The sequence below is a fragment of the Schistocerca serialis genome, chromosome 2, assembly GCF_023864345.2.
Source record: "Schistocerca serialis cubense isolate TAMUIC-IGC-003099 chromosome 2, iqSchSeri2.2, whole genome shotgun sequence".
NCBI classification, from domain to species: domain Eukaryota; kingdom Metazoa; phylum Arthropoda; class Insecta; order Orthoptera; family Acrididae; genus Schistocerca; species Schistocerca serialis.
The window spans coordinates 426,079,407-426,223,585 of NC_064639.1; positions in this window are offsets into that span (position 1 = coordinate 426,079,407).

Here is a 144,179-nt window from a genome sequence, read left to right on the forward strand (position 1 = left end):
CTGATATTAGCGAAATACAGAAGTTTGTTTCACAGTCTGCCTGCGTTGAGGAAGCAATGTCTATTATAGAATTTGGGCACACCATTTAACATTGCTTCTCTTATGGACTCAACGTTTGACATATTACGATAGTAATTACATCGTTATATCTAAGAGAACATGAAGTGGCTTTGTTAAACAATTGTTATGTCCTGGGTGCATGAAAGTTTCTTGTAGTTCGTTTAATGAATATGAGAGAACTGAGATCCTTCTCAGTCTGTTGACTACAACAGACTGACTGAAATTTTGAGATGAAATAGGAGGTATCATGATTTAGCGTTAAAATCTGGAATTATCTCAATGCTTACGACTATATAACTCAATATTTACACAATGTTCTTTTTTATATTTCATTGGTTGCCACAATGAGTGACATATAGTATGTAGTATACGTGTAGTAAGATGACGATTTGACGATTTCGTCTGATAGCAGTACGGACTAGAAGTAAGAGAATTCTGAATTGTGTTGGTGGCTAGACAGTTTTTATGGCGATGACAATCTACAATGGACCCAATGAAAAGGTGTGGGCACCATTATCAGTTGTTTCTGATGGCCAGGATTCGGATAGAGAGGCTGATGATCGGGCAGCAGGCGAGATACGTCAGCGCAAATTTGGATGCATCTCAAGGTGGCATCAGGCAGTCTGCCTTTATCAGCTTAAAGTTGTACTGAAAAACAGTCCTTGTTAATATAAAGAGTAACCTCCAACACAAACAGACATAACAAATGATATAGTGACTTGAATTCAAGAAATGGATCTGTTTTTACCTTGAAAGAACCGTTATATTCATTCATTTTTAAAGCACTGCTCATCGTTCATATACTGCGACTGAAATCAATTTTCGTGTTGAATTAACTGGTGAGGATGAGGTCAATACGATTCTTGCATAGTAAATGTTTACAATGTGCACTGAGAGAGCGTCTCTGTCGGGCAAATTTTTATCTGTGCTTATTGTACAATTTTAAAGTAATAATGACAACACTCACAGCGCTCCACGACGACTGCCAGACAGTGTTGTCGGCTTCGCACCACCGGGGTCCAGCGCCCGTTACGCGGCCGTCCCATGTACTTAGTGAGTATGAGTGCACAGAAAACTATTCCAAACCACTCAAAGAAAGCCTTCACACAGGATTTTGCACCAAAAGTAAATCGCAGCTCGCTGGTTACAACACAGCACTTCACAGTGCTTCCACTGGTGATCTAGTTTCGGCTGTCCTTCTCAAAACGCACTGGCACCATATTTGTTCATCAGTGTCTCTTTTTTCTGTCCTATACTCGATCAATATTTTTAAAACTGAGTTCACTGTACCTCAGTCTATCAGAATATACTATTTACAGTACGTGCTTTTGTGCCATCCCCATGGATCTCACTTCTTTGTTCAAATGGAATACAAGTAAAATACTCACAAGACAAATATGTATACGGTTCAATAGGACTCGTACCCATAATTCATAGCAAAACAGAAGTCCATAGAATTAAATATTTTCTTTACGACTCTAGTCTGAGCTAGTAAAACCAAAAAATTCTTTGCTATTTCATCTTTTATGAAGACCAAGACAGCATCGCCTATTCAATCTTGCCTGTGCATATTTACATTTAGTCAAATAAAATACAAGGTGACTTGACAAAACACAAAGCAGGGAAACAATAAGCTCGAACAGAGCAGAACACTACTTACAATTCGCGAACTGCCAAATCATAATCGTTCTAAGCCCATCTATACTTAGTACCATCATCATTCACATGGCTTTGAATTATATTAAAGCAGACTCAAATGTCCTTCTTCACAGCATACACAAATTGCATGTATATTTACCAGTAATTAGAAATAACTGCATCTGATTTAGCTGCTGATCTCTGACTTCATCTGGCACAGAGGTGCTATAAAAACAAATACATACTTCTTACAACTAAATACTTACAAGGGAACATCCCAATCACACCCCCCTCAGATTTAGTTATAAGTTGGCACAGTGGATAGGCCTTGAAAAACTGAACACAGATCAATCGAGAAAACAGGAAGAAGGTGTGTGGAACTATGAAAAAATAAGCAAAATATACAAACTGGGTCGTCCATGTGTAAGATAGGCAATATTAAGGGCACTGTGAGGCGAGGAGCGCCGTGGTCCCGTGGTTAGCGTGGACAGCTGCGGAACGAGAGGTCCTTAGTTCAAATCTGACCTCGACTGAAAATCTTGCTTTCTTTATTTTCGCAAAGTTATGATCTGTCCGTTCGTTCATTAACGTCTCTGTTCACTGTAATAAGTTTAGTGTCTGTGTTTTGCGACCGCGCCGCAAAACCGTGTGATTAGTTGACGAAAGGACGTGCCTCTCCAATGGGAACCGAAACCATTTGATTGCAAGGTCATAGGTCAACCGATTCCTCCACAGGAAAACACGTCTGATATTTTGTATACGACACTGGTGACAGCATGTGCGTCACATGACAGGAATATGTTGTCGACCCACCTAACTAGTACACTTAGCGAATGGGTGAAAAGATTCCTCTACCTTGCCCGATTTAGGTTTTCTTGTGGATGTAATAATCACTCCAAAAAAAGTGATGAAAACATAAGAGTTTTTCACATAAACTGAAAATAAAAAGTTAAAATTTTCGGTCGAGGGAAGATTTGAACTGAAGACCTCTCGTTCTGCACCTGTTCGCACTAACCACGGGACCACGGCGCTCCTAGTCTCAAACTGCCCTTAATAGGGCCTATATTACACATGGACGACCCAGTTTGTATATTTTGCTTATTTTTTCATAGTTCCACACAACTTCTTCCTGTTTTCTCTATCGATCTGTGTTCAGTTTTTCAAGGCCTATCCACTGTGCCAACTTATAACTAAATCTGAGGGGGTGCGATGGGGATGTTCCATTGTTAGTACTACAAGAGAGGTATAATAAATAATTTGCATTGTAAAAGATCTGCCTTTATATACACAGGCTGTCTTCCCTTCCTCTTAGGAAACAGGCACAGCAATTCTCATAGAAGATAGCATCACATCATTTCTGCTAAACTACTAGAGGCAGTGTAATTATTTATTCACGTAGAAATTTAGCACACAGAAATTGTTATCACCAGATTTAGCCTTTAATTCCATAGATCACTAGTATATATATGGTATACACTAATGATAAAATTATCCTTCGTACTGTAAGTCTAATAGTTACTAAATACATATATACACTGCAGTCAGTCATTTTGTGAAGCAGCCAGTGCAGTGCCCACTATTCAGTTTCTCGAATAAATACACATGATGTGGCAAAGGTTACTTAATCTAAGTACTAATTGTCTAAATTGTCAGTGGGTGAACATAATACTAACAACTTTCGTCAAGAGTCTCTAGTTATCCCAATTACTAATATGCAATAAATTATTTATTTACTATTATTACAAAAGTTAAAACAAGACATCTAAATTCATCAATGTAGATACGTTTGAAGATCATGATACGAGTATAAACTTTATATTTTGTGGGTTCTACATCAGGCTAACAGGTTACTTCCTCCATGTCGAATCCCGATTATTTTGTAAGGACCTATGTAAAGCAGCTGCCATTTACGTCTTTTGAGGTACAGGGTTGAAGACTTTGGAAAGTTTTCAGCAGTGTGTTTTCTCCCACATAATATCTTTCTACACGACTTAATTTCTTGACATAACAGCCTTTCCTTAAACATTTTCTGTAAGAGTGATCAAGATTTACCTTACGTTATGATCTCAGTAACACTCTTCTCTGGAGAGGCCAGGAAGAGTGCCTATCAATTCATTTCGTTCTTTTACGTTGCATACAGGTTCATCTGGTGTGTATTGTTTGGTTGGTGTACAGTTGTAGATTATTTTCTGTTTGTTCAGGTAGTTCCAGATGCTGAATTGAACTTGTTTGCCTGTTAGTCGCATGTGTACAGATAAAAATAACACAAAATAAAAATAAAAAATAAGAATAAATCATAAAAATATAGAAATAATAAATCTATTAAATTCATTGAAAATCTTATCATGAGGTTAAATTCTGAAATGAGAATGTGTTTAGTTAGATGACGTTGTAAAATGCCTTCCCCTTTCCGCTAGAAAAGTTTGATGTGCTGTCAAAAAGCAAGGCAGCAGGCTTGCCATCTATTGGTACATAGCTACTTGGAATTCTCTCAATGTCTCGACCTGCAATGGTAGAGATCATTCAGTGCTAAAACACATTTCAGACCACCTCTAACTAAAGGCAGAGGTCCAGAAATATCAGCAGTAATAATTTGTAATGGTGTTTTTGGCAGGATAGGATGACGTTCTGTCCGACAAAATTGGTTTGAGCGATTTGTTTCCTTTCGCATGGCACCTGTTTTAGTAGTTGTTTGACATGTCTCTGCATCTTTCGAAAATAGCAACAACGATTGACATTCCTTTACAAAATCTGACAAGTATTTTGACAAGAAAGCTTTCTCAAATTGGTCATACATCTGACAGTTTTCACCGATATCATCTGTCTCAAGGGCAGCTTCAGCCTGAATAAACTCTGTAATCAAATGTGATTTTTGTTGATCAGTCCATGGTGTAGGTAACACCACTTCAAAAGATTTGATAAAGACAATAGGATAAATATTTTTCTTGTTATATGTGAAAACCTTAACCTTTTCAGACCTAAATTTCTTCCAGATGAAGGAATATTTTTACGTGGCAATGCTCCGAGGTGATTTTTTTCTATGATTTTAGATTCAAGATTTATACAAAAATATGTATCCACACTCAAAACATACTTTGCACACTTGGCTTCATTTTATGGTCCAAAATAATTTATTACGAAAAATTCTCTATTGTAATAAATGGTAACATGGTCATTCAATAATCATCATGCAAATAGCAATAACAATATTCAGTTATACACTAGAATATAGAGAACCAATCACATCCGTGAATTCTGGTGGTCATGAGCTGCTACCGACTGCTCTGCACTGCTGCATTGACTTGCTGATATTTTTGTAGTGATGAGCAACAGTTGCCAGCACTTGCACATGATGAAAAGTTTGAACATTCAGTAGTGTGTACCTCAGGTTTCCACTGGGAAAATATACTTCTGTTTCGGTAAAGACACAGTAGAAGTTAATGTACACAATTGTAACCATAAGAGACGAAAGGATTAAATTATTTGTGTATCAATAAGCTTTCATTTACTAAAATGGATGATAAAGGAGGGGCTTTATATGCGATTTCAGTTTTTCTCGGCGTATTCCACTGATGAATTCTTCTCGGGTTATCAGCTGAGTGATGGCATCGTCTAGTCGCAACATTTCAATGAGTTTGGTACCCATCACCTTCTGGTGAAGTCTGGCGACTTCGCCATGAGATGATGGGTTCGAAACTCATTGAAACATTGCGGCAAGACGACACCACTACCCGGCTGATAAACTGAGAAGAATTCATCAAAGGAGTGGCTACCTGTTGGTAAGCATGTTGTGAGTCATGTGTCAACGACATTTTGTACACAAAGGAGAATTTTTCTTACTGGATAAATATGAGCTTTGATGTTAAACATTTAAAAACGAATTTTCTTCAATATTTGAGGGCTCTATCCCACGATGTACTAAAAACAATTATAACTGGTAATTCTATGACAGTTCACACTGAATTGAAGAGCTCAGCTGTAAACTGTAGAAAGAAACAAGTTGGTTGTTTTCAGAAATTGTGCAGAAAAGATTCAAAAAATCCCATAAATAAGATATTTCAAGTACATCCACTGCGATTTTCTTACTGAGATAAATCATTGTTTTCATATATACCTAAAGTTATGATATACTTTTGAAATAGTAAATTCTATTTAAAATTTTATTCTTAAAAATGTCAGTAGGTGCTAAACATTGCTGACTGTCTAAGTGAGTCCATTTAACATGGTTTAGCATTGATTTGTCACTGTTTAGTTGCTGGGAGCATTAACGAGACATTACACTGTAACCTTTCAAAAATACAAATTGAAAAGGTCCAAATTGTTCCACTGTATGATAGTAAGATTTAAATTACCAATTTTTGCAGTATAAATTATAACAACCTCTAAAACTAATTTATGATTCAGCAGAATATAAGAATTAATTTTATTGTGGATTTATTGCACCATGTAATTAATGTTATTATGGGTATTAACATTTCTTCCATCACACTGTAATGTAAATGCACGTACAGTATGGTAAGATACGCTACAGTATTCACTTGCTTAAATAGTTATTGAATTTAACTTATTAGAAACATCGTTTGAACCACTTTATGTTCGTTGTTATCCACACCATCCTCATATTTGTACAAATCACAAATCATCCCTGAAATGCATTTTCGTGGCATGAATACTACCCACTTTTCTACTGTTGGTAGCCATGTTTTCGTACATTACCAATGTTAACAAGCACGGTATGACCAAGTTCTCATTAATGAGAAACCGAAAATTAGAAACAGGGGTGCAGTTTCTTGGTTTGTCGAGCAACCATCAAGTAATATGAATAAAGAACAAACATTACCATGTTGTACGTGTAATAACGCTGTTCTTCAATTACTGTCCCTTATAAATGCTTATAACTGAACTCTTCAGTTATGTTTCTAGTTATCTGTGCAATTAAATGTCTTCAATATTGACATGATATGTACTGAAAATGGAACAATTTTCTATAACACAAACATGAAGGAGGTTGTAAATGCCATCTATAATAGGGAGGTAGAAAGCGAAGAGAGGGAGTGGTGGAGGGAGAGAGGTGGGGAGAGTTATGGGATGCATTATTGCTGGTAAAATAAGGAAAATATGTACTGAGAGAGGAAGATTCCGAAGGAAAAGAGTTGTGTTTCAAGCGCAGTTTCAGTAGATCAGTAGGAACTAAATGAGAAAAGAAACTGAAGAACGCACAAGAGTTGTGTAACTACGATTTAGCCATTTGGATGCCAACAGAACGAGAAAGCATTGTAACGAGAACAAGTTATGGACCATGTATCAATGAAAACTGTAAGATCTCACAGGTTACGCATGCATATCACTAATACAAATTGAACATTCGAATTCCTTACATCTACTCTGAAGTATCTATCTCTAGTGAATGTATTTTGTGATGCTGAACCTCGCATCATGGCATTGGATCATTTCATGACCCATAACACGTCTTTTGTAACTTCTATCACAATATTTGGTTGAGAATATCCACGACTCTCTCATGTTTGCTAAATGAACCTTTGATGAAAGACAGTGGTATTCTTTGGATATTCTTCTGTATCATCCTACCAGTAGATAATCCAAACTGACAACCAACACATAAAAGTTGGACGAACGAACGTTTTATAGCCTACTTTCTTCATGAATGATATGTGTTGGCCAGGATTCTGCCAACGAATACCCGTTTGGCATCGACTATTCCTACAACCAACTTTATCTGTTCCTTCCACTTTAAATCCGTGTTGATGCAGGTCCATGTACTTTTCACCACTGTTATTGTTACCAGTGGTTGCTCTTCAGTCGTATAACTAAACAATAGGATCTCCCGCGTGTTTAGCGCAGCGCATTACATTAATTTATGTGTACGTTTTAGGCTCTGGCCTTGATTTCTGCACATTACATGTTTTAGTTCGTATTGAGGTCAAGTGCTTGTCCCTGCCAGAAGAGTCGAGTGTCTACATCCCTTTCTTTCCACTTTACTGCAATCTTCTAGTATTTTACAATAGACTTTTGCTACATGCACCTGTCCGACGACCCTTCTTGCAAATGCGTGTTCTTCCAATCTCCTGGAAGCTTCTTGAAATCGGCGACATACGTACATAAACTGCTTCTAGGTGTACAAGAAATTCTTGAACATGGTCTGTATAGCAATACAGGTATCCCATCTAGTAGTATTTCCCGTGCTGACGGCTGCAACTGGTTTTCTACTTCATGATTAATGCCTATTAATTATTTTGGTTCCACAGCCGCTACGAATTTGTCAAAAGCTAGAAGACTGATTTTGTCGATTCTGTAAGTGTTGGTCAAAAATTAAAAACTGATTTGAACAACACGAATGACCTGACCTTAGAAGCCATTGTCAGCTGATCCCTAGAGACAGCCAAACACATCAACTCCGATAGTTCCTTGACAGGCCACAGCAAATGCTCCAAGCTCGCTTCGATGCTCCCGAACATGTTGCCATATTCCTATCATTAAAGGCACAGTACGCTTCCCAACCATACCCGTGTTTTTATTGAACTCAAAATGGATGATTTTTAGTTCTCTTTGCTTTGAGACAGTCAGCTGGCTCGTCTTCCGAAATGTCATAACTTTTCATGAATCAGTACCCAGTATCATGTAATTAAAAAGTGTTGCTCGTGTCAGTATCTGTTGATAATGGCATCATTTCTCTGAGATAGTATATTTTCCACGTGATAATGTGTTTTTCATACCATTCCTTATTGATAACGTAAATGAAGTGAAATTAATGGGGCGAGATACCGGTACGGCTCAAGCGTAAGCTACCGCCAAGTGGGTCGCATCCGTAAATCTTCAGAATCGGCCTGCACGATCTCTCAAGAGCTGTGCCAACATCTCCGACTTCCAAGTGTCTTAAATGAATACTGCTCGCAGACGTAGGATGTCGAAGCGAAGTTTTCGATCTTAACGACTGGCAGTCGCCTGAATCAAGGAAATCGTAATCAAAGATATGGGCGTTGCGAGAGTTTTAATAAGCGTCGGAGGAGAAATGCACGCAGTGACATATAGACGCTCAATGCGATAATAGTAATCCGGTTATCGGTATTTGGAGTTCTAAAATGTCAGCAGTGCTTGTTGGGAGTAAAGTAACTCTAAAGAGTGCGACATCTAAGATTACGTGTCATAATTTCTTATACGGAGCAGTTAATGACAGAAATACCTGCCGCGCGTGGTCCAGTGGAAGTTACATATTTATTTGTGAAAAGAGAGAACAAAGAAGTATCTTCACATCTTGTGAAATTTAACATTGCTTAGCTGATTTTTCTGCGTGACGTGCAAAAGGTGTGAATGCCAAAACGCAGTATCTTTCAAGCTTTCATACCTCTATTTTAAAAATGTGTTGCGCCTTTCAAATGATTGTTCACGAATGCAGCTGCTCTCTTTAATTCCTTTTCGATCAAGCTCGTAATTGTACGATGTAGATATGAAAGACGCTTCACCACACGTTCCCCCAATCATGTCAGAAATGCTACATTTTACGTGTACACTTGTTCAAAATTGGTTCAAATGGCTCTGAGCACTATGGGACTTAACATCTATGATCATCAGTCCCCTAGAACTTAGAACTACTTAAACCTAACTAACCTAAGGACATCACACATATCCATGCCCGAGGCAGGATTCGAACCTGCGACCGCAGCGGTCACGCGGTTCCAGACTGAAGCGCCTAGAACCGCACGGCCAGTACACTTGTTGTGAAAGGAATAATATATTAGGCACATCACTCCAAAGCATGAGAACACCAAACGTTCATGCTCTACGCAGGTGGCCATTCATTACACACGCCATGAAACTTATTAAATCAAATCACTTTGGGATGAGGAAAACGAGTAAGACCAAGAATAATATAGCCTTAGTTAATGTGTTGTACAGCAGTTGATAGTATTGTGTGTTAACAAATTAAGAGATGATACATTTCATTTACATATGCTAACAACTCTGAAAGCCCATTTTACATTTTTACAGTGACAATTATATTGTTTGCAGTGGTTCTAACTTGATGAAACAAACCTAGAATTTTCTTCGGTCTGAAGATAACCATGTCGGCTTTATCAGATAGTCCCTTGTGAGTGAATTCAGATAACCCCCTACACACAGGGCAGCAACCGTAATCTGCAAGCACTGTTTCACTCCAACGGCCCTTATATATTTATTCCATTACACAAATTTCCTAATGGAATTTTTCTCCACTTTCATCACTGAAAATTCCACAGCTAGGAGCGAGAAAGGTGTGAGCGAGAAGTTACCAGCACGGATAGCCACACACGTCAGCATGCGGCTTCTACAATTAGGGGAGGCTCGCCGCAACAGATCGAATCCTTCCGGCGGATTAACGACGTAGTATGGTATGCCGGTCAACCTGAATGTGGTTTTTAGCGTTTTCCCTCATCCGAATAGCTGAATACCGGGATGGTACCCACGTCCCGCCTCAGTTGCACGATTCTAGATGCAGACTGTGGGAGTACGTGTGAATTCCGTTTCGTCGTGAGCTTTGAGGGGGAGGGGGGGGGGGGGGAAGCCAAGGAAGGGAGGAGGGGCGGACAGGGGCGGCAGGAAAGGTATCGCGTCATCCTCTACCATTGCAATGCTAACTCCACATAAATATGCAAAACCTGTGAAGACTCGTTATAAGGCCAGGAAGGAAAAGGAAAGAGTAGAATATGTTGCAGCGGAGTTGATGCTATTTTCGCAGAAGAACCGTCACCAAGAGTTTTCATTTTTCTTGTTGCCCAAAAATTCATGAAATGCTCCCTTTAACGCTTCCTAGTCTTTTCTTTCCCCTCCTAAATTCAAAGGCAGGACGGATAAGAACTTGTTGAATTTGCAGCCCTAGTAAAAATAACATCCTGAACTTTTGGATCACTGAATGTACAAAATTTGTCGCTGATGAACTTGAAGGTCTGTTCTTAGCTGTTAGTGCTTTTTACGAAATTTTTCACCAAACCCAGTTTTATATGGAGGGGTGGAAGAAGAGTTTCTTTTGGGTCCACGAGAGGCTCGATTACGATATTTTCATCGCTAGACTTAAAATTTCCTATAGGTCAGTCTGCTCGAATATAATGTGATTTCGTAATACTACTGTGTCACATACATAAAGAGCAGCAAAATGTATTGTACCGCAGTCGCATTTCCAATCGTACAACGATGACTTTTAGATCGCCACTTAGCATATTTGACTGGATCGAGGAGGACTCCTTCACGTGAACTGCATGACCAACAGGAATAGAAAAAAGACGTTTGATATTGCGAAGTAATACGGCTTTGAAATTAAGTTTGTAGGCGATTCTGAATAGGAACAGTCTCTAGTTGGATCATGATTTAATTTCAAATGTTTCATCAAGTAATTAACGTCGCAGCAAAAAGTAAGATTGTATTTCTTCTCAAGAAATGGAGTCAAATCTTTATGCCGATGTCTGTATTGCAAAAACATGACTTTAGTATGGAGAGTGTACTGTATCTCCTGGGATGGTCATCAATCTGAAATTTATGAACTCCATGTAGCGATAATTATTGTATGAATAGCTGGCGATTATGTCAAAGATTAAACAAATGCATTGTATTGCAATATATTCCATGGACATTCGAGATTCTGTGACTGAACATTTTTTTTGGTGTTCTTCTGTTGTTGGACTCGAAGAGGGAAGAACGATTGTCTGAGGTTCGTCTCGCTCTAACAATCTATGTAAGTTGTAAACGAAACTAAAATACAGTTGTTCATGACTTCAAATTTGTGTACGGTACACAATGATTTGTAAACCTAAACCTTTATTACCCTGAGTAGACGTGGCCTTAACGGAACAACGACCAGTGTTAGGCGCCATAATAAAAACAATAAGTAATTTCCTTTCAGCTCACCTTCGAGACGAGCCGCCGGTTAGGACTGTAAACTTTCTTTCAGATTCCACGAGCTATGCGGCCGGTACAAATAATTTAATATATTTCACTTTCAGATTTTCTCAAGGTTGCGAGATAACATCCCAGGCAGAAACGCCCGGTCGCAGGATTCTAGTTCTAGTATAAGATTTCATCTGCAAAAGATTATGCTTGTTATCTTATACGGTATTCGAGAGGAAACCAGGATCTGAAGTTACGGGTTTTAATACTTCACATTGAACTCACCTAAGAAATATCATCTGGTGCTTAAGAACGTGAGCTTTAACTTTGCTTTTGATATATGTTGAGGAATGTTTGTGATGATTCAAGAGAGAGACAGTTAATTATTGATAATCCCATAACGACCCTGAATACTGAGCCAGTTTGCTGACTGCTGATTCGCGTCGGGCAAAATTAAATTACTTTACACTGTTATAGTATTATTAGATTTATTTACCTTTTGTCTTGACGTCACTTTATTAAAAGCTCTCAAGGCATATATAAGTTAAATTACATTACAAGAGGATTCTATTGTTATTGTCTTGATTCTAAATGTTCTGCCTTGTTCTTCGACGAATCAAGTATACAATGAGACCACTGAATTCCGCTTGACTCAGCCTGTGCGGTTTATCGTCTTCTTCGCCAAAATCACGCTCATGGGATGTGGAAGGTTTCTTGTGGTCTTCTTCCGCAGTGGTTTCATTTCCCATTTCAACCTCGTAATTCCGGTGTCGAGTGGGAAATACAAAGACTAAGGATCATATTGCGATAGCAGTGGACGTTCTGTACACGAGCCAAACTACGTGGGATCCCATTGGAATCTTGTATCTATTACTGGTAACCAAGGATATGGAGTTGTTGGTGTGGTGTCACCGCCAGACACCACACTTGCTAGGTGGTAGCCTTTAAATCAGACGCGGTCCGTTAGTATACGTCGGACCCGCGTGTCGCCACTATCAGTGATTGCAGACCGAGCGCCGCCACACGGCAGGTCTAGAGAGACTGCCTAGCACTCGCCCCAGTTGTACAACCAACTTTGCTAGCGATGGTTCACTGACAAAATACGCTCTCATTTGCCGAGATGATAGCGTAGCCTTCAGCTACGTCATTTGCTACGACCTAGCAAGGCGCCAATACCAGTTACTGTTGATACTGTAATAATGTACCGTCAAGACCGACGTTCTTCACTAACGGATTAAAGTTAAGTATTCCACCATCTACGTCTGTTTTTCTAAATTCTAATTTCCTTATCGTGTTCCAGACCTCATGCCAGCCTGCGTGAGCTAAAACGCGTGCCTTTCGGCTTCCTCTAGTAACCCGGTGTTGGCTCTCCTACCAACCCACAACAGTTGGTTTGTGTTTCAGTGTATCCACAGTTACTTCAGTCGAAAGTAGCGCTGGCCGTACAATCGAGGTCCCGATATGGACGTAGTGTTATAGCAATATAGAAACCAATAGAGGAGCAGAATTGAATTAGAGAAGAAGTGTTTATAGTTTATGTTTACTGCTGAACCAATACTGCTGGTGTACTGATAAGAGGTCCACCAGAGTGAGGGAGTAAAATGGCGCGGACGCTAGAAAGTACTCCAAAGTTGAAGTACGCGGGATAGTACGATTGTACTGAACAAAACGTCTATATTTCACACAGATTCACCCTGAAATTCTGACGGTGAATGAACCAAATGCAATGTCACATTCAGCTGCAGTAAGATGATGCTCACAATTTGACCAAAATCGCACGGACGTGGGTAACAATGATCGGGAAGGATGGCCATCGACAGTGTCCAAGATGTCGAGGTATTCAGTCCCAGAAATCGCAGATTTTCCGGCGACGAGGTCGCCACGACGAATTGAATAGTTGGTAGAAAGTTCCGACCGTTATTTGTAGAGCCTTGGCAACTATGATGAGTCACGTATTTGTAGTGTCATGTATTTGTGTCAACTTGAAGTGTATTGCAGCATTATATCAAAGTTACTTGGCTTTTCGTAATAACCCACAATTTCCTTTTTGACGTCCCCATGTGTAAATTAGATGGCAAGAAAATCAGCGTGCTTGGTTTTGTACACGCTTGAATGGTTCCTATGTACCAACGTGTACAGCTTTTATTAATTCACAATTAAACAACCACGGAATAAAATTAAAGCGCACTATCTCTGACAAAGAGAGTCTACCCCAGGAATTGGAACATCTGAGAACTGTATTTCGAAAAAATGGGTACTCAGAGTGGCAGATTCAACGTGCGCTCCGCCCAACCACTACAGCACAACCTGTGGAAATGGATGAAATCACGAGGGCGGAGGTAGGCACTGCGTTTATTCCATATACAGGCGCACTCTCGGGGAAAATTGCCCGCATTTTGAAGAAACACCGGGTCGGAACTGTGTTTTGTCCTCCGAATAAAACTCGTGCACTGGTGGGGAGCGCCAAAGATGACCTCGGTTTGAGGAAGGCCGGCGTGTACAAGATTCCACGTCAATGTGGCATGTCGTATATTGGTCAGACGATGCGTACCGTCGAGGATCGATGCCGTGAACACCATAGTCACACTCGACTGATGTGTCCGAGCAAGTCGGCGGTCGCTGAACATTGTTCGTCGGTAAATCACGCTATGGAGTATGAACGCACGAGGATTCAGACGTCGAGATACTGGGACAGCGTTGTTAGAGAGGCCATTGAAATTCGCACCAATGACGACCTCATAAACCGTGACTGTGGCTATAATCTTAGCAAGGCTTGGGAACTAGCGATTGGGTTAATCAAGAGTAAATCGAGCAAACGTATAGTTGTGACGACCACGCGGACAGAGCCATCACACCGACGCCATCTCAGACGCCGTCGCAATCTGTTCCACCGCGCGACCGTGACGCGGGGCGCGGACGGCGGAAGGAGCACGCCGCGGGCGGAGGGTATTTAAATCGGCCGCCGCCGCGACCGAACCCAGTTCCCTCTGAGCAGTCATAGCGTACGGATCTCCGTGCCGGCACGTTCACAGGAGCTCAGCCCGTCAGTGCACCTGATGATGGCGACATGTATGATCGCCGAAATGTTGTGCCCGTTGGACACTGTAGACCGGCAGTACACCAGTGGATATTTTGATTAATTAACATTATGGTTTGAGAGAGTAAGTGATTTTATACTGAAGCGCGAAAGAAACTGGTATAGGTGTGCGTATTCAAGTACACAAGTATTTAAACAGGCAGACTACGGCACTGCGGTTGGCAACGCCTGTATAAGACAACAGGTGTCTGGCGCAGTTGTTAGATCTATTACTGCTGCTACAATGGCAAGTTATTAAGATTTAAGTGAGTTTGAACTTGGTGTTATAGTCGGCGCACAAGCGATGGGACACAGCATCTCCGAGGTGGCGATGAAGTGGGGATCTTCCCGTGCAACCATTTCACAAGTCTACCGTGAATATAAGGAATCTAGCACAACATCAAATCTCCAACATCGCTGCGGCCGGAAAAGGATCCAGCAAGAACGGGACCAACGACGACTGAAGAGAATTGTTCAACGTGACAGGAGTGCAACCCTGCCGCAAACTGGTGCAGATTTCAATGCTGAGCCATCAGCAAGTGTCAGCGTGCGAACCATTCAACGAAACAGCCGAAGTCCCACTAGTGTACCTTTGACGACTGCCCGACACAACGCTTTAGGCCTTGCCTGTGCCCGTCAATACCGACACTGGACTGTTGATGAGTGAAACATGTTGCCTGGTCGGACGAGTCTCGTTTCACATTGTATCGAGCGGATGGACGTGTATGGATATGGAGACAACCTCATCAATCCATGGACCCTGCATATCAGCAGAGGACTGTTGAAGCTGGTGGAAGCTCTGCAATGGTGTGGGGTGTGTGCAGTTGGAGTGATATGGGACCCCTGATACGTGTAGATACGACTCTGACAGGCGAACGCACGTGAGCATCATGATTGATCACTTGCATCCATTCATGTCGATTGTGGATTTCGACGGACAAGGGAAGTTCCAGCAGGACAATGCGACACCCCACACGTCCAGAGCTACAGAGTGGCTCCAAGAACACTCTTTTGAATTTAAACACTTCTTCTAGCCACCATATTCCGCAGACATGAACGTTATTGAGGGTATCTGTGACGCCCTGCAACATGCTGTTCAGAAGAGATCCCCATCCCCTCGTACTCTTACGCATTTATGGACAGCCCTGCAGGATTCAAGGTGTCATTTCCCTCCAGCACTATTTCAGACATTGGTCGAGTCCCTCCAGCACTATTTCAGACATCTGTAGTTGCGTCATTTCTGCGTGCTCGTTGGGGCCCTACACGATATTAGGCAGATATACCAGTTTTTTGGCTCTTCAGTGTATTTCAGTGATGACGAACTCGAGTGAAATTACAGTACTGACGGTATTAGTTCCCTTGTCAGTATGACACTGCACACTATCTGGCTTATATGCATCACTGTTTCAGTACCGAAGGGTTTAGTAACACCATTTTGTCCTCTCCTGAGGCAAGCTATTCCATAATCGTTGTAACTCGTCTCCGATATTGTGGGTAATAATACTAGGACGGAGACGACGTCCGAGCTGGTTCCAACAAGTTCCATGGTAGACGGTTCTGGACAGCTTTCTGGCAAAGAGAGCACCTCAATCTCATGCAACAATAAATGGTTCAAATGGCTCTGAGCACTATGGGACTTAATATCTGAGGTCATCAGTCCACTAGAACTTAGAACTACTTAAACCTAACTAACATAAGGACATCACACACATCCATGCCCGAGGTAGCATTAATTTCACCGAAGATTTTATAAATTTTTTTTATCTGCTGAGTAGGTCCTTCCGACAACCAAGTCTTTTTCAATTTTTTTCAGATTTTTCATGTAGACATTTCGCCTTCACTTCCCTCCACTTCATATTTATTTCATTTCTAAGTGATTTGTACTTCTGTATTCCTAAGTTTCCATGAACATTTTTGTACTCCGTTGTTGATGAAATTAAGTGCTTCTTCTGTTACCACTGGTTTCCTCGCATTTACCTTCCTTGTACCTATGTTTTTTAGTCCAATTTCTGTGAATGCTCTTTTTAGAGATGACCATTCCACTTCAACTGACATATCGCAATACCTATACCTTCAAAGAATTTCAAGCTTATCTCTTACTTCTTTAATAGTTCTATATACCACTCCAGTACACATTGATTCCTCCTGACTAGTCTTTTAAACTTTAGCCTACTCCTCATCTCTAGTAAATTGTGATGTGAGTCTGCATCTGCTCCTAGGTACATCTTTCAATCCAATATCTGATTTCGGAGTCTCTGCCCGATAATGATGTAATCTAACTGAATTTTCCCGTATCTCACTTCCTTTTTCCGAGTGTATCTGCTCTTATTGTTATTCTTCAACAGATTATTTGCTGTTACTACCTAAAATTTACTGCAGAAGTCAACTTGTCTATCTCTTCTGTCATTCCTACAACCACGCCCATATTCTCCCGTAACCCTTCTTCTACTCCTTCCCCTACAACAGCGTTCCAATCCCCCACGCCTATTAAATTTTGATATTCGGTACTGTTAACGCCAGTTTTACATCCGCCCCCACAAACCCGATAACAACAACAAACACACACTAATGCACTCTGGTGGCCGTTCACCTCACAGATAATGCTGCTCTAATCGTTTACATACTCGCGGATGGTGTGTACGTGTACTAAGTTACATAGACATCCGACCTTTTATGCTTCTTTTTGTTAGATACTACGAGGGTCACTCCAAAAGAAATGCACACTATTTTTGTAAAAATACAGTTTTCATTCTGCATGTGTGAAAGTTTTACAGTGTGTACATACATCAATCCCGCTTGTTTTCAAACTTAGTTCAACCTGTTCCCGTGAGTGGCGCCGTCACAGCATGTCTTCAAGATGGCTGCTACACTTGACGTTCGTCAGAAGCAACGTGCTGTCATATAATTCCTGTACTGTGAAAACGAAACAGTGGGAAACATCCACAAGAGGTTGTAAAAGGTGTATGGAGATGCTGCTGTCGATCGCAGTACAGATAGTCAGTGGGCAAGCAGATTACGTATTGAAAGCGGGTACGGCAATATCGAGGATTGTCCTCGCAGCGGCAGGCCTCATACTGCACACACTCCAGACAATGTGCAGAGAGTTAACGAATTGGTGACTGCTGACAGACGCATCACAGTGAACGAATTTTCACGCTACGTTGGGCTAGGGGAGGGAGGTTTTTGCAGAATATTGAGAGTGTTGGCATTAAAAAAGGTTTGTGCCAGGCGGGTTTCCAGGATATTGACAGTGGCTCACAAAGAAACAAGAAAAACCGTGTGCAGCGAACTTTTGGAACAGTTCGAGAATGGTGGAGATGAATTTCTTGGAAGAATTGTGACAGATGATGAAACATGGCTACATCATTTTTCACCAGAGACGAAGAGGTAATCAATGGAGTGGCATCATGCAAATTCACCCAAGAAAAAAATTCAAAACCACACCTTCTGCTGGAAAAGTTATGGCTACAGTGTTTTTCGATTCCGAAGGACTCTTGCTTGTGGACATCATGCCAAGTGGGACCACCATAAATCCTGATGCATATGTGACGACACTGAAGACTCAGTCGTGTTCGACCTCATCGGCAAAAGCTGGATGTTTTGCTGCTTCACGACAATGCATGGCCACATGTCAGTCAAAAAAACCATGGAAACTCGGATGGACAACGCTGAAACACCCACCTTACAGTCCTGACCTGGCTCCATGTGACTATCATCTCTTTGGGAAACTGAAAGACTCTCTTCGTGGAACAAGGTTTGAAGATGATGACTCCCTTGTGCACGCTGCCAAACAGTGGCTCCAACAGGTTGGTCCAGAATTTTACCGTGCGGGTATATAGGAGCTGGTTTCAAGATGGCGTAAGGCAGTTGAGAAGGATGGAAATTATGTGGAGAAATGAAAATATTGTTCCTAAAGAATGTATCTACACACTGTAAAACTTTCAAACAAGTAGAATAAAAGATGGATTAAAAAAATAGTGTTCATTTCTTTTGGTATGACCCTCGTATATTTACTTATGGATCATTTGATGTTCATTATACTACACAATTTTTAATTTTGTAAATGAAATGTCTTCCGTTCTTTTCCAAGCAAAGAATTCGTAACATGCTGGACAATAATTTGGACATATTTGCAACCATTCTTCACAAACTATCTGTACTTTACGTATTATTGATATATGACATTCCTGATCAGACAAGTGTGTTAATTACTTGTGAGTCATTGTTGTTTCCATTAAAACGCCATAGAACGTATCTGTACAGAATATAAATTAAAGTTATTTCGCGTATTTATGCCTGTATGTGAAAACTAATCCCAGGAACCACTGTAAGTATTTTCGTACTGTTTTACTACTAGATGGGCTATGGAGTGGATCACAACGAAGGTTTTTCTGTGTACCCTGCCTCATCAAAAGTATCCTGAGACCCCTTTGTAATGCGGAGCAGACCACCCGGCAGAGGCAGTCTCGACAGAAAAAAAGGAGATGAGGAGTACTGTGTTGGCAGCAGGGAAGCATTAACTGCAGAATGGGTAGGCCAGTCCAGTGACTTCGAACGTGGACTGGTAAATGGATATCAGCTGACTAAAAAATTCATCAGAGACATTTCAATCCTTCTAAAGCTGCCCAGGTCGACTGTTGGTGGTGTGATTGTGAAGTGGACTTGCAAAGGAGCAGCCACAGTTAAACCGACTGACACGGGAAATTCACACCCAGTAAGACGCCAAGGAAGGACCGAAACGCAAATTAAAAGCAACTTCACAAAAGCTTCAAAATACAAATAGCTCGGAGCCCTCAGGGGCGTATATCATAGATTCAGTGAGATTTAAATGCTCGGAGCAGTAATAAACGTGCCTCCAGCTCACAGTTTGCCCCGCTCCCGCCAGCACACATCAGATAGGCAAAATAACACGTCCAGAACATCAAACGGTACGGCCGCAGACAACGCAGAACAGAGTTAAGTCTTACCGGAGCTCCGCAGGCAACACTAAAACACTATAAGATGCAACAAGAGGCGAACCAGAGCATGGACTTTACATTCACTATGACAAGGAGCCGTTCCTTAGGTAAAGAAAAACTCCTGTAACAAGCAAATCAGTATTCTCATGCACGAGACTTAAGAAGCACTAACATAAAAACATATATTTACAAATATATCTGAGCGCATACCACTCACTGCAATTCAGAGGTTGCTTTCTGGTTCAAATGGCTCTGAGCACTATGGAACTTAAAATGTGAGGTCATCAGTCCCCTAGAACTTAGAACTACTTAAACCTAACTAACCTGAGGACATCACACGCATCCATGCCCGAGGCAGCATTCGAACCTGCGACCGTAGCGGGCTCGCGGTTCCAGACTGACGCACTTAGAACAGCTCGGACGCACCGGCCGGCGGCAGCTTTCTGTCTCACACAACCAACAAGTCGCAGTTCAGGCAGGAGCACCCACAAAGTACGCAGTAAAAGCATAGCTACGTACGAATATAGTACTCCTACTTACAAACAGTAGAAATCTTCAACTCTACCCAAAAACATCATCGGGAAAATCGAAAAGAAACTAAGACACTTGCGGGTAAGGCAACGTGCGAAAAATCCAGTGCGGCTATATAAGGACAGCGACCATAGCAATCCACTCCCAGCCCCACAGAAAAACACGGCAGCAGTCGCCGCACTGCACGGCCCAGCACGCACCTTCCCGATCTGTCTTGTCCGAACTTCACTCCAGCGACTGCTGCCCACTTCCCTTTACGCGACCCAGCTTACCTGGCTTCGGTCGAGCGCCACCTAGCTTCTTCGTTCGGCAGCCGAACGAAGATTGTCATCTACGCTTATATCGGAGCGAGCCGCCACGGCTCACCAACAGCAGGCAAACCACATGTCTTGAGAGTACAACTGACTAGATCTCTTCCTAAAATGTCTTTATTTATTGCAACGTTTCGGCTATTGCCAAAACAAAAGGTTCTGTGTCAATACGAAAAACTAAGCCTAATGCGACTTTATATACTGGTGAACTAAGATCTTCGACCTTTGCGGAGGGTGGCTGTAAAAGTCACTCTTGAGTTCTAACGAGCTACCAGCAGTCCATCTTGGACAACTGCTATAAGGTCGGTTACTGCTGTTACAATGGCAGGTTATCAAGATTTAAGTGAGTGTTATACTCGGCGCACAAGCGATGGGAAACAGCATCTACGGGGTAACAGTGATGTGGAGATTTTCTCGTATGAAGATTTCACGCGTGTATCGTGAATATCGGGAATCCGGTAAAACATCAAATCTCCAACATAAATGCGGCCAGAAAAGTTCCTGCAAGAACGGGACGAAAGACGACTGAAGAAAATCGTTCAACATGACTGAAGATAATCGTTAAACAAAACAGAAGTGCAACCCTTCCACAAACTGCTGCAGATTTCAGTGCTGGGCCGTCAACAAGTGTGAGCGTGCGAACCATTTAACAAAACGTCATCGATATGGGCTTTCGGAGCCGAAGACCCACTCGTGTACCCTTGATGACTTCGCGACACAAAGCTTTCCGCATCGCCTGGACCGTTGAACACTGACATTGAACTGTCTAGTTTCAGATTGTATCAAGTGGATGGACGTGTACGGGTACTGAGACGACCTCATGAATCCCTGGACCCTGCATATCGGCAGGGACTGTTCAAACTAGTCGAGGCTCTGTAACGGTGTGGTGCGGATGCAGTTGGAGTGACATGGGACCCCTGATACGTCTAGATACGTAAGCATCCTGTCTGATCACCTGCATTCATCCATGACCATTGTGCATTCAGACAGACTGGGACAATTTCAGCAGGACCATACGACACCCCTCACGTCCAGAATTGCTACAGATTGGCTACGGGAAACTCTTTTGAGTTTAAACACTTCCGCTGGCAACCAAACTCGCCAAACATGAACTTGGTAGCAAAATAACTGATGATGGCCGTAGTAGAGAGGATATAAAATGTAGACAGGCCATGACAAGAAAAGAATTTCTAAAGAAATAAAATTTGTCAACATTGGATATAGATTTTAGTGTTAGGAAGACTTCCCTGAAATTATTTGTCTGGACTCTAGCAATGTACGGAAGCGAAACGAAGACGATAAACAGTTTAAACAAAAAGTGACTAGAAGCTTTCGAAATGTGAGGCTATAGAAGATGGGTAGCTCAGGTAAGTGATGAGGAGGCATTCAATAGAATTGGGGAGACAAGAAATTTGTGGCACAACTAGGCCGAAAGAAGTGTTTGGTTGATGGGACACGTTCTGAGACGTCAAGGAATCACCAGTTTAGTGTTTACCGTAGGTGCAACCACAACGGAGGGGTATCTGTTGAGAGGCCAGACAAACGTGTGGTTCCTGAAGAGGGGCAGCAGCCTTTTCAGTAGTTGCAGGGGCAGCAGTCTGGATGATTGACTGATCTGGCCTTGCAACACTAACCAAAACGGCCTTGCTGTGCTGGTACTGCAAACGGCTGAAAGCAAGGGGAAACTACAGCCGTAATTTTTCCCGAGGGCATGCAGCTTTACTGTATGGTTAAATGATGATGGGGTCCTCTTGGGTAAAATATTCCGGAGGTAAAATAGTTCCCCATTCGGATCTCCGGGCGGGGACTACTCAAGAGGACGTCGTTATCAGGAGAAAGAAAACTGGCGTTCTACGGATCGGAGCGTGGAATGTCAGATCCTTTAATCAGGCAGGTTGGTTAGAAAATTTAAAAAGGGAAATGGATAGGTTGAAGTTAGATATAGTGGGAATTAGTGATGTTCGGTGGCAGCAGGAACAAGACTTTTGGTCAGGTGAATACAGGGTTATAAATACAAAATCAAATAGGGGTAATGCAGGAGTAGGTTTAATAATGCTACCAACAGCATAGTGAACGCATTATTGTGGCCAAGATAGACACGAAGCCCATGCCTACTACAGTAGTACAAGTTTATATGCCAAATAGCTCTGCAGATGATGAATAAATTGCTGAAATGTATGATGAGTTAAAAGAAATTATTCAGTTAGTGAAGGGAGACGAAAATTTAATAGTCATAGGTGACTGGAATTCGAGAGCAGGAAAAGGGAGAGAAGGAAACATAGTGGGTGGATATGGATTGGGGGCGAGAAATGAAAGAGGAAGCCGTCTGGTAGAATTTTGCACAGAGCATAACTTAAACATAGCTAACACTTGATTCAAGAATAATAAAAGAAGGTTGTATACATGAAAGAATCCTGGAGATACTAGAAGGTATCAGATAGATTATATAATGGTAAGACAGAGATTTAGGAACCAGGTTTTAAATTGTAAGACATTTCCAGGGGCAGATGTGGACTTTGACCACAATCTATTGGTTATGAACTGTAGATTAAAACTGAAGAAAGTGCAAAAAGGTGGGAATTTAAGGAGATGGGACCTGGATAAACTGACTAAATCAGAGGTCGTGCAGAGTTTCAGGGAGAGCATAAGAGAACAATTGACAGGAATGGAGGAAAGAAATACAGTAGAAGAAGAATGGGTAGCTCTGAGGGATGAAGTAGTGAAGGCAGTAGAGGATCAAGTAGGTAAAAAGATGATGGCTAGTAGAAATCCTTGGGTAACAGAAGAAATATTGAAGTTAATTGATGAAATGAGAAAATATAAAAAGGCAGTAAATGAAGCAGGCAAAAGGGAATACAAACGTTTCGAAAATAAGATCGACAGGAAGTGCAAAATCGCTAAGCAGGGATGGCTAGAGGACAATTGGAAGGGTGTAGAGGCTTATCTCACTAAGGGTAAGATAGATACTGCCTACAGGAAAATTAAAGAGATCTTTGGAGAAAAGAGAGCCACTTGTATGAATATCAAGAGCTCAGATGGAAACCCAGTTCTAAGCAAAGAAGGGAAAGCAGAAAGGTGGAAGGAGTATATAGAAGGTCTATACAAGGGCGACGTACTTGAGGACAATATTATGGGAATGGAAGAGGATGTAGATACGATACTGCGTGAAGAGTTTGACAGAGCACTGAAAGACCTAAGTCGAAACAAGTCCCCGGGAGTAGACAACATTCCATTGGAACAACTGACGGCCTTGGGAGAGCCAGTCCTGACAAAACTCTACCATCTGGTGAGCAAGATGCATTAGACAGGCGAAATACCATCAGACTTCAAGAAGAATATAATAATTCCAATCCCAAAGAAAGCAGGTGTTGACAGATGTGAAAATTACCGAACTATCAGTTTCATAAGTCACAGCTGCAAAATACTAACGCGAATTGTTTACAGACGAATAGAAAAACATGTAGAAGCCGACCTCGTCGAAGATCAGTTTGCATTCCGCAGAAATATTGGAACACGTGAGGCAATACTGACCCAAAGACTTACCTTAGAAGAAAGAGTAAGGAAAGGCAAACCTACATTTCTAGCATTTGTAGACATAGAGAAACGCAAGCTCGGGTGAGGGAAGGATGGGGAAGGAAATCGGCCGTGCACTTTCAAATTAACCATCCCGGCATTTGCCTGAAGCGATTTAGGGAAATCACGGAAAACTTAAATCAGGATGGCCGGAGACGGGGCTGAACCGTCGTCCTCCCGAATGCGAGTCCAGTGTGCTAACCACTGCGCCACCTCGCTCGGTGGACTTACAGAATGCTTTTGACAATGTTGACTGGCATACTCTCTTTCAAATTCTAAAGGTGGCAGGGGTGAAATACAAGGAGCGAAAGGCTACTTATAATTTGTACAGAAACCAGATGGCAGTTATAAGAGTCGAGGGGTATGAAAGGGAAGCAGCGGTTGGGAATGGAGTGAGACAGGGATGTAGCCTGTCCCCGATGTTATTCAATCTGTATATCGAGCAAGCAGTAAAGGAAACAAAAGAAAAATTCGGAGTAGGTATTAAAGTCCATGAAGATGAAATAAAAACGTTGAGGTTCGCCGATTACATTGTAATTCTGTCAGAGACAGCAAAGGACTTGGAAGAGCAGTTGAACGTTATGGACAGTGTCTTGAAAGGAGGATATAAGATGAACATCAACAAAAGCTAAACGAGGATAATGGAATGTAGTCGAATTAAGTCGGGTGATGCTGAGGGAATTTGATTAGGAAATGAGACTCTTAAAGTAGTAAAGGTGTTTTGTTATTTGGGGAGCAAAATAACTGATGATGGTCGAAGTAGAGAGGATATAAACTGTAGACTGGCAATGGCAAGGAAGGCGTTTCTCAAGAAGAGAAATTTGTTAACATCGAGCATTGATTTAAGTGTCAGGAAGTCGTTTCTGAAAGTATTTGTATGGAGTGTAGCCACGTATGGAAGTGAAACATGGACGATAAATAGTTTGGACAAGAAGAGAATAGAAGCTTTTGAAATGTGGTGCTACAGAAAAATGCTGAAGATTAGATGGGTAGATCACATGACTAATGAGGAGGTAGTGAATAGAATTGGGGAAAAGAGTTGTTTTTGGCACATCATGACAAGAAGAAGGGACCGGTTGGTAGGACATGTTCTGAGGCATCAAGGGATCACAAATTTAGCATTGGAGGGCAGCGTGGAAGTTAAAAATCGTAGAGGGAAACCAAGAGATGAATACACTAAGCAGCTTCAGAAGGATGTAGGTTGCAGTAAGTACTGGGAGATGAAGAAGCTTGCATAGTATAGAGTAGCATGGAGAGCTGCATCAAACCCGTCTCAGGACTGAAGACAACAACAACAACAACAACAACAACAACGTGGTGGGTAGAAATTGTAATGGGAGACCAAGAGCGGAATACAGTACGCAAATTCAGAAGGATGCAGGTCGCAGTAATTACTCAGAGACGAGGACGCTCTCACAGTATAGAGTAGCATGGAGAACCGCATCAAATCAGTCATCGAACTGAAGACTACAACAGCAACATTGCACACAATTTAATATCGCAATGCCAGAGACGTCATCCGATTGTAGAAGCTTAGTGCTACCTGTGCGAACTTGGACCTAGCCGGTAGTATTATGCAAACTCAGGACACCATTAAGAATGGTAAATTATTTTCATCACAGCTGATTAATATTTTTCCTATTTTGCTATCCTTCTCTTCAGCGGTACTACGTTCATTATCAAAACTGAACGAAACAAAAGCGTTTTTACCAGTTTACCAGAAAGTGAGACTAGTGCAGCGGCTCTATATATGATCTTCATTCCGCATAGTTTTATACTATAGTTAGAACTCGTGTGGTAAATGTGGACTGTAATTTAACATAACGAGAAGTTTTTTTAAAGGACTGCAGAGCAAAATTCGTTTCACCTTCTAGTAAAAGGCAGTTCTGTGGCACGTGCAGTAGTAAGTAAATGTACGACGGAAAAATTTGACCATTTGTAAAAAATTGTCAAAATTACAGGAAGATATATAAAAACGAGCGAGTTTGATTTTCTGAAACGTTTCATGTTTTATTTTGTCCTAAATGTACCAAAAAATTAATCTGAATGTCGTCTTAATCTGATCATAATTAACATTTCAGAATATCGCGAACAGATGAATATATTAGTTAATTTAACGAACTGTGCAAACATGTCTGATAATTAAAGACCGTAATTAACTGCAAACAATATTAGTTTATAGCCTCATGTTTGTCAATTGCAGACGAGTGGCTGACGCAAAATATATGATGTTTGCATAACCCCTTTATCAATAGTGTCACTGTTTTCCGTTATAAAAAAGACACCTTGGCACAAAAATAAAACAGTACAACAGCGATAAATGCTGCAATGGCGTGGGAATGGATCTACAGGTAAGGTACATTAGAACTCGTTCCAGTGAAAAACATAGACAAACATTTAGTGCAACTGAGGTAGGAGTAACACGATGACACATGAACGAGCATTTGGTCGCTGATCGATGTTACCCAGGAAGGTTGCCCCAAGTCCAGTGGCTTCAACCTGAGGGGTAAGGTGGCGGTAATTGCCTTCCAATCATCTCTTGAACTTACTCAATATTTCACAGATATTTTTAAACAAGGTAGCATGTTGAAATCTCGAAGGCACTAAAAAAAAAATTCGCGTTTATTACGTTACTATTTGATACTTTTTCTTTTGCTGCATAATAATTTTCTTTGAAGGAACGGTAGAAAAAGTCGCTTGCGTGTCACGACAGACCGAGCAAAGATCCATTTGACATCGTCCACAAAGCTCTAGTATTCCAAGAGGCGTATAACTTTATCGCCTAAGGTAGTACTAGCAAACAGGGGCCTGTGAATGTCGACGGAAGTTTCGGGAACTATCTTCATTCACATAAACACAAGAGTAGTAGTCCATGAACGTAATACCTCATGTCAGTCGCTAGGGAACTATCGTCAGCAATTCATCTCCTTAAACAGGGATGAGGGATGCCGAGGGGAAAAGGGGACAGTGGATGAGACTGTGGAAGAGCCCAGAAGTTAGCTGTATTTAGTGAGTATACGCCTATGTATATTTTGTTTACAGACAATAATACAACGTATGTATACAGTTATTGCAAAGGGAATGAAACATAATGACCAGAACACGAACTACCACAAACAGTTAGTTTCTTATACCAGATTATTCAAACGACTTTTTAAAGCTCTCAAACACAACTCTTAATGAGCTTGTGGTTGAGTATTAATACCATTAGAAAAAAAATGGTTAGCCAGATATTTTACGACACAAAAAAGCTGATGAAGAAAGAACATTTTGAACCAATCAACTATTAATTTTGATCTCAGTTTAAACGATGAATACACACTTATATTTATAGATTCGTCAGAATGAATGAAGTGCTATATTTTGCCCACTTGCCTAATACATGGTGCCTAGGAAAGCTGCTACACTACGTGATCAAAAATATCCGGACACCCCCAAAAATATACGTTTTTCATATGAGGTGCATTGTGCTGCCAGGTACTCCATGTCAGCGACCTCAGTAGTTATTAAACATCGTGAGAGAGTAGAATGGCTGGCCGAGGTGGCCGAGCGGTTCTAGGCACTACATTTTGGAATCGCGCGACCGCTACGGACGCAGGTTCGAATCCTGCCTTGGGCATGGATGTGTGTGATGTCCTTGGGTTAGTTAGGTTTAAGTAGTTCTTAGTTCTAGGGGACTGATGACCTCAGAAGGTAAGTTCCATAGTGCTCAAAGCCATTTGAACCATTTTTGAGAGCAGAATGGGGCGCTCCGCGAACTCACGGGCTTCATAAGTAGTCAGGTAACTGGGTGTCACTTGCGTCATTAGTCTGTACGCAAGATTTCCACGCTCTTAAACATCTCTAAGTCCACTGTTTCCGATGTGATAATGAAGTGGAAACTTGAAGGGACACGTACAGCACAAAAGCGTACAGGGCGACATCGTCTGTTGACTGACATAGACCGTTGAGAGGATCGTAATGTGTAAGAGGCAGACATCTATCCAGACCATCACACAGGAATTCCAAATGGTATCATGATCCTCTGCAAGTACTATGACAGTTAGGCGGGAGGTGAGAAAACTTGGATTTCACGGCCGAGCGGCTGCTCATAAGCCACATATCACGCCGGTAAATGCCAAACGACGCCTCACTATGTGTAAGGAACGTAAACTTTGGACGACTGAACAACGGAAAAACGTTGTGTGGAGTGACGAATCACGGCACACAATGTGGCGATCCGATGGCAGGGTGTGGGTGTGGCGAATGCCAGGTGAACGTCATCTGCCAGTGTGTGTAGTGCCAACAGTAAAATTCGGAGGTTGTGGTATTATGGTGTGGTCGTGTTTTTCATGGAGGGGGGCCTGCGCTCCTTGTTGTTTTGTGTGGCAATATCACAGCACAGAGCTACAGTGATGTTTTAAGCACCGTCTTGTTTCCCCTGTTGAAGAGTATTTCTGGGATGGTGTTTGCATCTTCTAACTCGATCGAGCACCTGTTCATAATGCACGGCCTGTGCCGGAGTGGTTACACGACAATAATGCCCTGTAATGGTCTGGCCTGCACAGAGCCCTGACCTCAATCCTATAGAACACCTTTGGGATGTTCTGGAACGCCGACTTCGATACCTCTCCTCAGTGCAGCACTCCGTGAAGAATGGTCTGCCATTCTACAAGAAACTTTCCAGAACCTGATTGAACGTATGCCTGCGAGAGTGGAATCTGTCATCAAGGCTAAGTACGGGCCAACACCGTACTGAGTTCTAGCATTACCGATGGAGGGCGCCAGGTGTTCGGATACTTTTGATCACATAATGTATCTCGGATCGCTAGACAACAATTCAAGTAAATCATATTAATGGAGTTTATTACAAAAGGAAATGATTACAATACTTAACTTTGTGAGATATAGACGTCGCAAGCAAGGGGCGACAGACAGGCTCTTCAGTATATACAATTCGCAATACAAGTGAACCAGTACAGTTCATACGTCACTGCTGTAGCGTTCGTAGGTCGGCTCGACTTCAACTCGGGCCGCTGCTAGGCGGCGCTGCACCTATATTCTCTTTGTGTAGGGGCCATTCCTGTCTCGGTGTCGTCCTAGAGAGCGGTCGGTCAGCGTACTGTTGGCTGAAATAGTCTCAAAGCTTTGTCTGTTCTTCCGTTCTTGATCGTCGTACCGGCGCTTGACGTTACGCCGGAACAGGAAGTATTCCGTTAAAAATTGTGAACTGGACACAGAGCTTACGAGAAGAATTTTACTAGAAAGCAGAGACGGAGGGGCGACACGAAGGAAGTCGAAAAAGTACTCTTAGAAAAGTACGTTCACTGAATTTTAACAGCAAACCACTTCCTAATGAATCACGCCACTGGGATTGATGAGCACCGCGAACCGACCAAAATAACTTCTCTGTAACTGTTAATAGCAATCCAAGCGGAACAAGTTGCATATCTAATATATCTCATGAGCGTGGAGTGAAGAAAACAGAAAAGGAATTTTTGAATTTTCTCTATGTCCACTATCAGTCTTAAACTGGCGAGTGTCTCAGACAATACAATTTTGTAAGGAACATCCTTTGTGGCTGGATTACATATGCCGATAATGCCCAGTCTCGCATCTGCCTTTCCTACAGTTAGTTTTATATATTTGTTCCATTTGCCTACAGTTAGTTTTATATGCTTGTTCCACATTGAATAACTCGTTACACATACTCCCACATATCCAATGGATCTGAGTGTTTCCGCTTACTGTTCGGCAATTGTGAAATCAAACAATGAGATTTGTCTCCTCTTCTTTTGAGCAATAGATTATATTTGTTTCTACAGCAAATCAGTTATCATTCCCTGCATCAGAGATCCATGGAACAACTTTTCTTCCTCACATGAGTTTTACAGGTCTCTTCTATGAATGGCAACGCCTGGCCGCATCGAACAGCGCAGGTGGAGCAACGAAACGAGAGGGTATTCGGCGAACGGACTGTCCTGCACGTTTCCCCGACTTAAATCCTATCGAGGACGTGGGGACTGCGTTTGTTGAGACATTCTGCAGCACGTCCACACGCAGCCTCGACCATCCAGCAATTGTCAACCACGTATTGGAGGACTGAAACGCCATACCACAACAACTGCTTACCAATTTTCTGACCAGCATAGGAGCACAATACAGAGCATGTATTACCGTCCACGGTGATCACACACCCCACTGCCAGCGGGTGTGGCCGAACGGTTCTAGGCGCGTCACGCGTCAGTCTGGAACCGCGAGACCGCTACGATCGCAGGTTCGAATCCTGCCTCGGGCATGGATGTGTGTGATGTCCTTAGGTTAGTTAGGTTTAAGTAGTTCCTGGGGGACTGATGACCTCAGATGTTAAGTCCCATAGTGCTCAGAGCCATTTGAACACACCCCATTCAGAACCATGTCCTCAATGTGTATTATCTAGAGGGCCATTGCAAATCGCGGTGACCTAAGTGTGATTATTATCGTTGAATAAAAACATTTTTCTGATCGTCCTTTTGTGTATTTCTTTCATTTGCCTTCTGTACGAGCAAGAGCAGACCAGTGCGAGAGTTGTCGCTCTATCAGCGTAATAGCACAGGCATCCAAGATGCTGACAAGAATAATATACAGAAAAAATTCCAGTCAAGTGCGTGTAGTACTCCTACGCCGGTGGCTCCGTACAAATTTAATTACGTATAAAATAATTAATCCATCCCAAGAATAGAGAATTTAGACGACTTCTGCATGTTATCGGTATAGATACTAGCAAGATATCGATCCAAGGAATTCTAAGACTGAGAAGAATACCTAAAAATTTTTTTTTCATTTGGTATAGTTACAAATTAAGAATTTCAGGATTTTCCTTTGCTTGTAATGTGAAACCTTCCGTCTTGCCACGGTAGCGGAGCGCGCTAACGCGCTGCTTGCTGGACTCGAGTAGACGCGCCGGCCCCGGATCGAATCCGCCCAGCGGATTATCGACGAAGGCCGGTGTGCCGGCCAGCCTGGATGTTGTTTTTAGGCGGTTTTCCACATCCCGCTAGGTGAATACTAGACTGGTCCCCACGTTCCGCCTCAGTTACATGCGTCGTAGACATTTTAAACACGTCCGCACTATTTCACGATTTACACTAGCCGCAGACAGTTGGGGTACATTGATTCTGTCCTGGGGGGTTACAGGGTGGCGGCAGGAATGGCATCTGGCCATCCCTAACACTGCCAAATCCGTTGTAACCACGCCGACCCTGCAATCGCTGCGGGACTGTGGCGTAAGTGAAAGAAAGAAAGTAGATGACATAAATGGCCGTATCTTTTGACTGTAGCAATATAGAAGCTTTAGTTTCTTACAGCCCCAACAGACCGTAGATATTATTATGTGACATAAATTTCAACGTGATATGTCAATCCGTTCCAGAGAAAATGGGTTTTCATCAGTCGGACAGACAAATTCACAACGAAGTGATCATATAGGTGTACCGTTTTTACACAAAACGAAAAAGAAAATTAAGGATCTTTTAGATGACGATACGTTTGGCTTTAGTGAAGGTAAAGGAACCAGGGAAGCAGTTCTCACGTTGTCCTTAATAAAGGAAGCAAGTACTTTCTATGTATGGTCGAAGTTTCAGTGAGCCAAGTCACTTGGCAGTGACACATCACCCCAAAAGTTTCTTTGGTCCTTAAGTTTTGCACGCCGCTGTACAGTGTTTGTTGAGAGTTAGTCTCCATGTGCTCGGACACGCTACGGTGAGCTGAAACAAATGACGGCACGGTGCCGCAGCGCCTCCTTCCGTGTGGCTCGAGTCCCGCGACCGACCTGTAGTCGGAGTGCGGCTGCCCGCGCGTCAGAGCGCGTGACGCAGTTCCGACGGCCATGCGCTCCGCGGCAGGTGTCTGCCGGCTATCTGTAGGAGCGGCGCCGCTTTTTACTGCCGAGATCAATAGCGCGAGCGCCGGAGCCGCTAACGAACCACTCGTTCCTCCACTCCTCTCCGCGGCCCACCCACGGACGGTGGGCTCAGAGGCATTCCTGCCAACTGCGATCAATGATCACGCATCCATAAGATATCTGTGTCCAATTTTCGAACTACGTTCTGCAGCGACGTCTGCGCAGACCATACAAGAACAGACTATTTAGAGAGCTATGACAATGCAGATCTTCAAATTTTACGCAAGAAGCTCAATGTAGCATTTTAAGACAGGGAACCCAGGACCAGAAAGTAACGAATCGGAAATGTACTAAAAGTAGACGTATTTGTCAATAGTATGTTATCCGTGATCCTTATTTTTCAATAATGCAATTTTTTTCAGTTTGTAGATCGCTATTTTACTACATCAGTATCATCTATTTTAGACAGTGTCGTTCAACTTCAGATCAGTTAAAAAATACAGAAGTAAATCACACCTGGGTTCTAATTCTGTGTTCAAAATATTACAGACTAAAAACATGGATATATATACGTACAACATAAATTCTGTATAACTTACCATTCTCGTAGTTACAGAGAACCCATCCTTGACGGAAATGTTACCAATTTCACTGTTATATCCAAAACTCAAATTTGTATGCTCTGGCCTCATATCAGAATTTAAAAGGTGTTATATGACGAAGAAAGAGCTAGTAATTCCGCCAGTCATTATTGACGTTTATTATGCAGTTAGTCTTTGGGTTGACCCTAAGGATTGCGGACTCTCCACCATACACGCTGTTTGCAGTGTGTGTTGGTGAGTAGGCCCTCTACATATGCTGCATACGAAGTGCACCACATTACGGTGACTAAAAAGTTCAGTGACGGGCCGCTAGATTTGTTACTCGTAGGTTCAAACAACGTAAGTGTTATGGAGATGCTTCGGGAACTCAAACGGGAATCCCAGGAGAGAGGTCGACATACTTTTCGGCGAACACGGTGGAGAAAATTAGAGAACCGGCATTTTAAATTGATTGCAGAATAATACTGATGCCTCCAGCCTATAATGTGCGTAAGGAACACGAAGGTAAGATACGGGAAATTAGGACTCATAGGGTTTTTCCTCGTTCTATCTGCGAGTGGAACAGGAAAGCCAGTGACTACTAGTGTTACGGGGTACCCTCCGCCATGTGCCGTAAGGTGGACTGCCGATTATCGATGTAGATGTAGATTTAGAACGTGAACATCTGGACTGGACACTAGATTTAAGCCTTAATACGTGTGTCATCTCAAAAGTTCGACGCACTGTAAGATAGAATTGTAGAAATTAATTTATCTTACACAATACCTTAAATATAATCTAAGCTCCTATGCCCGGGTTTCGAGCAAGATCCCTCGTTTCGTTCGATGCTTAGGTGCTTTTCCGGTACAGTTGCAGAACCTATGCAATGCTGTTCGATTTTAGGGAGAATACAAAATGGACTGAAGCGTCAATGGGAATTTGGCTTGAGGAGAGTGCTATGCTAGCGTATTCCGTACAGTTCTGCAAAGCCACTGGGCCAGGGTGGCGTAATAGTTAGCACTTGTGCCTCGTAAACAGGAGAGCCAGGTTCAATTTCCGTCCTTGGTGCAAATATTCATTCCTCAATTCAGTCTCCATATGCACATCATAGGTGAAAAGGTGGTGGTGGTGGTGGTTAGTGTTTAACGTCCCGTCGACAACGAGGTCATTAGAGTCGGAGCGCAAGCTCGGGTTAGGGAAGGATTGGGAAGGAAATCGGCCGTGCCCTTTCAAAGGAACCATCTCGGCATTCGCCTGAAACGATTTAGGGAAATCACGGAAAACCTAAATCAGGATGGCCGGAGACGGGATTGAACCGTCGTCCTCCCGAATGCGAGTCCAGTGTGCTAACCACTGCGCCACCTCGCTCGGTAGGTGAAAAGGATTCTGGTACCGTATATTTCCATTTGATTTTTTCAGTTGTGATTTTGTAAACTGAAGTGACTGACATTCTGGCCTCATGCAATTTTCTCACATGTTTTTCGTCTATCCTCTCCCAAAATATCATTAGCAATAACCTGAGAGGTGTAGTCTGTCCCAGCTGATAGCCTTCCACTTCTCGGGCTGTCCTCTCTGCTTACTCGACATTCACGGAAACGAGCAAACCACCGTGATACGGTGCTGCGAACCACTGCAATATTCCCACCCACTTTTCTCTCAAAGCGTTGTAAAGTTTCGGTGGGTTCCTTCCATGTGGGAATTCAATTATAATGCAGGAATCCTGTTCACTACGTGTAATCCGACCTGACTGTGTTTTAGCTACCATTTTAAAACTGAAATACGACACAGCCACACGAGCTAGCAAACACATTTTCTACTGTTATACGTAAAGGTACACTCACAACTGACACGTAGCTGAAGCAACGTCAGCGAGAAAAGGAATATATTGAGGATACTGACAAGAAGATTGGACAGGATGATTGGTCATGTATTAAAAAGTCAGGGAATAGCTTGTTTGGTACTAGAGGGAACTGTAGCGTGTGGAAAGTAAAAACTGTAGGGGAAAACAGAGACTGCAATACAAACATCAAATAAATGAGTACGTAGACTAGAAGTTCTACTCTGAGACGAAGAGGTGGCACACGAGAGGAATTCGTGGCGGGCCGCGTCAAGCAAGTGAGAAGACTGATGACTGGAAAATCGGAATCCATTTTATGTACTTTGTATGATAATAACAAGAATTGTTTTCAGATTGACCAGAATATTTAACTCCTGTTATACTGCATATTTCTTATGGAACGCTTTGCGTAGCGATGGAATACATGAAAATTCGTTGCATACGGATCTGCAGCACAAAACAGTACTGATTTTCATCCAATAAAATGATGAAATCAAGTGAAGTTCATTTTTACCCCTCACTGTGCTCTGCTGTCATCTGTATTAGGAAAACCTGCAACGTCGTAACGCAGTAGCTTCAAAAACCGATTAATTGTTTTTTCGTTGGCGTCATATCGAGTGCAGAGTTGCGAAACAAAAACATGGCTGACAGACAACAAGCACATTTTCATTTCAACGAAATGACACGTAAATCTTCCAGTTTCGTTTCAGCAGTTTCCAGGTTCGGTGTACATATAAATTAACAATTCTCGATTATAACTGTGATACAGTAATGATATTCTGCTGAACTCTGCGGAAGTTAAAACAATGATATATATATACCACCTTTACATATTACAAAAAATGTATCAGAGTGTTACCTTAATTCCTACCCCTCTCGTAAAGTCTGCGGAGTAATGAGATTCTCCTATCTACTCTGTCTGTGGCTAAAGAATGTATCCGCAATTACAGGCGTCACTCCTACACATATTTTATGAGTGCTGTACATAAGATAAAGTATAATTGAGCAGAACTGTATTTTTAGACCGTTCAAATTAAGATGGATGTCACACAGGTTCATAGAGTGAGTTACTATGAACAGTCCAGTGAAAGGGTTGTTCTCCATCTGAATCTACAGCAGAAGAACACCAACAAAAATAGCTCAGGTAAACATGTAGACGTCGCAAGCAGAGAATGCAGACACAGAGGCAGTATTAGAGAACACTGAATGGATAATTCAGTACGTAAAGGGAGATGAAAATCTAATAGTCATGGTGGACTCGATTGCAGTTGCAAGGGAAGGAATAGAAGAGAGGGTTATAGAAGAAAGTGGACTGGGTAGTAAGAGTGAGGGGGAACACAGACTAATTGAATTCTGCAATAAATTTCAGCTAATAATAGCGGATACTCTGTTCCAGATTCGCAAGAGGAGGAGGTATACTTGAAGAACGCAGGGATATACGGGAAGATTTCACTCATATAATATCATGGTGAAGCAGAGATTCCGAAATAAGATATTGGATTGCAAGGCGTAGCCAGGAGCAGATATAGATCACAATCTAGTAATGATGGAGAGTAGGCTGAAGTTCAAGAGACCAGTCAGAAAGGATTAGTGCGTAAAGAAGTGGGATACGTAAATATTAAGAAATGAAGAGATATGCTTGAAGTTCTCTGTGGCTGTAACGAATAGCTCAGTAGGAAGTTCGGTTGAATATGAATGTACATGTCTGAAACAAGCAATCACAGAAGCTGGGAAGAAAACATAGCTGCAAGAAGGGTAATTGTGAGGAATTATGGGTAAAAATAAAATACTTCAGTTGATCGACGAAAGCGGAAGTACGAGAATGTTCGGTGACGTTCAAGAATACAGAAGGCACCCTCTGCCAGACACTTAAATGTGATTTGCAGTGTATCCAGGTAGATGTAGTCGAAGATGAAGAGTGATATAAATAGGAAGTGCAGGGAAACTAAGGCGAAATGGATGCATGAAAAGTGTGAAGAAACACAAAAGTAAACATTGTCGGAAGGACCACTTCAGCATATGGAAAGGTTAAAACAACCATCGGTGAAATTAAAAGCAAGGCAGCAACATGAAGAGTGCAATGCGAATATAGAGCAGAGAGTGGGTAGGTGGAAAGAGTACATTGAAGGTCTATATGTGGAGGGGGAATGGGGGATTCGTCTCATGTCGTGACAGAAAAAGAAGTTGGGGTCGATAGGGAAGATATACGGAATCCATTTTTAGAATCAGAATTGAAAAGAGCTTTGGATGACTTAATATTAAATAAGGCAGGAGGGGTGCATTCCATTGCATTGGAATTTGTAAAATATGTGGGGGAAGTGGCAACGTTGATGTGTAGAGTATATGAGACTGGAGTCTTCCATCATACTTTCAGAAAAAACTTCATCCACACAATTCTGATGATTTTCAGCAGACAAGTGCGTGAATCATCGCACATTCTGCTTAGCAGATAATGTAACCAATTTGCTGACAAAAGTAATTCGCAGAAGAATGGAAAAGAAAATTGAAGGTGTGTTAGATGACGATCAGTTTGGCTTTAGGAAAGGTAAAGGCACCATTCTGACGTTGCGGTTGACAATGGAAGCAGGAATGAAGAAAATAACGACACGTTCATTTGTTGACCTGGTATAAGCATTCGACAATGTAAAATGGTTCAAGATGCTCGAAATACTGAAAAAAAATGGGTAAGCTGTAGGGAAAAAAAGGGTAATATGCAATATGTACAATAACCGAGAGGGAACAATGAGAATGGGAGACTAAGAACGAAGTGCTCCGATTAAAAAGATTGTAAGACAGGGATGTGGTTTTTCGTTACTATTCAGTTTATATATCGAAGAAGCAATAATGGAAATAAAAGAAATCTTCAAGAGTGGAATTAAAATTTAAGGTGAAAGGGTATCAATGATAAGATTCGCTGATGACATTGCTATACATGGTCAAGATGAAGAAGGGTTGCAGGGTCTGTTGAATGGAATGTACAGTCTAATGAGTACCTACAGAACATGGATTGACAGTAAATCGAAGAAAGACGAAAGTAATGAGAATTAGCAGAAATGAAAATGCCGAGGAACGTAACATCAGAATTGGTATCACATAATAAATGAAGTTTAGGAATTTTGCTACATAGAATAAAATAAGCCACGAAGGACTTAGCAGGAAAGATATAAAAAGCAGACTGGGAAAAAGTACACAGTTGGCCAAGAGAAGGCTACTACTATGAAACAGGGCCATAATTTGGAGAACGAAAGTCTGAGAATGTTATGTTGGGAGAGCAGTGTGTGACAGTGAAACAGTAACTGTGGCAGTATGTTACCCTAATACCTACCACTCTTGTCCACGAACGATTAAATTGTCTTGTCTGCCATCTCTGCTGTTAAAGAATTTATCAGCACTTTGAAACATCACTCCTACACATATTTTATGAGTGCTATACATAAGAGGGACTAAAAGTGGGCACCGTTGTATTTGATAATTATCATGGACCGTGCAAATTAAGATGGATATGACACAACAATAGTTCAGGTATACGTGGCTACGTCGCAAGCAGAGGACGAGAATACTGAACGAATTATTCAGTATGCAAATGGTAGTCTAATAGTTATGGAGGATTGGATTGGAGTGCGGATGTAGGGGAAAAAGCAGAAGATAGGGTTAGATAAGAACTTGGACTTTGTAGCAGAAATGAGAGAGGAGAATGACTAATTGAGTCTGCAAAAAGCTTCAGCTAGTGCAACTGTTCAGCCGCGTCCTAATCGAAATGGAATCCCCATATTTCACTCCCCCAACCTTCCTGCAATCAAGATAAATCCCCCTCCACATCTTTCCAATCTGGAATTTATCATTCTGAAACTGTAAAATCCCCACCCCAAGCCATATCTAAGTGTAACAATCTATATCTCACCTCAAGACTCATTTACCACTGCTCCTCTTGCATATCTTCAATGAAAAGGCGAATACATTCTGATGGGAGACTTCAATGTTACCCACACTGAGGTTGGTAACACTTCTATAAACTACATGGGTATTGAACTACTAAACAACGTAGAAACTCGACCTGTTTTACTGCTCCACAACGCATCCCCGAGTTTCATGAACAATATCGGCAGCTCCATATCGGACCACATCCTGTTCTCAGCCAAAATCGCAACTCGCTGCTCTGACTGTACAATTGGAGATAGTATAGTGAGCGACCGTATCCCTGTATTAATCAGCACCACAGTCTTTGAAAGGGTGACTTCTCGCAGAATAGTAAAGGCTAAAACGTAGAAAAACGTGCTGACTGGAATCGTTTTGTGAATATTGTAGCAAAAGGACTTCCCTGCATCGTATCAATGACGAACAAAGACTTAGTAGTCACAACATAAAAATCATACATACGTGAAATGTATTCGCAGTTGCGAATTTTTTTATGTATTTACTTGTTTATTTAAGTTTATTGTTCAAAAATAAAACAAACGAAAATCAAATCCAACCCTAGTTGCCGATTTAACTCTAACATAAAAAAACATTAACTATCCCTCTTCAGGCGTTGTCCCTAACTATTCCCAAAAATTGTTCCAAGGCTGTAGGCTCCACGACTCTATAATTTGTTTTTCTGTTTATTTATTTATTTTAACTACATGATTACAATTAATAAATGAGTATAATAAAATGATATGAAACGCAATATTACGGTAAAAATATGAATGAAAGCATAAACTAAAAGAGCTTTGTATATTGCTTGCGATACTTGAGCTAAATGAACCTTTCTTCAAGGAATGATCCAACTGGAGTTTTCTTGTCCACTGCCACTGGCAATTTCTGTTTTCAGTAATGCTGTCTAAAATACCTAAAACAGACTCATGCTTCATTGCTAATGCCTCGATGAATACAGCGTTCTTTGAATCAGCCAATCGCTTTCCTTTTGTGCTACTTGCAATTCAGATCAAGCTGTCTTCGATGTAATGCTGCGCGGTCGATACATTGAGCGTGGCTTACTAAAACACTGCGTAAATACTATGCAAAGAGCATACGCTACTCCGATGTGCGTTCTAGAGCGTTGTGAGCGTTTTGCAGGTACCATCAATAATCAAGCTCCACTTCTCCCTCCGCCGAAGATGTAGTCGATTGTCATTCCCTTGAACCATGTCAGAGCATGATACTTGGCGAGGGGACAGTAATAGTCATCCGGTCATAGAAGGGACAGAGGATCAAACACGTCAGGTGTGACATGGAGGTAACAGGCTAAGATCTTCTGTGTCAGTTGCCAAACCCCGTATGACGACACGCACACGATGCTATGTTCATCTGTGTCCAGGAGGTGACAGTAGGAGCAAAGTAGGGAGTCCGCTAATGCGATAGTGTGGAACCGGTGCCTCGTCGCATATTTTTTATGGACCTGATACCACGCCGTGCGCACGGTTGTTGGCAGAAGGTGATGGTGCATCGTTTTCCACACGCGTGCCCAGTTAACAGTTGAGCACTTGGTTTTTATCACGTTACGTGGAACTGATCGCAGAAGGGTGGAGTGAAAATCTTTCGCCGTCGGCGGGTGCATTGTGGGGAGATCAGAGGCAATGAACGTCGGTACATGGGAGAGCTGTGACGCGATGTGAACCATCGACATCGGCGGGTCGTGAGAGACCGGCATCAGGACCTCCAGTGGACGACCTGTGAGGGAGGCGTGTTGACTAGTTCATTGTTTCGACATATTTATAAATGGCTCTGAGCACTATGGGACTCAACATCTTAGGTCATAAGTCCCCTAGAACTTAGAGCTACTTAAACCTAACTAACCTAAGGACATCACACACACCCATGCCCGAGGCAGGATTCGAACCTGCGACCGTAGCAGCCCCGCGGTTCCGGACTGCAGCGCCTTACCGCACACCGCGGCCGGCCGACATATTTATAAAGGGCAGCCGCCCGTGCTCAGATGTTAACCACTCCCAGCCTTCCATCACGTAGGAGGAGGGTCACAACACACTTTAAATACGTGTCCTGTGGATAGGAAATGAGAGAAGGCCGCCTGAAGTCTGCGACCTATCGCAGTTGGTAGAGGGAAGACTTATGCAACGAGATTTGATGTCTCGTAGAGCCGGTCGCTGTGACCGAGCGGTTCTAGGCGCTTCAGTCCGGAACCGCGCTGCTGCTACGGTCGCAGGTTCGATTCCTGCCTCGGGTTAGGTAGGTTTAAGTAGTTCTAAGTATAGGTCCTTAGGTTAGGTAGGTTTAAGTAGTTCTAAGTATAGGGCACTGATGACCTTAGATGTTAAGTCCCACAGTGCTTAGAGCCATGTGACCCATTTATGAGCCTCGTAGAGGATCAGGTATTCCACACGCTGCAGCTAGTTCAAATCCCCGATCAGGGACTGGCGCACCATCACGCGTACAATCTGCAGTAACTGCCGATAGTTTGCCGCGGCCGTACCGCGCAAATCCGTCGTAAATGTGACTCCCAAATATCCCACTTCAGTAACGGCGGGAGCGGGACGACAGCGTCCGGCCTGAGACCGTTCCCCATTTCCAGCGCCGCCGACTTGTAGCTGTTCAAGACTGTACATATAGCTCGATCCAGTTTAGTACTCTGTGGACTTCATCGGTGCGACGAACCGGCAGTATCAGGTCGTGGGCGTCCGCCGTGTAGCGGAGGGTGATGTCCCGCAGGGTGATGCCAAATAGACTACTGTTGAGAGCCTCGAGGAGTGGCTAAAGCGCGATTGCACAATGTAGGTAGAAAGAGGACAACATTGTCGTAGAGACGTCTTGATGGCTATTGGGCCGACCGTCCGTCCGTTAACCTGGATCTGAGAGTTGGCCGCTACCAAAGGGCGCCGCACGATGTCGATAAGCTTGGGGTGAAATCCTACACCGTCCATCACCAGTAAGAGGAAGTTACGGTGCACTCTATCAAATACCCGATTCGAGTAGATGGAGGCAGTAGTCATTCCATTATACAGCTGATGGTTGTCGATATTGACAACTGTGAATACATTTCATATATTGCATGGTAGTTGTAGTCGCCTCAGTGCCTTCTCCTTTGGTCATGCATGCTATAGAGGGTAAAAACGGTAGAGGAAGACAGAGATTGGAACACATGCAGTAAATCATTGAGGACCTAGGTTGCAAGTGCTGCTCTGAGATGAAAAGGTTGGCACATGAGAGGAATTTGTGGTGGGCTGCATCAGACCAGTAACACGAAGCCAGCACTGAAGATCAATAGGCCAACGAGTTAATATAAGTACGGATGCTGACACGAATCGTCAGTATGTGGTTAAGCAGGTATTTTCGGACACGCTTAAACAATATGTGAGGTGGTTGCATTCTCGAATATTAATTACATTTCCACACACAGGATAATTAAAAGTTTGGGACGTCGCAGTCGCGCGGAGTGGCCACGCGGTTTGAGGCGCCATGTCACGGATTGTGCGGCCGCTCCCGCCGGAGGTTCGAGTTCTCCCTCGGACAGGGTGTGTGTGTTGTTCTTAGCATAAGTTAGTTTAATTTAAGTAGTGTGTAAGTCTAGGGACCGATGACCTCAGCAGTTTGGTCCCTTAGGAACTCACACACATCTGAACATTTTTTTTGGACGTCGCAGTTTGTGTGCAAAGTGGTTGTCTGGGCATTTGGCCCCTTGTTTGAGGGTCACTAAAGATCTTGTTTGCTCTGCTTCAAACTTTCGAATTAAACATTGGCACTTTTTCTTTATTTAACCTTTATGGTAACAGAAGAGGAAACATGGAGGACTTGTTACATTTCGAAGACGAAGAATGTCATAATGGTAGGCGCTAAATCTTCAAAGTGCAAGTAGTTTAAGACCCCGCGATGAGCATTGTAGCTCATGCTGCACGTTTGCTTCGAAAGACAGGGTTCATTCTCTGTAATGTTTGGGAACATGATCATAGAAGGATATGAAAAGGATCAAATTACATCATGGCAATGTCTGAGGGCAACTAATGTATGATACACATAAGACGAAAGCGGCTTCGAAGAAGGGAATACACCTGACTTTACGCAAATACGTCCCTTCTATTTGGTCCTAGGTTAAATAGCGACTTAGTGTAAAGAATGGTTCAGTACAGCAGTATGTACAATGTAAACGATGTACAGCAGTTTGAAAAGTTATTGCGACTGTAGAATTTCTGTCGGTACAGTCCGCGTACGAAAACAGATAAATAAACCAATGCTCACCAGATACAGGAGCTGGTATGGCCGTAGGTGCGCAGAGTGGCAGTAGTGGAGGTCGGCCACAAACAGGCTCCTTGTAGCCAACGGACTGAAGCGAATGCACGAGAGCGAGGTGGGCGCACAATCCCGTGCCTGTTGTTATGTAGTCGGCGGGAACGCCAGCACAGAGTTCGTGGGAACAATGCCTTGAATGGGAACCGTTTTCAGCTACTGTAATGATACTTCTGCCCAGCTAAGTGCAAGGGCATGTAATTCAGAAGTTATTAGCGGTTGTCGGTGGTCGCTACAGAGCGTAATGGGCACCCTGTGTACGCGAACCGCAGCAGTTCACGGCTTACAGGACAGCTGGTGCCGCTCCCCCCCCCCCCCCCCCCCCCTCTTCCACCACTTCTGGTTCAGGGGCAGCTGGCCGACCGTTACAAACACCCAACGTGTCTAGCAGGCTGCATCACAGTCTATATAGCAATCACCACAAAATAAGTTCATTTGCGGAATGACAACACTGTAGTACGCTTCCAGCTGACAAAGAAAGAAACTGTAGCATCAGACGATGCGAATACTCATGCTCCACACTGCGTCTTTCACTCTTCAGTGGAATGATGCTATTTTTAAGCTTCCCGGCTGGTTAAAAACCATGTGCTTAGCAGGAACTCGAACTTCAGACATTCCCCTTCACTGACTGTGCAATAAGCGATCGCTCTATCCAGGCAACACTCACGACCCCTTCAGCCCTGTCCCCCTTCTTCTTCCGCCTCTGAACCCAAATCCATTCCTTGCGCGAGCAAAGCTCTGCCGGCTATGTCTGCTAGCACAACTCCGACCTGTCCTACCAGTTTCACTCACGCCGATAGCTCACTCCGATTTTCCATGCTTCACAGAAGAAATGTTATTTCACAGTTTTGTAGAGCTCTGCTGTTTTTTCGGCATAGCCGGTGACCCAACGAGTATCATATCAGGATACCAAACCGCGTACGTATACCGGGTATTCAGAAACAGTCTAAAAAGCTTGTAAGGGTGTAGCCGTGTATTTTTGTTGAGATATAATTGTTAAAAAATGCAATACGCTAAGCAGTTTCGAAATTAATTAGCATATCTGCTGCGTCCATTTCAAGGACAGCAACCGAAAACTTCAGTGATAACACAAAGTCGGAAATGTCGACGTAAGAGCTTGTTCACAGTTTCGTTTGGTTTCCTAACACCGAACAAGAGAGCGCCACAAAAATTGGGGGTGTGATGGTAGCAAGGATCGAACACGACCTAAAGAATGCGCAGTCTCGTGTGCTATCATCTGTGATATGAGAACAACTGACAGAAATTTTATGTTTTTAGGACACTTCAGTTTGCGAGCGCAACTGACTGATTGGATAAATCAAGCCTTAGAAGCTTTTCAGACTCCTTCTGACCACCCTGTATACACTAAAAAGGGAAGTCATTACACATGATTCTCTAATTTAGAACATCTGCTGTCGTAAAACACCTGTAGTCGTTTCATCATATTCCGTAATATAATAGCATTCACCTTTTCTCTTAGAGGCACAACAAGAATTAACATACAACAGTCTGATTTAGAGTAGTTTGAGAAAATTTTATTGGTTCCTCATTAGTAATATTCTTTGGCGGTGTTATTAATCTGCGTCTCTGGATGTCGACTGTGTACTATATGTATGAAATTGTTTCCCATCTGACATCCTCGGAGTACAAAACCAAGAATTTGTCTCCTTCAAGCTTGAAGATTCTACAAGTCATGGTATCCACCCCTGGTCTACTGGATACAGCGCGCTGGAACCAACAAGGTCTTTCCCATTACCATACATCTGAACAATTAATTCTGTTTACTCATTTCGTATTAAATAATTAAGAACCATCAGATGCAATAACACTAAGATATTTCTCACTTTATACTGAAATGGAAAGCGCCACGTAGTTTCTATGCAGTTATACCTTAAAATTACGTCGTATATCCAGCTTTTCATTCGCCACATATTTAATTTCTCATATTTTCAATATTCTGCATGTATCAGATGCAACTAACAAAAATCAAACAGTTTTACACCGCTGTTTGTAAGACCCGGAGGAATTTCTTACTGCTGCGGTCACGAGCACTGCGTTCAGTTTCTTCAAGCCAGTCTTTATCGCCTAATTTTAACCACAGATATAACAAATACTATCTACTCACCTCATTTCATAATAAGCAAGATTATTTATCAGCGGATTATTTATCAGCTGATGTCACTCAGTAAGATTGCAAACAAGCGCTTACGTCCGCACCGCCGACTTTTATGTTGTCACTGAAGACTCCTGTTGCTGTCGTTGAAATGGAAACAGCTTCCCGACATTTAGTGAGGCGCCTTTGATGGGAATAATTTCGCGAATTTAAGAGTGTCTCTTATTCCCACACACATGGGCCTTTTGCATAAAAATGTTATTACAGCGATTCTCCCTGAAGCTATGACCTACTGTGTGTTGTATATTCACAGGTAGACGATCGAGATTTACTAAGCGATTAGTTTCATTCACTATTCTTTCGTTTCGAGCATAGCGGACTGTCTTACTTGAATGGAAAAGAGCTCCCTTTTATATAAGAAATAAAAAATAAAACAAACCTAAAAGAATGGATGCACAGAATTACACAATAATGTTCTTGACGTTCTTCCACTGCAGGATCCTAAAGCTTATCCTAAGCTCTAATGTTATACAATTTCCCGCATGAAATTAATCTTCTTTCATAAAATCGGCACATGTTAACAGAGGAAGCAGCCAGGTGAAACACGGCTCACTTTTATCAGGCAAGATAAACTGCCAGTAGCAGATGCAAGATATCCGTGTGGCAAAATTTCTGAAATGCTCTCAACATTGCACCCCATCGTTGACGGTTTGAACATAAACATACGGAGTATAATTATATCATTGGATCGAAGAATTTTCGACTGATAGAACACAATATGCTATATTGTACATTTAATAATAGAAAAGTTATCGTTGGGAATACATCGGTGACGAACAATTGGACCGTAATTCTTTTCAATACACTTTGCGTAAGTGGTTTACCTGATAGGATCAGCAATATTCTCCGATTGTTCGGTGTCATTGTTGTTGATCACATAATTGGAAATACAGAAAAGAACATTATTTTCACTTGCTGTTCTGCATGAATATCGACACTACACTTAAATATAAATAATAATAATATAATAGCTGTAAAAAAGACAAAGCAACCGATTTTATCTGATTACCATCCTAAAGATGATACGGAGCCTAACAGATCGTATGTTCAAGTGTAATACCACGGAACTACAGGTAAATCTCATCATACGTGACAACTACATTCCGCGGACTCGCTGCGACTACCGAAATCGCATAAATCGAGAGTCATTTTATATGAAAAAAATGGGTGTATGTGCTTTCGTTTACTCACATATTAAATTTAAAATAGAGTTTCTCTCTGTGTGAAACGCAATTTCTTGCAAAATTTAAACATTTAAAAATTCCACATTGAATCCTACAACAGCCAATTAATATCATTTTCCATCTCCAGTGAACTCCCAGCCTGCGCTCATCACAACACTTTAGTGACGTAGGATTTTCAGAGCGGTACACGATAAGGGCTTTTAATCTGCAGTCCCCTGGAGAAGGCTGCATCAGGCCGTGGCAACCTTAAATCCAGGTGTTGCTTTTCATCAATAGAAATGAATGAGTAGCTAGACATTAGTTTCCAAAATAACCCCATTTCATCAAGATTGGACCTCTCAATTTCTTTAAACCTCTTTTTGTGTTCCTCAGTTCCAACAACGTCTACCGCTGCTACCTCTGTTGTTATTTTAATGTTGTGAAAGCCAAAACGATGCTTGAAGCGATCACACCAATCTGATCTGGCCGCGAAAGGTGCTGGATCGACTTCTTCTTTACGTAAATTTACTTACAAGCCCTTAGCTCGAATATAAGTTCCAGAAAGAGGCATGTGCTGTTTGTTGTGGTGCTCAATTCAAAATTTGAGCCTTTTCTTTCTATTCTTTCCATCGTCTCAGAACAAGATCTGGTCGCTCTAGTCACACTTTAGTTAGCTGAACAGTGAGCAGAGTTTCGAATTGATTTCGTATCGTCACGAAAAATTCTCACAGTGGATTCACTACGTCGCCAGGCACGCCGAATATCACCAACACGGCCAAGTTTGTCATAGCGATTCAGAACTTTCCATTTTATTTCTTATGAATACGACTTTCATACTCGCTTCTTCCCCTCGACAGGCATGCACCCGACATTTTAAATACAGACCCTGTCAATAGCAACATCACAGCTCTACTGACATGAACTAACGATTCACGTCTCGACAAACACGACAGAACATGCGTGTTGAGATGCGCTAATGCATTACTGCTTCAGTATAGTGCTAACAGGTGGCAGTACTGGACGTAAAACTAAAATGCCGTTTATGCGACAACGTAGAACTAACGCACGGAGTTTTACTGACAGTCATTCTTCCCACACGAGCCGTTCGTGGATAAAACAGTGAAGGGAGCAAAAGATAGTTCCAGAAGTAGACTCCACCACAGATCGTAATGTGGCTTGTGGAGTAGATGTAGATGTTGAAGAAACTGCATGTAGAACACATAGCGGCAGTGTTTGGTGCTATTATCTAGCAGATCTCACAACAGTCATCTAAGGAATTAAAAGGCTAGAATCGTAACACGAGCGTAAAGCACGTAAGACAGTGTAACGGAGGTGCTTAGGGCACTTTGGGAGAAAGGCAATGGTATTCTTCCGAAATCCCGCTGGGTAAACTGAAAGAAGCGACGCTCTCAGAATGCTGTGTGACGATCCTAGTCTGTCCTAATTTATATCTCACAGGTCCTATGAAAATAAGAAGAGTTCAGGGCACGCACATGTGCATAAAGGTGGACATCTGTCCCATGCTCCCTTTGCGAACTGAATGGTACACAAAGCGGTTACTATTGTGCATTGTACTGTACTATGAATGTAGATGTAAAGAATATCGACTAAGTAAACTGCATTAAAACTGTATATGCACGCCAACTAGCGGGAACCTTTCTGACTATTTTAATCGTTACTATGGACGAGATATGTGTCTTGCGTCTGACGTCGAAAACAAAACGAGAGTCCTTGGAGTGAACGCACGCGCCCTCTCCTTGGAAGACAAAGCTTAGAGGACGCTCTTGTAAATATTGCTCTGTTGTCGACAAGGTGTGTGTGACATTTCTGAACGTGGTGCAGCAATAAATGACGACACATACTATGACACTACTCAAACTGCGCGCGCGCGCGCGCGCGCGCGCGCGTGTGTGTGTGTGTGTGTGTGTGTGTGTGTGTGTGAATTTCTAAGGGACCAAACTACTGAGGTCATCGGTCCCTAGACTTACACAAACTAACGTATGCTGAGAACAACACTAACCCATTCCCGAGGGAGGACTCGAACCTCCGGCGGGAGGAGCTGCGCGATCCGTCACATGGCGCCTCTATCCGTGCGGCCACTCCGCGCGGCTATACGATCTGCTTAGCATAGTGAAAAAAAGTGGAGTATTAAGACACATTGTTGTTTTATCCACTACGAAGTATGTATTGGTGGCTCAGTGGCAGTCTGCATTAGGCAATGGCGCGGCACGGACCTGTCGTCCCGAACGCGGGCACGCGTGGAAGAGTGTTTACACCGCTGATACTAGCGCGTGATGTTGTCTGTCTAGATCGCCATGACACAATTTTAGAAAGACTACGCTCCAATTTACGATTGACAACGAATATGTCAGACCCAAGGCTTTCGAAATTATAGCGTTTTTTGAGAGAAGAAGTTCGTTTACCTGCTACAGACTTAATTGGGATGCACCTCTCCACGGTAAGCAGTACAATGTACGCCAAGATGGCCGATGAAGATGCGAATGAAACAATTATCGCAGCTGCTCCAAGAGAATTTAAATTTCGACTCTCTGCTGGCCATACCAGCGATGTAACAGTAGCTCCTTCAGGCTTGGGAATGAGGGTGATTCGGATATCTGAATTGCCGTTTGAGGTACCGGAGCCGGCCGCGGTGGCCGAGCGGTTCTAGGCGCTTGAGTCCGGAACCACGCGACTGCTACGTCGCAGGTTCGAATCCTGCATCGGGCATTGGATGTGTGTGATATCCTTAGGTTAGTTAGGTTTAAGTAGTTCTAAGTTCTAGGGGACTGTTGACCTCAGATGTTAAGTCCTAGTGCTCAGAGCCATTTGAGATACCGGAATCGATGCCGGCCGAAGTGGCCGTGCGGTTAAAGGCGCTGCAGTCTGGAACCGCAAGACCGCTACGGTCGCAGGTTCGAATCCTGCCTCGGGCATGGATGTTTGAGATGTCCTTAGGTTAGTTAGGTTTAACTAGTTCTAAGTTCTAGGGGACTAATGACCTCGGCAGTTGAGTCCCATAGTGCTCAGAGCCATTTTTGGAATCGATGGTTGTTGAATCGCTGCGACCATATGGAACGGTACTCAGTCATAAGGCTGAACGCTGGGCGAGTTTTAGCACCTATCCCGTGCTAAACGGCGTCCGACAAATGGGGTTGTCCTTACGAAACACATCCCCTCATATTTATATATTGGAGGATATAGAGCTATTCTGATTTACGATGGCCAGCCACGTACGTTTTCTGGCTGTGGTGGAGAAGGACGTATCCGCTCGGAGTGCACGCAACGCCGTGTCATGGAACTGCTACATGGAGAAACGTCACAGCGAGAAGCTCCCACGCAACTGCGGATGACGTACGTGTCGGTGGCCCGCCGGGAGGTGTTGCCGAGTTCGGAGCATAACATTAACGTGTTGATTCAAGGGCAGACCGCGTTAGGGGAGCATGGAGGTGACACGAAGAATGTCCCTACATCCACCTCATGGCCCGATGAGTGAGGAATCTTTCGCACCATCACATGTACCACGTGACGTGGAAGTGGAGGTCGAGCCAGTGGCGGCAGTAACGGACCAACGAACGCTCGACGAACACAGTGAGGCGTTGCCTACGGTGGTAGAGGGCAGGGAGCGCAAACAACAATCGCCGAAGCGCCGCAAATGTGTCGCCATAGTTCGAGTGACTCGTCCTAGGGGACATGGAAGTTATTCGAGCCAAAGAAACGTCTGACACGGAACACATGCCTTTTGAGGACGCTGAAAGAATTCCTTCAGATGGTGACCGGATGTCCTGCCTTTAAGACAGTCCCTCCTCACTGACACCGACTGACCCAGTACTGCCGGCGGAGGAGTCAGGGACATATGTCCCGACGAAGCCATGGACCCAAGTTGTTAAGAAGCTGATGGTGGTTCCATAGTGATGTGGATTGTACTTACACGGATCATTATGTTCGGATACTTTATTTGCAGCCATTTATGGATGTAATGTTCCCAAACAACGAAGGAATTTTTTATGGATGACAGTGCTCCACATAACCGGGCCACAATTCATCACGATTTGTTTGAAGAACATTCTGAACAATTCGAGCGAATGGTTTGCCCACCCAGATCCCCCAACATGAATCCCTCCGGACATTTATGGAACATAATCGAAAGGAGAGTTCATACACAAAATCCTGCACCGGCAGTCCTTTCGCTACTATATGAATGTCCGAAAGAACAGACACCACCCATTCATATAACTGATCCGCCTCGATGGCAACGAATCCACTACCTTCAGTGCAAAAGCACAGTTTCGTTCGATCTTCTGCGGGAATTTCGAAACAGCGAGCAGGGTTTGTGAATAGGTAGTGCAAGGTGGGAATGTGGGTCGGCCGGGGACGGTACCGAGATGGTACGCGCATTTTCGATAAGTACTCCGTCCGGGTGGCGCAGTGGTTCAAAATGGTTCAAATGGCTCTGAGCACTATGGGACTTAACTGCTGAGGTCGTCAGTCCCCTAGAACTTAGAACTACCTAAACCTAACTAACCTAAGTACATCACACACATCCATGCCCGAGACAGGATTCGAACCTGCCACCGCAGTGGTTCAAAATGGTTCAAATGGCTCTGAGCACTATGGGACTCAACTGCTGTGGTCATCAGTCCCCTAGAACTTAGAACTAGTTAAGCCTAACTAACCTAAGGACATCACACACATCCATGCCCGAGGCAGGATTCGAACCTGCGACCGTAGCAGTCGCACGGTTCCGGACTGCGCGCCTAGAACCGCGAGACCACCGCGGCCGGCTGGCGCAGTGAAATGGGGGTTTTTTTTAGGTTAGAGGGTCTCGGGAAAACACAAAAAGGGCATCAGTCTTTTGGAAACAGGAAGAACGTAGATACAGGAAATATCGGTACAACAGCTGTAAATTGTCGTAGCTCTGTTGAGAAAGTACAAGAGCTCCAAGCGCTAATAGAAAGAACTGATGCTAAAATCGTTACAGGCACTAAAAGCTGGCTAAAGCCAAAAATATGGTCAGCCGAGATTTTTGCGGAAAACGTCTGTTCCGAAAAGATAGACTAAACACAGTTGGCGGTGGTGTGTTTGTTGTTGTTAGAAGTAGTTTATCCTGTCGCGAAATTGAAGTACAGTTCGTGTGAGTTAGTATGGGCGGGGGTCATTCCTGGCAACCGGAATAAAATAAGCACATATCAAAAAAAGTTTTGCATCACCCCGGTTCCCGGAACTCCTGAAGATAGACTTTGACTGTGGATATTATATCACAGACACAATCCCTCTGGCTGTTCAGAGATGTCACTAAACACGCCCAAAGATGTAAACAACCATGAATGAGCAGCGACTACTAGACGGAGCGTGTCCGACAGCCGATCAGTTCCAGACATTCCACTAGGAAGGAGGTATACGGCTTGTGTTGTCTGTACCATGTCTACACGGTCAATATCGCGGTTCTATCGTGTCCGCATTGTTACTTTGTACCAGGAAGGGCTCTCAACAAGAGAAGTGTCCAGGTGTCTCAGACTGAACCAAAGCGATGTTGTTCGGACGTTGATGAGACGCACAGAAACGGGATCTGTCGATGACATGCCTCACTCAGGCCGCCCAAGGGCTATCACTGTAGTGGATGACCGCTACCTACGGATTACGGCTAGGAGGAACCCTCACAGCAACGCCACCATGTTGAATCATGCTTTTCGCGCAGCCACAGGACGTCGTGTTACGAATCAAACTGTGAACAACAGGTTGCATGATGCACAACTTCACTCCCACGTCCATGGCGAGGTCCATCTTTGCAACCACGACACCATGCAGCGCGATAGAGATGGGCCCAACAACATGCCGAATGGACCGCTCAGGATTGGCATCACGTTCTCTTCACCGATCAACGTCGCATATGCCTTCAACTAGATTACGCAAAGGTAGTTTGGGCCTGACACTTAACCTGGATTGCCTACAAGCAATCTGATTCTTCGATACAAATACCTAAGGGACGTAACTGAATATTGAAAGGGAAATGTATGAACAAAAGTTGGTTGTGGTAATGATTATCAAATCTGAGATTGAATGTATTAGTAGCCTCACGAAAAAACCAAGATACCGCTATAAAGAGCTGGCCTGTAACATAGTTGCATACAAAGAACACTGAGGTTATTTAAAGAAAAGAATAGAAAGAAAAAGATTTCATTATAACACATCAATATATTCTGAAATAATCCATGTTACTAAGCATGAACAAATAACCAAGGAATATAAAACTTACATTTAGTATTCCTTTCGCACATTCCGTGCTACTACAGTGTCCTCTCTTGTCGGTCCAATGTTTTTTAAAATTAGTTCTCCTGGCGTGCGCGTGAATATTACATAGCGTCACACTGTTTTTTTGAAGCGTTCGTTCGAAAATTTACATTTGCTGGTTCACTAAAATGATATAAGTTGTAGCGATGCCTCCATTGCACTTCGTAACACGTCAGCAGTGAAAAAGTAAAACGTAACCAAGTCTCAGAACTATTCATAACAAAAGACAAAATTTTTATGATTCATATGTTTCGTATCCTATTAGGATCGAGCTCTGCGGTAATTATTTGCATATCTGCGCTCGGCGGGTCATAGTGTTTATTTGAAGCAGTTAATGCTGGACTCGCATCTTTGTGTACACGCACATTACAAAAATATTTCTTTTCCTAACATTTGCGCTGTGATGCGTAACATTTTACCAACTACAGCTCGATGGCTGTTCTTCTCTTTCATGACAAATATTTTATATATAGAGCATCGGAAAACCAATAATATTACAATCTCTATTCCAATTTTCTGTGCAGGTTCCGAAACTCACGGAACCGAGGTGATGAAAAACTTTTTTTGATGTGTGGAATTGGATCCTTTTACCGACATTCCAATTCAGATGATAAAACTGCTGAAAGGTTCAAAGAAAACTTGAGTTTGATCTCAGTTGATTGTAGTTGGTGGTGACTTTAATTTACTCTCGATATGTTGGCGAAAATACATGTTTTGAATCTGGAGGTACGCATAAAACATCACCCGAAATTGTGCTGAATGCATTCTCTGAAAATTATTTTGAGCAGTTAGTTCATCAGCCCATGCAAATAGTAAACAATTGTGAAAACACACTTGACCTCTCAGCAACGAATAATCCTGAGCTAATAACAAGCATAAAAACGGATACAAGGATTAGTGAACATGGAGTTGTTGTAGCAAGACTGAATATTGTAACCCCCAAATTCTCCAAAAATAAACGAAAAATACATCTATTCAAAAAAGCAGGTAGAAGTTCACTTTACGCCTTCCTGAGAGACATTCTCAATTCCTTCCACATTAACATTGTAACTGTAGACCAGATGTGGCCTGAATTCAAAGAAGTAGTAACGAAAGCAATTAAAAAATTTATAGCAAATAAATTAAACGACAGAGCTGATCCTCCTTGGTACACAATACGGTCAGAATACTGTTGCAGAAACGACAGTGCTACCAAAGCAGAGTTACTGAACCAGCCTTCCGAAATTCCTTCAGCAAAGAAGACTAAGTAAATATTGCATAATTAGAGTCAAGAACAGCTGCAAACATGAGTAACGAAGAAATAGATATCCTCGGAGAGTGAAGCAATTTAAATCACTTAACAAAAGCAAGTGTTCCGGTCCGAACTGTATACCACTTACGTATATTTCAGAATATGCTGACACAATATCTCCGTACTTAACAATCACATACATCCATACGCTCGACGAAAGATCCGTACCCAAAGACTGGAAAGTTGCACAGGTCACACCAATATTCAAGACAGGTAGTAGGAGTAATCTACTAAATTACACGCCCATATCATTAACGTCGATGTGCAGCAGGATTTTGGAACATATATTGTTCGAATATCATGCATTGCCTCGCAGAGAACAGGCTATTGACACACAGGCAACACGGATTTAGAAAACATCGTTCTTGTGAAACACAACTAGCTCTTTATTCGCACGAAGTGTTGTTTGAGTGCTATTGACAAGGGATTTCAAATGGACTCTGTATTTCTCGATTTCCAGAAGGCTTTTGACATTGTACCTTACAAGCGGCTTCTGGTGAAATTGCGTGCTTACAGAATAGCAGTTATGTGAGTGGATTCGTGATTTCCTGTCAGAGAGGTCACAGTTCGTAACAACTGACGGAGATTTGTCAAATAAAACAGGAGTGATTTCTGGTGTTCCCTAAGGAGGTGTAATAGGCACTTTGCGGTTTCTTATCTACATGAATGATTTATGACACAATCTGAGGAACCATCTTCGGTTGTTTGCAGATGACGCTGTTGTTTATCGGCTAGTAAAGTCAGCAGAAGATCAACGATTTAGAAAAGATATCTGTGTGGTGCAAAAATTGGCATTTGACTCTAAGTAACGAAAAGTGTGAGGTCATCCACATGAGTGCTAAAAGGAATCTGTTAAACTTCGATTACACGATAACTCAGTTGAATCTAAAGGCCGTAAATTCAACTAAATACCTAAGAATTACAATTATGGACAACTTAAATGGGAAGTAACACACAGAAAATGTTGTGGGAAAGGGTAACCAAAGACTGCGTTTTATTGTCAAGACGCTTGTTCGTCTTCTTTTGTAATACTGTCGCGCGGCTGGGATCCATAGCAGACAGGACTCACGGAGTACATAGAACAAATTCAAAGAAGGGCAGCTCATTTTTTATTATCGCGAAATAGGGAGAGAGTGTCACTGAAATGATACAGGATTTGGAATGGACATCATTAAAACAAAGGCGTTTTTCGTTGCTGCTGAATCTTCTCACGAAATTTCGATCACCAACTTTGTCCTCCGAATGGGAAAATATTTAGGCATAGACCTACATAAGGAGAAACAGTCGTGATAATAAAATAAGGGAAATCAGAGTTCCTACGGAAAGATATAGGTGTTCGTTTTTTCTGCGCGCTGTACGAGATTGGAATAATAGTTACTGTGAAGGTGGTTCAATGAATCCTCTGACAGGCACTCAAATGTGATTTGCAGGTTTTCCATGTTGTTGTAGATGTAGATGAATGCGACTGCCTAGGAAACAACAGACCCCGGGTTGGAATTCCGGTCCGGCACACATTTCCACTCATCGCCGCTGATTCCGTATAAATTCTCGATCGTTGCAACTGACATGAATAGTTAATTCCTTTTTCTTTCTTTTCTCCTCCCCCTCCCCTCAATCAGCAATTTACGTAATTTACTCATGGACGCCTATAGAGAGAGCATAGATCAATATTTCTGCAGTGGACTTCCTACGACCCCTTGAGTCCATGCCACGTCATGTTGCTGCAGTACACCGGCAGAAGGAGGGCCGACACCGTATCAGGATGTATCCCATGACTTTCGTCACCTCAAGGTACGTTTCTGAGGAAGTGAACTGATCGTGCGGTAGCGACAGCCAGCAGAGGACAGCCCAGCGATCTTGCATGGCGGAGCTACTGAGAGTAGCTCAGCTGGTGGCGACTTGGTGACAGCCCGGCGCGTTTACTGGATTCCATCTCCTGCCTGGAGATGTCGGACTTCGGACCTCAAGGAGCATGGTTAGGCCGGTATTACACTATCAAATTTCTTTGTCCAATATCTTTGTCCAATATCTTTGTCAAAGATATTTGATAGTGTAATAGGGACTTTGTCAAATGTCGTCCAATATTTGATCAAATCTAGGGCCTCGCTGTATATTTGATCAAAGAAACCGCTTGTCTTCTGTTCACTGCAATGTGATATGTTACCACATGTAGCGCTAGCATCGCTGCAGCGTTCTGTCGTCTGTAATGTTTTTATAACCATTGCCGGTAAATACAATTGGTGTGTGTCGACAATTACAAAATTAATAGAGATGTCTGAAGCTGATGAGGCGCTTTACAACGTGAGGCACCCTGAATACAAAAATAGATTAAGAAGATTGGAGACCTAACCTGACCTAACCTAACCCAACCTAACATAACCCTCTCCTGTAGGAAGGAATCGGAGTGTTATAGTGAGCCTGTCTTCTGAAGATGTAGCAGTTCTTAAGTGAATATTGTGCTTTGTGATATGAGGATACACTTCATTGAGCACATACAGAAATGTATGCTCATCCATTCTTAAGTAATTGATGTACGACTTGACGTCTTCCACTGTAAGCTCACGTAACAAGTTTTGTTGAATGCTTTTATCGTGTCGTCGTAAAACCCACGGCTTCACCCAGATTAGATTAGTTTTTCGTTCCATAGATCCGTGCTGAGGAGTCCTCGTGGATGTGGAACATGTCGATTTTTTAAGCTGAAATAACAATAGTGATAGTATGAATAAATACATCATTTGTTTCTATTAAAAATTTCGCCAATGGAGTAGAAGGAGTTGGCCAGTAGTAAGTCTTTCAGGCTCCTTTTAAATTGATCTTTATTTCTAACTAAATTTTTTATGTTTGCTGGCAAATTATTGAAGATGAGTGTTCCTGAGTAGTGGACCCCTTTTTGAACTAAAATAAGTGCTTTTAAGTCCTTGTGCAGATCATTTTTGTTCCTGGTATTGTATGTATGAACTGAGTTGTTTGTTGGAAAAAGAGATATATTATTTACGACAAATTTCATTAAGAAGTAAATATACTGAGAGGCAGTAGTTAGTATACCCAGTTCTTTGAAGAGGTTTCTGCAGGAGGTCCGTGAATTTACTCCACAAATAATACGTATTACACGCTTTTGGACCTTGAAAACTTTTGTTTGACTTCAAGATTTACCCCAAAATATTATCCCGTATGACATTATGGAATGAAAGTATGCAAGGTGTTTCATTTTTATGTTGCCTATCTCTGCTAACACTCGAATTGCAAATACAGATTTGTTAAGGCCTTTCTGCAGTTCTGTGGTGTGCTCCTCCCAACTGAATTTATTATCAAGCTGTAATCCCAGGACTTTTAAGACTGTCAACCTCGTATGTATAGTTCCATTTTTCCCCCCACTTCTTTTCCGCATGTGCACACAATGCGATTGGAGTACGTAGAACTGCTGCGGTCAAATAACAAGCTGTTGTCAGCCATCTTGAACTTTGACGAAAAATTTGATGACAGTGTAATACCCCTTCTAGCGCTACGTCAAAGATCTTTGTCAAATATATTGGACGGAATATTGGATCACATCTTTGATCAAATCTTTGACAAAGAAATTTGATAGTGTAATACCGGCCTTAGCGGCTGCCTGCCGGAGGCTGCCTGAGCATGCACTCAGGTTAGCTGCGGTCTGCCGTCACATTCTTCGCTGCTGAGTGAGTCATCAAGCTAGCTTGTTTGTAGCGTCTCCGCTACAATTTATTTGGCTGCCTACTGCCGCAGACACATACGGGCAGTTCACGTAACTGCGTCCGGTACGTTGTTACAGTAGTCTGGTTCATGTCGATATACAGCCGATAATTGTTAGCGGTCGGGTGTATCGTCAGACACGTGTCTTCAGGGAGCTAAGTACATCACCATCACGAGAAACTCCTCTGCATTATAGCATTCCGTCTGAACTGAGCCAATGAAACTGTAGTCTTTCTTAAGCAAACAATCTTCATGTTACCTGCACTACGCTACACGCCTATTCCAACATTAATTGTCAGCTTCTTGACAGTTTGTTTCAAATCACTATTCGCTGTTGAGCACACACGTACCAGTTTGTGTTCCTTGTGGTCACAGCATGCTTTCTCAGTTTCAGAGTTGGATGAGAACCGTACCGTGCGGTGTCCTGTTCACTACTCGATTTCATGACTCAATGACACACTTGGCAGTGACAGTGCGTACCAGACAACCCGATTTATACTAGAAAGTTTTGGGATGTAGCATACAATGTAATGCCTGATATAATAGTGAACGATTTGAATCACTCGCCTTAACACAGCAGTTACAATTGTTGCTGTGTTTTACAGTATAATAAGTTAAAAGAGCAGACAACAAATGGCTCCAAAATTACTACAGTGGTTGCGTACATGCTACGTTAGGGCCGCGATTAAGCATCGACTGTCTTAGTAACGACAGAGTAATTTTTTTCTCGAATCACTGAGATAAAAGTTTGTACACAAAATAGATTACTAAGTAACCACTGAATCCTGTGGTTCAACCTTTGAACCATAAACGTGGGAATGGCCTGCGTAGCGCGTCATGGTCCTGCAGTGGTACTCGACACGTCTGGCGTTAAAAACGTGGTGCGCACTTAAAGTTTCATTGCTAGTATATGGTTGGTGAGGCTAACAAACGTGATACCAGATTGTGAGTCAGTGTTCTGGCATGACTTACAAACTCTGCAGCAGTGCCATATTGACTGAAGGCCTGTCTTTCCAGACTTCCGTGGCATTGTTTGTCTAGCCTTTGTACGCTGTCGAATTCCATGTCGTAGCCACTGTTCTCCAGATTTTTTATACGCTTATGGCGGTCTTGACATTAAAAACGTTTTTTGTCCTCCAAATTTCACCTACAAACACTTTTCAAGGTCAGTTGCAACTTTATAATCATCCGCAGTGTGCAGGCAGTCAGGTGCGTCTGTTTTGCCTCGGAAAAATTCTTTTACTTTGTTCTCACTGAAAAATGCAGTCTTTAAATAATTTTGTCGGAGAATTTTACTGATGCTGTCGGTAACTCTAAAGACTAACGGTAATGTTACACAACGAGACGGTGATTCCTCGCCCTTCTTATTAGCATAATTACTACTATTTCAACTGAAAGCCCTGCCTATGGACAAACCATTATCACTGTTACCTTTCGGTGTCTCCTTGAAGAATTTCAGCTCCAATCTCCGATCCCAAGCAGTTATTGTCACTGATACAGAAGGCACGGAAGGACTGAGTTTTGAGCACTGCTTGCTTCCGTGCTGGGTAATGGTGCGAAGTAGCATCTAAATGCCTATTTGTGTATGTAGGCTTCCTACACAGTATTCTGTAGTAATATCAGATTTTCCTTACACCAACTTATCTGTGAACGGGAGACCGACCTTTGGGATGAATCTCCTTTAGGAAATTATACAATCCACGATGCTTTTCTTCACTGTGTGGCCATATGATAAAAGTGTCATCCGCAGAGCGGATCCAGCAAGAAGGCTGTTGTGGGGCATTTTTTAATGTCGGTCGTTCAAAGTTTTCCATAGAAGTATCAGCTGGCGACAGAAGTGAAGCGATAGCGTTAGACTGTTCATAAAATTCTCCATCACACGAATTTAAAATAGGTCGAATGTGGACATAATTCGATCAGGTCACAAATCTGGAACAGTTTTCTCCCCTATGATCTCCATAGTACACTCCTGAAAATTGAAATAAGAACACCGTGAATTCATTGTCCCAGGAAGGGGAAACTTTATTGACACATTTCTGGGGTCAGATACATCACATGATCACACTGCCAGAACCACAGGCACATAGACACAGGCAACAGAGCATGCACAATGTCGGCACTAGTACAGTGTATATCCACCTTTCGCAGCAATGCAGGCTGCTATTCTCCCATGGAGACGATCGTAGAGATGCTGGATGTAGTCCTGTGGAACGGCTTGCCATGCCATTTCCACCTGGCGCCTCAGTTGGACCAGCGTTCGTGCTAGACGTGCAGACCGCATGAGACGACGCTTCATCCAGTCCCAAACATGCTCAATGGGGGACAGATCCGGAGATCTTGCTGGCCAGGGTAGTTGACTTACACCTTCTAGAGCACGTTGGGTGGCACGGGATACATGCGGACGTGCATTGTCCTGTTGGAACAGCAAGTTCCCTTGCCGGTCTAGGAATGGTAGAACGATGGGTTCGATGACGGTTTGGATGTACCGTGCACTATTCAGTGTCCCCTAGACGGTCACCAGTGGTGTACGGCCAGTGTAGGAGATCGCTCCCCACACCATGATGCCAGGTGTTGGCCCTGGTGATCCAGGTGTCACCGCACTGTCGGTGTGCACAGTTTTGTTGCAGCAAAAAAGCCCCTTTTCTGACTGACGATAGAATCCTGAAAGACTGACTGAATGATTTATCTTCTCGGGTACCAATCGCTTGGGGCTGGTGATATCCTGCGTGATGTTAATGCGTTTGATCCCAGGTAACGTGATCAGTATCATCGCGTGCGAAAACCTCTCGCTGTTAAAGAAAGTTAAAAATGATGCTAGGTAGCTATATAGACATCTCCTCGAATGAACCATCCTAACTGTGTGGAATGGAGTTAATGAACGCTAATTTGGACCCTGCAATGTTTCAGAGTGTGGGAGTAATCATATGCGCACAGGGATGACTAGTTATCAAATGAAATTCCAAGATGCGATGATCTCCTCAGCTTATTAGCTCAATATTGCCAAGTAACTCAGTAAAAGTTATTGCAGATGCACGACAATAATGATAAACACAAAACAAAATAGAAGTGAAGTGCAAATGGAAATGAGCGTTTGGCGTCATTGGACGGGAGGGCCCTTGCGGGACAGGTCTGGCCGTCACATTGGGTGACCTGCGCGCCGGATGGGCATGAAATGATGATGAAGACAGCACAACACCCAGCCCCCAAGCGGAGAAAGTCCCCGACCCAGCCGGGAATCAAGCCCGGGCCCGTAGGACGACAATCTGTGACGCTGACCACCTAGCCATCGGGGCGGACAAAGTGAAGTGACTTATGGTTGTCAACTTTCAAGTAGGTAAGCACCTGATGGCTCTATAACGTTATTCAGTTTTAAAATTCAAATCCGTGACTTGACAACGACGATTCTATGCGTGATTAGAATATAAGTGAAGTCGTTGTGCACCTGTACCAGCCCCAGTAGTGGGGCAGAACCTAACTGTGAAGTTATTGAGGATTATTAAATCACTCGCGACCTGTAACAACAGTGACCCGTAAATCTCACTATCTTTTGAGTGTGAATGCGCTGGCTGTGGAAAGCGAAGACGACTCGCTAAGTGCGGCTGTGTGAGCGCCGCCGCTTCATCGCCTTGGGACGTGGTGTGTCCCAGCAGCCTGCTGGCGAAGTCTCCGCCTGAAGCAAAGTGTACCAGGTGCGTGCAGAGCCCGCAGTGTCTCTACCGAGTGTAAAACGGGAAGAGCCTCTGCTGCAAACAGAGGCCGAAGTGTACCCTCTGAAAACAGAGCCTGAAGTCGCTCTACTCAGAGCAGCAAAATCCTAAGTTAAAAATGCAGAATGTGTCAGTTCTATGGACGTTCCCAGCGTCTCAAGTAGCATTTGCAAACCAGAAAGCAACATTTTTGTCCCAACAATGAAAAAATTACGCAGACGCTGCTGTACTCCCACCACCGTAGGAAAAATGCGGCCCCTTCAATCAAGGGTACTGAAACTCTCTTCCAGAAACTTGCTTCTAAAAATTTAAGTCACGATGCTCTGTCAAGTTTAGGTGTCTCACACTTGTCGCCCTTGAACGCTGTTTTCTACCGTGGGAACATAAAAAGATAAAAATGAAAAGAGATAGGAAAATCGTTAGTCTAAATGCCGAAGCGTATGATCGGCATTTCTAGGAATGTTCGTAGCTTTTAGAAATCTTTTGTGATCGGTACCTCCCCTAGAAATTATTCTGGTAGACTTACCGCCTCCATAAGCGAGACATAACACGACCTCCTCACAAGTAACCACCATTAATATTGGATTTCTAAGTGAGAAACTTGCTGTTGAATCTGTTGTTATATACATAATGTAGATGGATTATGTACATAATGTAGATGGCTTTACTCCTAACTTTTATCCAGGCGTGTAGTTCATGTTCTTCTTTCCCATTTGACGTTTGGTGCATTTCTTATTCTCAGTGTGACAGTTTTAACACCCACCTATGGTAAAATCCACTGCTTACCTCTGAACTTATGTTGGTGTCATAGGACTGCTTCCTGAGCTAAACCGACAGTTAGCTAACCCCATGAAACGCCAGTTACGGACTGCATTTACTACATGCACTGCCATCATCAGTACATGGCATTGGGCTGTTTACACCTGCTTTTCCGTCTATATCGTTAGACGATTTTTATATAAGTGGTCCAGGAATTGTTGCACGGTGTAAATGTAATTTGTAGCGGATTTCCTGCTTAAACGCTCGATTAAAATATTGTCGTCACTGGCAGTGTAATTAGGCAGCGTCTCATTGTGTATGCGGACAGGGCCGTTGAATATCGGGCACGTTGCTGGTGGCCTGAGCCGGACTAAATTGGTTTCGGTGCGAGCACGCCAGCTGCTATGATGCTGGGACGGCGTCGTAAAGTCGTTAACTAGCCGCCGGCGGGGGGCCAGCCGCACAAAGCGGTGCTTTTATAAACACTGCCTGCTCCCCAACTGACCCATCCCCTCCAATCCTCTCCCTAACCCACCCACGGGTAAACAAGAGAGCGGCGCTGCGCTCGTTCATTAGACAGCCCGTCTCAGTTCCTCCAATGCGAGGCCTGGCGGAATTCCGCACAAGTGTCTCAATGAAACATGAAATATACCCCTTTGCTAGTTCAGTACGAACGCAACATCAGCAGTTCTGATAACTTTGTCCGTTACTTTCTCATCATCTTTTATTTTTGTTGAGGCCTTCAGTCCAGAGACTGGTTTGATGCAGCTCTCCATGCTACTCTATCCTGTGCAAGCTTCTTCATCTCCCGGTACCTACTGCAACCTACAACCTTCTGAATCTGTTTAGTGTATTCATCTCTTGGTCTCCCTCTACGATTTTTACCCTCCACGCTGCCTTCCAATACTAAATTGGTGATCCCTTGATGCCTCAGAATATGCCCTACCTACCGATCCCTTCTTCTAGTCAAGTTGTACCACAAATTTCTCTTCTCCCAAATTATATTCAATACCTCCTCATTAGTTATGTGATATATCCATCTAATCTTCAGCATTTTTCTGTAGCACCACATTTCGAAAGCTTCTATTCTCTTCTTGTCTAAACTATTTATCGTCCACGTTTCACTTCCATACATGGCTACTTCCTGACACTTAAATCTATACTCGATGTTAACAAATTTCTGTTCTTGAGAAATGCTTTCCTAACCATTGCCAGTCTACATTTTATATCCTCTCTACTTCGACCTTCATCAGTTATTTTGCTCCCCAAATAGCAATACCTATTTACTACTTTAAGCGTCTCATTTCCTAACCTAAATCCCGCAGCATCTCCCGATTTAATTTGACTACATTCCATAATTCTCGATTTGCTTTTGTTGATGTTCATCTTATATCCTCCTTTCAAGACCATGTCCATTCCGTTCAGCTGCTCCTCCAGGACCTTTGTTCTCTCTGGCAGAATTACAATGTCTTCGGCGAACCTCAAAGTTATTATTTTAATTCCTACTGCAAATTTTTCTTTTCTTTTCTTTACTGCATGCTCAATATACAGATTGAATAACATCAGGGAGAGGTTACAACCCTGTCTCACTCCCTTCCCAACCACTGCTTCCCTTTCATGTCCCTCGACTCTTACAACTGCCATCTGGTTTCTGTACAAATTGTAAATAGTCTTTCTCTCCCTGTATTTTACCCCTGTCACCTCAAGAATTTTGAAAGAGAGTATTCCAGTCGACATTGTCATAAGCTTTCTCTATGCCTACAAATAGTAGAAACGTAGGTTTGTCTTTCCTTAATCTATTTTCTAAGATACGTCGTAGAGTCAGTATTGTCTCACGTGTTCCAACATTTCTACGGAATCCAGACTGATCTTCCCCGAGGTCGGCTGTCAAGAATTCGTGCTAGTATTTTGCAGCAGTGGCTTATTGAACTGATAGGTCGGTAATTTTCACATCTGTCAACACCTGCTTTCTTTGGGATTGGAATTATTATATTCGTCTTGACGTCCGAGGGTATTTTGCCTGTCTCTTACATCTTGCGCACCAGGTGGTAGACTTTTGTCAGGACTGGCTTTCCCAAGGCTGTCAGTAGTTTCAATGGAATGTTGTTTACTGCCGGGGCCTTGTTTCGACTTATGTCTTTCAGTGCTCTGTCACACTCTTCACGCAGTATCATATCTCCTATTTCATCTTCATCTACATCCTCTTTCATTTCCATAATACTGTCCTCAAGAACATCGCCCTGTTATAGACCCTCTCTATACTCATTCCACCTTTCTGCTTTCCCTTCTTTGCTTAGATCTGGGTTTCCATCTGACAATCATGCAAGTGGCTCTCTTTCTCCAAAGGTCTCTTTAATTTTCCTGTAGGCAGTATCTGTCTTTCCCCTAGAGAGATAAGCCTCTAAAGCCTTACATTTGTCCTCTAGCTATCCCTGCTTAGCCATTTTGCACTTCCTGTCGATCTCATTTTGAGCCGTTTGTATTCCTTTTTGCCTGCTTCATTTACTGTATATTTTCTTCTTTCATCAATTAAATTTAATATCTCTTCTGTTACCGAAGGATTTCTATTACCCCTCGTCTTTTTTTACCTACTTGATCCTCTGCTACCTTCACTATTTTGTCTCTCAAAGCTACCCATTCTTCTCCTACTGTATTTCTTTCCCCCATTCTTGTCAATCGTTCTCTAATTCTCTCTCTGAAGCTCTCTACAACCTCTGGTTCTTTCAGTTTATGCAGGTCCCATCTCCTCAAATTCCCACCTTTTTGCAGTTTCTTCAGTTTTAATCTGAGGTCATAACCAATAGATTGTGGTCAGAGTCCACATCTGCCCCTGGAAATGTCTTACAATTTAAAACCTGGTTCCTGAATCTCTGTCTTAGCATTATATAATCTATCTGAAACCTGTCAGTATCTCCAGGCTTCTTCCATGTATACAACCTTCTTTTGTGATTCTTGAACCAAGTGTTAGCTATGATAAAGTTATGCTCTATGCAAAATTCTACCAGGCGGCTTCCTCTTTCATTTCTGCCCCGCAATCCATATTCACCTACTACGTTTCCTTCTCTTCCTTTTCCTACTAACGAATTCCAGTCACCCATGAGTATTAATTTTTCGTTTCGCTTCACTATCTGAATAATTTCTTTTATCTCATGATACATTTCATCAATATCTTCGTCATCTGTAGAGCTAGTTGGCACATAAACTTGTACTACTGTGGTAGTCTTCGTATCTATCTTGGCCACAATAATGCGTTCACTATGCTGTTTGTAGTAGCTTGCCCGCATTCCCATTTTTCTATTCAATATTAAACCTACTCCTGCAATACCCCTATTTGATTTTGTATTTATAACCCTGTATTCACCTGACCACAAGTCTTGTTCCTCCTTCCACCGAACTTCACTTTGTCCCACTACATCTAACTTTAACCTATCCATTTTCCTTTTTAAATTTTGTAACCTACCTGCCCGATTAAGTGATCTGACATTCCACGCTCCGATCCGTAGAACGCCAGTTTTCTTTCTCCTGATAATGATGTCCTCCTGACAAAGGAACCTCCCCATCGCACCCCCCTCAGATTTAGTTATAAGTTGGCACAGTGGATAGGCCTTGAAAAACTGAACACAGATCAATCGAGAAAACAGGAAGAAGTTGTGTGGAACTATGAAAAAAATTAGTAAAATATACAAACTGAGTAGTCCATGCCTCCGCATGCAACATCAAAGAGGGTGGGAGACAAATAGAGCCGTGGTCCCGTGGTTAGCATGAGCAGCTACGGAACGAGAGGTCCTAGGTTCAAGTATTCCCTCCAGTGAAAATTTTAATTTTTTATTTTCAGTTTATGTGAAAAACTTGCATCACTTTTTTGGGAGTGTTATCACATCCACAAGAAAACCTAAATCGGGCAAGGTAGAAGAATCTTTTTACCCATTCGCTAAGTGTACAAGTTAGGTGGGTCGACAACATATTCTTGTCATGTGACGCACATGCCGTCACCAGTGTCGTATAGAATATATGAGACGTGTTTTCCTGTGGAGGAATCGGTTCACCTATGACTTTGCGATCAAATGCTTTCGGTTCCCATTGGAGAGGCATGTCCTTTCGTCTACTAATCGCACGGTTTTGCGGTGCGGTCGCAAAACACAGACACTAAACTTATTGCAGTGAACAGAGACGTCACTGAACGAACGGACAGATCAAAACTTTGCGAAAGTAATGAAAGTAAAACTTTCTGTCGAGGGAAGACTTGAACCAAGGACTTCTTGTTCCGCAGCTACTCATGCTAACCACGGGACCACGACGCTCCTGAAGTCAAATTCTCCTTGATGTTTCCTATGTTGAGCATGGACTACTCAATTTGTATATTGTACTAATTTTTTTCATAGTTCCACACAACTTCTTCCTGTTTTCTCGATTGATCTGTGTTCACTTTTTCAAGGCCTATCCACTGTGCCAACTTAAAACTAAATCTGAGGGGGGTGCAATGGGGAGGTTCCCGTGTGAGTAGTCCCCGCCCGGAGTACCGAATGGGAGACTATTTTACATCCGGAATATTTTACCCAAGAGGACGCCATCATCATTTAACCGTACAGTAAAGTTGCATGCCCTCGGGAAAAATTACGGTTGTGGTTTCCCTTTGCTTTCAGCCGTTCACAGTACCAGCACAATAAGCCCGTTTTGGTTAGTGTTACAAGGCCAGATCAATCATCCAGACTGTTGCCCCTGTAACTACTGAAAAGGCTGCTGCCCCTCTTCATTAACCACACGTTTGTCTGGCCTCTCAACAGATACCCCTCCATTGTGGTTGCACATACGGTACGGCCATCTGTGTCGCTGGGGCTCGCAAGCCTCCCCACCAGCGGCAAGGTCGATGGTTCGTGAAGGGGCTCATCATCTTATACATTCAGAGTTACTGGAACTAATATATCACTGTTTTATTATCTCCAAGAGAAAAATTTGAAGTTTTTGACCCTTATATTCATTCGATGTGAGCCTCATAGGTAACATGACAAAGCGACAGTCCCATTTTCGCCATGTCTGCTTATACAGGCCCGACTGCTGTGAGAATTTGGCTATTAGGAGTACGTCGCTTGACATGAAAGGAAGTAAATTTTTCTTTGACGAGATCGCTCCCTGGCACATCACGTAGTCTGCAGATGGTGCACGAGGTTATGTGCCACAACTTTATCGAGTTGGTGCATCTCTGTTGAGACTGACTTTCGTGTAGCAACGTGGTGTGGTCAGTCTTGCTGAAAAAAGGAGAGACAGCTTAATTACTGCTCCTGCAGCCCCTTGCACGAGTCCTTTGATGCTACAGTTTGCGAATAAAGACGGACAAACGCACGTCGTTAACGAATGGCAGTAAACGCTTTTATTTCTACCTGAAAAAATCAGAATTAAAATCTGGACCCACGTACCTTCTTTCTCTTCTTCTTTCCTTCATGGCTGAGGCAGTGTTGCCTGTTCCGCCTTCAATACATGTCTGACCACTGTTTCCTTGGCCTTCCCGGATATCTTCTTCCCTTTATCCTATGGTAAACCACTCTTCTTGGGATACTCTCCTTGCGCATTCTGTCAACGTGCTTTCTCCAGTCATTTGTATTTGCAATCTTTTCTTCCAAAGAGTTTAACCTACTTCTTCCTTTATTTTTTCATTTGCTATTTCGTCTGAAAGATTACATCCTTTTACTGTTCTTAAAAATCTCAATTCGGCAGCCCGTATCTGTTAATTATTAATTTATTGATAGAAATTGAATAGAGCTTCGTCGTTACCAATAAGTCGTTCCAAACAAACTTCGTCATCTGTTTTCACAGCTGATCCTTTAAGTGGTCATAGGCCTACGGTTTGTTTCACCAGCTTTCTTTCGTTACGGGAACACTTATGTACGGTTGCAACTTCAACAGTTGCTCCGGCTCCACAGTAAATTCTGCGAGCACTCAGCGTGTCCTTTTGTAAGACAATGTTCCTGAAAAGTAACAAATTTGAGCTCATCTCTGAATCTTTGTTTGAAACTAACAGTAAGGCTGACTCAAACTGTATAGTAAGAACAGCAGTTGTAAATGTTGACAAACTACACAAATATTGCGCACTTTTTACGACAGACGAGCACTTGGAAATGACGCAGCCACTTCGCCAATCACCCAATCTTTTGGTTCAAAATGGTTCAAATGGCTCTGAGGACTATAGGACTTAACTTCTGTGGTCATCAGTCCCCTAGAACTTAGAACTACTTAAACGTAACTAACCTAAGCACATCACACACATCCATGCCCGAGGCAGGATTCTAACCTGCGACCGTAGCGGTCGCGCGGTTCCAGACTGCAGCGTCTAGAACCGCTCGGCCACTCCGGCCGGCAATCTTTTAGTTAACCTCCTATCTCGGATATGAGGTAAAATGTGATTAAGTGTTGGAACAAATGCACGATCCTACAAGAAAGCTGCTCCATTTATTACGTCTTAGAGGGTATTGCACGCCCTTCCATATGTCCCTTAAAATAGCATGCAGTTACGAGGTGTGTAATACATGCGCAATAAATATCCAGAGTTCATTTACAGCAGTGTGCCAAACGAAATAAGTAAGAACGGAGTAAGTAGTTAGAGTCGACAACTTGGAATGCGATGTAATTAGAGTTTCATTTCATAACGTTCATTCCGTTCAGTATGTACTTAGCTGGACTTATAAGACTTTGTCACAGTCGTCTGGTTCAGCAGGACCTATTTAACCACTGTTCATACCCAACTGTCAAGGAACTGTCGAATAATATTGTCTCACTATTGCATTATAGAATCTTTGTACGCCTTCTTGGTGAATCATTAGTTATAAGTTAAGGTGTGAACAGCAGATATGCAAAATCCATTTAGGTTCCCAATTAATAAAACAGTCATTATTACAATATTTATCTGTTTAAAAATGGTGACCGGTTTCGGCCTTTATGCTGGCCATCTTCTGATGCAACGTATCATACGGTTGCAGCCGGGGGCGCACGGAACTGGAGCGTGAAGTCACAGTCGCTGTTCATCGGGGTTCAGTTCACAGCAGCACTCATCACTGAGGACACTTATACTCTACTAACAGTGATTGCAACGGAAGACGTGCCTGAAGAAGCCCCAGACAGCAACCGGACTGTCGCCTGCTATATGGCCCAACAACAAGGAGTGATGGAGTGGAGTGCCATTTCCTTTCATAGCACGACCCGTTTGGTTGTCATCTGCAGCACCCTTATAGACCTCTTATGTTGACCTTCACGGGAAGCCACCCTGGACTTACATTTCGGCAAGACAATGTTCCTCCGCAGACGGCGAGAGTATCTACAGCTTGTCTTCATGTTTGCCAAGTCCTACCATGGCCAGCAAGGGCGGTGAATATCTCCACATTTGAGAAAGTTTGGAGAGGGCCTTGTATCAAGCTCGGGATTTTGACTATCTAACGTGCCAATTTGACAGAATTTGGCATAATAACTCTACCAAAAATTCCAAGGAAAATAACTCCTTGCATGAGGGCCAGAGGTGGACCAACACGTTATCAACTAGCGCAGTTTGCGAAGCTCTTTTTCTTGAGTAAATCATCTAGTTTTTCTGAAACTGTAATCATCTGTTTGTCTGTATATGTATATTGGAATACGTATAACAAATAATTGAGGACGTCGGTTGAAAATGCTACTCTGAAATGAAGAGGATGGCACAAGAGTGTAAATCGTGGCTAGAGACATCAAGCCAGTCAGAAGATGGATGACAAAAAAAAAAGCCATGTGTATCGTATATACTCATTTCCGTCCCATTTACATTATTCTTCCTTGATGTGTCCTTTTTCATTATTTTAGAGTGTACTGTAGTTGTAGTTCCTGTATAGCGTAGTGGGACATTTCCGGAGAGATTGCCTGTAACAAAGGAAGAAGTAATGCAAAAATAATTTGGTTCAATTGGCTCTTAGCACTAGGTCATCAGTCCCCTAGACTTAGAACTACTTAAACCTAACTAACCTAAGGACATCACACACATCCATGCCCAAGGCAGGATTCGAACCTGCGAACGTAGCAGCAGTTCCGGACTGAAGCGCCTAGAACCGCTAGGCCACAGCGGCCGGCAATGCAATAATAGTTGATGTAGTAATGGTGCAGTCAAGGCCAGGTTTGCGCATTAGCGGATTAGAACACCTTTTCACTGCTGTGAAGTTAATAACAATCTGATGTTTGTGCTACTACATGCAGATAGCTCAGTCACTCTTGCAAGTGGTGAGTAGTTTCGCACTCTTCAGGCTGTACGTCGGTGGTAGAGTTCGAATTGGCTACTGCCAATAATTGTAACGCATAGAAAATGTTGGGATGGATTCAGTTTGAGTTGAGAATATGAGACTTTACATGGAAAATAAGGTAAAATGTAATAGAAGCGCTATCGACTGAGGTGATTATGGGGTCATACGTGTTTAGGAAAACTGGTTTGATCCTGAATTGGGCTCAAGATCACCTCACTTTCCAGCTCTCCAAAAATAGAAATTTCTCGTTTGGCCTTCTTTTGGAAGTGCAGCTAGCGGAGGGAAGGAGTAGACGATGTGCTTGAGTTATATCATCTGCTACCGAGTCAGAGACGACACGAACAGCAATTGTGCAGTGAATTTAGTGATTTGCTATTGAATAGGTTAGGACCGACGAGCTTATTTAAGTACCTGAAGGAGTTAACAGATGCTGTGCCACTGACAAGACCATCGTATCTGCTGTCACCTTCGTGCAGGAAAGAACTAAACGTCTAATCGAGGACTTGTTGCAGCAAGAATCTATTCACCCTTCACAAGACACCTTATTCGGCTCCCATATTTCTCGTGCAAAAACCATTTGGTAAGACGAGAGTGGTAGTTGATTACAGGGAAATGAATAGGAAGGCATTGCTCCATTTCATTCTATTACCTGATTTGCATACGTGTGTTGACTCGCTCACAGGCACCTTTGCCTTTTACCTGTACTTTTACTTGTTTTGAATCAGCTATTCTATCATATCCCATTAGATGAATCGAAACATGTGATGATGTTTCCAACAAATAGGAATTTATTGTATAAAAGGGTGCATTTTGGCCAGACATTTATGTGGCAGTGTTATCACAGCTCTTTGATACGTTGTTTTCCGCTATTAAGTTCAAGTTCGTATGCCATTATCTGAAAAATGTGATGTTATTTATCAAAAATTGGCAAAAGCATGTGGAGTACTTGAAGTAATTGTTCATGGACTTTAGGAAGGCGGGAATGATGGTTCAGCTTCTAAAAGATAGGGATATGTTCTCTGACATGTTACTTCTTGGACATTTGTGAATGAGTCCTATCAATCGACCCCTTCTTTTAGTCAAGTTGTGCCAAAAATTTATTTTCCCCCAACGCTATTCAGTACATTATTTCAAAAGCTTCTATCCTCTTTATATCTTAACTGTTCATCATCCATGTTTCAATCCCGTACAAGATTACACTCCAGAAAAACAACTTCAGAAAAAAATTTCCTAACATTTGAATCTATATTCGATGTTAATAAATTTCTCTTATTCAGGAAAGTTTCTTGCCATTGCTAGTCTACATCTTATAACGTTCCTACTTCTGGCTAAATAACAAAACTCACCCACTTCTTTAAGTGTCTTGTTTCCTAAACTAATTCCCTCGCCATCACCTTTTGTTGATGTTCATCTCATGTCCTGCTTTGAAGACACTGTCCATTCCGTTCAATTGCCCTTCCTTTGCTGTCTTTGACAGAATTACCATGTCAGTGTACTGCCTCGAGTTTTCCTATATATATCTGAGCCAAACTGATCTTCCCCGAGAACGACTACTACCAGTTTTTCCATTCTTCTGTAAAGCACTCGTGTTAGTATTTTGCAACCATGACTTAATACACTGACAGTAATTTTCATACTTGTCAGCAACTGCTTTCTTTAGATTTGCATTTGATCCAGGCGCATTGTTTCAATATAGGTCTTTCAGAGGCCTGTCAAATTAAATTCAGTGCTCTGTCAAACTCTTCGCACGGTATCATATCTTCCATTTCCTTTTTATTTTACGTACTTTTCCATTTCTATAATATTGCTTTCAAGTACGTCGCCCTCGTATGCACCCTCTATTTATTCCTTCCACCTTTCTGCTTTCCCGTCTTTGCTTACGACTGATTTTCCACCTGAGGTCTTGATATTCATACAGGTGGTCGTCTATCTCCAAACGTCTCTTTAATTTTCCTCAAGGCAGTATCTATCTTACCCCTAGTCATATAAATGCCTCTGTATCCATATATTTGTCCTCTAGGCATCCCTGCTTAGCCATTTTGCACTTCCTGTCGCTCTCATTTTTGAGTCGTTCGTATTCCTTTCCTCCTGCTTCATTTACTGTATTTTATATTTTCTCCTCTCGTCAACTAAAATTAAGTATGTCTTTTGTTACCCAAGGATTTCTACTATCCCTCCTCATTTTACCAATTGATCTCTGCTGTCTTCGCTATTTCATCTCTCAAAGTTACCCCTTCTTTTTCTGCTGTATTTCTCCCCCCCCCCCCCCTCTTATCAACTTATCAACCGTTTCCTAATGCTCTCTCTGAAACTCTCTCAACCTCTGGTTCTTTCAGTTTATCCAGGTCCCATCTCCTTAAAGTCCTACCTTTCTGCAGTTTCTTCATTTTTAATCTACAGTTCATAACCAATAAATTGTGGACAGGGTGCACATCTGTTCCTGGAAATATAATTTAAAACCTGGTTCCTAAATTGTCTTACAATTATATAATCTATCCGAAAATTTTCAGTGTCTCCAGGCCTCTTCCACGTATACAACTGTCTTTCATCATTCTTAAACCAAGTGTTAGCTACGATATAGTTATGCTCTGTGCCAAAGTCTACCAGGCGGCTTCCTCTTTCATTCCTGACCTCCCCCCCCCCCCCCCCCCAGTCCATATTCACCTAATACTTTTCCTTCTCTTCTTTTTCGTACAATCGAGTTCCAGTCCCCCACAACAATTTTTCGTCTCCCTTAACTATCCGAATAATTTCTTTTATCGTATCATACATTTCTTCAATCTCTTCATCATATACGGAGCTAGTTGGCATACAAACTTGTACTACTGTGGTAGGTATGGCTTCGTATCTACCTTGTCTACAACAATGCGTTCACTATGCTGTTCGTAGTAGCGTATCCGCTTTCCTGTTTTTGTATTCATTATTAAACCTATTCCTACATTGCCCTTATTTGATTTTCTGTTTATAATCCTGTATTCGCCTGACCAGAATTCTTGCTCCTCCTGCCACCGAACTTCACTAATTCCCACTATATATAAATTTAGCCTATCCATTGCTCTTTTTAAATTTTCTAACTTACCTGCCCGATTAAGGGCTCTGAAATTCCACTCTCCGATCCATAGAACGCCAGTTTTCTTTCTCCCGATAACGACGCCCTCATGAATAGTTCCCGCCCGGAGATTCGAAAAGGGGACTATTTTACCTCCGGAATATTTTACCCAAGAGGACACCATCATCATTTAACCACACGGTAAAGCTGGATGCCCTCGGGAAAAATTACGGCTGTAGTTTCCCCCTGCTTTCAGCCGTTCGGAGTACCAGCACAGCAAGGCCGTTTCGGTTGACGTTAAAGGACACATCAGTCAATCATCGAGACTGTTGCCCCTGCAACTACTGAAAAGGCTGCCGCCCCTCTTCAGGAACCACACGTTTGTCTGGCCTCTCAACAGATTCCCCTCCATTGTGATTGCACCTACGGTACGGATTTTTGTATCGTGGAGGTACCCAAGCCTCCCCACCAAAGGAAAGATCCATATATCCATGGTCCTTGTGCGGGGGAGTACAGGTAGCGGAAGACTATTTACAACTTGCACAGAGACCAGACGGCAGTAATAACTGTCAAGCAGCATAAAAGAGAAACAGTGATTGAGAAGAGAGTGGGACGGGATTATAACCTATCCCCGATTTTATTCAATATGGACACTGAACAAGCAGTAAGGGGAGCCAAAGGAAAATTTGAGAAGATAACAAAGTCCAATGAAAATAAAAAAAAAAACTTTAAGGTTTGCCAATGACCTTGTAATTTTGTCAGAGGCAGCAAACGACTTGGAAGAGCAGTTGAGTGGAATGGACAGTGTCTTCAAAGGAGGATATGAGATGAACATCAGCAAAGCGACACAGGGATATGAAGTGTTGTCGAATTAAATCATATGATGGTGAGAAGATTAGTTTAGGAAACGAGACTGTAATGAAGTAGATAAGTTTTGTTATTTAGGCAGAAGTGGAAAGGTTATAAAATGTAGAGCAGCAATGGCAAGGAAGGCGTTTCTGAAGAAGAGACATTTGTTAATATCGAATATAGATGTAAATGTTAGGAATTTTTTTTCTGAATGTGTTTGTTTGGAGTGTAGCCTTGTACGGAAGTGAAACATGCACGACAAACAGTTAAAACATAAAGAGGTTAGAAGCTTTTGAAATGAGGTCCTTTGGAAGAATGCTGAAGATTAGGTGGGAATATCACGTAACTAATTAGGAGGTACTGAATAGCCTTGGGTAAAACGAAACTTATGGCACAACTTGGCTAAAAGAAGATATCGGTTGATAAGACACATTCTGAAACATGAGGGATCATCGGTTTATTATTGGCGGAAGAGTTGGTGGACTGGGGAGAGGGGTAACAATCGTGGTGGGACACCACGAGATGAGCACAGTAAGCACATTCCAAAGGATGTAGGTTGCAGTAGTTACTCGGAGATGAAGAAGCTTGCACAAGGTAGAGTAGCATGGGGAGCTGTATCAAACCAATCTTGGGACTGAAGACCACAAGAACAACAATTCTGACTTTGTGTTTCGTGGCCATGTGGGTTACACTACTACTGGTAGACACGATGATCATTTCGCCGTGAAACACCAACAAATCTAACGACTTCACACACCATATGGCCAAGGGCACGGCTGAACACAATTGCCTCTCTTTGTCATTCTGTCATGTCCTTACATATACCCATATTTATGTCCAATGTTGTCTTGAAAACTTTAATGTCGCACTGATCTTTCCTGCCCATTGCTCACATAGAGGCAGTGTGCGTGCAGTTGAGCACGTGACTTGATCGCTGCGCCATCTGTAAAGGCGTAACGATTCATCAGTGCGTGCACGCTGGGGTGACTAATATTTTGTCTGGTAAGCTTATTTCAATGCTCAAGGAAATGTGCATTAACGTAGCCAACTTCTTACAATGATGTCTAGGCTCAAACGAAGAATGAGAAGTTATAGCACATCATTCACAGACTCATGGTTTCAATGAGTACACATCGAAGTGATGTTCTCTTCTTGGTGCATGCGATAAAATTCCAGAAAATATATTCCTGTTAATAAGATAAAAATAAGAAACAAAAAGCCGACTCCCAGTAACATTTAACTCTTTGTCATGACTTAGCGGCATAAGGTCTGTTAAAAGTTACGCCACGCTTGGCAATTGTCACCACTGCTGTTCCCGCCAAAGTAGAGAGCGCGCGAAACGTGAAAGCAACTGAATGCTGCGACACCGCAAGACGACGGGCGTCCGTGAATGGCAGACTAACGGAGTCTGGTGAGTGACTGCGAAGTGGCCATAGCATGGAGTCAGCGCCAGGGGGTGTGGGCAGCAGCGGCTTTACAACACTTTGTGAGAGGCGTCATTACATGAATGGCATAATATCTAGCGCGGTCTTTCTCCCTGGTCAGCAAGTGGACGAAACAAGCAAGTGAACCAGTTCGCAATGGGATAGCCAGCGTTATTTGCAATTCGGCATTTGGTCGGGCACCAGCAGAGCCACCGAGTTGTAGAGTGAGCCTGGGAAGAGGAGTGACGGTTGGCTGTTAGCAGCTTGTGACAGCGGGCGGCCGGACAGGACAGGGCGGCCGTCGTTGAAGACTGATGTACGGAGTCACACTGTTAAGGCAAAAAGAAAGAACTCGATAATGGAGCAGGAGAGGCACCAGCCTGTGCAGTACGGACGGATCTGCAAGTTCGCTTGTCTAGCAGTGGGGCAGCCTGGTGCTCAGCCTGGTCAGAGCTAGCGGCTTGCGGCAACTTAAAACACAGACGTCGGTTTTGGGGATGAGTGGGCAGACGATGCCTCGTGTCTTGTGTTCAGTGAATATAACGTACACAAGTAAACTCTTCCTGGGGTGTGTGCTCTTGAACGTTAATGCACAAGAAAATTGTCGTGCTGATGCTTCTCAACCAGACCATCGTTTTCTTTGTCATCTGTGGTCTGGCCGTGATTCACCTTTAAGCTGTGCTTGCAGCTGTAGGGTTCGGTGTTTGCCTGCTTACTGCAGTATTAACGGTGGATCACTGCAAGGTACAGTTGTGATTGCCGGAAATGTGTTGCAGTTGTAGAAGGGAGTGATTTTGTAATAACTCTATGCTTGAGTGCTTAACTTTTCTTATATTTAGTCGTTGCCCCAGACTGCAGATGGATAGTGAACCAGTCTATCCCTTCCCACGTTTCAGTATCACGTTGTTTAAACCAATTCTTGCTACTTTTAGTTTTGACTTGCCGATGTAGCCTTAGCTTATGGATGTCATCTTTCATCTCTCATGTACATTTTAGATAAGAAATAATGTTTTGGGCTTGTGGCTTGCAAACCTCTTTCATTGCTGTTCCTCTTCAGCTTGTGTGCTTAATTAGTTGCAAGCTTGTTGATTCACTTTGTGGCCTCCTCTAATGGTTAAGACAACATGTATTTCAAGTATCAATGTTTTTCTCAATGTAAAGTTTAATTCACGTTTTGTTGAATTCAGTGCAAGTAATATTTCCTTATTTGTTTCATTTGACATGATGTGCGGTCATTAGTTGGGTTATTTTATAGATAAATAATATCTGAGTGACAAGTAGTTATGCCCCCACAACCCCTCGCCATTTACCACACTAAATGTTCTCTGCGCCAGGACACACATGGGAGCAACAGTTTAATCTCATACGTGCACAGGCAGATGTAAAACAGTCGCTCCGTTCGTGAAACAGGGGATGAGGAATCGGCTATGACCTCATTAATGAAACCATCCTGGCATTTGCCTGGTGTTATTAAAGGAAACTCGGAGACTCCAAAGCCCTCTCAGTGTTAAAGCCAACTCAAGTGTCTTCTGCACGGCGCCATATTGATCGGACAACTCTGAACAGACCATTGTCTCACAATGAAAAAATTGAAATGAAGTCCCATGCTTCTTTACAGAGCGTAGGGGAATGATGCGGGAGACCCGCACCGCTTTACTAGGCAAAGTCCTAGTGGAGGTGGTTTGCCATTGCCTTCCTCCGACCGTAATGGGAATGAATGATGATGAAGACGACACAACACCCAGTTATCTCGAGGGAGGAAAAATTCCTGGCCCCACCGGGAATCGAACGCGGGACCCCGTGTTCGGGAAACGACAACGCTAACGCGAGACCACGAGCATGAACTGTCTCGCAATACTTTATTCCAAAAATATGACGTAAAATTTTAGTTTCTGTTTTTGAGCACTTGTAATAAAACTTACGATGAGACATAATTTTTTACAAAATACTGTTCTGAAATTAGGGGTTTTTCAGACATACTTTGTTCTAATCACAGTAATAAGAGGACAATATTTAGTAAAAAAAAAAAATGACACACACACACACCACCTCACAGTACCTCGCCCCACACGCCGTCCCATCGCATCATGTTGTCATCCATTGTCACATTCAATGGTGCCACCGCAGTATTTACTTTGCGATTCAACTCTCGTTTGCTTTTTTAAATCTCCCATACTGACTTGTTCCACTAAGTCCACAAAAAATCCCTGGGAGGTGGCGAAACGCACTGTCGTGTCATACAGATTTTCTTGTTGGCTACGGAGTAGGCTGCAGTTAAATAGCGTGGTGATCTGGAAAGGTGAGTAACCGAGGTTCTTTTTCTCTTGGTTATGGCGACGACGATAACGAAAATCGGCAAAAGTTGTTGCTGGCTGCTGAGTTCTACGAGGCATCGGTTGTCTTAGAATTATTATCCGCTTCAGCAGTATTGAACTACCTGAACGCACTTACTATAGCGACTTCCACAGTATCAGGTGTCTCATTAGAGACAGATTCAGTGGGCAGATCCACTCTTAGAATAATCTTGCGATACTGTCTAATCTCGCCCTTCACTGTACGGCTTAGTAACTGATTACGAGATGCACATCGGTCGTTACAGCGCTGAAGCTCTTCTGAGCGGGAACGTTTCTGGTTCGCGAGGTGACGACTCGTGATTTTCTTGTTCCAACCTCCTTCCACATTGTACCATTTTATGACACCAATAAACCAGTACACCAAATAGATAAAAATTGAACCTTTTTGAGTGAACAGCTTGTCGCAGTGAATGATTGCATTGTGACACAAAGTAAAGAAATGATAACATCATTATGTGTATAACTGATTAGGCACTCTCCGACGTCACAGAGAACAATAGGCAACAGCTGATGGATGGCCGGCCACCCACACCTCTGTGTCCCCTAACGCGCGTCAGTCACTATATAGTTGCGTTACATGTATAAATGAACGAAGAATCCTTTAATTTTAGTGTCTTTTATTGGAAAGGTTATAAATACAGAGTTTACTTACTTACATACCAACCCGAGGCTCTTCACCCCAAACTCCGTTCGTTTCTCTCCTTTTTTCGAAGGAGTTTAAGAACGTGACCAGCTAGCAGTGGCAGAATCGTAACTCTCCGATAGGCGTTAATGAGATTAGCGAAAACTTTCCACCTCTAGATGCAGAATTCACTGGACTCGGAGAAAACTCTCGGCAGTCTGAGACTTTGATCTTATAACCTCATTGACTCCTTAAGAGCAAGTCAAGACACTGAACTCGGACTCCAAAGCCGCTAAAAAAGAAAGAAGCCTAATTTGACCCCTTTACAGAACTAATTGGACACCAGTCTTTATCTTTTGAGCGTCTTGATTGTCGTCTAAAGTAAGTAAGGTACAGATATGTTAAAGAAAAACAGTGAGATATCGATAAAATATGTCAAACCGGAATTGAAACTCATTTTGTAACGTTTGGAATAAATATATAAACAGTTTTAATAAAATAATAATATAATAAAGGGAGCATGAGAAGTAAATAAATAAAAAAGTGTATTTGTGTACGGGGTGTTGGACAGCTTTCATGAACGCTAAGAATAGCCTTATAAACAGATGACAGTGCTAGTAATTTTAGTTTTCTCTATCGATTTCGGTCAATTTGAGACCATCAACGGACCATGAAACCCATTCATCTTTGTGTTCCACAACTGCTTGCTAGTCGTCCTGAAATGTTCCATTATAGTATAACAAGTTTTGTACCCAACATGTGCTCTCACTGGCAGTGTAAATATTACTCGGAATGTTGTGGATCCACTGTATCATCCGAAAATGTACCTTTTTTTATCACGTCAACAGACATGATAAGTACCCATCAGTAAAGCTGTTTGTGTACATAACTGCTAAAATATGCGGTATACTCTTGAACATTTATCTAGAAATGTAATACCTAACGAGTAGCTATTAAAGCGAGTCATAAATCGTTTTTCCCTGCCAAATCTTTAAAATCTGGAGACAAATATTTAAGATAGTTTTTAAGAAAATATATCTTGAATTTAACGTTTTCCATTACAGCCATGCATGGCATAAAACAAAAACCTACATAGTTATGTTTGATTGCTCAAGTTTCTTTCACTAATACCAAATTTCGTGTCAATATTGATTCGTTCATTTCGATTCTTATAGTTAAACCATCATTTTATTTACTAAACGCATATGTGGCTTACTTAAGGAGTCCGTAAACGAATTTGTTCCATATCACGATAGAAATAGAGTAAATGATATAAGGAACAATGGTTGAACTAGTCATCAAACGGATACAGCTTAAAAGGATTTCCACTTGATGGGGTGATGGTACAGCAGCCAGTATGTAGAAAGTGGCGAAAACAACAATCTTGTTTGCAGAATATATTTTATCGTTTATTTATTCGTGACGCCCGTTTCACCAAATACAAGGCATCTTCAGGCTGAGCCGGCCGGAGTGGCCGAGCGGTTCTAGGCGCTACAGGGCATGGATGTGTGTGATGTCCTTAGGTTAGTTAGGTTTAAGTAATTCTAAGTTCTAGGGGACTGATGACCTCAGAAGGTAAGTCCCATAGCGCTCAGAGCCATTTCTTCAGGCTGACCTAAATTAATTAATCTGTATTAGAAAGGCCTGATCCTAATTTGCAACTGGAAAGCTCACAAATTTAATTTAACTTTTTTTAATTACCGTGTCGGTACGTTGGTTTTGAATGTAAAAAATAGACGGCCCTCGTCATATATAGTAAAATGAATCGAATCAAGTATGTGCTCACATTGTATGTTAAAAGTGCACCATCCGATAACCTATCATAACCTATTGAGGAATAAAATAAAGTACTGAAAGCTTATAGCTGTCGGCTTCGCGATGTCTGTGGCCCTTACGGATAAGAAAACATAAGAAGACGTAAATTAAATTACCTTACAGGTCTTTGTAGCATAGAGCAGTAGATACAAATCTACGTCAGGCTTATACGCAGTCCGTCACGTGGTAAATATACTGGAGACACCGCCTTCGTTCTCCAGTTTCATACATTTTACTGAGCGCCGCGACACATCGTACCTACAGTAAATTTCTGATTTTCAAGGTAGATGGCGTTCATACACCGTCAGTTAAGTTCCATAGTCCTACGGTTGTTGTTCGGAAGCTCTTTTAGATAAAGTTAGATTTTGTATACAAGCAGTAGCAAAGGAAACTTATGCTTTTTGGTTGGAACCGTGCCATCAGTAAATTATGTTAAAACTTAATCGTATTAGATATAAGTAGTGAAGATATGTACATATATATTTTTTTCAGATAATTTACACAGTGCATGCAGTCACACAACTGCAGAAAATCTAGTCCATAGAATAGCGGGAAGTGTTGATGCTAGGGCACATAAGATTAGTTCTAATTTGGATCATACTTGTGGCATCACATTTTGATATCACCCCCTGTGGTGAAATTGCAAGTTTCCATCTGATGCCGACAGCAGTCGTTCGCCACATTTTAACTGACAGTATTTTATATAATGACGAGAAGGATAAAGCCGGTTTACCGGCAGACCTGTCCTCAATTTTAGATGATAATGAGCTGAATGTGGCACATGTTTTACGATTTTGTGTTTTGTCTTCACTTCTATTTAAGCTCTTAGGTCGACGCTTTTAGTATGCTAGAGAACGACTGGTTCATGCCGTTACTATTTTTACGATGTTCGTTTCTGGACTTGCCCCTTATCGGCTGTCCAGCTCGGATATCATTGTTTGTAATGGTATTCCTTACTCTTTTGCTCCATTGTACCGTTCAGAGGAGTCGCGCGTGTTCGTGTAAAATAGAGTACAAGGGAGCGTACGTGGCCTTATGTTGTATTTTAGGCTATCCTCATTTTGTGCGCTGTAGACCAATTCGCCTCACACAGTCTGCGTATCGGCGCTGATGACCGCGATGTTGAGCACCCTCCAAATGCAGCCACAACAACAACAACAACCGGTAGCGGTCGCGCAGCATCTGGCAGACCCAATGGTGTGCGCCCGCTGCGCCACGCCTCTGCTGCCGCGATATCGGACGGCCAGCGGGCAGCCACTCAGCCCACTTGCACTTGTAGCCCCTTTGCTACGACACGAAAGTTAATGCCTTTTACAGTGAGCCTCTTCCTTGTTGCTGCTGTATGAGCTGGACTCTAGTTTCTGCTGCATTATTTGTAGTGAGCCTGCATACAGATGAAGAAATACGAGTTAAGTAAATATTCGGTTTGCTGTATTATCCTGTTCGCTACTCATTTCTGCTCTTGTCCAGCTTTCGTACAACGACAGTTGCCGCACCGTTCTGTAGCACACCTCTCCATACTGTTGTCTACGAAGTCATACACAACAATACTAAAAATAACTGTTGTGATGATTTGACTGAGTTATGCAACACATCATGGGGATATGTCCCTCTTCATTACTTTTGCACTGTCGAGTAGCAAGGAATGGACACAATGTAATTACTTCCACATACTAAAGGCGTACTGCGTTGACATAGCCTGTAAGTGCTTTCGCATCATTAATGTGAGTAGAAACGCATTTTCTATGATTACTTTTTCGTGGTAGCCGCTGAGATTAGTGGTATCAGTGGGTTAACATTTCTTGGGCCTAATTGTAGAATCGATGCGAAGCAATCCTGCACCTTCTTTCCGATCAGCAGTAGTTCCAGTCAACATTTGCATTTCACAACAATCAAATCATCACTGTGTTTCCCTGTCGGAGTGTTGACGCACGTAGACGGTCACACCTCAGCTGTAGAGAGCACGACTGCGTACTTCCTGCTAGCGTCACGCGAGGCAAGACGCAGTTTATCGACGCGGCGTTCCGTCGCCGGAGAAGAAGCTCTGGCTGGCGGGAAGGCGGACGGCTGACACACGTGTCGTGTCGCAAGCAGACGGGGCCTGGGCGCCCGGGAGGCGGCGCCGATCAATAGCGTTTGTTGTGGAGCCGGAACCAGGTGCCGGCAACCACTTGTTGGCCGCAGGACGACCTGTCGTGGCAGCCGCAGGGCGCGCGTCGGAGGGGGAGGAGACGACCTGAGACACCCTGCCGCTCCGGCACCTGTGCGAGCGCGACGTGGAAGGCACTCCACGTAACGAAATCATGCCGCGCTGAACCCTTTTGTAAAGCACACGCTGATTTCCTTTCTCAGCCCTTACAAGTACGAGTGTGTGTTCGTCTTCGACGGGACAATAAACCACAATCGCCGACCGCGGTGGCCGAGCGGTTCTAGGCCCTTCAGTCCGGAACCGCGCGACTGATACGGTCGCAGGTTCGAATCCTGCCTCGGGCATGGATTTGAGTGATGTCTTTAGGCTAGTTACGTTTAAGTAGTTCTAAGTTCTAGTGGACTGATGACCTCAGATGTTAAGTCCCATAGTACTCAGAGCCATTTGAACCAAACCACAATCTTACCTTCTCGTTTCGGCCTCAAAGACTTTTTATGCAAAAAAATGAATTGTTACCTTTTTGTAGCCCAAAACATCTTTTCCAACAATGTTCCAAGTGAATAAATTCCATTGGTCAAGTGCTTTCTGGAAGTTATGTCAAAATCTTCAATGAGCAGTAATAGATTTGTGTCCCTTAGTTATGAGATGGATAAAGTGACGGAGCATATGAACAACTTGGTGGACATGAATCAAATGGTGGCAGACGTCTTCCAGTCATGCACAGGAAACTGGAAGTCACATGGTGTCAGGTAACGGTGAGTAAAGCGCCAAATGGAGCTGGCCCCACAACATAAGGCAGTTGAGGGAATGGGAAAGGGCAGTGTGTGTGTCAACACTGAATACTTATGGTGCACAGTGGTGGTGTTCTGCATTACAACATGGACCGGAGACTTCACGTGGTGAAGAACCATCGGGAAACTGAAAGAAGGACGAAGTGTCAAGAGACTAGCCCACGATTTTGCTATTGCTCACAGGATAGACTCACGAGAGCAGTCCAGGAATTTGGTACTGCTCACGGCATTGTTGCATAAGCCTGGAGAACGAACCAACTACAGACACCCCTACTCAAAGAAAAGTAGGTGGTCAACCACGGTCAGTTGCAGTAGCAAACGACCGCTATATGCTGCAACAGGAAAGAATGTGCACGTCAGACAGCGGACGCAATTGCAAGTACGTTTAACACGACTGCAGGGAATACAACCTCACGCGAACTGACTGAGTGTCTTCCTGGTGATCCATATTGCATCACACATTGATGTATTTCAGCTCGATCCCTTTCCATGTCACTGACAAGCAGATTTGTTCCCTACTGAACTTTTTCTATTTTCATTATAATTTAAATGCCTGTCTGAGGTGCTAAATTGACATTAACATACATTGATCTTTTGGTGGTCGATTGATTAGTAGTGTTGAACAATAGAACTCTGTAATTATTTAGCTGAGGCTTGATGGGTAGTGTTGGCATTTGATGTACTGAAAAGTCAAAGTCTGGAAACAATTCTATGTCCCACTCTGAAATATCAAAAGTTCCATGAGAGACTTTGTCTGCATGGTGATTTAGTGGTACCAGTGATGGATATAGTGGATAGTTAGTCGGAAAACAGTTCTGTATACCGACTTGATTTCCGGTATGGAACGCTAGATCAGCATCATGGAGCTTGTCTGCGTACTGTCTTGATTTCTGCATCTGCTGATGCTCAAATGACCTTGATTTCCAATTTCACATGTTGGGCGCTGTATCAGAGATAGGCTGGCATGACATCTTGTGCTTGTATTCCTGTTTCTCAAATGCGTCAGGCAATGCTTCATCTACATCAAGGAGCTGTTGAACTGAGGGAGAAACAAAAGAAAACCGTAACACTATAAAAAGCGCGCGCGCGCACGCGCACACACACACACATACACACACACATGCTGAAAATGACTTGTAAGTTCGAGGCCCCCTCCATCGTTAATGCTGGAATTCAATATGGCGTTGACCCACCCTCTTAGCCTTGATAACGATTTCCACTCTCGCAGTCAGGTTCTAGAAGGTTTCATGGGGAATGGCAGCCCATTCTCCACAGAATGCTGTACTGAGAAGAGGTTTTGATGTCGGTCAATGAGGACTGGCACGAAGTCGGCATTCCAAAAGATCTCAAAGGTAAGGATTCAGATTGGGACTGTGCAGGCCAGTCCAGTACAGGGATGTTGCTGTCGAGTAACCACTCCGCCACAAGCCGTGAATTATGATCGTGTTGAAAGATGCAATGGTCATCCCCAAATTGCTCTTCAACAGTGGGTAGCAAGAAGGTGCTTAAAACATCAATAGAGGCCTGTGCTGTGATAGTGCCACGCAAAACAACAAGGGGTATAAGCACCCTCCATGAAAAACACCACCACACCATAACACCACCGCCCCCGAATTTTACTGTTGGCACTACACACGCTGGAAGATGGAGTTCACTAGGCATTCGCCATATCCACACCCTGCCATCGGATTGCCCCATTGTGTACCGCGATTCGTTACTCCACACACCGTTTTCCCACTGTTCAGTCGTGCAGTGTTTACGCTCCTTACACCAAGCAAGGCGTCTTTTGGTATTTATCGGCGTGATTTGTGGCTTATGAGCAGCCGCTCGACCATGAAATCCAACTTTTCTCACCTAACTGTCATAGTACTTGCAGTGGATCCTGGTGCAGTTCGGAATTCCTGTGTGATGGTCTGGATAGATGTCTGCCTATTACACATTACGAGCCTCTTCAACTGTCAGCGGCCTCTGTCAGTAAAGAAATGGGGTCGGCCTGTACACTTTTGTACTGTACGTGTGCCTTAATGCATCCACTTCGCTATCACACTGGAAACAGTGGACCTAGGGATGGTTAAGTGTGTGGAAATCTCGTGTACAGATATATGACACAAGTGACACCGAATCACCTGACCATGTTTGAAGTCCATGAGCTCCACAAAGCACCGCATTCTGCTCCCTCACGATGTCTAATGACTGCTGAGGTCGCTGTTATGGAGTGCATGGCAGTAGGTGGCAGTACAGTGCACCCAATATGAAAAACATACGTTTATGGGGGTGTCTGGATACTTTTGATCATATATATACTACGTGATGAAAACTATCTCAATAGTCATTAGATATAGTGAGGTAGCAAGTATATATATATATATATATATATATATATATATATATATATATATATATATATATACACACTTGCTGCGATAAACACATGTTTACAGGATGTGTTCAGTGTAGTGTCATTCATGACAATGACCCCCTCTGCACTCTGACATTAGGAACGATGCATCCTTTTAACTACACCCAGTTGTTGCATACTCACTGGCATGCATTGAAGATGCAACCCTATAGTGTCCACAAATCGTTGATTACCTTGGATGCAGACTAGTTCCTTCCAGTGTCCCCATAATCAAACAGCTACGGGATTGAGGTCTGAGGAACAAGGAGTCCAATATGTGCCGTCCCCTCCCCCCCTACTTTCCCCCCAACCAGTCTGGAGGTCTTGAAATATCTGCCTCAGTTGTTCATACATATTGTGACAGAAGTGTGCTAGTTCACCATCTTGCATTAACCACATTTGCATTCATTGCTGCAATGTCACAGCCTCCAGCAAAATAGGCAAACATTGATGAGACAGCCCAGATAATGTACCCCTGCTAACCTTTGTGGTAGCACATATGGTCCTATTGATCTATCAGCAAGAACGCCTGCCCAAACATCGTTTGAGAATAAGAGTTGATGCCCTCTGTCCTGAATTGCTCATACTTAGTGGTTATCGAAATTCACACCATCTTTTGTGAAACCTGCTTCATTGGTAAATAAAATCTTCGTTATGAGCACACTTCAGCAACGCCACTGACAGACGTGCCATCTGTCATGATGATCCTTCAGTCTTAGGGCCGAATGAACTTTAGATGATGATTCCTGCCAAACAGCTTATTGGAGGGCACACTGTGCAGGAGATATTTTTCACTGTAAAGGACAATGACTATAGCAAAATATCTTATCAGCATTTCATTTGTCCAGTAGTAGGCTTCAACTGCTAACAAGTGGTGGAAGGGAGAAAATGTAAATGTACTACACCATTTGTATGAACAAACAGCGCAATAACAGTGAACACATAAATTAATCTGCATTTGGAAGAAGGTAAAATATCACAATACATACCCAGGGTTGTCCGAACTGTACAATAAGACACACAAACATCACGAAAACTGACATAGCTTACAATATACCACACAACTGACTGCAGACCACTCAATAGAAATAGAATACTGTGAGTAAGACATCAGAATACCCCACTGACACATTTGACGGAGTGCCAATGCAATGCTGTGCTAAACTCCAGAACCAAGCATCACACAGTCATTCCTATAAATACTTTTTTAACTAGAGAAATATGCATTTCTGGACCAATGTTTACTTGATTTATTTTTCTTGTTTCGATGAGTACTAGCAAATCTCAAAGTATTCATCACTTTTTTTAACACCCTGTATATATGTACATATGAGGCCATCCTACAGGTACTGCCATGGTTGTAAATTTAGAATCCATGACATCTCTGACAACATCAAAATCCAAGATAGCTAATCTGTGGACATGCAAGCAGTTCAGAATAGTTGTTCCAATTTCGATGACACTGCAGTCATCTACCCACAAAACTCATCCCCATTGCATTCTTACTAGGCATCAAGCAAACCTACAGCTTGTGTTCTGTACTCCTTAGTGAAAGCCCGATCACCATCATCATGAAGCATCGTCAGAGATCTATCATTTCGAGAAAAAAGACAAAACTGACTCGCACATTTGATTGGAATCATTAAGCCACTCTTTCTCAATGATTATTTACACACACACACACATATATATATATATATATATATATATATATATATATATAATCATTTAGATGTGATGGTTTAATACTTACAATCAACTGTGTGAGTCAGTTCCTTCAGCCTGGGGATTGTAGATCTCTGATGATGCTTCATGATCAAGCTTTTGTTACGGAGTGCAAACCACAAGTACTGGGTATGCCTGACGGTTAGTAAGCCTACACTGGAGAAGAGTGGTATGAGTAGATGAATACAGTGTCAAAGGAATTGGAACAACTATTCTGGACTGCATACATAACCCCAGCTCAGCCATATTGAATTCTGATGTAACTGAAGATGTCATGGATTCTAAATTTAGAATCATGGAGGTGCCTGCAGGGTGACGTCATATAAATAGTGTCTCACTGCTCAGTAGTTTGCTATGTTGTAATGTCAAATGTGAATAATGTGCTAGAAATTCATAGTAGAGACTTCATTCTTGATGGGTAGTAAGCCTGGATGCTACGGGTGAGTAGGAGATAGAAATCTGCTGGTAATTTTAGATGTCTCATCCACAAGGAAAAACACTAATAACTCATGTAGGGAACCACGTAAAAATGCAGTACCATCCTAGACATTAGATCACAATATGTTTATAGGAAGGTTGATTCGAGTTTAAGGTAGCGTCTATATTAATACCAAATTTCCATCACTCAAAGACGTGTTTACAGCGAAAATGGGTGTTAGTTAGCAACATATCTGCCACACATCAGAGAAGTATGTCGATCGCTGTGGTACAGCCGGCTGAGAATCTTACAATTAGTTGGGAACCTATTGCAATCTGTAAACGTCATGAGGCTTACTGTCTACATGTACTGAATCTACGACTTCTACTTCCACTACTATTATTACAAAGTCCAATATGGTACTATACTAATTAACTGAAAGCGATCCACACATCTGTAGAACAATTATAGCACATTTTCTGGATCAAACACATATTTGTACCTCTTCAGTGCTTAATCTTGTGAACTCATACTGGAGTAAACTGGCCTGCTATTCGTCATAGCTCGTGTATCTATGTTGTGATCCTCAACAATGTAAGTGGTTCAGCTATGGAAACGCTATCTATAAATGAATTGTCAAAACTGAAATTTTTTTGCAGATCCACACGAATACAGTACTAAAAGATTCAACCTGTTCGTATCGATGCGGCGGTTGGCGGGCGGCGAGATGGCGAGGCGCAGAGCACACATACAATCACAGCTATGGCTCTTGATGTATCGGCACTTTACTTCTTCATAGCGTCGCAATATTTTTCCATTTAGTGCCTATGTAATTTTGCTATGCTCTATAGTCGTCGGAAACGGCACATCCGAGGCTCAATGAAACTACGTCTTCCAGGAGAGCCTCCTCGATCCAGAACGAGTTACTTAGACCGATGCCCAACTCCGACTACTACTGCTGAGCCCGTTATGCCGTGCAGCGCCCGTGTGCATTTTCCCGCGCTCGCCTGCCATCCACCTTTTACCGCTCACCTACAGACAGGGTATTCACCCGAGGTTTTGCATTCTACATATCCTAATGCATTGCCTACGTATGGACCAGGCCCACAATTACAACTTTAACATCTTACAACAGTTTCAACATTTCTTACATTTCAATTATGTTATAATATTGCTTGCAATTTGACATAATCATTAATATTCACATCGAAAATTGTTTACAGTTTCTTTAACATAATGACATGAAAAGAAAAAAAGAAATGAAATCAGAACATCGGTTACACTAATTTATCGAAAATCAGAAGAAAAAATTATTGTATGTACAAGAGTATAGCGTTGGTGTTGTTACGCATGCCCCTGTTTCCAGCAAATTTTACTAAGTGCAAATTTGATGGGAACACTAATTTTTATATTTATACAGTGATTCTGAGTCTTTGTGTGATTGTCCTATCAAAAAAATTTATACCACAAACTTCCTTTCACTCACATTATATAGGTCTATAATTTTTTAACATATCAAAAACATTTACTTATCATTTACTTAAGTGCCTTTGGCACAGTCCAATCTCCTATCACAACATTATTTAAATAGCAAATTACTCATTTTTACTAAATTTCTCAAAGAAATAATTTCAAAATCTGGAACACAAACACTTAACTACAAAAGCAAACACAAATATCTATATACACTATAAGACAATTTGTTGCTGCTTGCATGGCAGTCCATTTCCTTACTTACTAAAAAAAAACAATAATATTTAGAAAAATCACTACATGTATTTGCTGCCTATTATTCAGATTTGGGCAGTCCATTTCGTATCATTTTACCACATCACCTGTACCACACTTATAATTCTCCATTGATTATTTATCTGCCCTCCTTGGTGTTTGCCAGTCCTTTATATTATGACTCATATACTGCCCACTTTGATTTTTGACAGTCCCATCTTTTATTTGGCTTGCAGCATTTACCCTTTCTTTTCAGCTCTTTTCTCCATACATCTTTATATTTACAGTACATTTGGTAATCTGAAACTCACATAACTACATTAGCACACTGACATTGGTATACATACATTTTCAAAGATTTGTTACATTTGGAATAAAATAGTTTCAGCATAAGGATACAGCACATTTACTGCAATTTGCTCTCTGAGTGTACTTAGGTCACTCACTCCTAGGAACATACAGTTTCAGGACCACAACATTTCTTACACCTAAAAGTCTTTTGGATTTTGGGTAGATCAGGAAGTAAGCATTATCGTGTGGAATGTTCTGTATTATATACGGTCCATTATAAATATATTTAAATTTGGAAATTTCATGGTTCAGTTCACTAGACTTTTCGTGGGTTTTTAAAAGAAAATAATCCCCAATTTTAAATTTTGACACTTTCAGATTTTTATCATGTCTTTTAGATCTAGATTCAGCTTTTTGTTTTGCCCTTTTTCTGTCTAATTCTTTCTTTTGACTCAACCCCAAGCTTGTACAAGGTGGAAACTAGTTTTTCTTCAATTAAACTTTTACTCCTGCTGCCTAACAAAATTTCTTCCGGTGGGAACCCAGTAGTTTCATGATGTAAGGCGTTCATGAGATTCTCAAAATCCGATATAAATCTACTCCAGGCTCTATGGTTATGACTGCAGTATCTTTTACACAATCTCCCGATTTCTCGCATGTATCTTTCAACCGGGTTGCTAGCAGGATGGTAGGCTGCGATATATTTAACCTCCACACCATTTTGCTCCATTCCTTCTTTCCAAATTTTGGATATGAACTGGAGACCATTGTCAGATAGTACTGCCTTGGGTTTCCAGATGGTTCTGAAGTATTCGACCATCCTACTAAATACAGCTTTTGCTGTTGCTTTTTTCAAGGTGTATAATTTCACAAACTTTGAGAATACTTCCAAAATTACTAAAATATATGCACAATTTCCCGACGTCTTTGGGAGGGGACCATATAAATCTACTGATAATAATTCTAGGGTGTCTTCAGGTAATGTACTTTGCGTTGGAACTCTACTAGTTCTGTTCGGTACTTTGGCCCTTTGACAGACATCACACGACTTAATTCGTTTCTTTACCTTCTTACTGACATACCAGCAAGCACTACTACATTATTCAATTTGTCCAAACATTTCTTTGGCCCACTATGCCCCAATGCTAAATGAAAATAGTCTATGACATCAGTATCAAACTGGTGTGGCCAACATACTCTCCATTCCTCAGTGACTAAATCTTTCCTCCGATATAAAATGCCTTTAAAGATTTTGTAATATTTCTTAATTTGAGGATACTGCACACTGTCAAAATTTACCTTCACAGATTTCCATGTCGGATCCTCATTCTGATAGTATCTCATATTTTTACATATTTGCTCAATTTTCCTTTTTCCTGAAACCTCTTTCATATACCTGATCTGAAAAGTACCCTCTTCACCATTTTCATTGGGCACTTCACTCATACCATTAGGCAATCGAGATAAAGCATCTGCCACATAATTCTCAGTACCCTTAACATAGCAAATCTCGTAATCAAATTGTTGCAGGTACAAAGCCCAACGAGTTAGCCTACCATTAAGTAAACGACAATATTTAAGAAAAGTTAAAGCTTTGTGGTCGGTATGTATGATGAGCTTATGGCCCCACAGATAATTTCTGAATTTCTTTAACCCCCATATAATGGGTAAAGCTTCCTTTTCCGATATAGTGTAGTTTCTCTCGTATTTTGTTAGAGTTCTACTTGCAAACGCGATAGTCCTGTGTTCGATTTCTTTGCCATCACAGATTTCTTGGAAAACTTCTATACCAGTTCCATAGGCACTGCTGTCAGTACTCATGTGGAAAGGTTTTGACACTATGGGGTGATGCCAAATATTGTCATTCAAAAGTTCACTATTTAAATTTTCAAAATCTCTCATGCACACTTCAGTCCACACAAAAGCACTATTTTTCTTAAGTAGATTATTCAAATGAGGACTATTAAAAACTTGCCCCTTGACGAATTTTCTGTAGAACCCACATAAACCAAAAAAGGCTTTCAACTGTTTTCTATTTCTAGGAGCTGGACACCCTGCTATTGCACTTAACTTTTCCGGGTCCTTGCCAATACCGGTCGTAGTAATAATGTGCCCCAGAAACTTTATTTCCGACTTCACAAATTCACATTTCTTCCACTTAAGTGTCATGCCCCCTGCTTGTAGAGCAACAAAAACTTTCTGCAATAATTCACAATACTCTTGCCATTCTTCTGTAGCAATCAGTAAATCATCTATATAAATAGTTAGCCGGGAACTCAATTCTCTCCCTAATACAAAGTCCAGTGCCCTAATAAATACTGCCACAGAAGTGCTAAGCCCAAATGGCACTACTTTATACTGATAGCATTTCCCGGCGAATAGAAAAGCGGTATATTTACGGGATTCTTTACTCAATGGGATTTGCCAGTATCCGGCGGTCATGTCCAGACTGGTTAAATACTTCACATTATAAAATTTTTGGAGCATTTCGTCCAGATTTTCAGGTCTGTCTATTTCCTTCTTTACAATTTTGTTCGAAGTCCTAGCGTCAATAACTACTCTTACTCCCCCATCCCTTTTGTTCACGATGATAAGGGGACTATTATATTCGCTACTACTCCGATTACACCCCATTCTATCATTTTATCTATTTCCACTTATTATATGTACAAGAGTATAGCGTTGGTGTTCTTACAATCTATTACCTCTAGTATCTCATTCCCTAATCTAATTCTCTCAGCGCCACCTGATTTAATTCCAAGACATTCCATTATCCTTGTTTTGTTTTTCTTGATGTTCATTTTATGCCCTCCTTTCAAGACGCAGTCCACTTCGTTCAACTGCTTTTACAAGTAATTTGCTGTCTCTGACAAATGTCATCGGAAAACTCAGAGTTCTTATTTCTTTCCCTTGGACTGTAATCCCTTCTCCAGATTTTCTGTGGTTTCCTTTATCGCTTCCTCGTTCCACAGATTGAATAATGCCGGGGTTAGGTTACAACCCTTTCTCACTCCCATCTCAACCACTGCTTCCCTTTAAAGCTCCTCTACTCTTATGACCGCCCTCTGGTTGCTGTGCAAATTGTAAATAGCCTTTCGCTCCCTGCATTTTACCCACGCTACCTTCAGAATTTCGAAGAGAGTATTCCAGTCAAGACTGTCGAAAGCTTTTTCTAAGTCTAGAAATACAATCGTATTAATTTAGATGAGCCTCTCTTCAATCAATCTTCTAACATGAGTCATAGGGTCAATAACGCCTTACACGTTTCTACATTTCCCCAGAAAATAAAAGTGATCTTTCTCAGGGTCGACATCTACGAATTATATAACTATATTTCAATTAACTTCAACCCTGTTAATTAAAAATCGAAAATGTAAACCAAATAAGTTGTCGTGTGAAATTCTGTGTTACACGATGCAGTGAGCAGCGCCACAATGTCTTAAGCTATAATATGCGAGTTGCAGTTCCAACACACAAAACTAACAAAATAAAGATGCTACTTAACCACAACTGATTTTTTACAGAATAAATAACCAAAAATATTTCTATAAATGTTGTGATATTAAGCATGCAAACTGACTAAACAAAATTCCAAACACAGAATGGTGCACACGGGACTATCAGAATAAGACTGACTCTATATGAAATCTGAAATGAAATTTATCTAAACTGTATTGATAAGGAATTCTGAAAAAAATTTCATACAGCTTACCTATGGCAACAGAAACTCAGTACTGTTCAAAGTGATGAACATAAAATATAGCCGGCCTGGGTGGCCGAGCGGTTCTAGGCACTACAGTCTGGAACCGACGGACCGCTACGGTCGCAGGTTCGAATCCTGCCACGGGCATGGATGTGTGTGATGTCCTTAGGTTAGATGGGTTTAAGTCGTTCTAAGTTCTACGGGACTGATGACCTTAGAAGTTAAGTCCCATAGTGCTCAAAACCATTTGAACCATTTTTGAAGATAAAATATACAGCGCAGCAGCAAGTGAGATCGAAGGAAACGAAACCTTGTGTAGTGCAATGCAAGGAGCAGGACGAGTAGATCATGCTTCACCTTTTAAGCAACTGTGTTACGCTATATGCAGTGCGGCCACACGTATAATTGGAAAAATTACACTCTTCCATGACGAGATGGTGGTCGAACATGAACTTGCTAAACAAGTGAAGGAAAATTTAAATTTAAAGACCTGTATACAAAAAATTGTAGACATTATTGAACAATAACAATAATGTTTTCAAAAATTATCCCTTCTAACAAAAATTTCTCTGCCACGAAATTAATTACTGAAAATGGTAAAGGCGTGGTAAAACTAACTTTTGAGTGTAGGGCATACGACTTGTTAACTTTACTTACTCTTGTCTGAACAGTGACGCTGACTAATCTAAATCTATAAATAAGCCTTACACAAAAACCTTCAATTATTCAAAACATCATAACTACGTGCAAGCAAGCAGTGCAGCAACAGCTTTACCTGGTAACTTTCAATTCTGAAATTAATCGTTACAAAATTGTATTTTAGAAATCATCTTTACCTATATGTTTATTTGAGACCAATCCTAACATTGACTCACTCAAAACCTTCTCTACGAATGCTGCTGTAACGACAGTACTCTAGCAACCAAAAAAAGATCATAGTGCTTGTACACAGAACATCTGTGTCGTAACATAAAAATGTTTGGCGTACAAATAAGAAATGTGATATGTCCCATGTCGCTTTTCTTGAATATCGAATATAAAGTAGAAACCTTAAAAATTCATCAGAAATGAGAGATGTGTGTTGTGTGCAGCGTTAAATACTTTGACATCATTTCTTCTAAGCCTTCAATCTTAGAAACATGACTATGTATCCTCCACAAGCCGACACATGTGGAGTAACTCTTATATCAATGCTATTTTGCTATTCCTCTTGCATACAGAACAGTGGATGAATGAATGTGTGCCTCTATCAAGTTACTGTAACCGTTCAAGTGTGGTGAACCTGTGCGATTTATACGCTTCAATACGGATCGCTTTAGAGAGATTCAATCTACGGTGGAAATATCTGAAACTACTCTTCGATTACATTGTAAAGTATGTGTTGGCATATATAGTTTGTGTTCCCGACTTTTGGTCGTTGTTAAATAAAAAGTGTTCTGTGGTCTGGTGTAGAACACTGATGACTGTTTTTCTTGTTGGAATGTAGTGGATAAGAAGGGAACAGCCTGTTACCTTCGTAATACGTCACTATTTCGTGACATACGTTTACCATCGCCGACAATCATTTTGTACAGAATGATAGAACAGACCACAATTTCCGAACAGTAATCGGACGTAAATTTCGTAAATAATTGACCATACAGACCTGTAAATGGTTTGTGTCAGACAATACCGATGCTGTATTTGATATACAAAGTAATAGCTTCATTCTCACACAATTTTCGGCCATTGTGTTTGGGGCTCTGTAATCACATCGTCATCCCCACCACTGAATAACGATATTTTATCGAGGTACTTACATGTGGCTCGTTCTACTGTTTTAACTGTGGGTTCTGTAAGGCTTAGCATTAATGTTTCGCGAAATAAACTTCAACACACTTCTAAGTAGTTTATAATCGGTGGAATCAAAGTGCCACATTCTCGCTTAGTCATGTCCGAACAGAGCTGAAGTTAGGATCTTGCCTGCTCATCAAACATCCTGAAAAATTTACATATGCACCCGCCATATAACCCCAACAAAATCATAACCTTCCCTCAAAAGAAGTCCTGTCGAATGATTATGATTGCGGAAACTTTTTGCAGTTACAGTGGCAAAGTTCTTTGATTTCGCAATGTACAACTCTTATTGTAAACTAATACACGTTAAAGGATGGATTATAGGTTTTGTGGCAAATTCGAAACGTGTCAATGACATTAGCAAGATTTTCTTCCTATATAACACAGAATCGGTGCTGTAATGTATATCCATATATCGATACATAAAATTAGATCGGCTATAGTCAGTTCCGAGCCAATAGCTTTGCTGCAGTGGTAACACCGGTTCCCGCCAGATTACCGAGGTTAAGCGCTGTCGGGCTGGGCTGACACTTGGGTGGTTGACCATCCGGTCTGAGGAGCGCTGTTGGCAAGCGGGTGCACTCAGCCCTTGTGAGGCAAACTGAGGAGCTACTTGATTGAAACGTAGTGGCTCCGGTCTCGGAAACTGAAAAACGGCAGGGAGAGCGGTGTGCTGACCACATGCCCCTCCATATCCGCATCCAGTGACGCCTGTGAGCTGAGGATGACACGGCGGCCAGTCGGTACCTTTGGGCGTTCATGGCCTGTGCGGGATGAGTTTAGTTTAGTTTAAGAAGTCAGTTCCCTCGATTGAGCACTGTTCTTGTAGAAAGTCTCGTACTTTACCACAATATGTATTTGCCACGTTTTTGATGAGTACAATTGACTTGTAAATAAGTGCAATCGTGTTTCATTCTCAAATGTTGCTACAACACGCCTAGTACACTTATGTTCACATGTTTGCTGACTCTGTGCTGGTTGGATATTCCCCCATGCATTTTTTTTTTTTTTTTTTGTGAAGTTTACAAGCATAGTGTGTTAACCCATTTGTTTGGCTTCGGAGTCACTGCACGAAGTTCGCCACCAGAAGGACGAAGGTGAATCTCCACATTTTTCAGTTTCTATGCGGAATGTATGTGTGGGTTATGTTTCACTTTCAACTTAGATGAATTTTGGCTCCCTGTCATTCAAGATAAAGAAAACATTTGGTTCCTACATTTTTCAAGTTTCCCATCATTTTCACTCAGAGTCAGCAGTGCGAGCAGTGCTGTCACAACAGTGTACCAGCTGTGGGAATCAGAACTTGTACATTCCATTTTGCTGTAGGTTATCGGATCAGTAGTATGAGTGTGATTTCTCTCTGAACACAACTGTCGTCAGTGTATGGTGGTGTGACACCAAAACGACTTGGCTCTTGGGGGCGTGGAGTACCACTGACCGGGTGCTGGCAGGCTTTTCGACCACTCTGGTGATCATGAACTTGGATACTGCGGAGAAGGAAGCTCTCGCTGCAAGGTATTTTATTAAATAGAGACATGAGTCTTCACACTGCACAGCATACAGTTTGGACTTTAACTTAGGGGAATAAGTTAGGCTGCCAGTACGTGGATGTGTCTGAAAGGCCCCGTCTCTCTCTGTGTTTGTTTCAGCAAAGGAGCAAGTGGAGAGTCCCAAATTTAGGAAAAGTAGTATGCAGTGACCACACACCTCTGAGTGAATAACAGCTTGGGAAAACATGTGAAGCATGTCAGCAGACAGGTCTGGGCTTGCACAAATGTCCTTTGTGTGTAACATCTTGAACTCGGATTCCGATGACGTAGAGCATGCAGCAATATGTTCTGGTAGTCATGTTCGATCGCCATATTGTATTCCAGGTCAGTAACCTTGGATTCCGACGTCATATTTAAGGCGGTGCTAAAATTCGAAATCTCATATTGTGACTTCACAGAACAGGGCCAATATTCCAAGGTGATTAGCATGGTAATGCAATACTTTGACTTTCCAGCCAATTTGTATTTAGGACAATAGTCCCACTTCCACAGGAAGCACACTAGGCCAGTTGGGCTATTTTTTGAATCTACCCCGAAAATTTATATTTCCCTCCAAAAAGTAATTTCACACCACCTTATGCACAGGGCAATTGGCTTTTGTCAGAAGGGGAAGGGCGATGGGGAAGGAGTGGGTGAAACCAATGGTATCATCGATGACAACATAGTGGGAGGGAAGGCATTCTTTGTGTCTGAGAATTCCCTTACAACTTACTTACATGTGTGCCAAGGAGCCAAATTTTCTTTTCTGTGCCAGGAAAGCTGAAATGGATGATACAGAACTTTTGTTGATGCATGTATCTCACTGCTCGTTCTTTCGTTACCCACAGTGCGTCGATTCAAGATGGCGACACACAGCAAAAGAAGGCGTGTTGCGCTTTCCGTTTCAACAGGTGTCATCTAGCAATAACTATCCGTCGTGATTTCCGCAGAGAGTAGATCACTGCAAATGCAATATGAGTTTGTTAGTTATGTACTTCTCTAGTTTAGATTATAAAAATATATCGACAGAATGAATAGGTATGGAATGTAATGGAAAGACGAGGTTATCCGAAGCATTTAATACAAATGATAAAATGTTTGCATTTAAATAACAAAATTTAATAACACAGGCAGAGGACAGGGCCAGTAGCAATTAACAGAGTGTCTCATCCATTTTCTTTAATGTACTGTACATGGTTTTCCAGAAAGGACTTTACAGCTTTGAAAATTCATATAAATTAATTCATAGTACCTACTGGAGGTGATTGTAGTGCTAATTTGTAGGGAGGTACATCAACTTTTGTCTCGCGTAGTTCACTAGTGCCGAATCGCACCGTAAGGGGCGCTAGCGGCAGTTGCGTTAAAGATGGCTGCCTTCACAGGACGCGAGCGCGCTAGCTGTGTTTTTTGGCTTGAAGAATCGAAGTAGGCGACATCAGTTCGGCATAATTTCCGTACCAAGTGCGCAAAAGATCCTTCTAGTAGGCCTACGATTTGTGAGTGGGCATAAATGTTTTGTAGAAACTGGGTGCCCCTTTCTTTTCCTTGAGGGAACCATCAACACTATAGTGTACCTGGATATGTTACAACTTTTGATACGAGAGATCGATGACGATGACCAAGAACGAAATGTTTACTTCACACAAGTTGGTTCACCACCCCACTACCTGGCTGAGGTTCGGGATTTTCTCAGTGACCGCCTTCCAGGTCAATGGATTGGCGGTGATGCGCCAATTGCATGGCCCCTCGTCCCCCAGACCTGACACCACTCGATTTTTTGTTTTTTATGGTGATTCATCAAGGATACCCTGTTTGTACCTCCTGTGTCGGCTTCTCTACCTGAACCTAGAGTAAGAATTTGCGCCGCCACTGAGCAATTTGCATCTGCAATGCCACAGCGAGGCCGGCCGGAGTGACCGTGCGGTTCTAGGCACTGCAGTCTGGAGCCGAGCGACCGCTACGGTCGCAGGTTCGAATCGTGCCTCGGGCATGGATGTGTGTGATGTCCGTAGGTTAGTTGGGTTTAATTAGTTCTAAGTTCTAGACAACTAATGACCTCAGAAGTTAAGTCGCATAGTGCTCAGAGCCAATGCCACAGCGAGTTTGGGAAGAATATGACTTCTGATGGGATGTGTACAGGATAAACAACTGAAGCCACATAGGACCTCTTTAGCTTAAAGCAAAAAAAAAAAAAAAAAAAAAAAACCTATGTTTCCCTACAAAAAACAGTAAACCCAGTTCTGTATCTTATTTCAGTAAATTTATATGAATTTTTAAAGTTGTTAAGTCCTTTTTGAGGCACCCTGTATATATTGACGACATTGTTAGGCAATGGAAACAAGAAGTTAAGCCAGGAATAAAACTGATTCATAAAAACACACATTAAATACTGTACTCGTTGTTGATCAAGTAACGTTACAAATGCAGAGGATGGTTTACAAAACGTTTTACATCCTTTGTACTTACTAGGCAAACTCTTTAACACTAAGATATCAGAAAATAAAACCTAAGTTACGACTTTTAAAAGAAAATACCCAGTAGTTTCCAAACTATTGCTAAATACAAAATCAGTTGCACAGGTATCTCATGTTCAGCTACTAGGATGTGATATAAGTTATGAATATGATAATGACATTTCCAATACCTTAAGTAAGTTTCAATTGAAATGGGGCACTATTCATAGAACATTAGTCAATAAAAACAAGAAAGACACAAAGACAGAACTCCACAAAGTAATGGCAACATCTGTTCTCACATGCAAAAGTGAGATCTGGGCAGTAGCCAAGAAAGACGAAAGATAGATACGGTCAGCTGAAATGAAACTTTTAAGGAAAGTAGAAGGATGGACCGTGAGAGATCAAATAAAGAATCCTGAAGCAAGGAAAGAATGTAATATATGTTTCGTGAATGAAAGAGAAGAAAGTGAGATAACCAAATGGAAGAAGCACATTGAAAGAATGAGGACACAACGAGTAGTCAAGACATGTAATGGGTTATAGGCCTGTAAGAAAGTGAGACGTAGGAAGGCCAAGGGAAAGACGATTTTTGTGAAGATGGAGCAGGCTCTACAAGTACTCCTTAAAGTAAAGAAGAATAGTACGGCACTGCAAACACTACTGCTCAAACATTCGACGATGAGACCAACCGTTTCAAGCCATTGGTTGTTATGTTAGGGGAAATTCGCAACTCGCCTCTGTGGCTCATTTTAGACATAGCGCTAATTCCAAAAAGCTTTACACGTAGTCCTCAGAAGTCTGCTCGTCGTCACAGCTGAGAGTTACCCATATCTCATGTGCCTTTAATGTCGCGCGATTGTGTTTCAAACCATAGAGAAGTCGTCTCCTACAAGCTCTTCGTAACGGTGGTAAACAACAACATATACGCTTTCGCATATCGATTTCGAACATGGAAATGAAATACAAAATTTCTTTTCACGTTTATTGTCAAGTGAAGAGTCTGCATTCTATTTAAGTAGAAAAGTCCACCGTCACAACGTAGTAATATGTAGCCACACGCTATAGTCAAGGACAAATAGACTCGCCAAATATTCTTGTGTTTTGATCTAGTAGTATTTTCGGATGAAAGATTTTCGGCCCGTTGCGTTTTGCAGAAATGTGTTCTACAGCAATAACAGACCTGTATGTGTTGGATATCTGGGTTTTTCTATATTTGCAATAACACACATGTTTCAGTTGCACGGAGCATCACCTCAATAGCATATGCATGTAAGAGGGTTCCTTAACAAGATCTGCCTCAACCACGGATCCAGCATAAGGGACTAACAGATCTGGCATTGCAATTTTCGCACCCAAGGTTGCCTGGTCTCAAGCTGTGTGATTTTTGTTGGGACTCTGTGAAAGACTCTCTCTGCTTTTAGTGAGCAGGCAGGCCAATTTGTAATAGCAGGGAAAACTCACAAAAGTATGGGACGAGTTTTACTGTAGTTGGGTGTTTGTGTGGCATCCTCTGGAGGGCACACTGGACATTTGTGAAAGTTAAATGAAAACTTACGTCCTAAACATAACTGTAAGAAATAACACAAGGATGTATGTGCCTCCATGTAAAAACATGCTTGTTAAATCGGATCTGTCTTTGAAGGGACAAGCATTGTAGCAACATGCGGATGTTTATATTCACTCGAAGTTTATATTTTCATTCATACAAAACATACAGCGCTGTTAAACTGGATGAATCTTTCCGTAGCACCCTGTACATTGCCGTATTTCAAGACATAAGAGAAGACAAAGTTTGCAACCAAATGGGATTGTGGGTAGAAAGGCACTAGAAATTATACGGAAGCAAAATGGATGCATGTAACTCAACTCTTAAGTTTTCTTTGTGCAGTGGTGGATTTTTGGTGGCTGATGGTTATGACGATGATTATATGTGTACTTAGCTTTATCGATGTGTACGTTATGTTCGTCATCTACGTCTAGTCAGATGTCTGGGTTCCTTTTACTACCTGAAACATTACTGCATGTTTCCCACGAGGCTGTGCGAGAGTTTTTGACAAAGTAGTTTGAAACTGATCACAAGATAACGACAAAAGTTCAACATCGACAGAAGTCACGCATTATTACGCTGTGACAAATAGGTTTTCAGTAATAAGAGGTTCCCTTTCGTTCCTGGTCGGATAGTATCGAATTATTCACGTAATGTGAATTACAGCAGCAGACTGACCCGAGGGACCGTGGGTTCAGTCATGCACCATGCATGAATTATTTTGCCTGAAAGAGTAATATTATTTTCTGTGACCAATGAGTACTCGTAACTGCCCCTGATGAGAGAGTTACACGTCACCTACCTCATCAACCACTGAAATGTATACTGAATCAGGAGGGGAATCCTTCTAAAAGTACTGCATTAAATTTCTTAACGAAGTCGCCATTGAGAAAAAATGTTTGCCATCAAGGTCCTCGATACTTCTGTTCGTACCAATGCACGATCTATTGGTGCAAACATCTATTAACAGCACAACCGTATGGATATCTCATTATTGTGAATCTTTCTGAATCTGTTTACTATTACCAGTCAGTATTTATTTGTACAACGTCAGAGGTTTTAACCTTGATCATCAGTTGGAATTATGTATGTGTAGTGTAAGAACTTTGAAGTAGTTCTATGGCGCCCTGGCCGTGCGGTTCTAGGCTCTACAGTCTGGAGCTGAGCGACCGCTACGGTCGCAGGTTTGAATCGTGCCTCGGGCATGGATGTGTGTGATGTCCTTAGGTTAGTTAGGATTAATTAGTTCTAAGTTCTAGGCGACTGATGACCTAAGAAGTTAAGTCGCATAGTGCTCAGAGCCATTTGAACCATAGCCCTCAGTGCACAGGGAGGGGAGGTGGGGCGGGGGAGATATCTGCTATGAACCAGGATGGGGCGAGCAGGTGTTTGGGGCGAGGTGGGGAACCCAGGAGGTTATAGAGAAAGGCAGGTAACTGCGAATGCAACACATAGCAAGTTCATTGTTGAAGCATCTACGTGGCACTGAATTCTGGTGCGCTGGCTGCTCGGACGTCCCACGATGCCGATGCGGATTCTCTACCGGGTGCCGGCGGCCTCTTTTACGTAAGAAAGCCACGTGTTGTCCACGACAGCAATGTGTATATTCAACTAATCTGCTCCGGGCCCTGGCTGGTGCGTCACAGTAGGGTATGCACACCGTGCTGAGATGCCTGTCCTGCAATGGCGGAAGATAGCTGGTCTGCATGGAGAATGACCAACTGCCCCCCTCGGTGGGAGTAAGCTGTTCTGCTGGAGTTCACCTGGGATGGCCAGCTGCGTCATGACTACGTCCGGAGAGGACGTGCAAGAGCTAGCCCGGCAGTGGCCCCGAATCGATTACTCTGGCAGGCAGGTTCATATCGTAGTCTCGTCCAGCACAGCCTGCAAGACTGAAAATAATTTAGTTACAGAATACTGAATACTTACAGTCGGCAGCAGCGCGCTTGTTGTCCCGTATGCGCCACTACCAGTCACATGTCCTAAAACACCTGTGCCACTCTTCTGCCTTACCCGCTGCTACACAGAACTCCTGCGTTCCCCGTTTAAGCAAGCTAACTTGAATCGAACATTTCGTCGACGTTGTCGAATTATTTCAGTGACAACATCCCACGCTTGCCAGCTCTCAGCACTGCTGCAATACATCGTTCAGTTTCACACTAATATACCCATATACGGTCGGTAAGCTTTAGTTACGTTTCGCAACTGGAAGGGTGAACGAAATTGTGAATATGGAAGTAAAATAAATATACCTGCAGTGCCCCAGGCTCATTTGCATGTAATGTTACATCACATCACTTTAATATATTTTATGTCTACTGTTTCTCCTTGATGTATTGGCAAACACGTTTTCCTTTTTTTCTTTTCTTCGCGTTTCAGCGTTATTCTGACACTTGGAACTCCATAAACGTTTGCGTCTGAAGTTTGTTTTCATGCATCAAGCAAAGTTCACTTCATTCAAGCAGAATGGGGAGCCAGTGGTGACACAGAAACGGAAATTCGTCAGTTGCTTTTGCTGCTGCATACATAAACATCCAGATAGTTTCTAAACCCCATAGCAAACTTCATATTGTGTATGTTAATACAGCTCAACCCCAAAAGATTATAATCAAACTTCCTAACAGATTAAAAGTGTATGCTGGACTGGTATTCGAAATGGGACTATTACCTTTCCGATTCAAATGCTCTACTAGCTAAGCTATCTAAGAACGACTCACGATCTGCCTTTACAGCCAGCAATACCTCCTCCTCTCCTTAGAAACCTCACAGAAGTTCTGCTGCTTACCTAGAGGAACTAGTACACACCACATGCAAATCGTAACCATCGCTTTGTTCGTGTTCAGTATTTCTGCATCATCATTGTCTACTTACAGAATTTAGTCCTTTCGATCTATTTCCGATATCAAATTTCGTTTATTGTTGGTCTTTTGATCCAGCGTACGCATTGGTTCTATCACTGCAGACTTTGAGCAACTCGCATATACTAGACTCGTTTCGTATACGTTACACCTGCGTTACGCCTTCAACCAATCAAAGGAAACTCATTTAAGAGGTTGAAACTTAGTTTCTGCTGGTGAGGACCAATGGTCTGAAACACACCGGCTACAGCAATGCGCATCCCCAATGCTGAAACGTCTACAAAAACAGTAACTACCTCAATTTAGAGTTTAGAAGTGGGTTCTGCTGTAAATGTAGTGTTACTGAACTGTTTTTCAATGCGTTTTAATTGCTTCAATAATGATCATTGCAATAATTTTTGCGTAAGAAGTGAACAAGCAGAAATTTGAAAACACTATTTTCCGTTTTAAAATGTCATATACATGGCCCTCGATGTACTGTTCTTAGCTTTCATTCATGAAGTAAAGAGGGTCAATTTCTTGGTAGAATAAAAATTTTGTTTGTTTAAACTCCCAAATGTGTCTCACCACAGCTGTGAAGGTACGCATTTTTCGGATTGAACAAACCAAGGTGAACTTGCAGGCACGGGAACAGAGCTTAAAACTGCATTAAAATTTATTGTCTTTTAAATTTGTGTTAATGTTGACTTCACTTCAGTTGCCACTGTTCCGTTATGCTAATACTTCTACAGCATCAGTTTCTAATTATATCCGTAGATTAGCTGAATCCAGTCTCGTTCTAAAATTAACTATTCTTGACTTCACATATCTAATAAATCATGTCTAATAAATTTGTGTAGCCTGTGCTACCATAATAAAGACAGCTCCAGTTACGATTATATGTTACGAAAAGAAAACTTGACTGGAAGTATAATTAGAGATATGAAAATGACTCAATGAAAAGGTACTAACCGCAAAGCTTTTTGTGTAGTTTTGCAGTATGTAGTATTCCAATCAATGACTTGATTTCTGAACAAAAACCAAATATGAACCATAGTCAAGACGTTATTTCATTGTAGCTCTTAGAGTACTAAGTAAACGACAAGAAAAGTGCATTGTGAAAGAGGGACACTGGTCAAGGCTGAAAAAATTATGAAGATAACGTAACAAGAATCGATTATGAACATACATAGGAATTCCTCAAGTCAGTTTTGAGTTTATTTTTCAGTTTTCAACAAAACATTATTACAAGAGTTTCCGATGCACGGGGAATAACGTACCCTTTCAACGGGAGCGAATGAAAACTGATCGGTTTTGTTGGAACCTCTTCCTCGTCGAGAGCAGAGGTGAGTGAAAGAGAGTTGTCAATAACGTGACCATCAATCTTCTATTCAAGGCCGGATATGAATTTTGTGGCATTCCGATACGGCTTACAAATTCAGGAAAATATATCGACTTTCAGGTGTCAAACACAAAAATTCGTTCACGCTGCTTTCGGTGAGTGCATGCCAACGTACTGGCTTTGTTGACTCACTTGACTGAAGAGAAATACAAACAGGAAACGTCGGGTCAGCGTCACTGCTAATGTGGGAGATTAAACTGTCACTCCATACTTTTTATGACGTTATTACCACCAGAGTGTCGTCAGTAATCTTGCAGATCTTTGCCGGAGCTTTACATTTGTTGAACAAGCGAAAAATTCCGAATGAAAATTATCGTACTCCCGTAAAAAAAATGAAGAAATGGAAGTTACACTATCTTTTATATACCATAGATTATTCAACGTAGTACTAACCATCTTAGTTTAGTTATTGTTCCTTCTTCTTCTTCTTCTTCTTCTTCTCCTCCGAGCATTGTGGCTTGATATGTCCATATGCTCTTTTCTCTGCGCATTCTCCGGGGCCCTCTAGGTCTCTACCTGTAGACAGATTGTGACGAATGTTCAACGCTCATCTGCTGTATTTTATATCTGCAGCTCTCACGAAATTTTAACATTTACAGATCGAACGAATAAATCATACAGAGTGAAATGTTAGTACGTCGTCGAAGGAAGCACCCAAAAAGTTATTAATTTGTGAACCTACGGAATACATTAATACACCAGGTGTGAAAGTAAGTCTGGAAACCAATTAGAATAAGATCAAAATAAAGTATGAGTGACACATCGAAAAAAAAATTATGAATAACGTTGACGTCAAATAACCCATTGATCATATTTTGTGTCCTGGGTAGTTAGACAAAGACTGGATGTAACTTATTAGCAATGAAATACACAGAAAAGTAAATTTGGTGTGCAGTGATTTTCGCAGACTAAATAGAGTTCTAAAAACTAAGATAACTGGTAGCATTGCCTCTCTTGTTTAGAAGTACGACGCGTGCATGTCCGAAGGAATATTGCATCGTACTTCTAAACACAGGCAATGCAATTTCGTATTTCTCCGCCGACATCGGGCGATCGACTTTCAATTAAATATCTCTCCTGGCCGGGAATATACATAATGGATGTACGAGTGTAGATTGTAAACAGATGGTTGGCGACATGTGGAAGTTTGGGTCGGGCCGTGAGGCGTGCTTGGATGTCCTAATGACAAGGCGGCTACTCGCGATGAGCTGGAAGTCCGGGTTTGAGTCCCACTCCCGCACAATTTTTCACTTCCGTCATTCCATTACACAACTGATTGTTGTCTTTATCCTTAATTGTTTAAACATTTCAGTTTACATTGAATGTGTACTATCAGTTTTGACTGTTGTGTCACCACCAGACACCACACTTGCTAGGTGGTAGCCTTTAAATCGGCCGTGGTCCGTTAGCATACGTCGGAACCGCGGGTCGCCACTATCAGTGATTGCAGACCGAGCGCCGCCACACGGCAGGTCTAGTCTAGAGAGTCTCCCTAGCACTCGCCCCAGTTGTACAGCCGACTTTGCTAGCGATGGTTCACTGCCTACATACGCTCTCATTTGCAGAGACGACAGTTTAGCATAGCCTTCAGCTACGTCATTTGCTACGACCTAGCAAGGCGCCATATTCAGTTACTATTGATGTTGATATTGTGAATCATGTACTTTCAAGAGCGACGTTCATCATAAATGGATTAAAGTTGAGTATCAAACTAATTACGTCCGCTTTCTGAATTCCCTCCTCACGCCAGCCTGCGTGAGCTCAAACGCGTGCATTTCGGCCTCCACTAGTAACACGGTGTTGGCTCTTCTGCCAACACAACATTGACTAATCGCGATGATACTTAGATAACACGGCGTATGGGCTTAGTAACAAAAGAATATAACAGAAGTAAAAAATATTAGTGATTCTAGAAACAATAATGATAAAAGAACTTCAACATATTGATTTTACTTCTTTTTTCATTCCTGGGAAACTTACTTCCCAAAGCTGTGTCATCTACGCCGGCCAGAGTGGCCGTGCGGTTCTAGGCGCTAAAGTCTGGAACCGAGCTACCGCTACGGTCGCAGGTTCGAATCCTGCCTCGGGCATGGATGGGTGTGATGTCTTAGGTTGGTTGGGTTTGATTAGTTCTAAGTTCTAGGCAACTGATGACCTGAGAAGTTATGTCGCATAGTGCTCAGAGCCATTTGAACCATTTTTTTCGGGTCATCTAAAATGGTCATTCAATAATAAACTGCAAGTTTTTTAAGGAATCTGTTATGACAATGCAATGTAAGACGTATTCATTTCTCAACATAATCCCACTCAAGTTCTAAATCAGCGCTGAACAGTCTTCTCAATTTCACTTGCAAATAGTTTTTGGGGGTGTGTGCGTAACCAGGTATGCATTGCTGTCTAGACTTCAGCATCAGCGAACCTTGAATCACTAAGAGCTTTTTTTCAGTTGGTTAAAAATGTGAATCGCAAGGTGCCAGATCCGTGGAATATGGGGGTGGGGGGGGGGGGGGAGGGGAAGTGGCAATAAGACGAATATCAGCTCTCCCTCCACACATTCATGAGCTTTTCTTTTATTTCTGACGTCAGATGTTTTGGAACCGTTACCTTAAACAGGTGGGAATCTTAAAAAGGTGAGAATTTAAGGAGATGGGACTTGGATAAACTGAAAGAACCAGAGGTTGTACAGAGTTTTAGGGAGAGCATAAGCGAACAATTGACAGGAATGGGGGAAAGAAATACAGTAGAAGAAGGATGGGTAGCTTTGAGGGATGAAGTAGTGAACTCAGCAGAGGATCAAGTAGGTAAAAAGACAAGGGCTAGTAGAAATCCTTGGGTAACAGAAGAAATATTGAATTTACTTGACGAAAAGAGAAAATATAAAAATGCAGTAGATGAAGCAGGGAAAAAGGAATACAAACGTCTCAAAAATGAGATCGACAGGAAGTGCAAAATGGCTAAGCAGGGATGGCTAGAGGACAAATGTAAGGATGTAGAGGCTTATCTCACTAGGGGTAAGATAGATACTGCTTACAGGAAAATTAAAGAGACCTTTGGAGAAAAGAGAACCACTTGTATGAATATCCAGAGCTCAGATGGAAACCCAGTTCTAAAGAAAGAAGGGAAAGCAGAAAGGTGGAGGGAGTATGTAGAGGGTCTATACAAGGGCGATGTATTTGAGGACAATATTATGGAAAGGAAGAGGATGTAGATGAAGATGAAATGGGAGATATGATACTGCGTGAATAGTTTGACAGAGCACTGAAAGACCTGAGTCGAAACAAGGCCCCAGGAGTAGATAACATTCCACTAGAACTACTGACAGCCTTGGCAGAGCCAGTCCTGACAAATCTCTACCATTTGGTGAGCAAGATGTATGAAAAAGGCGAAATACCCTCAGACTTCAAGAAGAATATAATAATTCCAATCCCAAAGAAAGCAGGTGTTGACAGATGTGAAAATTACCGAACTATCAGTTTAATAAGTCACGGCTGCAAAACACTAAAACACTAACGCGAATTCTTACAGACGAATGGAAAGACTAGTAGAAGCCGACCTTGGGGAAGATCAGTTTGGATTCCGTAGAAATATTGGAACACGTGAGGCAATATTGACCCTACGACTTATCTTGGAAGCCAGATTAAGGAAAGGCAAACCTACGTTTCTAGCATTTGTAGACTTAGAGAAAGCTTTTGACAATGTTGACTGGAATACTCTCTTTCAGATTCTGAAGGTGGCAGGGGTAAAATACAGGGAACGATAGGCTATTTACAATTTGTACAGAAACCAAATGGCAATTATAAGAGTTGAGGGGCACGAAAGAGAAGCAGTGGTTGGGAAGGGAGTGAGACAGGGTTGTAGCCTCTCCCCGATGTTATTCAATCTGTATATTGAGTAAGCAGTGAAGGAAACAAAAGAAAAATTCGGAGTAGGTATTAAAATCCACGGAGAAGAAATAAAAAACCTTGAGGTTCGCCGATGACATTGTAATTCTGTTAGAGACAGCAAAGGACTTGGAAGAGAAGTTGAACGGAATGGATGGCGTCGTCAAAGGGGGATATAAGATGAACATCAACAAAAGCAAAACGAGGATAATGGAATGTAGTCGAATTAAGTCGGGTGATGCTAGGGTATTAGATTAGGAAATGAGACACTTAAAGCAGTAAAGGAGTTTTGCTATTTGGGGAGCAAAATAACGGATGATGGTCGAAGTAGAGAGGATATAAAATGTAGACTGGCAATGGCAAGGAAAGCGTTTCTGAAGAAGAGAAATTTGTTAACATCGAGTATTGATTTAAGTATCAGGAAGTCATTTCTGAAAGTATTTGTATGGAGTGTATGTATGGAAGTGAAACATGGACGATAAATAGTTTGTACAAGAAGAGAATAGAAGCTTTCGAAATTTGGTGCTACAGAAGAATGCTGAAGATTAGATGGGTAGATCACATAACTAATGAGGAGGTATTGAATAGGATTGGGGAGAAGAGAAGTTTGTGGCACAACTTGACTAGAAGCAGGGATCGATTGGTAGGACATGTTCTGAGGCATCAAGGGATCACCAATTTAGTATTGGAGGGCAGCGTGGAGGGTAAAAATCGTAGAGGGAGACCAAGAGATGAATACACCAAGCAGATTCAGAAGGATGTTGGTTGCAGTAGGTACTGGGAGATGAAGAAGCTTGCACAGGATAGAGTAGCATGGAGAGCTGCATCAAACCAGTCTCAGGACTGAAGACCACATCAACAACAACATCTTAAACACTTTATATCAACGTTGTTATTAACAACGGTGGGTGGATGAGAAACTGATGTGCATCGTTCAGCAACATCACTCACCGTCACATACCTGTTTTCCCGTGTCAACTCATCAACTCTCGCAATGTTTTTCTCTGTGACCCCACAGACAGAGCACCCTGGGCTCATGAAAGTACCGACGATATCCACCATATAAAAGCCATCATCCTGTAACTGTCCTTAAATAACTTTTTTTCCCTTAACTTTCTGTGATAGATGTATCCCCATAGTATCCCAAGAGATCTAAAACTCTGCTGCATTCTGTTACCAGTGTGTGTGTGTGTGTGTGTGTGTGTGTGTGTGTGTGTGTGTGTGTGTGCGTGTACATCTAGGGCGTAAGCAGAGCCGAAACGATGACACAATTTAATAATTATGGACACTTGATTCGGACACGTTTGGACAGCTCAAGGAGATAACGCTGGATACGAACCACATGTACTAGGGTGTGCTGAAAAAGCAGTGCATCCGAACTTCTTATTTCCTTCGTTCGAGGTGTTACATATCATGCATATTACTCGGTCGACTTCCTGCATCGCCGGCAGACGTTGCAACCATTTTTCGCTAGGAGGCTCCGAATTGTAGCGTGTAATATGGCGGTGTGTAACGCAACTATGTCGGTGTACTCATAAAATAAAGAGGAGAGTTTCTCCACGTATGATAATTCCAGACCACATGCGAGTGCTGCGACATCTGCAAAAATCCTACACCTTGGGTTCACTGTCATTGATCGTCCTCCATACACTCCCGGTTTGACCTTAACCGATTTTCATCTGTTTCCAATATTTAAAGAACAGCTTCGAGGACCTCAAGCCGTGGGAGGAGAAATGAGGTTGTGGCTCCGTTAACAAAGTCTAAAATTCTACAATGAATCAACAAGCCGATTTCCCGTTCGTCGGCAGGGTGACTATATTGAAAAATAAATGTGTAGACATGAAGAATAAAGACGTAGAATGTCAATGACATTTGTTTTATTTATAAAGCGTTAGGAGTTTTCACATAACAAATTCGGAGGCAATACTTTTCAGCACACCCTTGTATTTTGACAGATTCTATACTAAAGGGTGCAGTCAGCCTATTTATTAGTTTCTCACTATCCGAACCACTCCTGGAGAAAGTGGCGCTCGGTTTGATCCAAGAACTGTACAGATGGGACACGAAATCTCATAGGAGGCAGCCGGTCAAGGTCATATAATAACGCAGTAATGCATAGAAGCTAAATAAAAGCCTATAAGAAGTCATAAAGCCAGTGAAACATGATTTTATTACTCACATTGCTCACTTGATGAGTTTCGGATTTATTTCCGTCATCACATTATCTTAAAAGTAAGATGAAAAAATGTACATAGAATATGAAAAATATAACAGACATTAAAATTCAATACATGAAAATCTATCCAAGTGCTAGAGGGTCACAGGATACGAACGTTACTAGATATACACTATGTGAAGTATCTGGACACCCCCAGAAACATACGTTTTTCATATTAGGTGTATTGTGCTGCAACCTACTACCAGGTACTCCATATCAGCGACCTCATTAGCCATTAGACATCGTGAGAGAGCAGAACGGGGCGCTCCGTAGAACTCACGGACTTCAAACGTGGTCAGGTGATTGGATGTGACTTGTACGTCTGTACGCGAGATTTCCACACTCCTAAACATCCCTGGGGCCATTGATTCCGATGTGATATGGCAACGTGAAGGGACACGTACATTACAAAAGCGTACTGGCCGACCTCGTCTGTTGACAGAGACCGTCGACAGTTTAAGAGGGTCGTTATGTGTAAGAGGAAGACATCTAACCAGGCCATTAGACAGCAATTCTAAACTGCATTAGTATCCACTGCAAGTACTATGACAGTTTGGCGGTAGGTAAGAAAAATTGGATTTCACGGTCGAGCGGCTCCTCATAAGCGACAAAAAACACCGGTAAATGCCAAACGATGCCTCGCTTGGTGTAAGGAGCATAAATATTGTACGATTGAACAGTGTAAAAACGTTGTGTGGAGTGACGACTCACGGTACACAATGTGGTGATCCGATGGCAGGGTGTGGGTATGGCGAACGCCTGGTGAACGTCTTCTGCCAGCGTGTGTAGTGCCCACAGTAAAATTCGGAGGCGGTGGTGTGATGGTGTGGTGTTGTTTTTCATTTAGGGGGCTTGCACCCGTTGTTGTTTTGAGTGGCACTATCGTGTTTTAAGCACCTCCTTGCTTCCCACTGCCGAAGAGCAATTCGGGGATGGTGATTGCATCTTTCAACACGATCGAGCACCTGTTCACAATGCACGGCCTGTGGTGGAGTGGTTACACGACAATAAAATCCCTGTACTGGACTGGCATGCACAGAGTCTTGCCCTGAATCCCATAGAACACCTTTGCGATGTTTTGGAAAGCCTAATTCGTGCCAGGCCTCACCGACCGACATCGATACTTCTCCTCAGTGCAGCCCTCCGTGAAGAATGCGCTGCCATTCTCCAAGAAACCTTCCAGCACCTGATTGGACGTATGCCTGCGAGAGTGGAAGCTGTCATCAGGGCTAAGGGTGGGCCAACACCATATTGAATACTAGCATTACCGATGAAGGGAGCCACGAACTTGTAAGTTATTTTCAGCCAGGTGTCCGGATGCTTTGGATCATATAGTGTACATGTAACGTAAGCTGACAGAGCACTGAATGTCACAGGGAGACGGAGGGAAAAGGAAGGCAAGACTGGCCACCAGAGGGCAGGGTTTATCTGGTGGCGCCATGCGACTAATATCTGACGTTTCGTATACAAAAATATCAAACTATTTATGCAATGGTTACAAACTGTATAGTAACAATAAATATGAAATGTATAAATATCTACTGAAAATTTCTTGACTGATAAGGTGTACCTAACCATACATAACAATCATTAGCAAATGCTATGCTCTATGTAGTAAGGATGCAGGCAGCGTACACCCATATACAGATAGACTTATGCAGTGTAGAGAAAATGGCTGAGATCATATTTTGTAAATACGACCGTAATTCATTACTAACATATCTGTGATCATTACAAGGTATCTGGTTTACAAAAGCAAGCAACAGAACGACTTTATATGCACACAGATGAACGTGCTACAACAACAGGTCCGATACTTTCAGTAACACTAATTAAATTATATTTATGTGGGCAACACGTCTGGCGTAGAATAACATAGATAAAATGTAATCTACTGCAATGGACCGCTTAAATTAATATTGGATTATGAGAGGTAAAGGTAATAGGGGGTCATATGGAGTGTACGTAAAAAATAGGGAGGTATGAGACTGACGTGGGGGATCGTGGGGGGGAGGGGGTGCGGTGGGGTGGAAATGGGGCAAGATGGAGGAAGGGGGAGGAAGGGAGAGGGGGAAAAGGAAGACGAGGTTCAGTGAGTATCAATTGAGAAGATGGTATAAGGATAGAAAGAACAGGCCGGCCGGGGTGGCCAAGCGGTTCTAGGCGCTACAGTCTGGAACCGTGCGACCGCTACGGTAGCAGGTTCGAATCCTGCCTCGGGCATGGATGTGTGTGATGTTCTTAGGTTAGTTAGGTTTAAGTAGTTCTAAGTTCTACGGGACTGATGACCTCAGAAGTTAAGTCCCATAGTGCTCAGAGCCATTTGAACCATTCTTTGATAGAAAGAACAGCAGTAAAACGTAGAGTTACTACATATTACTGCGTCATATAAAATTACACATCCAGTACAGACACCAAATAATTTTAATTTGTCTTTCAACGTCCACGCGGAAGTGCAAGAGTGCCCTGACTTGTTTCGTTAGCCATATCCGGTATAAACAAGAGCTCGTAGTCCCATTGAGGCGAACTGGCAGCTCATGCTGTTCTCCATTTCTCCAGAGCGCAGTCCTGCCTGCCGCAAGAAGCCAGAGTGGTGGTGGTGCGGTGGTAGTGGTGGCGATGAAACAGTTTCCAGATTAAACTGCGAGGCGAGCCGCGCTGCGCCGCGAAATTGCATCAACTTGCCGGTTGGCAGCAGAACTGGGTGAGGCTCACAGCTGGCGTTTCTTAGGCCGGATGCTGTGTTTACTGGCCGTGGGGTCGGCGAGCGCGACCGTAAAAGCAGCAGACACCGCCCCCTGTTCACTCCCACGGGGAATAACAACTGCTGACCAAGTTCTACCTCCCTCCCTGCCCTTACCAGGAAATCCTCACCTTATGCGGGGAGAAAACTTCTTTCAGGAGAACTCGGTCGTAGGATTTACGTTCTGCCGGTGAAACAACACAAACTGAACATCAGCATCGTCTAGGAAGTTCATTCACTGCGTTCACCTGCCGCTACGTCTAGTGGTGTGTCAAGCAATTCCTGTTCTTCTCAATAGGAACGATTCTTCTACAAGCAAAGTAAGTTTGCTTTTAGTGCCAGTGTGAGAAATCACGGATCTCCTCGTACAGCGTACATATAGTTGACTTAGTACTGTGGCTAGCTTCAGTGTTCTTAAAGGAGGTTTCCAACACGTAAGGCTCATTCGTTATCTCCACCTCATGACAACACATGAGCAGCTAAAATACGGAAGAAACACATGCGTCAATACAGTCATGTACAGGACAAATGATGTACACGAATTTTCACACTCACTTTACACTGAGTACGGAGTTTTGACAGAAATATCTCAAACATTTCGCGAATTTAGTTCTCCTTCATTTTAGCTATTACATAAACGCAGTACAGTTTTATGTTAACCATAGCTGCAGCTTGAGAACATGAGATGACTTTGAACTGCGTGTTGTTGTTATGGTTGCTGTTACTATTGCTGACCGTCAAAGTAAATTTCCCAGCGGATGTTGAGAGAGCTTCGACTTCTGCGCTGTTAACACGGTTTTCCATTGCTTCGGTTTCCCAAGGTTTTCGGAGTTTAATCGTCTCCAAATCTCAGCACGCGCACAGTTTTGTTTGTGAATTAACTTCTTTCTGATACACATAGGGCAGTGCACTGCAACTTTTTACCGGAGTTATTTAGTTACATTTGGGTAAAAAATGCGACCATGAAAAAGAAATGAGAACATAATTACAAACAGAATGTCCAATATCTCAGATAACATAAACCAAATATTTAAGAAAACTAATATCAGATTGGATTTCTAAACTGAAAAAGATATAAAAAATGGAACTTTTACATAGGCCAAAAGAGTGGTTAAGTGAACCTACTAGAAGAAATTGAAATATTTTGTAATTTTGAAAATGTACGAATGATGTCCTCAATGAACAAGAAGTTCCATAACCCCAAACACCCGCCCCGCCCCTCCTGCTTTCCCCGCCCCCCCTACCCCTCCTCATTGTTTGTCTTCATCATTAAAATATTTGATTGGTTTTGTAATCCTGAGTGGTTGTCTGACATACACTGTATGTAGTCAGACAACTTTTACGTGATACTGTATGCTACCGCTTGATACTACTAACACTTTTTTCACTGCACATACTTCTCTTATACCTTCCTTTATGTGTCTGTAATGTGTAATTACACAACAGTTGGGTTGTATTATGTTCTGTTAATTTTCATCCCGGCTGATTGCTGGCCGTCTCCAATAACTCATCCAATGATTGTACTAACACTCCCAATAACTCATCCAATGAATGTACTAACACTCACAAATATTTGAAAAATTTATCGCGGCAATTACTTCAACTATTGTACAGTGGGTGAAATAACCCAGCAAGGAATGTGCTTTGCCAGTGGTGCAAATTTCTTGTGATTAGAGTGGAACACCCGGAATAAATTGTGTTGAAATTGAGGGATGGTAATTTTTTCATTCGCCATGTGGCAATTGTCCTGAAATTGTGTTGTAAGTATGAGCTGTTTGAATGTGATTGTAACGTGAAAGCAAATACTGTTGGAGATGGGCTTCATTTATGATGATCATGTTTCTAATTTTAATGCTCATTTTCTTTTCCTTGTAATTACTTCCAAGTGCGTACAGTAAAGACGGTAAAAACATTTCGTCATTTTCTGCTTTTCACTCCCATAGTTCGCTTTGTTGTACACTTTCATTAAGCATTAACGGGGCATCCATCTTTTTCCTTCAGCCTCTTTTTTAGTTTTTCGTAATGCAGGTGCACGAGATACAGCTTCGTGTTAGTTGCACCTTCGATTTTTTTCTAGTTCTCTGACGCCATAAACGGTCTGGAGAAACGACAAGTAATTGAAACTTATACACCGGAATGGCAAAAATATAGAAACACAACTGTACATTCACTCTGTCTTGGAAATGCACCTGATCCTGACTTCGTGGATCTTTGCAGTGCAATTCACGACGAAAAGAACACATGCTATTACTTCCACCTACTTTACGACGAGTAATAAATTCGTTAGGAATTCAGGCAGTTGCAGTGAGAGGTGAGCAGAGTCTTTTTTCAAACAGTAAAAGTACCGTAGGTGCAACCACAACGGAGGGATATCTGTTGAGAGGCCAGACAAACATGTAGTTCCTGAAGACGGGCAGCAGCCTTTTCAGTAGTTGCAGGGGCAATCTGGATGATTGACTGATCTGGCCTTGTAACACCAACAAAACGGCCTTGCTGTGCTGGTTCTGCGAACCGCTAAAAGCAAGGGGAAACTACAGCCGTACTTTTTACCGAGAATATGCAGCTTTACTGTATGGTTAAATGATGATGGCGTCCTCTTGGGTCAAATACTCCGGAGGTAAAATAGTCCCCCATTCGGATCTCCAGGAGGGGACTACTCAAGAGGACGTCGTTATCAGGAGAAAGAAAACTGGCATTCTACGGATCGGACAGGTAGGTTAGAAAATTTAAAAAGGGAAATGGATAGGTTAAAGTTAGATTTAGTGGGAATTAGCGACGTCCAGTGGCAGGAGGAACAAGACTTTTGGTCAGGAGAATACAGGGTTATAAATACAAAATCAAATAGGGGTAATGCTGGAGTAGGCTTAATAATGAATAAAAAATAGGAGTGTTAGTAAGCTATCACAAACACCATAGTGAACGCATTATTGTGGCCAAGATAGACACGCAGCAAACGCCTACTATAGTAGTACAAGTTTATATGCCAACGAGCCCTGCAGATGACGAAGAAATTGAAGAAATGTATGATGAGACAAAAGAAATTATTCAGATAGTGAAGGGAGACGAAATTTTAATAGTCATGGGTGACTGGAATTCGATAGTAGGAAAAGGAAGAGAAGGAAACGTAGTAGGTGAATACGGACTCGGGGTAAGAAATGAAGGAGGAAGCCTCCTAGTAGAATTTTGCACACAGCATCACTTAATCATAGCTAACACTTGGTACAAGAATCACAAAAGAAGGTTGTATATATGGAAGAAACCTGAAGATACTGACGGATTTCAGATAGATTATATTATGGTCCGACAGAGGTGTAGGAACCAGGTTTTAAATATGCAAGACATTTCCAGGGGCAGATGTGGACTCTGACCACAATCTATTGGCTGTGGACTGTAGATTAAAACTGAAGAAACGGCAAAAAGTTGGGAATTGAAGGAGATGGGACCTAGATAAACTGACTAAACCAGAGGTTGTACAGAGTTTCAGGGAGAGCATAAGGGAACGGTTGACAAGAATGTGGGAAAGAAATACAGTAGAAGAAGAATGGGTAGCTTTGAGGGATGAAGTAGTGAAGGCAGCAGAGGATCAAGTTGGTAAAAAGACGAGGGCCAGAATAAATCCTTAGGAAACAGAAGAAATATTTAATGTAATTTATGAAAGGAAAAAATATAAAAACGCAATAAATGAAGCACGCAAAAATGAATACAAACTTCTTTCAAAAAAGAGATCAACAGGAAGTGCAAAATGGCTAAGCAGGGATGGCTAGAGGGCAAATGTAAGGATGTAGAGGCTTATCTCACTAGGGGTAAGATAGATACGGCCTACAGGAAAACTAAAGAGACCTTTGGAGAAAGAGAACCACTTGCATGAATGTCAAGAGCTCAGATGGAAACCCAGGTCTAAGCAAAGAAGGGAAAGCAGAGAGGTGGAGGGAGTATATAGAGGGTCTATACAAGGGCGATGTACTTGAGGACAATGTTATGGAAATGGAAGCGGATGTAGATGAAGATGAAATAGAAGATATGATACTGCGTGAAGAGTTTGACAGGGCACTCAACGACCTAAGTGGAAAGAAGGCTCTGGAAGTAGACAACATTCCGTTAGAGCCACTGACAGCCTTGGGAGAGCCAGTCCTGACAAAACTCTACCATCTGGTTAGCAAAATGTATGAGACAGGTGAAATACCCTCAGACGTCAAGAAGAATATAATAATTCCAATTCCAAAGAAAGCAGGCGTTGACATATGTGAAAATGTCAGTTTAATAAGTAACGGCTGCAAAATAGGTTGGTTGGTTGGTTGTTTGGGGAAGGAGACCAGACAGCGTGGTCATCGGTCTCATCGGTTTAGGGAAGGAAGTCGGCCGTGCCCTTTCAGAGGAACCATCCCGGCATTTGCCTGGACTGATTTAGGAAAATCACGGAAAACCTAAATCAAGATGGCCGGACGCGGGATTGAACCGTCGTCCTCCCGAATGCGAGTCCAGTGTCTAACCACTGCGCCACCTCGCTCGGTGGCTGCAAAATACTAACGCGAATTCTTTACAGGCGAATGGAAAAACTGGTAGAAGCCGACCTCGGAAATCAGTTTGGATTCCGTAGAAATATTGGAACACGGGAGGCAATACTGACCCTATGACTTATCTTACCTAGATTAAGAAAAGGCAAACCTACGTTTCTAGCATTTGTAGACTTAGAGAAAGCTTTTGACAATGTTGACTGGAATACTCTCTTTCAAATTCTGAAGGTGGCAGGGGTAAAATACAGGGAGCGAAAGGCTATTTACAATTTGTACAGAAACCAGATGGCAGTTACAAGAGTCGAGGGACGTGAAAGGGAAGCAGTGGTTGGGAAGAGAGTGAGTCAGGGTTGTTGCCTCTCCCCGATGCTATTCAATCTGTATATTGAGCAAGCAGTGATGGAAACAAAATAAATTTGGAGTAGGTATTAAAATCCATGGAGAAGAAATAAAAACTTTAAGGTTCGCCGATGACAATGTAATTCTGCCAGAGAGAATATAAAGGAGGATATAATATGAACATCAACAAAAGTAAAACGAGGATAATGGAATGTAGTCGAATTAAGTCGGGCGATGCTGAGGGAATTAGATTAGGAAATGAGACACTTAAAGTAGTAAAGAGTTTTGCTATTTGGGGAGCTATATAACTGATCATGGTCGAAGTACAGAGGATATGAAATGTAGACTGGCAATGGCAAGGTAGGGTTTCTGAATAAGAGAAATTTGTTAACATTGAGAATAGATTTAAGTGTCAGGAAGTCGTTTCTGAAAGTATTTGTATGTAGTGTAACCATGTGTGGAAGTGAAACATGGACGATAATTAGTTTGGACACGAAGAGAATAGAAGCTTTCGAAATGTGGTGCTACAGAAGAATGCTGAAGATTATGTGGGTAGGTAACGTAACTAATGAGGAGGTATTGAATAGAATTGGAGAGAAGAGGAGTTTGTGGCACAACCTGACTAGAAGAAGGCATCGGATTGTAGGACATGTTCTGAGGCATCAAGAGAACACCAATTTAGTATTGGAGAGCAGCGTGGAGGATAAAAATCGTAGAGGGAGACCAAGAGATGAATACACTAAGCAGATTCAGAAGTATGTAGGCTGCAGTACGTACTGGGAGATGAATCACCTTGCACAGGATTGAGTAGCATGGAGAGCTGCATCAAACCAGTCTCAGGACTGAAGACTACAACAACAACAGTAAAATACGAGGGTTGAATTGAAAGTAATACCTCCACCTTCGTTAAATGGGTTTGTATGGGAGTATTTTAATAAATCAAACGCAGAAGTAATTCTTAGAATGTGGTCTTTAATTAACAATAATCACTTTTCCACATAATCACCAGCAAATTGGATACATTTCTGCCAACGATGAACAAGTTTTCTGAAGCCCTGATGGAAGAAGTAGACACTTTATTTCCGTAACCACAATCTCACAGTTCTCTCAACGTCTTCATCACGAGCATAATGATGTCTCCGCAAATCGTCTTTCATTATCGGGAACAAAAGGAAGTCATACGGTGCTAAATCTGGACTGTATGGAGAACGCCGCACGGTGGTGAAGTTTTGCTGTGGTGGCACGTGAAGTGTGTGGTTTGGAATTGTCATGCTGCAGGAAAACTTTTTTTTTTCCTTTCGGACCCTCGGACCCTTGTTAGCCGTCTTTCCAGCGTTAGTGGCTTTGTGATGTAACGCTCTGAATTTATTGTTGTTCCACGATCAAGGAAATCAACATGGATAACACCATCTGCATCCCAGAACACTGTGTCATGATTTTTCCAGCTGATGACTGCATTTCTTTTTCTGGGGCGAGTCTATTTGTCGATAATCCATAGACTGACTTTCGTCTCCCGGTCGTAATGGTGTACACACGTTTCGTCTCCAGTCTCAATTGAATGGAGAAAGGAGTCGCCTTCATGCTCGTAACGCGAGAGAAGTAACTGGCTAATTTCAAGTCTGTGCGCTTTCTTTCAGGAGTCAGCATCCGTGGTACCCATCGTGTACAGATCTTCGAATATCCAAGCAAAGCAGTAGTGTAACCCACACGGTCTTGTGAAATGCCGATTGTGCTTACAATTTCTCTCTGAGTGATATGACGATCGTCCTGACCAAGCTGTCAACATTTTGTTTGTGAATCTTAGTAGTTGATGTCACAGGAGGTCCAACTCTTTGTTTGTCACGCAGATCAGATGTTCCCGCCTTAACATCTTCAAACTTACTCTCCCAACAACACACAGTACACACAGCAACACAATCACGATAAACTGCTTTCATTCTCTGATGAATCTCCTTTGGGGTGACACCTTCTGCTGTCAAGAGTTCAATGACTGCAAGTTGCTTAAATCACACTGACCGATCGTCTGCATAGGTTCCATACTTTGCACTGTAAGAACACAACCGTTCAATGCTAAGGCTATCCGCCAACTGGAGCAGTAGAGAAGAGGCTACGGAAAAAGCCAGTACCTACCGCATACCAATGCTGCCAACTGTTGAAGAGTTACGAAGGTGGGGGAATTACTTTTGAGTCAACCCTCGTAGTTACGTTCACTAGAATGAAGTAAAATAAAATGAAATTATTTTTTAACTCTCTGCTCTATCTTGCCTTCCAAAGTTGATTGGTTTTCTCCGAAAATTTCCATAACGCTTTCCACACAAGACTTCTTTTTCGCGGTTTAAATATTACAGAGCTGAAGTGTCCCAAATTGCTGGTCTCACTTGCATCTCACAGATAAAAGATTCGGTATCAAAACTGTCCCCTGCGCATACGTGCGAGTCAGAGTAAATTACTTACCGGTGAGCAGCGGCTTATGGCCGGTACTGCAACAGGACGCCAGCAGAGATGCCACGCGCTGGCAGTGCCTGCCTGGCAAAGCTGCTGGCAGAACCCAAGACCACCTACAATAAATCAGACCTTAAGGCAGATATCGATAGTTAACAATATGGCGGCAATCGTGGGGGAAACAAACCAGTGTGCTTGTGTTTCCATAACGTGTGTGTGTAACACTGTATACGTGACGGTCAAGAGAAGCGAAAGCATTTATTACTAGCTGTTATTTATGCTATATGCTGTGAATGTCGTCAAAAGTGCTACGCCAATATTTATTTTCTATATTCTGTAGTAAGTTCGGCATAATTTAAAGTGTAAACTGTTCTTGCGATGGGTCGTAGCTGTTGTGTACCAGGATGTAAATCCAATTACGGCAAAACATACGATACCTCAACATTTCAGTTTCCCAAGGAAACAGCATTGAGGAACAAATGGATTAAACTAATTCATAGAGATAATTTTGAGGTGAACGATAAAGCTGTGGTGTGCATTAAGCATTTTGAACCTAAATTTGTGGTTAGGGAAGACATTTTTCCTGTGGAAAATAGTGAACCAATACGTGTGCCACGAAAAATACCAAAATTAACAATTGATGCAATTCCAACCATCTTTACTAATCAACCTTCTTATCACACAGTACCAGTTCCTAAGCAAAGGAAGAATACTGAAGATCGTGTTCAACAGCTACTGGAACGTGATGAATGTAGTTTCAGTAAGTGGTGCGAAAATGAAAATATACCTGACTTTCTGCATTTTAAAAGCGAAGTGCAGAAAAGGAATGTTTGTCCATTTACAATTTTAGTAAAGGATGACTACGTATCATTCATTAAATTAAAGGATGATTCAGTCAGTGATGTGCCATTAGTTTCAGTGTGCTTCAAGATATCAAGTTCCTTGGAAGTAAAAGTGTTTCACAAAAATGTGTGTTTGCCTACGGAAACCTTGAAATGGATACTACAGTCTTGGGAGGAAGAGAACTTGAAATGTGACAAGTGGACGAAATTTGATAATCTGGTGAATCACCTAAATGGTTTCACAGATAATTCTACTGGCACTATTGACAAGATTATAGTTTTAGTCAATGTTCTCAAACAAGCACTAAACGCTGGTAGTGATTTTGAAGCTGAAATAGCACCTAAAATGGAATTTGTTTTGGAGCAACTACAACTCGCAATAACAAAGCAAAGTAGATATTCTCCTGAGCTTTTGATATGGGCAGCAACCATTTGCTTTTCATTTCCTGGTGCCTACCATCACTTGAGAAAAACAAATGTATTACCATTACCTCATCCTGTCTATTTGAGGCAGTTTCTATGCAAAATGGGTCCAAATAAACCTTGTATTGGTCCATCACAGGTAGCTTTCTTGAGGGAAAAAAATAAATTTCTTCAGGGAAGTGACAAGGTAATTTCAGTGATGCTAGATGAAGTTTATGTTAATTCAAAATTCTCTTATAAGGCAGGAAAGATACTTGGTGTTGCTGAGAATACTTCAGGTACTACAACAGCAGGTACAACGCAGGTTTTCATGGCATCATCTTTACATTCTGATTATAAAGAAGTGATAGCTCTCTTTCCTGTAAAAAATGTTAATTCTGATACTCTACTGAAAATGACAATTGATGTATTAAAGTTAATGCATGAGCTGCAGTATGATGTTATATGCCTGGTAACAGATAACCATAGCACTAATACAAAAATGTATCAGCTTATGCGTGGTGGCACTTTACAGCCGTGTATTACAAATCCAGTCACTCCATCCAAATTTCTCTTTCTTCTGTTTGACAATGTGCACTTGCTTAATTGTATCTGAAATAACTGGTTGAATGCAAAAAATGAACCCTTCATAATGCCAAATATTGAGGATACATTTGTTTTCATCAATACCTTTCTACACAGTGATGAAGGGAATGCTGCATGTGAATATACTGTCAGTGAAGCAAAGTTTTCAGATTTGAGGAACCTGTTTCATTCTGAGAAAAATAAACTGTTGAAACGTGCCCCAAAGCTAGTGAGAAAGGCAGTATATCCAACTTCTATTGAGAGACAGAATGTTACCCTTGCTCTCAATGTTTTTGATTCTAAAAATGTGGCAGCACTACAAATTTTGAAAAGTCAGGGGATTGAGATTTCTGATGGCACTATTCAGTTTTTGAAATTGATCATTAAATGGTGGACAGTTTCTAATGTACAGCATCCCATGAAAGGCAAATACACATCAGATGATAATTCTAGCCTAGTCACTGGACCTTCTGACTCCGAACTTGTGTTTCTTGAAAATTTGAAAACATTTCTTGATATCTGGCATGCATTGCCTACTCATGGAAAATTAACCAATGAAACATATAATGCTTTCTCTCACACACTTGCAGCAACAGTTCAGTTATGCAGATACATTTTTAACACTTACAACTGGTCCTATATTCTTACAGCAAAATTACAAACTGATGCTTTGGAAGCAAGATTTGGAGCTTATAGAAGGCTAAGTGGCTGCACATATAATGTTTCAGTTGAGAAAATCTTGGAGTCTGAGAGGAAACTGAAAGTAATAAGTCTACTAAAGCTCAGATCTACTAAACATGGTGAATTTACATTAAATGATTTTGCAGCAAAAGTAAATTACAGCATAAAAAAACCAAAAGTATGGAAATTTAGATAAATTAGAACCTGCTCTAGAGGAACTAGCAAACATTCCCATGATGGATGAAGACTTGAAAGTCTTGGTTTGTATTGCTAGCTACACCAGCAAAACAGTGCTTGAGAAGCTGCAAAAAGGTGGAAAATGTTCAGGCTGTGAAGAAATGTTGCAGACACAGGATGAAATTTTGTTGCAGTGTGAAACCAAAGAACTCCTTTCCTATTTCAACCAACTGAATCGTGGGGAATTGAAGTGTCCTTCTTCTATAATGATTTCCTTGTGTTGTAATATATATAAACTTTTTCAAGTTCTGATTGTTGTTGTTGTTGTTGTTGTGGTCTTCAGTCCTGAGACTGGTTTGATGCAGCTCTCCATGCTATTCTATCCTGTGCAAGCTTTTTCATCTCCCAGTACCTACTGCAACCTACATCCTTCTGAATCTGCTTAGTGTATTCATCTCTTGGTCTCCCTCTACGATTTTTACCCTCCACGCTGCCCTCCAATACTAAATTGGTGATCCCTTGATGCCTCAGAACATGTCCTACCAACCGGTCCCTTCTTCTGGTCAAGTTGTGCCACAAACTTCTTCTCTCCCCAATCCTATTCAATACTTCCTCATTAGTTATGTGATCTACCCATCTAATCTTCAGCATTCTTCTGTAGCACCACATTTCGAAAGCTTCTATTCTCTTCTTGTCCAAACTATTTATCGTCCATGTTTCACTTCCATACACGGCTACACTCACGAATACTTTCAGAAATGACTTCCTGACACTTCCTGACACTTAAATCAATACTGGATGTTAACAAATTTCTCTTCTTCAGAAACGCTTTCCTTGCCATTGCCAGCCTACATTTTATATCCTCTCTTCTTCGACCATCATCAGTTATTTTGCTCCCCAAATAGCAAAACTCCTTTACTACTTTAAGTGCCTCATTTCCTAATCTAATTCCCTCAGCATCACCCGACTTAATTAGACTACATTTCATTACCCTTGTTTTGCTTTTGTTGATGTTCATTTTATATCCTCCTTTCAAGACACTGTCCATTCCATTCAACTGCTCTTCCAAGTCCTTTGCTGTCTCTGACAGAATTACAATGTCATCGGCGAACCTCAAAGTTTTTATTTCTTCTCCATGAATTTTAATACCTACTCCGAATTTTTCTTTTGTTTCCTTTACTGCTTGCTCAATATACAGATTGAACAACATCGGTGAGATGTTCTGATTAGCAGCACATGTAAACCAGAATTCCTAAAACTTGAAAATCAGAGAGATGCAGTACTTGCCTTACGAACTGAATTGTGTGAAAATGCCGTTAGTAACCTCAGTGATGTGTGTAAATGTGGCATTCCTTTAAAGACAATAATCAAGAAAAGTATTAAAGTGCTTTCAAATATTTTTATTAATAATTACACAAAACTGTTGAATTAAAAGTGTGTTTCAAAGGAAATTGCTCGAACACTAGTCAAACAAAAAAGAGGAACTCATGAAGACATTGCAGCAAAAATAACAAAACGCAAAGTGGCCAAGCTGAGCAGCAAATAAATCCAAAATCAAACACTTCTAACATATTACGTAATGACAGTGACTAGAATTAACTGCATATTGTTAAATACAATTTTGTACTTTAGTTACACTCTTCATTTATTATTGCTATGTAACTTCTATTGTGCAAATTATTATTAGTATCCAAATATGCCATTTACATGTGTTTTGTAGTAGTTTTTTGGACTTGATTTTGAGATCTCATAATTTTACTTAGTCGTAGTTCTTATTACGTAATTTGTGGCTTTAATGCCAACTTTTTATTTAAGTTTGAAGATAGAAAAATACATAACAATACATTTCTTACGCAATTTAGAATCTACTTTCCATTTATGAGGTTTGTAAATTGTTCGTATTAGGGTAGCGTGAAATACTTGGCATAAGACGGCCGCCATCTTGGTTTCTGTGTTGTGGTCTGATGTATTGTAGGTGGTCTTGCAGAACCCCACTGCGGCAGCTCTGTTCATAGCGCTGTTAAAGAGTCAGGCAGATGCCAAGTGCTGGAGGCCTCATTGAGTCCCATGTGTTGTGTCTGGCGTCTCTGCCAGCAGAGCTGCCGTGGCATCCCAGTGCGGTAGGGCCCAAACGGAAACTCTCAGCCACCTGGTGTATCAGACGGAAGGTCGGTAACCCGTCGTATGTTTTCAATCCCGATCTCGTTTATCTGTCTCGCAAGATAGAGCGCAGTACCTATAGAAGTAGGTGTCCCGGCTTCTAAATATGAACACATGGAGCTGACAGTCCATCAAGGACGCTTCTCCATCAGTACAAGTCATCTACATGCGTCTCCTACAATGTCAACAAAGTATTTGGTATTTAAAGACAATCTGGATAATAACTACTGCTATACTGCATTGATTGCTTTTTGTAGCTTTTGATACAGCTCTATGACAAACAGGTTTTGCTTCTCCTGCACTTAGGTCAAGAACTTCGTGGTAATGCCCGTAGACTGATAAGAGACACTACTGAAACCCGTAAGGTTGTGTAACAGGGACCGAAGCTTCTATTGTGAGAGAACATAGGGTGGAGAATGTGTATATTGTGTCCAAACGCCCTGTTAAAATCTATAAGAGTCAGCTGACAGGAAGTGTAAAAGCGATGAACTCTATTGATAAATGACTATAATGTACTGGTGGTCGCATTTCATTGAGATGTGGCATGTATTAGAGACGCTGATACTGACGCCTTATACACTACTGGCCATTAAAATTGCTACTCCACGAAGATGACTACTACAACTCGAAATTTAACCGACAGGAAGAAGATGCAGTGATATGCAAATGATTAGCTTGCGCCGGTGGCGACACCTACAACGTGCTGACATGAGGAAAGTTTCCATCCGATTTCTCATACACAAACAGCAGTTGACCGGCGTTGTCTGGTGAAACGTTGTTGTGATGCTTCGTGTAAGGAGGAGAAATGCATACCATCACGTTTCCGACTTCGATAAAGGTCGGATTGTAGCGTATCGCGATTGCGGTTTATCATATCGCGACATTGCTGCTCGCGTTTGTCGAGATCCAATGACTGTTAGCAGAATATGGAATCGGTGGGTTCTGGAGGGTAATACAGAACGCCGTGCTGGATCCCGACGGCCTCGTATCACTAGCAGTCGAGATGACAGCCATCTTATCCGCATGGCTGAAACGGATCGTGCCGCTACGTCTCGATCCCTGAATCAAAAGATGGTGGCCTTTGCAAGACAACAACAATCTGCACGAAGAGTTCGGCGATGTTTGCAGCAGCATGGACTATCAGCTCGGAGACCGTGGCTGTGGTTACTATTGACGCTGCATCACAGACAGGAGCGCCTGCAATGGTGTACTCAACGACGAACCTGGGTGCACGAATGGCAAAACGTCATTTTTTCGGATGAATTCAGGTTCAGTTTACAGCATCATGATGGTCGCACCCGTGTTTGGCGACATCGCGGTGAACGCACATTGGAAGCGTGTATTCGTCATCGCCATACTGGCGTGTCACCCGGTGTGATGGTATGGGGTGCCATTGGTTACACGTCTCGGTCACCTCTTGTTCGCATTGACGGCACTTTGAACAGTGGACGTTACATCTCAGATGTGCTACGACCCGTGGCACTACCCTTCATTCGATCCCTGCGAAACCCTACATTTCAGCGAGATAAGGCAGGACCGCATGTTTCAGGTCCTGGACGGGCCTTTCTGGATACAGAAAATGTTCGACTGCTGTTCCGGCCAGCACTTTCTCCAGATCTCTGACCAACTGAAATCATTTGGTTAATGGTGGCCGAGCAATTGGCTCGTCACAATACGCCAGTCAGTACTCTTGATAAACTGCGGTACCGTGTTGAAGCTGCATGGGCAGCTGTACCTGTACACGCCATCCAAGCTCTGTTTGACTCAATGCCCAGACGTATCAAGACGTTTACTACGGCCAGTGGTGGTTGTTCTGGGTACTGATTTGTCATGATCTATGCACCGAAATTGTGTAAAAATGTAATCACATGTCAGTTCTAGTATAATATATTTGTCCCATGAATGCCCGTTTATCATCTGCATTCTTCTTGGTGTAGCAATTTTAATGGCCAGTAGTGTATCTTGACAACTGGGTAGACAACAATCTCATTTTCGAGAAATTCTGGCCGAGTGAAGACTGAGGAGTATCTGTTGCCCCATAGGGAAGCTCCACCGTAAGGATTGTTACTGCAAATGTCGGCACCAGGGAAGGTTTTGCTCTCAAACACTGACATGTGTCAGGGGAGACCTAAGAGCGCATGCTGAAAAGTAATGACTCTGAAATTTTTATATGAAAACTCTTAAGGCTTCTTAAATACAAGAAACGTTATTAACATTGTACATCTTTAACCCTTCATGTCTACATATTTATTTCACAACATAGTCACTCTGGCGACGGATACATTTCTTGCAACGAGAAAGCGATTTATTGATACCGTCACTGAACAGTGACTTCATTGATGGAGCCAAAACCTCACCTCTGATGGCATCGATTTGTCATTAGAAACTGAAGTCCTCGAATGTGTTCTTTAAGTTTTGGAAACAGAAGAAAATCGGTATAGGGCCAAACCGGAACTGTATGGAGGATGATCGACTACAGTGAACACAAGGCGTCGGACTGTTGCAGGTATTTCTGCGCCTGTGCGCGGGTCGGCGTTATCGCGCTGAGGGAGAGACTCGAATACAGCACACTGTTTCTCATGCACGACGTAGTTACGTTGTACATAGCCATGTTTTACGCTACAAAATGAAGAGATTGCAAATTCGTAGACATGAAGAATAAAGACAAAGAATTTCAATAACTTTTGTTTTATTTAGATATCTTTAAGAGTTTTCGCATAAAAAATTCGGAGGCATTACTTTTCAGCACGCCCTCGTACATAAGGCGAATACCAAGGGCAGATGAATTTACAAAGTTTCTGTAAGTGGTTTGAAGGAAGTGTGTGTGTCTCAGGATGTTTCATCAAAATCAGTAACCGTCCTGAACGATGCTTCATTAAACAACTGTAATTGAAGAGAGCACCGTCACAATGCGATACGATATTGAGGATGGTCTCAAATGGATACAAATGGGGGGGAAGAGCATCTGCTGTGGGGATGTTTTGTTCGTATTTATACATCCGGTATACGTAATACACAATAATGTATATTTGATTGAATGACAGCGGACCAAGATATGAAATAATCTACCGTCATACAACTATGAGCTGAACGCTGTTAAACTTATATGGACTAAAGTTTGAAACAATATTACAGTGTACTAAGATATAGGAAATGATGGTGTATTGCAGCGGAGAAGCTCTTGAGTGGAAATAATTAAAAATTATAAATTCTTCCACTTCCGATAGAAATAACATCACCGAGAAGCCATGCCAAGGCGATAAGGGATAGTAATTGAGAGTAATTACTACTAGTTTGAATTTTCTTGATCTGTTTTCACGTTGTTGTGGTAAGATTACAAGTTGTCAGTTTTAATTTCACAATGAAAGAGCCACACATATTGCAGTATAGAATCAAGTTCTGTGACCTGAAAATCGTAAAACCGTTTCTATTTACATATAATATTTAATCGTGCTTTACTTCTGCAGGCGAGTTTCAAATCGATGTAAGAAGAAAGTAAAACCGTTTCTATTTACATAAAATATTTAAGCGTGCTTTACTTCTGCAGGCGAGTTTCAAATCGATCTAAGAAGAAACTCAGTCACCAGGTCTTGGATACCGGCCCTGTATAGCAGATGTGTTTACTTACACCTGTACCCCATATCTCCCATGAGTGGACTGGTATCCGTAGATTTCATATTATCTCAGCGATCCCTTCGATCATCACTTGCCGACTCAAGTCGCAAGAGACGATTGAACGGATCGTTGTCTTAAGAAGAAATCTATTGATATCGGTGACTGAATGCTGGCCCCTATTCTGACTGGACCAAGGGTGGGATTCCTCCTGGACGTCGGTCAGGGGGCCTTAAAATGGCGTATTATCATTCTGAAGTTGGTTGCATACACAAATAACAACTGAAAAGGTAGACGGCTGAAGACGTTTTGATTTGATAATTTTTAGAAAAAGAAATGATTGTCGGAACGACCGATTCAGCATACAGGAAACTCAAAACAACCTTCGGCGAAATTAAAACAAGGACCGCAACATTAAGAGTATAACGGGCAGGAGTATAGCGAAGGCCTATATGATGGGGAGAATATGTGTGATGACGTGATAGAAGAAGAAACAGGAGTCGATAGGGAAGGTAAAGGATATCCGGTATTAGAATTAGAATTTAACACAGCTTTGGAAAGCTTAAGATAAAAGAAAGCAGAAGCGATAGATAACATTCCATCGGAACTGTTATATGGCAACGGAAAAATACAGAGAGTGATACTTAAATTGCGATTCACGTCAATGAATATTAGAATTGAAATGTTCAAGTTGGAATGAGTGTTACTTGAGTGTTAAGTAAATGTCAATGTGCTTCACATAGAATTTTTCCCCCTTAATTAAGAGTGTCTTTAAATGGATCTAAGCTTTCAGGACCGTCCAAATATGCCTGTGTTTAATAAGTTTATGAGCGATGTATGGTGTAGGTTCGTACAGCCGCCGTAATGATCAAATGGCAGCGATATGAAGGTGCAGCCTCCGTACTCCGCACCGCCGCTGTTGCACGCCGTTGTGCGGGGTAGCCGAGACGTCTTATGCGCCTCGTCACGGTTCGCGCGGCTTCTCCCGTCGGAGGTTCGACTCGTCCCTCGAGAATGGGTGTGTGTATTGTCCGTAGCGTAAGTTAGTTTAAGTTAGATTAAGTAGTGTGTAAGCCTAGGGACCGATGACCACAGCGGTTTGGTCCCTTAGTGCTTACCAGAAATTTCCAAATTTGTTGCAAGCCATCTCCAGAAGAGCTTAGTTATTTCTCACGTTAGACATCCGTGGCAACTTACACTCAGAGGAAACTCGAGGGAGAATGAACGTAGCTGTTTCAGCTTTTGGGGGGAGAAAATATAGTAAATTATAGTTCCATTGCATAGATGGCGTATTGCGATGGAATCGGACCGCGTGCAGGCCCGAACTAACGCTCTAAAGTCACAGAGACGCATGTCTGATCGTGTGTATACGTAAATGTGAAGCACAAATTTCCAAAGTTGTTGAAACTGCTCCCTTTTCAGTACATATTTATTTAAAATACACTCCTGGAAATTGAAATAAGAACACCGTGAATTCATTGTCCCAGGAAGGGGAAACTTTATTGACACATTCCTGGGGTCAGATACATCACATGATCATACTGACAGAACCACAGGCACATAGACACAGGCAACAGAGCATGCACAATGTCGGCTCTAGTACAGTGTATATCCACCTTTCGCAGCAATGCAGGCTGCTATTCTCCCATGGAGACGATCGTAGAGATGCTGGATGTAGTCCTGTGGAACGGCTTGCCATGCCATTTCCACCTGACGCCTCAGTTGGACCAGCGTTCGTGCTGGACGTGCAGACCGCGTGAGACGACGCTTCATCCAGTCCCAAACATGCTCAATGGGAGACAGATCCGGAGATCTTGCTGGCCAGGGTAGTTGACGTACACCTTCTAGAGCACGTTGGGTGGCACGGGATACATGCGGACCTGCATTGTCCTGTTGGAACAGCAAGTTCCCTTGCCGGTCTAGGAATGGTAGAACGATGGGTTCGATGACGGTTTGGATGTACCGTGCACTATTCAGTGTCCCCTCGACGATCACCAGTGGTGTACGGCCAGTGTAGGAGATCGCTCCCCACACCATGATGCCGGGTGTTAACCTGTGTGCCTCGGTCGTATGCAGTCCTGATTGTGGCGCTCACCTGCACGGCGCCAAACACGCATACGACCATCATTGGCACCAAGGCAGAAGCGACTCTCATCGCTGAAGACGACACGTCTCCATTCGTCCCTCCATTCACGCCTGTCGCGACACCACTGGAGGCGGGCCGCACGATGTTGGGGCGTGAGCGGAAGACGGCCTAACGGTGTGCGGGACCGTAGCCCAGCTTCATGGAGACGGTTGCGAATGGTCCTCGCCGATACCCCAGGAGCAACAGTGTCCCTAATTTGCTGGGAAGTGGCGGTGCGGTCCCCTACGGCACTGCGTAGGATCCTACGGTCTTGGCGTGCATCCGTGCGTCGCTGCGGTCCGGTCCCAGGTCGACGGGCACGTGCATCTTCCGCCGACCACTGGCGACAACATCGATGTACTGTGGAGACCTCAAGCCCCACGTGTTGAGCAATTCGGCGGTACGTCCACCCGGCCTCCCGCATGCCCACTATACGCCCTCGCTCAAAGTCCGTCAACTGCACATACGGTTCACGTCCACGCTGTCGCGGCATGCTGCCAGTGTTAAAGACTGCGATGGAGCTCCGTATGCCACGGCAAACTGGCTGACACTGACGGCGGCGGTGCACAAATGCTGCGCAGCTAGCGCCATTCGACGGCCAACACCGCGGTTCCTGGTGTGTCCGCTGTGCCGTGCGTGTGATCATTGCTTGTACAGCCCTCTCGCAGTGTCCGGAGCAAGTATGGTGGGTCTGACACACCAGTGTCAATGTGTTCTTTTTTCCATTTCCAGGAGTGTATATATATGTATTTAATTGTCCATCTACATTATGGAAATATAACCATTATAAACATGAAGATGTGTCCATACTAACGTCAAACTCGTAGTTACGAATAAAGTACCTTCAGACAGGTATGCTGGTTTTAGGAACAGCACATCATTCTTGAATTTTTAACTGTTGTAATTTTTATGATAGTTTGAACGGTTATTTAGTGTTGAGTGTTGTTATTGTTATTTATGTAGTGTTAGCAGAAGAGCCAACACTGTTTTTCTGGAGGAGACCGAAATGCACGCGTTTAATTACACGCTGACTGGCGTGAGGTCTGGAACAGGACAATATCTTGAGAATTGCAAATAAAGTACGTAGTTGATATAATACTTAACTTTAATCCACAATTGTAGAACATCGCTCTTGATGATGCATGCTTCACATAATAAATATCAATTGAATACGGCGCCTTGCTAGATCGTAGCAAACGTAGCTGAAGGCTATGCTAACTATCGTCTCGGCAAATGAGAGCGTATTTGTCAGTGAACCATTGCTATGAACGTCGGCTGTGCAACTGGGGCGAGTGCTAGTACGTCTCTCTAGACCTGCCGTGTGGTGGCGCTCGGTCTGCTATCACTGACAGTGGCGACACACGGGACCGACGTATACTAATGGACCGCGGCCGATTTAAAGGCTACCACCTAGCAAGTGTGGTGTCTGGCGGTGACACCACAATTTATACGATAGTTCTCTTTGACAAAAAAAAACACTTTCGTATTTCTATTCGCAAAATATTACGCCTCAGCGTTTATATAAACTTAATTCTCTAACTAATTCCATGATGGCTGCCGTGCAACAATACAATTAGATGCACTCCGACAACATGTCTTTCTACACCAATATCTCAAGTCATAGAAGAAAAGCATTACTAATACAGTGTTAAGTACATCATATCAGCAACGAGCAGCGTCCCGTAGTCCCAATTTTCAGGAGTGCATGCTGCTAAGTTTGCTTTACTAAAGTCTATACCATTACACACTGTCAGCACGTCTGATACACACAATCCGTCTCAAATTTAGCACATTTCTCATCTCGTGTCGTAACGCACTACGAGGCCTGTTCAGAAAGTAAGCTCCGATTGATTGCCAAATTGAAACCACAGTGAACATCAGAAATGTTTTACTTGTAACAATTAGCTACACCTTTCAGCTACGTCTCTACGTAGTCGCCGTTCTGACTTAGACTTTTGTCATAGCGTTGTACCAACTTTTCAATAGCCTCATCATAGAAGGCAGCCGCCAGTGCTTTCCGCCAATTCTCCACGCTGGCCTACACCTCGTTGTCTGTGTCAAAATGTTGTCTTCAAAGACAGCGGTTCATGTGACCAGAGATGAAACTCAGGGGGAGACAATTGCGGACTGTATTGTGGGTAATCTCACATTTCCATTTGAAAACGATGCAGGAGCATCTTCATTGCCCCTGCAGAATGCGGCTGAGAATTGTCTTGAAGAAGAAACAGCACGACAGTTATGTAATGTTAGCTGCATAGCTTCAGGCGAAATTTCTCACCAGGCCCTCGTACTTGGCGGCAGACACTATTTTCTAGACATCTTTACGCACTCACTGCGAGCTCAGAAATGAGAAGAGCGACGTGATGCTAACTGGGGTTATACTAGAGACACTACCCAACACATCTGTGCAAAGCTTTATCGGATTTTCATAGTCGTTTCCATTTCGCGACCGATCGGAGCATACTTTCTGAACGCCCCTCGTATTAATGTTATCGGGGGCACTGGCAACAAAACGACCGTTATCATTGGTGTGTAGAATAAATGTGTCTGTTAATACACCATACGACTTTCGGAAAAACATCATCCACACAGTTCCGAAGATTGCAGGAGGTTACAAGGGCGAGAATAATTGCACAGTCAGCCTAACAGCTCATTCATCCAACTTTCTGACAGGAATAATCTACAGAAGAACTGAAAAGAAAATTGAGGATGCCTTAGATGACGACCAGTTTGGCCTTAGGAAAGGAAAAGGCACCAGAGAGGCAGCTCTGACGTTGCATTTGATAGTAGAAGCCAGACTGAAGAAAGATCAAGACATGTTCATAGGACTTATCGACCATGAAAAAGCTTTCGATAATTTAAAATGGTGCAAGATGGTCGAAATTCTGATGAAAACTGGGGTAAGCGATAGGGAAAGACGGGTGATATACAAAATGTACAAGAACCAACAGGGAACAACGAGAGTGCAAGGCCAAGTGCAAAGTGCTTCGGTAAAAAAGCGTTTTAGGCAGGGGTGTAGTCTTTCGTCCCTACTGTTCATTCTACACATCGAAGAAGCTATGATGGAAATAAAAAAAACGGTTCAAGAGTGGGATTAAAATCCAATGTGAAAGGATATCGCTGATAAGATTTGCTGATGACATCGCTATCCTCACTGAAAGTAAAAGAGACTTACAGGATCATTCCTTTCAAAGATCTAATAAGTATAGAATATAGATTGGAGTAAATCGAAGAAAGACGAAAGTAATGAGAAGTATCAGAAATTATAATATCGAGAAAATTAACATAAAAATTAGCGATCACGTAGTAGATGAAGTTAAGGAATTCTGCTACATAGGCAGCAAAATAACCGATCATGGACCGAGCAAGTAAATTTCTGAGGACGTTAAGTTTGGAGCACAGAACTGTATGGTAGTGAAATATGTACTGTGGGAAAAAAGGAAGGGAAGAGAGTCAAAACATTTGAGATGTAGTAGTACAAGAGAATTATGAAAATTAGGCTGACTACTAAGGTGAGTAATGAAGAGGTTCTTCGCAGAACTGGCGACGAAAGGAATATGTGGAAAACGCTGACAGTAAGAAGGAAGAGGTTGGCAGGACATTTATTAAGATATCAGGGAATAACTTACTTCCGTGGTATTAGAGGGAACTGCAGAAGTCAAAAACTGTAGAGGAAGATAGAGTTTGGAATACATCCAGCAAATATTCGAGGACGTATGTTTTCCACACAGTTGTCAGCCACTAAGGCTTTTACCTCTTTCAAAATTTTCTTTAATAACTTTTTGCACAATTTGCATTGCGAGACACCTTCCGATTTATTTGAAGCTGAGTCATAGAAACACGGCAAGTTTTCCCTAGCTGGCATAGTGACCTGTTTCGTGACGTACATGTCCGAAATTCTTAATTTCTCCTCAGTCTCTTTTAACTTTGGTTTGTTCATTTGTCTGATTCCGCCGTTATGATAAATGAGCCATAGTGATACTACCTACTCAAACATATACCTGGATTGTCACGATAGATTGATTATGCAACCTGTTGTCAGGTGCAGTAGGTTGAACAGGTCCCGTGAAGCTGGCCAGGCTAGTGGAAACCCAACTTGGCCGGCTATAATCGCTGTGGCTATGTATTCTCTGTCTCCATTGTGGCAGGTTGAGCTGCGTTACTGGTTACAGCGGAGATAAGGGCCGGCAGGGTAGAAGCATGACTTGTACACCTCTGGAAATCAGAACGACGGCAGTCTCCATTCACATAAAACACATTCACAAAACCACATACAGAAAGAGCATTAAACTACAACTACACAAGCTTAACTAAGAACACGTCAGAGAGCGAATGCTGAACCATGACAATGAGGTTTATGCAACAAACGAGTGGTAGCAGATTTCGATGAACCTTACCATAGGGCTGGCGTGGCTGCTTTGCCGTTGCATCGCGAGAGGCTCGCCATCACTAAACCACAGAAAAGGCGATAGAATCCGAGCGACATTACTAAACACTCCGCATAGTAATGAACTGTTAAAGCTTACTGTAGCATAGCGACGAGTGTGTATAGCCAAGGCGTCTTCGTGGGCAAGACGGCAGCTGGTGGTCTTTTCAAGATCTCGCAGCGGTGGTCAGGGGTTTCGTTAGCTGGCTCGCGCTCCACACGCATAGACCCACGCCTTCAAAGAGTAGGGGTGATGCCAACCTTCTGGCCACGCCACCGGCTACCTCTCGAGTGCTGGGCCGTGGAACTGGCCGCTTTCTTTTTGCCCCAGAAGTGCTTCGCCCTGTCGCTGCTACAACCGTTGGAACAGCGGGCTTGCCTGTATTTGCACATGTCTAACGAACAGTAAAACGTTCCGTTCAAACCTCAATTTCTTAACAGCCACCGTTTTATTAAACAAATGTTTCCTCTCAGAATGACGGTAACCCAAATCTGTTTAGACATTTCGCATTCTCTGTTTGTCGGAAATTTTTATCATAATGTTTCTCTCTTCTCTGTAATTATTTGACGCTTTAATTCGCCGTTGAATTTATAGGTACTTCCGAATAAAATTGATACTTGAATTATGAATACTGCAGCAGACTGGTGCTCATCAAAAGGTCCCGAATCGGTCACTTGATTTAATATCCATTGATTTCTTCTCTACTTGTTCTCCGCTTCCGACCTTGAGTGGCCGCCCACGCTCTCGCCACGGTACAGGCCGTTCTTGAGACGGTTCGTAACGCGATGTGTTGCACCCTATATACATTACAACGTGCAAGGTAATTTAATTAGAAACGACACTGAAATATATTGCGTTATCTGGAGGAACGAATGTTTGCAATGAAGCGTTATCAAACTGTTTCGCAGAACATAAACGAAAACACTAAACTGACATACTACAACTTCGAGTCGTTTCCTGAGATGTCCCCGGACGACAAATTGTGTACCTTCGGATTCTGTTTCCAACCAACAATATTACAACACTTAGTAGTTAACTTCATGTTCTAGCGTAACGATTCGAAACTTATTTACTTGATATACCAGTGCGACGTATCTAATAAAAGTCGATATCCGCTGAATGATTCACACTAATGAATACTTTCTGCAACAATAGCATGGACGTTGCTCTTTTATTTACCATTATCCACCGACGCACCTACTGAATCGTCCTCAAGCTGCGGAAACATATGCTTGTAAAAACTTTTTGTGTATAAAAACGTTACGAATATTACTAATGCATTGAAGTACTCCAGCTTTTACAGTATTTTCAACAAAATCTTGCATGACATGTACGTAGACGCCATCGTAAATATTAGCTCCACGTTTTGAAATGGAAGAAAGAAAATTGTTATACTTACTAGAATTACAAAATGAACAGACTAATAAAATGTAATCCTTGTGTCCACAATTTAAGCATGATCTGAAAAACAGGAAAATGACGTCAACTTCCACATAGATCGAAACTGAGCTATTTAAGAATAATCATTACTTGCGTCCTCTACGAGTATTTTATTAAAAAAAAAGTTAACATAAGTTGTACAAAAAATGAATTAAAGAATCTAGATTTGTGCAATGCTTTAGCACTCAAGCCATCCTTTAGTTGCGTAGAAGTAAATGAGAAATTTTTGTGTTGGATTTGGCGAACCAGTCGTTTCTATTCCATCTGACATTCATTACAACTTTCCGACTGCAACGAATGAGACAGATTTCCTGCAATCTCTCACAGTTTCAGATTATGATGTTAATATTTCTACTTTTGTAACCAGTCCTGATTACTGCAGAAGTAATTATTTAGCACTGAAAAGCAATTTTCATTCATCAGACTGTTTCTGCCGTGGATGCACCAATAGATTCCCGATGTAAAATTTAGTCCGGAACAACTTGTTAAAAGGGAATAACTTTAGAATTCGTGTTTCACTCTTGAACAGAGTTGTATAAATAATGAGAACAGTGAAATGAGAAGATCATTATACAGGACGTCAAAAAATACTCATTTTATCACGCCAGCGTGACTCGTACCTCATAATTTTGTCTCTATGTCCTTTTCCCCTTCACTACTTTTCATTTACATGTTTCTTACTTCTCAGAGTTTGAAGAGAGAGAGTGTCTGTCTGTGTGTGTGTGTGTGTGTGTGTGTGTGTGTGTGTGTGTGTGTAGGGCAGAGGGAGGCATGGGGAGGATCATGCGTATGTATGATGGGGACAAGCAGACAAAAGCATTGAACCTATATCAGCAGCTGCCCGTTCGTTTTCCGCTTTCTGACGGCTGGAATATTGATTTTAAAAGTATGCTCCGACATGCTGCCATAATGGACGGTAATCTGGGATCCGTCGACAGTAACTGCCCACTTGAAGCCACCGAAAGCAGCGACGCAAAACACAAGCCAGTGTAGAGATCGAATGTTGCGTTTCGCCACCACCCAGTTTTTGTTTTGTGGCCGCAGCCTGGTACGAGATATCATCGTCAGATACCACTCTTACTGCGTGGTTTTCGCAAGCATGTGTCTATGCTTGAGAAGATGTTGTAGTAATAGTTCACATACAGTATTTAATTTAATTTCAGTGGTGATGATATAGTAACTATGACGAATAAGAACGGGATGGATAGCAACAGTTTTTATGCTCTAGTGGTTTCCTGTGAAGCACATATATATGTTTTTAAATTTGCAAGTGCGCATACATAATGTCTCAGTTAGGACAGATTTGCTTGAGTGATATTCCAAACCGCAATGCAATCTCGTAGCGAGTTGTGGCGTTATGACCCTTGAAGTTTCAAGAACAGTTGCTGCAGGCATCCTGGCCACAAATATAACGGTACATGCTTGGTACCCGTCGGAATGTGCCGGTGGCGCAGTGAGGCAACGTCAAGTTTTTTGAGTCCACCAGCGTTTGTGGGCGAGAATTCGTCGAAAACCGAGAGACAGGACCGAGCGCAGTGGCGTAGTTGTGAACAAGCTGGACTCGCATTCCGGAGGACGATCATTCTGATTTAGGTTTTCCATGATTTCCCTAAATCGCTTCAGGAAAATGCCGGGATGGTTCGTTTGAAAGGGTACGGCCGATTTCCTTCCCTATTCTTCCCTCATCTGAAGGGACCGATGACTCAGTTTGGTTCCCTACCCCAAATCAACAAACCGAGAGGCAGGCATCTGGTTGCTCCTCCATATTGACACCCCTCCCCACAAAGCAAAGTATGTGCACGAGTTTTTGACCAGCAAAATGTTCACAACCCTGGATTCTTTGGTTGCGTCCCAGTCGATTTCTTGTAGTTCCCCAAAATGAAGCTGGCAATGAAAGGACACAGATATGACGCATTAAGGACATCCAAGAAAACTGTATTGCGACAGTAAATGCAACTTCAAAAAAGGCCTACAGTGGCTGCTTCAAAACACTTTTACAACGATTTGAGCTCTGTTTTCATTCAGAGGCTAACTATTTTGAACAAACAGAATGATTTTGTGAACATAATCCATGGCTCTTATTTTCCACAGCCACAGTCCTAAAGGGACGGAGACACATTGTATATTGCCACCTTCTAGTGAACTATAGTGGAAACTGCGTTTTCTGCTACCATGGATGTTAGCTAGATTAGCACTGCCATTTAGTTGCAAGACACTAAAAGAGTTCCCCAGTTTAGTTGTCGAATGCCTGAGTTAACACAACACTGATATTAAGTGTACGTCTACCAAGTAATGATAAAGCGATTACATAGTCAGTGCAGAGATTGTCGATAGTACATTCATCGATAAGAAGCCTTCAAAACAGTGTAGTAGACTTAAATGTATTCAGTAATCTAGATGTGTAGGGCTTAAGTAACTCTCAGCCTTGCAACCATCGTATTCTTTGAAGGAAGTAACTGTAGTCGTGGATGTAAGGCCACGCGGGGTAGCCGCGCGGTCTCGGGCGGCTCGTCACTGTTCGTGCGGCTCCCCCCGTCCGAGGTTCGAGTCCTCCCTCGGGCATGGGTGTTTGTGTTGTCCTTAGAGTAAGTTAGTTTAAGTTAGATTAAGTAGTGTGTACGCCTAGGGACCGATGACTTCAGCAGTTTGCTTCCATAGGAACTTATCACAAATTTCCTAGATGTAAGCAGTATTGCCACTGCTCTATTGTGACGAAGACGGTAGAGGCTGTCGCCAAGATTATCTTCATGTCAAACCGCAAGAGAACCAAAAGTTTTTTCTTTGCCTTATAGTGTTACGTTTATTACGATGTTAAATTTTGAGGTCATCAACTCCTTTTTGTACAGTGTTCCCGTAACGACGGTACAACACTCTATGGAAGATAGCGAAATATATCAATATGAGATAAGGAAGCCTAGTAACTACAGAAACGACTAAATCGAAAATTTTGATATCCAAATTGTCTAGTGACTCATTTCTGCCAGTTGAATACAAGTAGATAATCTCCCTCATTGTATTAGAGAACTATATAAAATCTCCAGCTTCAGAAGACAGTAATGACATATTTCCCAAAGCAACAATAATGCTTAATATTGTCCCTGCAGGAACTCGTTATCCTTGTAAATCCTTCTTTCTAACCACATCTCCCTCATTTCCCAGTGTTCTTGGCTGGTAAACCATCCTTAAATTTCCTTTTCTGAGAACTCATTATATCAAAAAGCTTCAATTTTCTACACTTACAAATTCCATTTATGTCTACCACTATAATTTTTGTTGTCATTGTCATAATAATAACAATAATAATCATAATAATAATTATTATTATTAGTTACTGTTATCACTACTAGTGGCTGCAGTGGCGTTAGTAAAAGTACTGCCAGTATTACCTTTACGTTGTCACTATAGACATTAAAAACAATTTTAATACTATTTGTCATATTAATATTGTTATTTCTTACTTAACTATGATGTGTGAAACCCTGGTCTGATGTAAGAGAGGGCCTGAGGGCACTGATCAGATCAGATTAAGTAAATAAATAGAAATAAATTTGAACCTGCGATGTGACAAACTGAATTGTTTTGAACAGCAGCCGGTCGCGGTGGTCTAGCGGTTCTAGGCGCTCAGTCCGGAGCCGCGCGGCTGCTACGGTCGCAGGTTCGAATCCTGCCTCGGGCATGGATGTGTGTGATGTCCTTAGGTTAGTTAGGTTTAAGTAGTTCTAAGTTCTAGGGACTGATGACCTAAGCTGTTAAGTCCCATAGTGCTCAGAGCCATTTGAACCATTTTTTGAACAGCAGTTCATTTCACAAATCTTGCACACAAAGTCATGTGCCATGCGCTACCTAAAATATGGGCAGGAAGTAGATATAATATCTCATGGCCAGGTCGGTTAACTGATCGTCCTTCTTGTCGGATCATGAGAAAAGTCGTGTCAAGGTTGAAGAGATTTGTTTTGTTGCATTTCATCTGTAACCCCGACCTCCCACTTCCTCTAACAAGTGCAGCCGAAAGAAGGTGGCGCCGTTTTGTAGTTGTGATGGAAGCATCTGAGTCAATCCTATTTACAGCTGTGAATCAAGAAGTCAGTGTGGACATCGAATAATCAAAACTTATCATGGGGTGTTGGTGAACAACAAGGACCGAACCAAAATCACGACAATGGAAGTAGCCCAGATTTTACTCATCACTTGAAATGTATTCTGAATTTAAGATTTACAGGCAAACAGGGACGCTAATATTGAGGAAAGAGTACACGTGTATACAGTATCAGGTTTCAAATGTGATCAAGCATCACATAAAAATAAAAGTTACAAGAAGCAACCGTAGGTTTGAGGCGAGCAAGAGAGAGGGAGAGAAATACTAACAACTAGGAGCAACAGTGGAGCATGATGGCCGTGATACCTAGCCTGTAGACTGTGACATCCCGCTGTTTTCGTCCTCCGTCACGTGAGCCACTTAGATCATTTACATCTCACCAATAGTTAGTGTCATACTCGATTTTCAAAGTCTGTCATTACTCCTTGGCCTACATGCACTCATACACTAACGGTGCGTTCGCACTTTTAGATTGTACCGTTGGACTCAATCATTTACAAATCTATATTCCCTGTCTAACATTTATACATTTTACCTTCTCCATCGTCCCTAAAATCTATGACATTGTCATGGAAACATCCCGTACATAGTAAAATGAATGGCTTTGCCGACAAGGGTACTTTACTGTTTTCCAAGTAGAAGACTGCGAATACCTGACGGGTTCTGATTCGCGCAAATCTGCAGTTATCTCGATGTCAAGCTTCCATATGCTACTTAGCATCAGAAATTCCAGTGTTAAGTGAGCTGAGACGAATCTCTGGCTCATTTTCGACTTCCTCAGAGTAATAGAAACCTTCAGTCACGACAAATGGCTGTAGAGTGGGTATCATACGTTCGCGACGTGACATGAAGTGAAGAGATCGTATTAATAGACACGTGCCAACAAACCGGAAAGGCCCGGTGCCAACGCGAACCGCATATATCCGGAACAACGCAGTCGCCCTGCAGTCACGCTTTCCAGCTATAGCTGCCTGGACTGGGCCACACGCGCGCGCCCACACACACACACACAGAGAGAGAGAGAGAGAGAGAGAGAGAGAGAGAGAGGGGGAGGGGGGGGAGAGAGTGAGAGAGAGAGCTCTAAAACCGGTAGTCCCGGCGAAAGCGGTGCGTGGGAATTATCGCGCTACCTGGTAAACATTACACGAGTAAAACATAACCATCAGAGATGTCTGAAACTAGTTGCTCTCTTTTAAAACTAAATACTATTGTTGTCGTGTACTAAGACTGTGATGCCTTACAGTGGCAGTTCGAGACTTTGAGGCGGACTCGGCCACGGGTACTTTATATAAACGTCTAAGTGACACATTCCTAAGGATCATGTTTTAGCCTACGTGGATATTGTAGATAGACTTCTTTCGTTTGAGTGACGTATTCCAGGTGAGGAGACTATTTTTTCATACTATGTGAACACCGTTAAACTGATGGAAAAGTATGGCATTGAGCTCTGTGTGTGTGTGTGTGTGTGTGTGTGTGTGTGTGTGTGTGTGTGTGCGCGTGCGTGTGCGCGCGCTCGTGTGTGTGTGTGTGTGTGTGTGTGTGTGTGTGTGTGTGTGAAGAGGGGTCGGGAAGGGAGAAGGGAACCATTTTATCATCGTGAATTCTACGTAAATCAGATTTACTGTCTCCTCTCTGGCACCACATAGAAATGCATATCTCTTGACTTACGTTTCTTTGCTGTCGCTGCATCAGTTATGAAAATGAGAAAAATAGTTCTTTATACAGGATGCAACGGGTGTAAGTGCAGGTATTGTTATATGCGGTACCTTAATATGTACGCACATCAATGTGTTGTTTGTTTTTTCCAACAGTCTTCCCAGAAACACATCACAAACTTTACAATCTGATGTTTTCTGCATGCTTATAATTCCACCACTAAGTTGACTAACCATGTCAGTGTGGCCTCACCGTTTTGCGTCCGCAAATCCACACTTCAGCACCTGACCGGCTGCCCATTGTAAAATGAGCATTAACCCTAGCAGCACCAAGGCTTCATGACAATCTGATGAAGGATTCTACCCGAAACGTGTCAAGTTAAATCATTATTTTATCAACCGGTGGATTCTAATTCAGTTACCAGAACAGCAGTTCTGTGTTATTCCTATTGATTTCCAACCTGTAACTTGGAATGGTATGCGTTATCCCCTATGGGATATATAGTGGGCCGCAAGAAAGACTAGAATGTTTTGTATCTTCGAAGTGAACGGCTAGTACGTGATTTAAGTCTAGCTAATGGATGCGTCCCTTGAATGAATTGTACCATGAACATGTTACTGGGTGGTACTGTTCGGCTGTGAGCTAATGGATTTTTTCGCAAACAGAGGATAGCCCCCGAATTTAGTAAATTTACGCTTTAGTATTTTTTAATGTATCTAAAAAAGTCAAATATAATAATTTGCACTAAAATCACTGTTGTATCAGTTGTTGAAGTAACTGAGTTTTTACAGATATTGCGTTTAAAATAAATTGGTGCACTAGCAAAGTATTCTAAGTGCATCATGAGTGGGAAAATACAAATACAGGTACTCAAACGTTCTTGGAAAAAAAATATAAGTTCATGGCATTTTTTTTGTTAATATTCCAGTTGCTATATGTTTATTTATCGATTGTCGTTTTTTATATGTAGTTAACTATTGCTGTTTGAGTTTACTTATTGTCACTTCGTCATTCAGAGATAGTGAGTGGAGCTGTAGACTCTAGGAAATGGAATGCC